The following is a 126854-nucleotide window of genomic DNA, read 5'->3' as shown; positions in this document are numbered from 1 at the left end:
ACGCGGGTCCCGGCCCCCGGGCCCGGGTCGGCGGCGGAAGACAAGCCCCTCTGGGACTCCCGCCCCGCCGGGAGGCATCCGCCGCCTCGGCTTCGGCCCAGACCCTTCTCCCGGCGAACCCGGTCCGGGAGACGAGTCCCATCCTCCCCTCCGCCGGCGGCGGTACCGGCAGGATCGCGTCCGTCTCGCCCCACCGGACGGCTCCGGCGGGAGATCTCAGACTCCCATCTCCCCCCGCAATAGGGGGCCCCGGTCACCGTGGGCCACGCGGCCCTCTCGTCACTAAGCTTTAAACTCGGACGACGCGGGTCCCGCTTTGCGTTCGGCGGAGCCCGGGATCCCCGGGAGCCCGCAAGTCACCCCGGACCCTCAGCCACCGTGTTGGCCGCGAGCCGCCTGCCCTCCGGTCGGGACGCCCTGTGCTCAGATGAGCGCTCCCGAGCACCGCTCCCCGCCATCGCCCGCTCGTCCCCTCCGGCCAGGCCAACCCGCCTTCCCGGGGGACAGCGCCGGGGACCGGCCCGGGGGAGGGGTCCGAAGAGGGAGTCGGGGGGCCCGGGAAGCCCCCGAGAGGCAGAGCGGTCTCCGCCGGCCCTCGAGCGGCGACCCCCGGCAGCCCTCCGGCACAGCCGAGGAGGGGGCGGGGGGCACCGGGCCGGGACCGCGTGAGGGGAGAGCGTCGCCTGGATGACCAAGATGGGAAGCGGGGACTCGACCGAGGCCGGACGGTTCGGACGCTGCAGATCCGGAGGGCCCCCGGCTCCCTCGCGGTCCCCGAGTGGGTCACCCCCATCGAGACCCCCCCCCCCCCTCCCCGCCTTCCTTCCTTCCCCCGCAGGCTCCGGGGAGGGCTTACGGAGGGATAAAGAGAAGCAGCGTGGCGAGGTGGATGGAGCACGGGGCTGGGAGTCGGGAGCTCCCGGGTACTAATCCCGGCTCCGCCGCTCGTCCGCTGCGTGACCTTGGACGAGTCACTTCCCTTCCAGCGCTCAGGACACCTAGTAAGCGTTTAACCAACACGGTCGTTACCGTTCTCTGGGGCCGAGTTACCTCAGCCGCGAGAAAGAACGGAAACGGGGATCGAGACCGCGAGCCCCACATGGGGCGGGGACCGCGTCCACCCGACTCGCCCAACCATGATGACGACGGTGGCATTCGCGAAGCGCTTACTACGTGCACGGCGCTGTTCTAGGCGCTGGGGTGGGTCCAAGGTAATCGGGACGCCTCACAGATTTCACCCCCCCCCCCCCCCACTTTACAGACGAGGGAACTGGAGCCCAGAGAAGCAGAGTGACTCGCCCAAAGCCACACAGCTGACGAGTGACCGGAGCGGCAACAGAACCTCCGTCTCCCAAGCCCGGGCTCTCTCCGCCGAGCTGCTCGCATCCCCCCCAGCGCTCAGGAGAGCGTAGGGCACGTGGGAAGCGCTTAACAACTACCGCGATTACTATCGTTTGAATGTTATTATAAAAGGACGAGGTCGGGGTTGGCCCGCAGGCCCGAGACCGGATCCGGCCGCCCCAGGAAGGGCGACGCCGAGCCGTTCCGCGCGCCCCGCCGGTCAGCCGGCGCCCCGGGCCGCGGCGGCGAGGCCGCTTCGTCTCTTGGCGAGTTCAACCCTCGGGGCCGGCCCCAGCGGGAAGAATCCCGCATCCGGGCCCTCGGTCGGGCCCGCCGGACCTCACCGTTCAGGCCCCGCGTTTCAACCCGAGAGAGGGCGGCGTCCGCCCGGGAAGCAAGATGAGAGGCCGGAGCCCCCCCGGGAGGATGGGGAGGTGAGTCCGGCCCGAGCCCGCGCCAAGCCGGGGCGCCGAGAGGCCGCTGACGTTTCGGCTTCGAAGAATCGACGGATCCGTGTCTCCCTTACGTCCGGTTGTTTTGACCTCACTGTGCCGCGGAATGGAAAAGACAAGCCCGAAGCCGGGGGGTGGGGTGGGGTGGGGAGAGGAGGAGGAGGAGGGGACGGGCCGCGGTGCCGGGGAAACCTCGCGGGCCCGGGGCCGGGTCAAGTCCGGGGAGGGGAGTGTCTGGGGACGGCGCGGGCCGGGGGGAGGGGGCCGGGGCCATCCGTTCCCGATTCTCATTCCGGATTCTCACCCGGACGCGATCAGGCCTCCGTTTCCCGGTCTCCGCCCTCGTAAGCGACAAGCGAAAATGTCACTCGGGCCTCACCGACATCCAGCGTTACCGCATGAGGCGACGATACCGGTAACGTCGGTGTCCGTTAGGCGCTCGCTCCGGGCAGGGCGCCGTTCCGAGCGCCGGGGGGAGGTACGGGGTCATCGGGTCGCCCCGCGTGAGGCTCGCGGTCCATCCCCATTTTACAGATGAGGTCACACTGGGGCCCAGGGAAGCGAAGCGACGCGCCCACCGTCACCCAGCAGACGAGCGGCAGAGCCGGGATTCGAACCCATGACCTCTGACTCCCAGGCCCGGGCTCCTTCCACTGAGCCACGCCGCTTCTCTGTGGGGGCGGGGCGGGGCGGGCGCTCGCCCGGCCGGCGGCGCGCCTCTTCCTTGCGCGCGCGGCATCCGTCAAGCGCTTCCCACGTGCCGGGCACCGTGCCAAGCGCCGCCGCGGACGCAGCCCCGGACGCCGACCCCCGTCCCACGCGGGGCTCACGGTCGCGATCCCCATTTAACGGCCGAGGGGGCCGGGGCACGGCAGCCGAGCGGGTGGGGCCCGTCGTCGGGCAGGGATCGTCTCCGTCCGCTGCCGGACCGTCCGCTCCAAGCGCTCGGCACAGTGGTCCGCGCCCAGTAAGCGCTCAGCGGATACGATCGAACGAACGAATGGAGTCGGGGATGAGGAGGCGGGGCCTTCCGACTCCCGAGGCCCGCGCTCCGTCCACCGGGCCAAGCTGCTCCCGCGCGTGCCGGGCACCGTCCTAAGCGCCGGGGGGGGTCGACCCGAGGCCATCGAAAGGACGGAGGGAGAGCCCGGCCGGGGAGCGGCCGTAAGCGCTTAACAGACAACCTCATTATTATCCTCCATCCCTCCTTTTGCCTCGTATCTGCCCCAGCACTAAGAACGGTGCTCGGCGCACGGTAAGCGCCTCCCCGTCGTCGTCGCCGCCGCCGTCGTCGCCGTCATCGGCCCTCACGCGTCCGATGATCTCGCATCTACCCCGTCGCTCAGAACGGCGGTCGGCACACGCAGTAAAAGCGCCTAACCAACACCGTCATCGCGATCATCACCGTCCTTGGTTCGTTCGGTCACCTCGGTAGCCGCCCCGGCACTTCGAACGGCGTTCGGCACACAGGAGAAGCGCCTAACGAATACCGTCGTCGTCGTCGTCGTCGTGATCATCCCTCGTTCACTCGATCACCCCGTATCCGCCCCGGCGCTCTGAACGGCGTTCGGCCCTTCAACGAATCCCATTTTGTATTATCGTCGTTATTATCGTCCTTCATTCATCCTATTGCCTTGGATCCGCCCCGGAGCTTAGAACGATGCTCGGCACCCAGTGCGCGCTTAACGAATCCCATCATTTATCATTATCGTCCTTATCATTCTTAACATCCTCCGTTCATTCAACGACCTCGCATCCGCCCCAGCGTTTGGAACGGTTCTCGGCCCCCGGCGAGCGCGCGCCTACCGAATCCCATCGTCATCGTCGGCGCCGTCGTCCTTCATTCCTCCGACCACCTCGCGTCCGCTCAGGGAAGCAGCGCGGCTCAGCGGAACGAGCCCGGGCTCGGGGGCCGGAGGTCACGGGTCCGAACCCCGGCTCCGCCAGCCGGCAGCCGTGCCCGCGGGCGAGTCGTCACTTGGCCTCTCCGCGCCTGGGCCGCCTCATCCGGAAAACGGGGATTGAGACCGCGAGCCTCACGGGGGACGACCCGACGACCCCGCATCTCCCCCGGCGCTCAGAACGGCGCTCTGCTCAACGGACACCAACGTCATCGTCACCACCGTCCGCCCCGGCGGCCGACACCCGGCGAGCGCTCGGCCGACGCCATCGCCGTCACCGTCCTCCGCGCGTCCCGTCGCCCCGTATCCGCCCCGGCGCCCGGCGGGCGCCCGACGGAGCCCGTCCTTCTCGCCGTCGGCATCGGCCTCCATTCGTCCCGTCACCGCGTGTCCGCCCCGGCGCCGGGACCGGCGCCCGGCCCCTACCGGGCGCCCGTCGGACGCCGCCGCCGTCGCGACGGCTCTCCATCCGATCGCCCCGTCTCCGCCCCGGCCCTCGGAACGGCGCCCGTCGGACCCCACCGTCACCGTCCCCCGTCCGCCCCGCCGCCCCGCATCTACCGCGGCGCTCGGGACGGCGCCCGGCGCCGTCCTCCGTCTTCCCTGCGGCCTCGCGTGATAACGTCGGCGTCCGTCAGGCGCCCCGCCACGCGCGGAGCGCCGTCCCGGGCGCCGGGCGGGAGGCGGCTCGATCGGGCCTTCCCCCGCGACGCTCGCGGCCGACCCCCACCTCGCAGGCGAGGGAGCCGGGGCCCGGGGAAGTCGCGGACGGCGGACGCGGGGGAGTCGGGACGTCCCCCGTGGGGCCCGCGGCCTCCGTCCCCGCCTGGCGACCCCCGGCTCCGCGGCCTCTCCCCGCCGCGGGGGCCGTCGGGGTCATGGGGCCGTCGGGGACCCGGCGGGCGCCCGGCCCGTTATCGCGATCGTCGTCGTGCTCGTCGTCCCCCATTCACTCCATCACCCCGCGGCGGCCCGGCGCCCAGGAAGGGGGCTCGGCCCCCGGGGCGGCGCTCGGCGCGGCCCGGCGCTCTGACGATCGGCCCCTCGACGGAGCGCTCGGCGCGCGGAGGGCTGTGCTGAGCGCTCCGCGGGGGGGGGGGGGCGGGGGGGCGGCCTAGGCGGCGGCGGGGGGCCCCGGCGCCCCTCCCCTCCTTCGCGGCGGAGGGAGGGAGGGAGCGAGGGAGGGAGGGGAGGGGAGGGGAGGGGAGGGGAGGGGAAGGGGCCGCCCCCCGGCAGAGCGGTGCCAAGCTCCGTAGGAGTGGGACGAGCGGAGCAGACGCGGGCATGAGATGCCAGCCCAGCTCCCCAGCCCCTGGGCTCCGGCCGCCTATAAAGCTCGGGGCGGCGGGCGGCGGCGGCGGCGGCGGGCGGCTCCTGCGGCGGCGGGCGCGGCGACCCCCGGTCAGCGGCGGCGGCGGCAGCGGCCCCCCCGGCCCCGAGGCGCCCCCCGCCCCCGCTAGGCGCCCCCGAGGCCCGCCCGCCCCCGGCCCCCGCCCGCCCCGCGGCGCGGGACTCTCCGCGGCGCGGCCCGTCCCGGGACCGGCTCGGGGCTCTCCCGGCATCGGCGCGGGGCCGGTCCGCCGCGCGGACTGAACGGGGACCGGCGCGGGGCCGGCCACCGCGCGGGCCGTCCGAGGACGGGCGCGGGGCTCTGCGGGGATCGGTGCGGGACCGACCCGCGGCCGGCGCGGGGCTCTCCCGGGGCCGGCGCGGGGCTCTCCCGGGACCGGCTTGGGGCTCTCCCGGGGCCGGCTTGGGGCTCATCCCGGGACCGGCTTGGGGCTCATCCCGGGACCGGCTTAGGGCTCTCCCGGGACCGGCTTAGGGCTCTCCCGGAGCCGGCTTGGGGCTCATCCCGGGACCGGCTTGGGGCTCATCCCGGGACCGGCTTGGGGCTCAACCCGGGACCGGCTTGGGGCTCAACCCGGGACCGGCTTGGGGCTCTCCCGGGGCCGGCTTAGGGCTCTCCCGGGACCGGCTTGGGGCTCATCCCGGGACCGGCTTGGGGCTCATCCCGGGGCCGGCTTGGGGCTCTCCCGGAGCCGGCTTGGGGCTCATCCCGGGACCGGCTTAGGGCTCTCCCGGGACCGGCTTGGGGCTCAACCCGGGACCGGCTTAGGGCTCTCCCGGAGCCGGCTTGGGGCTCATCCCGGGACCGGCTTGGGGCTCATCCCGGGACCGGCTTAGGGCTCTCCCGGAGCCGGCTTGGGGCTCATCCCGGGACCGGCTTGGGGCTCATCCCGGGACCGGCTTAGGGCTCTCCCGGGACGGGCTTGGGGCTCAACCCGGGACCGGCTTGGGGCTCAACCCGGGACCGGCTTGGGGCTCTCCCGGGGCCGGCTTGGGGCTCATCCCGGGACCGGCTTGGGGCTCTCCCGGGACCGGCGCGGGGCCGTCCACCGCTCGGGCCGTCCGAGGACCGGCCTCTCCGGGGATCGGCGCGGGGGCCGCTCCGCGGGCGCGGGACTCCCGTCCGTCGCGCGGGCCGAACGGGGACCGGCGCGGGGCTCTCCAAGGGCGGGCGCTCCGGGGGCCGGCGCGGGGCCGTCCGGGGCCCGGCCGCGAGCTCTCCGAGGAGCGGCGCGGGGCCTTCCGCCGCGCAGCGCGGTCCGGGCGGCCGGCGCGGGGTCCGGCCACCGAGCGGGGCCGTCCGAGGCCCGACCGAGGACCCCGCGGGGCCCGGCGCGGGGCCGTCCGCCGAGCGGGGCCCTCCGCCGAGCGCCTAAGGAGGCTCGAGGGGCCGGCGCGGGGCCGTCGAGGACCGGCCGAGCGGCCGTCCCGGGAGCGGCCCGGGGGTGTCCCGCGCCCGGCCGCGCCCCCCGCCCGGCCTCACCATTGTGCCCAAGGGCCGCCCGGACGAGCGGCCGGCGCTCGGCCGCCTGGTGGGCGGCGGCCGGAGGCGCCTGATGGCGGCGGCGGCGCTGGGCGTGGTGCTGGTGCTGCTGCTGGTCATCCTCATCCCCGTGCTGGTCAGCTCGGCCGGCCCGTCGGCGCGCTACGAGATGCTGGGCACCTGCCGCATGGTGTGCGACCCCTACGCCGCCAGCCGCCCGCCCGGCCCGCCCGGCCCGCCCGGCCCGCCCGGCCCGCCGCCCACCCCGGCCCGGGGGCTCCGCCCGCCGCTGCCCACCTTCCTGCAGGGCCCGCGGGGCGAGGCCGGCCGGCCGGGCAAGGCCGGGCCCCGCGGGCCGCCGGGGGAGCCGGGGCCGCCGGGGCCGGCGGGGCCGCCGGGGGGCCGGGCCGGGCCGGGCCGCCGGGGGCTCCGGGGGCGCCGGGGGCGCCGGGGGCGCCGGGGGCGCCGGGGCCCAGCGCGGCGGGGGCCATCAGCGCCGCCACCTACAGCACCGTGCCCAAGATCGCCTTCTACGCCGGCCTGAAGCGGCAGCACGAGGGCTACGAGGTGCTGCGCTTCGACGACGTGGTCACCAACCTGGGCAACCACTACGACCCGGGCTCCGGCCGCTTCACCTGCTCCATCCCGGGCATCTACTTCTTCACCTACCACGTCCTCATGCGCGGCGGCGACGGCACCAGCATGTGGGCCGACCTCTGCAAGAACAACCAGGTGGGCGCCGAGGGGGCGCCGAGGCCGAGGCCGAGGCCCCGGCCCGGCCCGGCCCGGCCCGGCCCCGACGCGGGCTCCCCTCGCCCGCCCGCGGCTCGGTGGACGGGGCCCGCCCTGGGGAGGCCGTCGCCCGTTCCGGTCCCGCGCTCGGCCCCCTCCTGCCCTTCCTCCCGGACTATCTGGCGAGCGCCGGCTCGGTGGAAAGAGCCCGCGGTGGGGAGGCGGGGGGCGCGAGTTCGAATCCCGGCTCGGCCCCTCTCTTTCCTTCCTTCGGGACTATCTAGCGAGCGCTTTCTCCGCGCGGCTCGGTGGAAGGAGCCCGGGCCGGGGAGGCGGGGGGCGGGGGGTCGCATCCCGGCTCGGCCCCTCTCTTTCTTTCCTTCATTCGGGGGTTCTCTAGCGAGCGCCGGCTCGGTGGAAAGAGCCCGCGTTGGGGAGGCGGGGGGCGTGAGTTCGAATCCCGGCTCGGCCCCTTTCTTTCCTTCGTTCGAGACTATCTAGCGAGCGCCGGCTCGGTGGAAAGAGCCCGCGTTGGGGAGGCGGGGGGCGGGGGGGGGGGGGACCGAACCCCGGCTCGGCCCCTTTCATTCCTCCGTTCGAGACTATCTAGTGAGCGCTCACTCTGAGCGGCAGCGCGGCTCCGTGGCTAGAGGGAGTCAGAGGTCATGAGTTCGAATCCCGGCTCGGCCCCTTTCGTTCTTTCATTCGAGGCCACCCGCTGAGCGGCTGGCTCCGTGCGGCAGCGCGGCTCTGTGGAAAGAGCCCGCGCCGGGGAGGCAGAGGTCGTGAGTTCGAATCTCGGCTCTTCCGTTCATGCAGCAGGATCTATTGAGCGCTCACTCTGTGCGGCAGCGCGGCTCTGGAGACGGAGCCCGGGCTGGGGAGTCGGGGGCGTGGGTTCGAATCCCGACTCTGCCCCGTTCATTCATTCATTCATTCATTCATTCGAGAGTATTTATTGAGCGCCGGCTCTGTGGAAAGAGCCCGCGCTGGGGAGTCAGAGGTCACGAGTTCGAATCCCGGCTCCGCCCCTTTCATTCACTAGTATCTCTGTTGAGCGATTCCTCTGTGGAAAGAGCCCGGGCTGGGGAGTCAGAGGTCACGGGTTCGAATCCCGGCTCGGCCCCTTTCTATTCCTTCCTTCGTTCAGTAGTATTTATTGAGCGCTGGCCCCGTGGAAAGAGCCCGGGCTGGGGAGTCAGAGGTGACGAGTTCGAATCGCGGCTCGGCCCCTTTCATTCGAGACTATTTATCGAGCGCTGCGGCAGCGCGGCTCCGTGGAAAGAGCCCGCGCTGGGGAGCCAGCGGTCACGAGTTCGAATCCCGCCTCTGCCCCTTTCGTTCATTCATTCAGTCATTCCATTCGAGAGTATCTACTGAGCGCTGACTCTGTGGCAAGAGCCCGGGCTTGGGAGTCAGAGGTCATGAGTTCGAATCCCGGCTCCGCCGCCTGTCAGCTGGGGGACCTTGGGCGGGTCGCTTCGCTTCTCTGGGCCTCGGTTCCCCCCTCTGGAAAGTGGGGACGGAGATGGGGAGAGCCCCACGGGGGACCACCCGATCCCCTCGTATCCCCCCCCCCCCCCCCCAGCGCTTAGAACAGTGCTTGGCACATAGTGAGCGCTTAACAAACGCCATCAGCATCATCGTCACCGTCGTCCTCATCACTTGCCGCCGCCCGGAGCGACTCAGATAGAGACACACACCGAGAGACGTTCCTTCATTCGGTCCTACGTACTGGGCGCTCACGGGGTGCGGAGCACTGTGCTGAACGCGTGGAAAGCACCACCCGGCAACGGAGACATTCCTTCATTCGGTCGTATGGAGTGGGCGCTCACGGGGAGCGGACCACCGTGCTGAGCGCTTGGAAAGGATAATCCGGCAACAGAAAGCGACATTCCTTCAATCGTATTTATTTATTGAGCGCCCCCGGGGTGCAGAGCGCTGTGCTGAGCGCTTGGAAAGCACCATCCGGCAACAGAGAGAGACGAGCCCTGCCCCAGACAGTCTAGAAGCGTGGGGGGGGGGGGGGGGGGAGGGCAGGCGACGAGACAGAAGAAAACGAGGTGGGCAGGCATCGGGGGGATCGGAGTCCCCTTAAGTCTGCCGTGTGACCCTGGGCGAGTCATTTCACTTCTCCGTCCCTCAGTTTCTCCGTCTGTAAAACGGGGGTAATGAGACCGGCCTTGTTTCCCCAACCTCGCGTCGGGGCGGGGAGGTTGACGGATTGGCTCTATCTGTTGCCGAATTGGCCACTCCAAGCGCTTGGTACAGCGCTCTGCACGTAGTAAGCGCTCAATAAATACGAATGAATGAATGCCATTGATGGACGCGGGGGCGCTTTGGTGACAAAAGCCCCATCACGAACCCAAGGTCGAGCGCTCAGTACAGCGTTCCCGCCCCCCGGTAAGCGCTCGGTACACGGGAGTGAAGGCTCGTCGCCGTGGCACCCGAGAGGCGCTCACCAAGGGCCGAGCCACAGCTGTGGCTCGGCGGGAAGAGCCCGGGGCCCGGGTTCGAATCCCGCCCCTCGTCAGCCGGGTGACATTGGGCAGGTCACTTCCCTTCGCCGGGCCTGCCTGATCTCATCCGGACGACGGGGGCGAGGGCCGGGACCTCGGCCCCAGCGCTCACCACGGTGCTGGGCACGTAATAAGCGCTCGACAGGCACCACCGTTACCACCAGCGCTTAGAGCAGTGCCTGGCACGTAGTCAGCGCTTACCAAATACCATTTATCGGCGCTTAGAACAGTGCTTGGCACAGAGTCAGCGCTTGACAGATGCCGTCATTATTAGCAGCGCTTAGAACAATGCTTGGCACGTGATAAGCGCCGCCATCATTATTAGCAGCGCTTAGAACAGTGCTTGGCACATAGTGCTCCACAGATATCACCGTTATGATCAGCGTTTAGAACGGTGCTTAGCCCAGATTCGGCGCCTAACAAATGCCATCATTTATCATCATGATGATGATGATGATGATGATGATGAATAATTGGGAGCCAGTCTTGGGAGGGCAGGGACTCGGGGCTCACGGTCATCACCCCCACGTTCGGGAGGAGGGCCGGAGGAATGCAGTGACTCGCCCAAGGTCACACAAGGGGAGGAGGGCGGGATTAGAACCCACGGCCCCGGACTGCCCAAGCCCGGGCTCTCGCCCCCTTAGCCTCTAAGCGGCCTGGGGGGCAGGACCAGCGGGGTGGGCGGGCCCGGGGACGGGGCTGGGTGACCTTGGCCAAGTCACTTCACTTCCCCGGGCCTCGGTGACCTCATCTGGAAGATGGGGATGGCGACCGGGACCACCCCCTCTCCGTGGGATCACCCTGGTGATCTGGAATCTCCCCCCGGCGCTCAGAACAGCGCTTAGCACAGAGTAAGCGCTTAACGAGGGCCAGGCTGGAGGACCCGCGGCCGGGCCTTCTGCGAAGCACTGCGATCGCCCGAAAAAAAGCGGGCCCGACCCCTCCCACCGCGGGGCCGGTAGGCAGCGCTTTCCAGAAAAGCCATTTGCAACAGGTAATTCGGGGGGGGAAAAAAAACACCCCCCCCCCAAACGAATCCGGATGGAAACGGTCGGGCCCGGGGCTTTAGAGAAATTTGAAAATAAAGATTTTTGAAAAGATTCAGCCAAAACGACGTCGGTTTCCCGATGCCAGTGCCCAGGCAGGCGGGCCCTTAACGGCTTTTTATTTCATCTTATTTTCTTTTAAATCGTTGCACCTACTCGGTTCTCCTAAGTGAGAAACTGGGCAGTTCACGGCGCCGTAAGATTCAGCAGATTAAATGGATCGGGAGAGGCCCGTACATTGTTTCACATCTTCGATTTCATTTTTTAAATCATTTCTCTTAGTCGGGTCTCCTACATCCCTAACTGGGGAGCACACGTCGGTGAGCTATTCTGCAGATTAAATGGATCGGGAGGGGCCCAAACATCGCCCCGAACGTCTTTTATTTTATTTTTTACATCGTTTCACTGACTCGGGTCTCCTACCCCTTTAACCGGGGGGGGGGGGCGGGGGGGGCACATGTCGCTGTGCGATTCTGCAGATTAAATGGATCGGGAGAGGCCCAGACGTCGCCCCGAACGTCTTTTATTTTCTTTTGTACATCGTTTCACCGACTCGGGTCTCTCTACATCTCTAACTGGGGAGCACATGTCGGTGAACTGTTCTGCAGATTAAATGGACGGGGAGAGGCCCAAACGTCGCCCCGAACTTCTTTTATTTTCTTCTGCACATCCTTTCACCGACTCGGGTCTCTCTACATCTCTAACTAGGGAGCACAAGTCGGTGTGCCATTCTGCAGATTAAATGGATTGGGAGAGGCCCGAGCGTCGCCCCGAACGTCTTTTATTTTATTTTTTACATCGTTTCACCGACTCGGGTCTCCTACATCCCTAACGGGGGAGCACATGTCGGTGAGCTGTTCTGCAGATTAAATGGATTGGGAGAGGCCCGGACGCTGCCCCGAACGTCTTTTATTTTATTTTGTACATCGCTTCGCTTGGTTCTCCTACATCTGCGGCTAGGGGGTTCACGCCGGTGTGCCGTTCTGCAGAGTTAAATGGATTCGGAGAGGCTCCTAAATTGAGCTTAAAAATACAGTAGGTTCCGGCGTGAAGAAATGCCCAACCGAGGCATTTCGTTTGCGCTCGTCTCGAATGCAGAATCCCGGACGGAAATAGCAGAGACCGATAAATCCCTCCGAGGAACCGCTCCACCTTTTGTTTACGGTTCCTCGGAAGGACCGTGACCGGTGAGATTACGAGGACAACGGGGCGCGGTTAATTAAATCAGCAAACGTCCGTTGTCCGCACTGCCGAGGGAGCCAAGGGAGAGGATGATGCTAAAGGCAGCGGGACGGATTTTACTGTCCCCATCGCCCCCTGAAAAGGCTACATCCACTCCACGTCACATTCAGTCGTCCCCCTCCTTTCGGTTCGACGATTGGCCGGAGACCTCCGACGCCGCAGATAGTAAGGGGAAGAAATTCTCGAGCATTTTGAAGTTCCTACAGGTAGCGGAACCTTTAAACCACGGAGCAAGTCCCACTCGACCCCCCGGTTTCCGGCAAATTCGCGGTACTGCCAATTCGCGAGTTTTGGTAAATTCTAAGGCCGCTGTTCTCCCCACCACGGTAATCAAGTTAGAACGCGTTAAACCAGAGACCGATCGGTCAGGATAAACTGGTTAAACTCTTTTAAGAAATACCTAGCTTGAGCCGTCTGTGAAACGGTTTAGCGGACCGATATTTGTCGGGGAGGTTAAGGCAGAACGATAGTTCTTTTATGAAGAATTTGGAAGAGACGCGTAATCGATAATCTGAAGCAAATGTTGGTATAAATTTCGGCGGTGGTAGTAGAGATAAGGGGCTTAGGGGAAAAAATGGTTTTTGCTGAAAAACGCCCCTCGTTCCATGAGACAGTATGCAAAACCCAAATGCATTTAGGCTTTGTGTGGGGAAGGGATACACTGTATCTCCCCCCCCCCCCCCGCCTCCTCTCCCCTTAAAAGAACGTAGGCATTTCTATAAATTAGGAAAGCTCAATTTTGAAACTGATTTTAGCAATAATTTCAACGTTCTTGAGGCCGTTCTGACAGGCTTTAGGAAGAAATCTTGCTGGCCTCGCAAACAAAGGAAGGAAAAAAATCTATAATTATATTATTATAACGTATAGTTACCTCTTCCTGGTCCGAGGCAATCGAACACATTCCAGGGCTTTGAGGTTATTCACGAAAAATGCAAACGCTAAGTCTTTTGGGGATTGTCCCCGCTGGGTCACATTATTTTGAAGAGCAAGAATGAGTGAGTGAGTGAGTGAGTGAGTGAGTGAGTGAGTGAGTGAGTGAGTGAGTGAATGATTGGCAGGTTGAGTCCAAGTTCCGGAATCCCCTTTTTTTTAACACCCAGTTGATTTCCTGCCGTTAAACTAAGGAGGACACCTAGGGCTTCAACCGATACGTCCGCAGAATCCATCGAAACGTATTATCAAAATCATGCAACGCTACCCAAATCCAATTAACGTCGGTTAATTATATGTGGATCGCTAATTACAGCAAAGCAATCGCGCGACCTGATGGTACGGGCGATTACTTTAGAACGGTGATTTTTCATCACCTACCACCTCTACGCCGATTTATTTTGGAGTCTACAATAGCCGTACCCTCCTTGCAGAGGGTTTCCTCGGGATTAATGACTAGACGGAGTTAATGACTCGGGGCCGTCGACTCCTCCCAGATGGTAATTAATTCCCAGGAAACGCTCCGCGGTTCGATTGTTACTACTTAATGGTCACAACGGATCACCTTATTAAATCGGGCCGTAGGTCTGGGTCCAGGCTTCACACCGAAATTACACGGTCTATTACTTATCGTCACGCGCCTTATCCGTAGGGTTCCCTTCTCCGTCCCTTCGGCCCCTCTCCCCCTCCAAGGGACGGTGGCCGGGAAGACTTTCCCTTTCCACTACTCGACTCGGATCACCTCGGGAGCCTGGCGGGGCCCAAAGCCTTCTCCTTCGACATTTCAGTAGTAACGGCGCCTCGGATTTCACGAGCGCCGAATGGGCAAACCTGTCCTTTAGACCGTGAAAGGAGGCCGTGGGCGTCCTTCGACCCGGTGCTGGTTTGCCCCGGCGTGCGAAAGAGAAAAATCCAGCCCGTGTTGAACTCCGAGTCGTGCGCTATTTCTGAGTTCGGGTTCGCCGAGCCCCTGAATCACCCAACTGTCTTATTCAGGGAGGCACCACCGTGCTAGAATGGGAACCAGACGCAAGGTAGGAGTTTGGCTCCGATGAATCACGTACAGATGTCTTTCACAAGGCAGGGCGAAAATAAATCGAGACGCACGGGAAGCGTAATTCCAACTGAGGATCTGAGACCGCGCTCCCAGTTGCCGGCCGGTTTGGCTGTTTACAGGGGCCCGTGAAGTCGACGACCCCATAAAACCCGCTTCGCCGACAGGTTCCGAATAGAAAGGGGCAATCGAACTCGCCGGGCCAACGCCCGCGCGTGGTTGCCGGAAAGAATGGGGCGTTCCTCCAAGCACGCGGCACCGGGGCTGGTTTGCTACCTTCGCTTTGAAGTGACGTAAAGCCGACTGGAGAAAGCACCCACGGGTCCCAGCCGAACCGGAGTGAAAGGAGAGGGTGGCGGCGAGAGGGCGGTTCCGGGAAGCCCGTTGGGGTCTGCAGGCGTCGTGGCCGCGGGAACCCTCCTGGGCTTGGTTTGGTGCGCCTTGAGAGGCCGCGGGAGAGGGTAAAATGCTTCCCACTGATTCGCGCGCGCCGTTCTCGGCCTGCCCTTGCAAAGCAACGGCCGCCGCTCTGCGGCGTCCCGGGTCTCCAGCACCCGCCCCCGGTAGTGACGGCCAGATTCCGCCGCCCCGCCCGAGCGCGTGCTTTCCCTCCCCGGGCGGCTCACGGAAAGCAGGTGTTTCTGTTCTCGCGTTTCGGGGTCACGGGGCTTGGGAGGGAGGGACCGAGAGGAGGAGGAAGACGCCCGCGTCGGCTGTCGGCGAGCGGACGGGGGAGATCCTGTTGGGGGGGCTTCTAGTGAGGCAAAAACCCTGACCTCGGGGACGCGGAGAGCCTAGGGCCGAACACGTGCCACGGCGGGAGACTCTCTGGGAAATCCGCGGCTCTGGACGAGGTTGTTCTCGGGTTCCTGTCGATCTCAGTCGTTTTAATCGAATGTCTGTCTGTCTCACGTAGGTCCGGGCTAGTGCGATCGCTCAGGATGCCGATCAGAACTACGACTACGCCAGTAACAGTGTGGTCCTTCACTTGGAACCGGGAGACGAGGTCTATATAAAATTAGACGGCGGGAAAGCGCACGGAGGGAACAACAACAAATACAGCACATTCTCTGGATTTATTATTTACGCCGACTGACCGTTCAGAGACCGAGCTCGTCCTCCGGAGGCCGAGCGTTGGATTCGTACGGCCGATGTCGACGGGGCGACCGTCCCGGTGGATGTCGACCGTGGGGCACCTCGAGCTGTGTTGGGGGGTGGGGGTGGGGGTGGGGGGGGGGGTGTTCAAATGCTACCTGGCTCGCATCTGTACCACTCAGAAAACCTGATGTTTAAAAAAAAAAAAAATTAAACGCAAGATAAGCAGATGTGTGATCCACTACGGCCAAAGCAAATACTCCTTACTGTTAGTGTCCCCGTGAATGAAGTCCTATCTAGATCACAATTTTTATAGAAAAGTCTACGACGATGAATTCTATATACACACACACACATATATATATATATATATATATACATATATACGATACTTTGGTGTACGATGATCCTGCTGCTTTTATCCACATGTCGGCTTTGGTTCCGTGAATTACCTGCGTGTGATATTTGGAGTCCACTCGGTGTAACGTGGTGAGGACTGATTTTCCGCTCAAAGGGAAGGTGTGAATGAAATATGCTGCTTCTCTCCAAAGGGATTCTTTGCCTTGGATTTTATTGCAATTTTTACACCCACGCCAGCTTAAAGCCTTAATCTAGAGCTAGAATTGAACCTTTACCACAGACCTCCGTCGTGATCTGGAATTTTCTGAATCGGGGGAGGACGACTCAAAATTCTAGGATATTTTGACGTGCTCTCTTTTCTCCCTTTTCAGACCATAATCTTCCAAAAACAAAAACAGAAAGCGAACCACGAGTACCTATTTAGACCATTTCCCACATAGAGTGTTGCTTGTCTATTCTGTAGATACCTGATGGTTCCACTTTAGTAATCTACAGTTAAAACACACACCCACACACACGCACACGCACGCACACACACACACAAAAGAAACCCCGGGGTGCGAATCCAGGAGGTGATTTTTTTTGTTTTTTTTTAAGACAGTGATTATTCCCGACCGACACGCAACGGCCAAATGGACGGAGATGCTTTCAGACTGTTACTTCAAGCTCGGAGGACATAGCTCTTACCAAACGATACTCACGTTTCCGAATACGGCAACAGGAATCCAAAATGTGATTCTGGCACAGCTTAAAAATGCCTTTGTTTTTGTCTATACCCCAGAATGAACTTAGGTCACTGTACGGAATTTACCTTTTTTTGTTAAAAAAAAAAAAAAAAAAAGATGACTCGGGTGACGTGGAATGTCAGCTACCTGGAATGGAAAGGCGATCGCTCTTCAAGACGTTACCGTTGTTTGGACTTGGCGGGGGAAGAAACATTTCCTAGAGGAGTGTCCCCAAACTCATTTATCCGGGCAAATTTTTGACCAGACCAGAAAATGCCCCGCTAGCCCATTCAAACCTACCCTAAACCGTGGGATGCACTGGAGGAGGTGCGTGGCCTAGCGGCAAGAACCTGGGCCGGGGAGGCAGGGGGTTGGGTTCCAATCCTGCCTCCGCCACCTGCCTACCGCGTGACCGTGGGCACGTCACTCGTCCGCTCTGCGCCTCAGTCTCCTCCCCCGTAAAATACGGATTCGCTCCCCGGTCCTCCCACGTGGGGGCAGGGACCGTGTCCGACCTGCTGATCTCGTATCTGCCCCGGCATTTAGTACAACGCTTGGTAAGGGCCGAAGACCGCCATCGTGACGATTAGTGCCATCGGTGCGGGACAGGCAGAGGGACCTCCCGTTTCGGGGATTCCGTAACGCCCGAGCCGGCAGTCGGTTTCCCAAACTCGTCGGCGCGCTGCAGCCCATCTGTCCCGTAGATTGGGAGGGTAGTAAGCCTCGCTTTTCCGGTGAACGCGCTTTGCCCAAAGAGTCGTTTCTTCAATCTGCCAAGTGAGTTTGACGTGATGTGAAACGGCACTTTCCCACCGAGGGGAGAGATCTGTTTTCCCGCCCTCGACTCGGAAAATGGTTCGTCACGAAGCGCTCTGCAACAGAATTCAAAGTTCTCTAAAAAATGCGTTAACCTTAACCTTTCTGGGTAGCCGGTTTCAAAACGGCAGGGCCCCGTTCGTTCAGTCGGGTCTGTAGAGCGCTTACTGCGTGCGGAGCACTGGGCTGAGCGCTTGGGAGAGCACGATTCGGCAACGGGCAGAGCCGGTCCCTACCCAACGACGGGCTTTCGACTCGACCACGCTGATGAGTCTTTTCGGGAGCCCGCTCTGTCTCTCTGGAGGCGGAATTCACCGCGGAGACGCCATCACGTGTCGAGCGTTTTCCTCTGCCGAACCCTCGGCTTGGGAAACGCCGGGCAGTAATCGTTGCGCTAAAACCGTCGAGGCACCCTTAGAGCGGGGACGCTTCAAAAACATAATTTCCGTGGCCCGTACTTCTCTTACCAACATCTTTATCGCTCTACGCGTTTCCTCCGGAACAACCGGAGGCTGGGCTTCGGAGAGTTTCGTATCTATCGGAAAGGCGAGGAAAGGATTAGGCAGAGGAATCGTTTTTAGCTAAGCCCGGATCTCCGCTAGAGAGTGAAAGGAGGGTCGCTCTTACCACGGAGAAACACAGGCTTTCGACATCTTAAAGAGTAAGCTCTCAAAAGCAGACTGTCATCTCTAACAGACATAACCTTTTCTTCAGACAAATGAGCTGACTTACGCCTCGAGGAAAATATAAATAAAAGGTAAAGAGAACGAAATGGGAACTATTTACAAGGCAAACACTGCTCTCTCTCTCTCTCTCTCTTTTTTTGCATCGTTTCTTGACAAACATTAAATGGTGGCCTTTGTTAGAGTTGTAACAATTCATTAAACTATATCATGTAATACCGTATTGACTTTTATGATTACCTTTTATAACGCAGAGCTAACATGCGTGTTATTCACACATTCTTATACCGACAAGAGCCAAGAACGAGCCCCAAACTGACATCTGAAACCCAAAGCAGATTTTATTCACTACAGAGGTACATTTGCGCCTGCCTTACACATTTTCCTTTCAAAGCGTTTCTCATTACCAATAGGAGTCGACGACCTGGTTATTGCACCTTTTGAGGGAGTGCTTCAGATCGTCAATTCAGGCCCCGGCCTGTCTTCCGCGTAAGCTATCCGAAGGTACCCTATTCATTACCGAGCATTAATTAAGGAACAGCAGGATAATTAACGGGACCATCGATATTACGGGAAACATCAAATTGCTCCAGAGGGGGGCAATTTAACTGGCAGCACTTTAAATTTTCTCGAGTAGCGCGGTTGATGAATCTTCAAAAGACCCTGTCTGCTTTATTGCTCTTGGATTCAAAGCCTTGTATGTAAACAGCCACTTCAGGATTTTGAAGGGAAAATCGGTGGAATTAAATTAAAGTCACTAACTCGCTCCGGGGTCAGGCTGGTGAGAGGCAGCCGGACCCAGGGATCGCGTACGACTTCCATGATTCTGATAGCAAAGGAGAGTATCCGCCCCGTGGGGGTCCTCGTTACCACCCCACAGCTTTCACCAAAATTAGCCGGGTGGGAAATGACCGCTCTACGTTCAGCTAAATACGAGTGTCCCCCGCAAGCTTCCCAAAGAGGCTGGGAGTTCATCCGCATTCCTCCTACTTGAAAGTCAGCCACCGTTTAGGGTTCTCTACCAGTATCTTTTCCAGCGTGTTCTCCGTCACTCCTCTAATCCGCATTTTCGGGACCACGTTGGCGAGGATGTGGGAGTAGCCGTGACCTCCGTACTTCATCAGCCGATGCTTTGTGTGTATGTCCTGAGCGATCAGAATTTGGTCTTCGTAGCCCTCGTCTACCAGCAGCCGAACCCTGCAACCGTTTTAAACACATCATCTGACGTTTGCCTGACGTCCTGTTTCTGTCGGGCGCTTTACAACTCTTTAGTTATTCATCTGTCCGCTCGCAGCTGAGACCCCCGTGCACCCGGGGATCGTTAACAGATAGGAGGAGGATGAAACCGTCGCTTCTGTAGGGTGGAGGCACGGGCTTCATTTTAACCCTTCCTAGGCACCCTGAAACCATCTCCCCTCGCCAGGGCTGGTTCTCCGAGTCTCCTCTCTTTTGAGCGGCCACCTCGGGGCGTCGCCAGTTCGACTGAGATTTGGTTTCGATTTTCACGCTTTTTACTCTGTCCCCTCCCCTGCCCGGCACAATGCTCTCTCCGTCCTCAGACACCCACGTCCGTTAGCCTCACCAGTTGTTCCGGGTGCTCGACTTCCTCCTCGACGCCCCCTCCGTCTTCTCCCGCCTTCCCCATCCCTCGCCCCCGATGACCCGGCTACCCGCTTGGTTGAAAGAAACGACACTATCAGGCTCGATCTCTCTAAAATAGTAATCGTGATGATGAGGGTATCTGTTAAGCGCTCGCTCTGTGCCGAGCACTGTTCTAAGCCCTGGGGTAGACAGGAGGTGATCAGGTTGTCCCACGTGGGGCTCACTGTCTTAATCCCCATTTCGCGGATGAGGGAACCGAGGCCCAGAGAGGCGAAGTGACTTTCCAAGGTCACACAGCTGGCAGGTGGCGGAGCCGGGATGAGAACCCGCGACCTCTGACTCCCAAGCCCGGCCTCTTTCCGCTAAGCCACGCTGCCTGAAACTCCCCTTCTCCTCTCCACCCTCCTTCAACTTTCCCATCCATTCCAGCAGTATCTCGAGAGAACTCCCGCCGCCTCGCAAAATCCACCCCCTCCACCTGCGCATGGGATCCCATCCCTTCGCACCTTTTCAAAACCCCTGCTCCCTCCCTTCTTCGCTCTCACCGTCATCTTCTACTGTTCCCTCGCCAGTGGCTTCTTCCCCACTGTTTTCAAACATGCTCACGTCTCCCCATCCTAAAAAACCCCCCAAAACCCTCCCTTGACCCCTCGACTCCTTCCGGTTATCACTCCGTCTCCTTCCCACCGTTCCTATCCAAACTCCTTGAGTGAGCCGTCTACACCCGCTGTCTCATTCATCCATTCAGTCGTATTTACTGAGCGCTCACTCTGTGCCGAGCAGTGTAGTCAGCGCTTGGGAGAGTTCGAAACCAGAATGAACGGGCACGTGCCTTGCCCACAACGAGCTTTCAGTCTGGGGCGGGGAGACGGGCATTAATATAAATAAATACATTACAGGTGCGTACCTAAGTGTCGTGGGGCCGCGAGGGCGGAAGAACAAAGGGAGGAGGTCAGGGCGACGCAGAAGGGAGTGGGAGAAGAGGAGGGGGTGCTCAGTCAGGGAAGGCTTCTTGGAGGAGATGGGCCTTCGATAAGGCTTTGAAGGAGGGGAGTCGTCGTCTGTCGGATTTGAGGAGGGAGGGCGCTCCAGGCCAGAGGCGGGACGAGAGCCGGGGTCGGCGGCGAGATAGGCGAGATCGCGGCCCGGTGAGAAGGTTAGAGGAGCAAAGAGTAAGGGCTGGGTCGTAGGGGCAGAGCGGCGAGGTCAGGCGGAAGGGGGCGAGGTGGCTTTAAGTGCTTTAAAGCCAATGGTCGATGCGGAGGTGGATGGGGAACCGCTGGAGCTTTCTGAGGCGCGGGGTGACGTGTAGAAAAACGGAGCCAGGCAGCGGAGTGAAGAAGTATGGGCTGGAGAGGGGAGAGACAGGAGGCTGGGAGATCAACAAGGAGGCTGATGCAGTAACCCAGGCGGGGTAAGGATGAGCGACTGCATCACTGGGTAGCGGTCTGGATGGAGAGGAAGGGGTGGATCGGCGATGTCGGGAAGGTGGGACCGACAGGATTTAGAGATGGATCCAATATGGGGGTTGAATGAGAGAGAGGAGTCCGGGATAACGCCAAGTTTGTGGAAGGAAGGAAGGATGGTGGGGCTGCCTACGGTGATGGGAAAGTCGGGGCGAGGACAGGGTTTGGATGGCAAGATCAGGAGTTGTGTTTTGGGCGCGTTAAGCCCGAGGCGACGGGAGGACATCCAAGTAGGGATGTCTTGAAGGCAAGAGGAAACGCGAGACTTCTCTCCTTGACCCCTTCCGTTCTGGCTTCCGAAACTGCCCTCTCAAAGGTCACGAATGACCTCCTTCTTGCCAAATCCAGTGACCCCCTACTCCATCCTAATCCTCCTCGACCTCTCGGCTGCCTTCGACCCTGTCGACCACCCCCTTCTCCTGGAAACCTTATCCAACCTCGGCTTCACTGACACTGTCCTCCCCTGGTTCTCCTCCTATCTCTCTGGCCACTGATTCTCAGTCTCCTCTGCCTCCCGCCCCCTAACTGTGGGGGGTCCCTCAGAGTTCGGTTCTGGGTCCCCCGCTATTCTCCATCTACAACCACTCCCCTGAAGAACTCTTTCTCTCCCGGGGCTTCAACTACGGGAAGCAGCGTGGCTTAGTGGAAAGAGCACGGGTTTGGGAGGCAGAGGTCACGGGTTCTAATCCCGACCCCGCCACTTGTCAGCTGTGGGACTTGGGGCAAGTCGCCTTACCTCTCGGTGCCTCAGTTACCTCATCTGGAAAATGGGGAGTAAGACTGTGAGCCTCACGTGGGACAACCCCATTACCTTGTATCTACCCCAGCGCTTAGAACGGTGCTTGGCGCATAGTAAGCGCTTAACAGATACCATCATCATCATCATCATCATTATTATTATTACCACCTCTACCCAGACGATTCCCCAAATCTACGTCTCCAGCCCTGATCTCCTCCCCGCTCTGCAGGTTCACATCTCCTCCCGCCTTCAAGACACCTCTACTTGGACGTCCCGCTGACATTAAAAATTGAACATGGCCCAAACGGAATTCCTTTTCTTTCCGCCCAAACCCTGTCCTCCCCCTGACTTTCCCATCACTGTAGGCACCACCGGCATCCTTCCTGTCTCACGGGTCTGTAACCTTGGCGTTACCTTTGACTCTGCTCTCTCATTCAACCCCTTCCCCTCCATCCAAACTCCCTCCACATTCACCTGATCACGTATCCTATGGCGCCTTGATTACTCTACCGGCCTCCTTGCTGCCCTCCCTCCCTCCTGTCTCTCTCTCCGGTCCATACCTCACTCTGCTGCCTGGATTTTTCTACCGAAACGTTCAGTCCAACTTTCCCCATTGCTCGAGAACCTCCGGTGGTTGCCCATCCGCCTCCGCATCTAAGAAAATCTCCTCGCCGTCGGCTTTAACGCCCTCCATCACCTCGGCCCCTCCGACCTCACCCGGCTTGTACCCAGCCCGTATATTTCACTCCTAACGCCAACCTTCTTAATGTAAGCTCCATTTTGTCTATCTCACCACTTACCTCTTGCCCACATCCTGCCTCTGGCCTGGAATGCCCTCCCCTTCCACATCCGACAGTTACTCTCCCCTCCTGCAAAGGCTTTTTGAAGGCACGCCTCCTCCAAAAGACCTTCCATTCGTTCATTTATTCGTTCGGTCGTATTTATTGAGCTCTAACTAAGCGGTTGGGAGAGTATAACAGAACGCTAGACAGGCACATTTCCTGCCCGCAATGAACTTACAGTCTGGGGGGGGCGGGGAGGAGATAAACATTAATATAAATAAATGACAGGTATGTACATCACTTAGAGATGAGTACATAAATGAGCCCTCATTTCTTCTTTCCCCACTCCCTTCTGTTTCGCTCTGACTTGTTCCCTTCATTCACCATCCCGCCCCGGCCCCACAGCACTGATGAACATATCTGCATCGATTTATTTATACTAATGTTCGTCTTCCCCTCCAGACTAGAAGCTCTTTGTGGGCAGGGAGTGTTTCCATTATACTGTTGAGTTGTACTCTCCCAAGCGCTCAGTACAGTGCTCAATAAATACAGCTCATCGAGACTGACTGGGTTTTTCATTCCAAGTATCCTCGTCCCAACAGACATTATTTTCTTCTTGGCTTCTCTTCCGCCCTTCAAAGTCAAAGAGAGTTCTGCATGTCAAAGAGGTGCAGAAGACTGAAGAATCAGGCTGTGTTTAGCATAAATAAGAGAAACTGTTCATTAGAGCAAAGAAAGTGGAAAACCCCAGAATCTCTGAAAGCCGAGTACTATCTTTGGATGCAGCGGGGGGGAAAAGAAACTACTCTATAAATTAGAGAGAGAAGCTCTCGTCGGACGGTAAGCAACCTGAGGGATCGCGGCCGTTATTATTTAGGGGAGGGCGTGAGGGGCGAGAGAAACCGACCCGGTACCTTGTTCCGATGCCTCTCCTCACCGGCTGGCTGAAATGATGAACGTCCTTTAAATCATTTATAGCTCAGGCCTGAACAAACAGTTCTGAGCGAAGCTCCAAAGTGATCTGCCTGGTGATGAGCAGGTTCTTTTTCGGGGGCCACCTTGGGTCCGCGCTGACCTAGAGAGTGGCGGGGGTGACCCCCGCGTCGTGCTCCGGATGACGTAGGTTCAGGCTTCAGCCCAAACGGGGCTCCGGGGGGGGGGGGACAGGGATATCGCCGGTGATTCAGGCAGAAGTGGAGAGGGGACCACCGGGTGACACGTCCCGATTATGGGTCTGGGAGCTAAGGTGCCGGGTTTGCATCCAGTCGGGTCTCCGCTGCACTGTGCTCGGCACTCTACCAGGCTCTTCATAATAATAATAATAATGTTAGTATTTGTTAAGCGCTTACTATGTGCAGAGCACTGTTCTAAGCGCCGGGGGAGATACGGGGTCATCAGGTCGCCCCACGTGAGGCTCACAGTTAATCCCCATTTTCCAGATGAGGTAACTGAGGCACAGAGAAGTGAAGTGACCCGCCCACAGCCTCACAGCTGACAAGTGGCAGAGCCGGGAGTCGAACCCATGACCTCTGACTCCGAAGCCCAGGCTCATTCATTCATCCAGTCGTATTTACTGAGCGCTTACTGTGTGCAGAGCTGAGAGCTCCGAGAGCTGAGAGGTCGAAGGGACAAGAGCAATACTTTCGATAGCGCTGCCCCAGCGGCGTGGCCTAGTGGAGAGGGCGTGGGTCTCAACGCCCGAGGATCTGGGATAGCAATAACGACGATGGTATTTGTTAAGCGCTTACTTTGTGCCGAGCACCGTTCTGAGCGCTGGGGGAGATGCGGGGTAATCAGGTTGTCCCACGTGGGGCTCGCACTTTTAATCCCCATTTTCCAGAGGAGGGAACTGAGGCCCAGAGGCGTGAAGTGACTTGCCCAAGGTCACGCAGCTGACAAGCGGCGGAGCCGGGATTAGAACCCACCCCCTCTGACTCCCAAGCCCGGGCTCTTTTCCACTAAGCCACGCTGTTTCCACCCGCCTCTCTGTGACCTTGGGTAAGTCACTTAACTTCTCTCTGCTCAGTTTCCTCCTTCTGGAAAATGGGGATTAAATGCCTGTTCTCCCTCAGACCGGGAGCACTGTTTGGACACAGACTGGGTCCACTTGTATCTACCCCAGTGCTTGGCACACGGTAAGCGCTTAACAATTCTTCTTATTCCCCTCGCCTCAATCCCTCCCCGGGGTCTCTCAGACTGGGTGGGGAGGAGGGAGCAAGAGGGGGGAAGGACCCAGGGCCCGCAGCCTTAGGGGGCTGAAGGAGCACTGAGTCCCGATCACCCGGATGCCCATGGGAAACCCGTGGCCCCGGGTCCTCGATGACGTCGCCTCTGGGGCTCCTGGGATGGAACTGGAGGCTACCCTTTATCTGCCTCCATTTCTGTGAGCCCCAGAACGCTTGCCGGAGATATGGGATGGATGAAAATGGAGGAGCGTTCGATCCCTTTCTCTGCCGCGCCCAGCCTATCGTTATCACCCCTCTGGGAGCAAGTTTAGATTTTCAGAGGACGCGCTTAACATCTGCTGCAATATGCTGGTTTTCTATTCATTATGCCCTCATTATTCTATTAATATCTCCGAATACCCGAAACCGCTCCTATGCCCAACAAGGACCTAGCCATTGTCCCTGGCACGCAGACAGATTCTGTCCTCTCACTTCAGATCCAAATTTTCCAGCCCCGGACAGCCTGCCCTTTTAAAGTCGGGAAAATTCCAGGTCACAGGACCCTATCTGGCAGTGATCTGCAAGGATGCTTTGCCCTCGTTCCGGGGGGGGGGGGGGGGGGGGCGGAGGCACGATGGGGTTTCAGGGGTCTCTCCAGGAGCCCACCTGCCGAACGTTAAAATCCCCCGTCACGTTCAACGCGACGCAACTTTGTCACTACGGGCAAGGAGTTCCGGCACAGCCCCGGGGCTTTGGAGAGAAGCCATTTTACTCTACAGGAAGAGCGATGTGTGGCTGATTCAGGAGGAGACCCGGGGTGGCTTCTGACTGCGCTGATTGAGAAGAGAGCCCCGTGGAGGATCTGCGAAGGCACTAGGTACTGGTCCCCCTCTTCGGGGCTGGCCCACGGGCACTCACGAACCAAGCCTAGAACTGGGAATTGCGCACTTTGGAAGTTGCCTTTCCTCCGCCCCTTCGGGGCCGGGGGTCAGGCTGAGACGGTCTCTGGCTGTCGGCTTTCTCATCGGTGAAACAGGGAGCGCGAGATCCGGCTCTCTCGTGGGGATATTTGTGGAGAAGTCAAAAATGATAATTAGGGGTCTCGGAAGCCTAAAAGTACTCCGAGAACGATAAAACAGAGGAGGAGGAGAACTTGGAAATGTTGATCTGAATATAAACGATGCGGATAAACCGGTCCGGGGGTCAATAAACACCTTCTTCCGTCCGTACAGAAAATGGAAGACATGCTTAATTCATGATATTTCCGTGAGAATTCAGGTCTGCTTTAGGGCTAAATGTCTTTCTGGGTAACTTTAGTAAAGGGAGCGGGCAAAGAAGAGTAAAGTTACCAACAGGAGGGAGACAACTCTACAGATGAAACTAAACACGGTATGGTAATTATAGAGAGACAAATCGTTGGTGTTTTGCAAACAAATCTTGAGAGTCATCTAACTGTGAAAAGCCAGAGATATAATAAGATTTGAAAAATGGAGCATAAGATTGAAAGCAGGTGCTAGAGTGAGAAGATTTCTAGGATTACAAACCAAGGGCAGGAAAACAATGAATCCTCCAAGTTCTCCGGCTTCAATTCTCCGGGGGTCAACGAAGACAGATCTCAGAGACTCGAGGGGGAGCTGAGAGGCTGACGATATCTGGAACTCGGCTCCCCAAGGTTTTTAAACTCTTGGAGAGAGGCAACTCGAATCAGCACACCCTCAGACGAAAACCCCTAGACAAGCATTTCAAGCGAATGCCGGACCTTTCCAAAAAACGTGCTCGGAGTTCGAGAACTTGTCATTCTTCACTTCCATCCGGCCATGCCAACAGTTTTGGGAGAAGATGGCGGCCGGGGGGGTGGAGATTGATACCACGGGAATAAGCGGGCTCCGCCCTGCTCTCGGGCCTAGCTGCCGAGGGGAGCCAGCCCCCAAATCGGGGTAAGGGCCGAGGAGGAATTTCAACCTTTCTTGCTGAGAAAATCGCCCCCGATGGCACCCAAGCGGGGTCGGTAGCCCCAACCCAGCTTTCCGGCTTGCCCGCTGCGTGTCGGCCCAAAGAAGCGGCCACCGAGCTCCATTCGGAGCCTGCGTTTCGAACTGAGAGCCGGGCCCGCGGAGAGGAGCCGTATCCTTGGCAAGCGTGGGTGGCGAAGACCACATCCGCTAGCAGGGCAACCTCTCGCCGGGTTTCGGTGCTGGGGAAATACGCTACGGTCACTTGGGCCGTAAATGAGTCCCGCAAGTACTTATCAGTGCTTTTCACAGTGCTCCGCTCCCCCGGCCACCTACTTATCTGTTGAACTCTGTGTGCCGGCGGGAACTCCACAGCCCAGGACGAGAGAGCGTGAGAGGCTCTGTGCAAACCACTAAACCAAGTCTTGGGTTCAGGCGCTTGATTCAGAAGTCTCAGGATCGAGGCTCGTCCTATGTTCTGGCTGGGAGACGCTGTTATCGGCCCCCTAACGTAGCTTTTGACTGCACCGTAGCAGCCTCCTATTGGTCTGAAAGATCTCCTGGTCCGTCTCCTTCCACAGACCTGATTTCTATCAGGGGATGATACATCGATGCGTATCGGACAGCGTGGCTCGGCGGCAAGGGCCCGGGCTGGGGAGTCGGAGGTCATGGGTTTAAATCCCGACTCCACCACGTGTCAGCTGGGTGACTTTGGGCAAGTCACTTCACTTCTCTGTGCCTCAGTTCCCTCAGCTGTCAAATGGGGTTGAAGACTGGGAGCCCCACGTGGGACAGCCTGATCACCTCGTAGCCCCCAGTGCTTAGAACAGTGCTTTGCACTTCGTAAGCACTTAATAAACGCTATCATTATAGAGAAGCAGTGTGGCTCAGTGGAAAGAGCCCGGGCTTTGGAGTCCGAGGTCATGAGTTCGAATCCCAGCTCTGCCACTTGTCAGCTGCGTGACTGTGGGCAAGTCACTTCACTTCTCTGGGCCTCCGTTACCTCATCTGTAAAATGGGGATTAAGACTGTGAGCCTCACGTGGGACAACCTGATTCCCCCGTGTCTACCCCGGCGCTTAGAACGGTGCTCTGCACCTAGTAGGCGCTTAACAAATACCAACATCATTCTTATTACCGAGGCACTGGGAAGCCCGGGCCCAGTGTGTCGACCCTCACGGCCTGGTGGACCTTCAGCTGAAAGATCAGACTGAAAAGCCAGGTCGCCGGGATTTCCGAAGGGGTAGGAAAACATTTCACGCCTTTTGGAAGGCAGGCTGTCGGAAGGCGAAGGCTCACTCGTCTTCGTTTACCGCGCAAATCGCCTGGCTGACCTGCTATGGTTCCGAATTCCCGACACGCGTCATTTTCCCCAGTCACAGTGCAGGGAAAGGTCTTCCTGGTATATGCCCGGATCAGGGTGCGCGCCACTTTACGCAGGTAGTCCTCTCATGCTCTCAGCGTTCAAATCCTCCAGCCAAAGCAACAGCTCAGTAATTTTTAATGACTTAATGATACCCAGGAGCTTGGTTTACCTTCTGATTCTTTTGTTGTCATCTGGCATGTCAACCGCCGGGTTGAACTGGTAATGGAGCAGTTCTGTTCCAAAAAGGTCATACTCCAAGTAACATCCAAACTGAGCGAATTCCAACAGTTTCTTTTTATCAAGTAGAGTCCTGAAGGCAAGGAGACAGACACAACTAGGTTAGCAAGAGCATATTTTCACATTCACGAAAGCCGGGCCGTGCCAGGCCGCTGGTCGAACTGATCAAAAACTCCGGCAAACTTCAAGGCGGTGGCCGGAGACTTTCCGTCCAGACCTCAGACCGGTGGGTCCCATTACACCTGAGAAAGTAAAGAGTCGACTCAGTCGGGGCATTGCCCAGTCAAAGGAAAGCGGGCCAAGAAATAATGGCCAACTGGATGGCGGCCAAGGTGGGCTCGCAGACCAGACAGGAAGGATCTGAAAGAAGCCAGGACGGAGTGGAGCGGGGAGGCAGCGAAGAAATAAAGTCAGTGTCATTAGGGACTTTCTGCAAAGGGAAATTCGGGGAGTTGAGAAGAAAAATAATTAGTCCCTTCCACACTGGGGCAAAAGGTGAGAAAACATCTAAGAACCGAGCAGTTCCCGGTGGGCCTGGGAACGGAGTCCCATGCGCGGAGCTGCTCTGATATCCTGACATTCTACAGCACAAGAGCCCCAGTGCATTTCTACAGATTTCAGGGTAGAATTCTCCTTTTAAGCGGTCAAACGAACCTCCAGAGGCATTTTTAACAAGAAGTGGAGAATCACTTTGCCGTCGAGGAGAACCGACGGGTCACAATTTCTCAGCGCAGAAAAGATGGATTCGTCTTTCTTCCTCCCAAATGGGGGCAGAATGTCCCTGGGGGGGGGGGGGGGATTCAGAGATCTGCCAGGTGGTCTGAGGGACAAGTTGTTCGTCAAAAGCTAGTTTGGGATTCGGTGGGGGCATCTGAGGATCATGCGAGAAATGGTGAACCTGGGGAGAAAAGGTGAGAGCCAAGAGACCGGCGGAGATCTTGAGCTTAGTATTTTTCGAGGGAAAGGTTAAGGAGCGTGGGTTTGGGAGTCAGGAGGACTAGATTCTAATCCCAGCTCTGTTACTGTACGACCTTGGACAAGTCACTTACCCCTCCGGATCTGCTTCCTCGTCTGCGAAACGGGGATAAGATACTCACTCCCTCTACCCCTTAGCTTCCGCATTCGATCCCACTGTTTTGTACCTCTCTCAGAATAAAGTGTTGTAGTTTGTAAGCCCTTAATAAATACCACCTTATTATCTGACCGATTCCCCCCGCCCCCCGCAAAACAAAAACTGGCTTTTGCAGCAGGCAGGGAGGCAAATCGAGACACCCAGAAAAGATGTTTCAGACCCAACTGATATTCCAGATCCATCTTTAAAAAAATTGACGGTATTTATTGAACGCTTGCTGGGGGCAAGAGCGCTGGAGAGTACAACGGAGTCGGTAGATAGGATCCCTGTCCTGAAGGAGTTTAGAGACGCCAGCTGTTGGCCAGGATCCTCCTGACAGTAGGGTAGGAATGAAACTCACCGGGAGACGGTTTAAACCATTGTTAGGTTGTCACTTGAGTGGAGAACTGCTCGCTGCCCGGGAAATCTCGACCAGCGCCTCTCACTTTGGCTTCAGGCAAATAAGCTGATTCTATAATTAAGTTTCAGATCAATGAGCCCTCAGAAAATACAATCTGTTAGGGGAAAGACAACAGGGTTTCTGAAAGGGAAATCGTGTCCTGGAATTCTCTGAAGGAGTCAACAAACATGTGGACGGAGGGCAAACAGAGCAGCACAATAAATATTGATTTTTCCAAAGACCTCCGAAGATGTTCCGTGACCAAGAGTTTTCAAAATGCTGAGTAACCGTGGGATTGGAGGGGACCGTAACGATAACGGTAATAACGATATTTGCTAAATGCTTACTATGTGACAAGCACTTGACTAAGCACTGGGGTCGATCTATTCATTCATTCATTCAATAGTATTTATTGAGCGCTTACTATGTGCAGAGCACTGTACTAAGCGCTTGGGATGAACAAGTCGGCAACAGATAGAGACGGTCCCTGCCGTTTGACGGGCTCACGGTCTAATCGGGGGAGACGGACAGACGAGAACGATGGCAATAAACAGAGTCGAGGGGAAGAACATCTCGTAAAAACCGATGGCAACTAAATAGAATCGAGGCGATGTACAATTCATTAACAAAATAAATAGGGTAATGAAGATATATACAGTTGAGCGGACGAGTACGGTGCTGTGGGGATGGGAAGGGAGAGGTGGAGGAGCAGAGGGAAAAGGGGAAAAAGAGGGTTTAGCTGCGGAGAGGTAAAGGGGGGGTGGCAGAGGGAGTAGAGGGAGAAGAGGAGCTCAGTCTGGGAAGGCCTCTCGGAGGAGGTGAGTTTTAAGTAGGGTTTCGAAGAGGGGAAGAGAATCAGTTTGGCGGAGGTGAGGAGGGAGGGCGTTCCGGGACCGCGGGAGGACGTGGCCCGGGGGTCGACGGCGGGATGGGCGAGACCGAGGGACGGCGAGGAGGTGGGCGGCGGAGGAGCGGAGCGTGCGGGGTCGGCGGTAGAAAGAGAGAAGGGAGGAGAGGTAGGAAGGGGCAAGGTGATGGAGAGCCTTGAAGCCTAGAGTGAGGAGTTTTTGTTTGGAGCGGATAATTAGGTTGGACACGGTCCTTGTCCCGCGAGGGGCTCACAGTCTAATAATAATAATGTTGGTATTTGTTAAGCGTCTACTATGTGCCGAGCACCGTTCTAAGCGCTGGGGGAGATACAGGGTCATCGGGTTGTCCCACGTGAGGCTCCCGGTCTTCATCCCCATTTTCCAGATGAGGGAACTGAGGCCCAGAGAAGTGAAGTGACTCGCCCACAGTCCCACAGCTGACAGGTGGCAGAGCTGGGATTCGAACCCATGACCCCTGACGCCGAAGCCCGTGCTCTTTCCCCCGAGGAGGGAGAACAGTACTGAGTCCCCATTTTAAAGATGAGGAAACGAAGGCACAAGGAAGTTAAATGACGTTCCCAAGTTCGTAAAACGGGCAAGTGACAGAGCCGGGATTAGAACCCAGGTCCTCTGACTCCCAGACCACGCTGCTTCCCGACAGGAAACGCTCGGTCCAGGGCGGTAAACTAGCTGCAGTTGAAGCGAGAACCATTTTAGTCCAAAACCTTCCTAAATGATCCGGAGGAGGTACTGCCGAGTGAACGCTCCAAATTTCAAACGACGCTCACCTTTATCATGGGTGAAGTGCCGCCACGATCATAAATGGCATTTACTGAGCGCTCCCTACCCACAGAGTTAAGCACGATACCGCCGACTTGGCTCCTCGCCCCAGATGAGCTCACGGTGTATCGGGGGAGACAGACACTACTATAAATCGCAGCGCGGCTCAGTGGAAAGAGCCCGGGCTTGGGAGTCAGAGGTCATGAGTTCGAATCCCGGCTCTGCCACTTGTCAGCTGTGTGACTGTGGGCGAGTCACTTCACTTCTCTGGGCCTCAGTTACCTCATCTGTAAAATGGGGATTAACTGTGAGCCTCACGTGGGACAACCTGATGACCCTGTATCTACCCCGGCGCTTAGCACAGGGCTCGGCACATAATAAGCGCTTAACAGATACCAACATTATTTTTATAAATAGATAGAGGAATGAGCACTTACTCTGCGCAGAGCACTGTACTAAGTGCTTGAGAGAGTACAATACAACAGAGTCGGTAGACACATTCCCTGTCCGTCAGCAGCTCGCAGTCCGAGCAGTCACCGAGCCCAGGCTTGGGAGTCAGAGGTCATGGGTTCGAATCCCGGCTCTGCCACTCGTCAGCTGAGTGACCGTGGGCAAGTCACTTCACTTCTCTGGGCCTCAGTTCCCTCATCTGGAAAATGGGGCTGAAGACTGGGAGCCTCACGTAGGGCGACCTGATTACCCTGTATCTACCCCAGCGCTTAGAACAGCGCCGTGCCCAGAGTCAGCGCTTAACAGATACCAACGTTATTATTATGGAAAGAATTGGGGGTGGGAACTGAGGATGGGGAAGGAAAGGAAGGAACGCCACGTGTGTTCCAACTCGGTTTACTTCTCGTCTCCTAATGGCGGTGTACGTTTCTCTCTACGACGTGGACTCACATAGGCCCCATCTACACTATGTCGCCGAGGGGTAAAAACAAAAATTCTCACAGGAAATTCATCTAGGATTTGGTCACGGGTGGTCATTTCTCCCCGCAGGAAGAGAGATCGTTAACGAGTCCGGACAGGATTCAGTGTCAGGTAAGCAAGCGGCGGAGGGTCAGGGGTCAGAGAAGGAGCTGGGGCCGCCGTAAAGTCCGTGAGGAGACGTGGAGTCCGTCCCGAGGTGTCGAGGATGATCGGGCAGGGTGGGGAGAGACCGAAGGGGTAGGAGGGCCTGGTCTCCACCAGTTCCACACGCCCGGACTGCACAGGAGTGTTGCCCGGGGTAGGGCCAGCTCCAGGCGGTAAGCAAGGTCAATTCGGAGTGGAGCAGTTCAGGGACGGAGAGTTACGAACCTCCCGATCCTCTCGAGATGGCGGCTGCTAGGAACATTCCCCAGCTGGCAGCTGAATCGGTCCTAGGTTGGGGACCACCCAGGTGAACTGTCAGAAGGGGTCAGGGAATCGCCGGGCCCGCCGTGAAATCAGTCTCTGTCTCTCTGGCTCACGTCCCTTCACGTGCTGTGCCTGGAGAGCAACTCTATCGAGAGTTTCAAGACTGGAATGGGCCGGCGATCGAAATCTGGAAGGAAGGGAAATGATTCAAACGAAGAGTGATGATCCCTTCCCACCTCCACGAGGGTACGGGCACGTCCCGGACAGTCAGGCTGCCGTCATCAAAGAGCACGTTTCCTGACGGGTTTCTGAGCAAACCGTGAAGACGGCGGCTTCCATGACGTCGCGGTATTCAGTTATCTGTCCTCCTCGTAGACGAGTGATGGGACCGACTCGGGATGATTGAATTTTAGTAAGTGGGCAACTGCATGATCAGTTCATTCGATTAACCTTATCAAAGGTGGGGCTGAAACCCAAGGAAAGCATCGTAAGAGAGTTGCGATTCCGGGTGGTTCTGGAGCTGGACAGACCCTGGGAGGTGAGGTGAGGCGGCCTTCTGTGGTCTGGAGCGGTATCTGAGAGCCTGTCAGCTCTTCCCAGTTAAGTAGGGCCCGGGCCACGTCTCCCTTGGCTGGATGACTTCCAAGGAGCGCCAAGGTGTTGCTAAAGAGGGATTTATGCATGTGACACTTTTATCCTGTGAGACACCGCTGACGCCGAACGGCCGCGCGGGGCTGAGGAATGCGGCACCGCTGGACATCTTTCAAATGAGATCCTCCGCAGAGGTCCTGACCCTCTGCTCCTGCCGCACTTCAGAGCGTTCTCAGAGGAGTCACGGTGTCAACCCGGTCACCCCGCCGGATCCCATCACCGATAATTGCATTCGCCCGTCTAAATCCTCCCCGCGCTTTCCGGCGGAGACGGCGACCCGCTGTCGGCAAGGAGGCCGTGAGCCGCTAAGCGGCCGGGTCGCCTTCCGCCCGAAAGACGTACCCCCCTTTCCGGAGGCGGATGAAGCGATTCCGCTACCATCTGAAAGGGGATAACGGGGGTCGTCGTGGTACAGAAGTGCTCACTCTGTGCTAAGCACCGTACTGAGCGCTGGGGTGGATGCAGGGTAAACAGGCCGCTACGGTTCCCGTCCTACATGGGGCTCACGGGGAGTTTTCAGGATGGAAAATGCAATACAGACACCAAAAATGTATTGTTTCTATAGTCCAGTGAACAGTTGGACGTGATTTTTCCTACAGCGTGATTTATGCTTTAGCCTCCCGGCTAATCGATACGTTTTCTACTTATAAATCACCAGGCAATTTTATGACAGTGCCCGCTGCCCTCAGCCTGGGGAGATGCTATCGAAAGTCCTTCTTCTATGTTCAGGGTGAAGGAATACGACTCCAGATTTCTGACCAACCGACCGGGCCCCTTGAAGCTTATACCTAAATTGCAGACTTCACCCCGTGTCCACGTGTACGTCAGGTGACGCCCATCAGCAGAGTACCAGAAACGAGACAAACTGGAACGGGTTCTACCCGCTACTTAGAGGACACTGAGATTTTTACCCGCGTTTTCACTTCCCTCCCCCAAATCTACCTCTCCAGGCCTGAACCTTCCCCTTCTCTGTAGTCTCACGTTTCCTCCTGCCTCCCAGACCTCTTGGACGGTCCACCGACACCTCAAATTTAACACGTCTAAAACAGACCTACTCATCTTCCCACCCCAAAACCCATGTCTTTCCCATCACTGTAGACAACACCCCTATCCTTTCTCACAAGCCTGTAACCCTGGCATTAATCGATTAGACTGTGAGCCCGTCACTGGGCAGGGATTGTCTCTGCCTGTTGCCCAACTGTATATTCCAAGCGCTTAGTCCAGTGCTCTGCACATAGTAAGCGCTCAATAAATACTAGTGAATGAATTAACCTCTACTCACCTGTCTCGCTCAACCCAAATCTACCACCAAATCCTTTTGGTTCTTCCTAACATCTCTGGAATTTGTCCCTTCTTCTCCCCCACCAAACCGCTACCACGCTGGTCCAAGCACTCATAATATCCCGCCTCGACTATAACGATAACGCTAATAATTACGGCATTTGTTAAGCGCTTACTATGTGCCAAGCACTGTTAAAGCGCTGGGGTAGATAGGAGGTAATGAGGTTGTCCCACGTGGGGCTCACGGTCTTAATCCCCATTTTAGAGACGGGGGAACTGAGGCCCAGAGAAGTTAAGTGGCTTGCCCCAGGTCACACGGCAGACAAGAGGCAGAGAGGGGATTAGAACCCGCGACCTCTGACTCCCAAGCCTGCTCTCTTTCCACTAAGCCCCGCTGCTTCTCCTGCATCGGCCTCCTCGCTAACCTCCTTGACTCCAGTCTTCCCCCCCGCCTGGATCGTTTAATAAAAAAAAAACTTCCGTCTATATCCTCAAAAACTTCCAAGCGGTTGCCCATCCAAATCCCGCATCGAACCGAAACTCCTTACCGTTGGCTTTAAGGCACTCAATCAGCTCTTCCCTTTCTACGGTCAACTGCTAATTTCCCGCTACGACCCGGCCTGCACGCTTTACTCCTTCACCACCAACCTGCTCACTGTTCCTAATAATAATGATAGTTTTTAACCTCTTACCACGTGCCAAGCCCTGTTCTAAGTCCCGAGGTAGATACAAGTGAATCGGGTTGGACGCAGTCCCTGTCCCACCTGGGGCTCGCGGTTTTAATCCCCGTTTCACAGATGAGGTAACAGGCGCAGAGAAGTGAGGTGACTTGTCCACGGTCACGCGGGCAGACGCGTGGCGGAGCTGGGTTAGAACCCAGGTCCTTCTGACTCCCGGGCCTGTGTTCTATCCGTTAGGTCGCGTCATCTGTTTCACCGACGGCCTCTCGTTCCCTCCCCCTTCTTATCCGACAGATCGCTACTCTCCCCATTTGCAGAGTCTTCCTAAAATAACACTTCCTCCCAGAGGTGATCTCTGACTAGCCCCTTATTTCCCCAATTTTTGGCTCTCCTTCTGCGTCACCTACGCGCTTGGGCCTGTATCCCTTAAGCTCCCCGCCCCGCCAGCCCCACCTCACTTATTCTCCGCTACTCCCCCATCTGTAATTTATTTCGATGTTTGCCTCCCCGCGCCTGATGGTCAACTCCCTCGAGGACCGGAATTGTATCTAGCAACTCTACCGAACTGCTCTCTCCCCAGTGCTTAGCACTCTGCACGCGGTAACCACTCAATAATAAATACCACCGATTGACCGATCACTTCATTTGTAAAATGGGGCTAAAATACCCGTCCTCGGAGACTGTGAGTCCTGTTGGATGGGGACTGTTTCCCATCCACTCCTACCGTATCGACGACCGTACTTAGAACGGCTCTAGGCACTTAAGAAGGGCTTAACAAATTCCATTATTATTCCCCAGATTTTAAATCCCTTGTCTGAATTCGCTCATTCTGTATTCATCTCAGCAAATACAGGGCGCAAACCAAAACAGCCGCTCAAACACCGCTAACTACCGCTAACCCGGCCCGCACGCTTCGCCCCGCTGACGCTAATCTGATGCTCACCGTGTGCACAGCGCTGTACTGAGCGCTTGGAAACGACAATTCGGCAACAGATAGGGACGATCCCTACCCGGCCACGGGCTCCCAGTCTAGAAGTGGGAATTGCTCTGTGACCTCGGGTAAGTCACTTCTCTGAGCCTCAGTTCCCTCCTCTGCAAAACGGGGATTCGACACAGGTTCTCCCTCCTTCTTAGACAGCGAGCCCCGTGTGGGACCTGATGATCGTGTACCCAGCCAACTGCTTAGCACAGCGCTTGGCACACAGTAAGTGCTCAATGGATACCAAAGCCATTATAATCCCATTAGGATTTTTTAGGTCTTTCACATGTCTAATTTCTTTTCTTCTGGGCCGATGGGTAGATGGCAACTCCAACTCCGGCTTTTCTAAAGAGGTCGATTCTTTTATTCAGCTACGATCAGTTTATTCTCTCCACACGCTTGAGTTCACACCAAGGCTTGATATCGCTATATTCTTTCTCCTCCCATTCAAGTGATTACGAACCGCAGTTTTACTCACGCCCGACGTTCGCCAAGAGGTGGATCTTAAAAAGAACCTCCGACACCGGGGCAGATATGAAAAAGATCCTAATACAAGGCAATTCGGGTTGTCAGATATTCTGCTCCTTTAATCTTCGTATTTTGAACGGCGTTCTTCACCCCAGATCCTCGTGTTTCTCTACCGGAGTTCACACAGTGAAATAATTATTGGCTCCGGGATGATATCATCTGTCAAATGACATCATCGTCTGTTTCCATGGGGAGAGCTGATGTCATCTCTTCAATATTATGACTGAAGGGTAAGGCACCAGGAGGGGGAACAGATGGGCTCAGGAGAGGAAGCTCTCCTTTAAACAAGATCAGTGCCAGAAGTGGGCTCAGAATTGCCAGCTGAAACTGCAACTTACTTAAAATGCATTTCACAGTTTACACATGACAGGACGAGCTCTTTCCCTCGTGAACTTCCCAACCGCAACTCGGCAGATGCGAGGCTGTATTTTCCCTGTCGGGTTCTAGGTACTGCGGACTCCCGAGCTCGTGGAAAGGGGGTCTGCGCGCGGTAAGGGCTCCCTGAACACCACCGACTGATCGTCGGATCGTTGGAAGTCTACAGGAGAGGGAGGATGAATCGCACTGGATCCAGCGATCCTGTGGGTTAAAATGTCCCGTTTCACGGGAGTGGCGTGTCAGCGTGGGGGAATTACTTCTGGAGACAACCCCTGGCGGTACCGAGACGGCAGAGGGGTCTGGCCCGTGGCCTGCTGGAGAGAGCCCGGGCCTGGGAGTCAGAGGACCTGAGTTCTAATCCCAGCTCCACCACTTGTAATAATAACAACAATAACGTTGCTATTTGTTAAGCGCTTACTATGTGCACAGCTCTGTTCTAAGCGCTGGGGTAGATACAGGGTCATCAGGTGGTCCCGCATGAGGCTCACAGTCTAAATCCTCATTTTACAAGTAATGAGGCACAGAGAAGTCAAGTGACTTGCCCACAGTCACACAGCTGCCAAGTGGCAGAGCCGGCATTTGAACCCACGACCTCTGGCTCCCAAGCCCGTGCCCTTCCCACTGGGCCCCGCTACTTGTCTGCTCTGTGACCTCGGGCCAGTCACTTCACTTCTCTGTGCCTCAGTTCCCCCGTGTGCAAAATGGGGGATTCGATACCTGTTCACTCCCCTACTTAGTCTGTGAGCCCCACGTGGGACCTAATGATCCCGTATCTGCCCCAGGGCTTGGAACAGTGTGTGGCACACTGTAGGTTCTTAACAAATATCACCATCACTATTATTATTATTATGATTATTACCTTCGTGGTGGACTCTGGGACCAGGCACATGCAGCCTCTGGCTCTTCGGGGCGCCCAATAATATCGAACCGAGTCTTACGATGGCTCTTCGAAGCCGTCCTGAGCGCTCACCTCCTCCAGGAGGCCTTCCCAGACTGAGCCCCCTTTTCCTCTGCTCCTCCTCCCCTCCTCATCGCCCCGACTCCCTCCCTCCGCTTCACCCCCCCCCCCCCCGTGTATCTAGGTACATACTTATTATTCTATTTATTTTATTAACGACGTGTCTACAGCTGTAATTCTATTTATTTCGATGCTATCGATGCCTATCTACCTATTTTGTTTTGTTGTCTGCCTTCTAGACTGTGAGCCCGTTGTTGGGTAGGGATTGTCCCTATCTGTTGCCGAACTGTACTTTCCAAGCTTGTAAGCGCTCAATAAACCTGACTGAATGAATGAAGTTATTAGTCTCGGTCCATTAGTTTGGTCTAATAGGGGCATTGCCTTTGGCAATAGGCAGCACCCAGGTTTGCCTCAGAAGGTCCTGGAATCTGCCAAAGCGCTCGTCCTCCAACAGAGTAAACCCTCGCTATAAACACAGGGGGAAACCTTCCTTTCTCCCGAGACCATCGCTATGGGTAGGCACGGGGCTGGGGCTTGTAGGGGAGAAGAGAACCGGGGCAGGATTCGTGCCAGGAGAAATATATTTTCTGTTATTACTACAGGACCCCTTCATCACCTAATTCCTTTCAGTTCTTGGGGGCGGCAAAAAAATGGCCCAGGGGATGGGGTAGGGGTTTTGGGGCAGAGAACCTGGGCTCTGGGCTCAGGTATTTTGAAAGATAATCTGTCTGCATCATTAGATTTGGGCTGATTCACCACCGGAAGACGCTCGGGCTTAAGGAAGACAGCGAGGACTAATGGAGAGAAAAGGGTTTGGTCCCAGTTTTGCCGCTGGCTTGCGGTGTGACTTTTGGGAAGTCACCTGACTCCCCTGTGCCTCCGTTTCCTCATTCCGGTTCCTTTCTCTATAAAAACGTTCAGGACGTGTCTCCCCACTCCTCAAGAAACTCCAGCGGAAATAAAAACCCCTCACCGTGGGCTGTAAAGGACCCTTTGGAAAAATACATTCGAATGCGCCGTTGTTGTCTTGGGCCGTCGGGCCCCGTCCGACCCGTAGCGACGCCGCGGACGCATCTCGCCCAGAACGCCCCACCTTCACCTGCGACGGTTCTGACAGCGGATCCGTGGAGTTTTCTTGGTAAAAACCCCCCTTCCGCGCAGTAAACCCGGGTCGCCGCCCTCGACTCTCTCCCGGGCCGCCGCCGCCCAGCACGGGCGATACGAATTAAAGACGCTATTGTTACGAGAAGGGGATGGGAAGAGTCTAGGTTCCAGAAATCCTTCGGTAAGGCAGTGCTACATTTTGGTCTCATCTCTCGGAGCCGTCAACGAACCTCTAGGCGGGGAGGACTAAATGAAGGAGGGTGGTTGGGGGGAGGTCCTGAGGGAAGTGAAACGGTGAGGGAAAGCCACGGTCTCCTGCGGCGAGCAGAGGCAGCCGGCCCCAGTGAACCCCAGCTGAGGTATCACCCGCCCAACCTCTCTCCTGAGGCTGGCCTGCTCCCAGCCGCCCCGGGAATTGGCTTTGGATTCTTCGAAACGTCCCCTCGAGGCCCCGCGGGCCAATTCCCCATCCCCTCCCCAGCGGACCATCTCAACTAGACAAAACGTCCTCTCCCCGACTCTCCCCGGATCAAGCCGGGGATGGGGTTTGCAGCCAAGACCACACTGGCCTCCGCGGGAAATGGTAAAAGTGTGCGAAAGCGCTGCAGCTGATGAGATCCTACCATGTGGTGTGTAGCTGATGGGGGCATCAATCAAACTCTTCAACGCAGTAGGCCAGGCCGGGCCAAGTAGTTTCCCGCTGCTTTCCGGGACACCTTGAGACGGCGCCCTGATCCCTTCCGGATCTGCCCCGCGCGGCACGCTGTCTCCGACCAGTTTCGGGGATGCAGCTGCTTTTTATGAAGACAGCGAGTCTGAGTCCTGCCGGGGATGGGAATCAGGTAACGTCGTCAAATACCGATAGTCGGGGTAACCTCGGGGCGGGAGAGGTCCGGGGGCTGTGGTGCCATCTGCCGCCGCTCCCCGGATTTCAGGACTCGTGTGAGAACGTGACAGAATTCTGCGCCCCTTCCGGGTAAATGTTGGGTCGGGGTCGTTGGGTCGGGAGCGGTCTCCCGCAACGTTGTTCTCCGGGGTTAAATTCACGGTGTACCGGGGAGTGCGTCAACAAGTCAACCGGTTGGTTATTTAGGGAACAGATGGGCCGTAGAGGCCCTTACCCATGGAAGCGTATTTATCTTGTCTGACTGATGTCTCCGGGTAAACGACCCGAAGATGGTCGCGGGCGGTCACGTGACGACGGCGTGGCTCGGCGGTCTCTCGGGGAGACGTTTCTTCGTTAACTCTTCTACGCTAGCAGATATGGATTTTCAGAACTAATCTGCCATCAACGTCGATCGTCCTGTTGGTGAATTCTTGCAAATCGGCCTCAGAAAAAGATTTCTGTGCTTCAGTGATACTCTGGATCTATTCCAGGATCCCCAAACGAAGGAAATATACGGGGTCTGTGTTGGGGTTTTTTTTTTTTTTTGCCAAATAAAATTCTGAAAGGCTTGTTCCAGGCTGGGTTTCACCCCCTCTATTCTCCACGGGGCCAGCAGAGCAGAGACACCTTCTCACATGGTTGCCACGCAACCAAACCGGCCTGCGGGCTCAGATGCTTCTCCATTATGCCTAGAGAGCACGGGCCGGGGGAAGCGGGAAATTATTTTCCGCTCCCTCGTCGGATGCTTTGTTTTCCCGGACCCTCTTCTGCGTTCTCCCGTGTGAATTCCGTGGCACAGAATACGAGCTTCACGGGATTAAGCCACATTATCGATGGCTGAGTTTCGCCCTCGGCACTGATCGGATTGTGCGGAGGAGCAGATGCTCAGAGGGTCTGTGGATGACCGACTGAGACGAAAATCTGTCCCGGTAATTGCCTTGCTGGGAGCGTTCACCGACGGGAACCACAGGTAGCTGGCCTTCGTTGGCTGGCCACGTTTTTCTGCCCCATTTAGAATTTCATTGGTAAAAATGCATTATTTTAGGGGAAGGCAGCGTCTCTCCCGTCTCCCCGGGGGATGGCCCCCCTCACCTCTTTTTGCTTCAAGTTAGGGAGCCCCGGGGATTGCGATGTGTTGCTGAGACCCTGCCAGCGACCTCTCAAATCCTCCGCCCTCTTCCTGGGGGTCTGAGGGTAGGATGTCCCGCTCCCGGCCGCAACCTTTAGGCTCTCAACTCCTCGTCGTCCTTTAGTTCTCGGAGAGGGTCAATCGGCCGCTATAGCCTTCTGGTTCTTCCCCACTCAATCCATCAACCAATCGATGGTATTTACCGAGTGCTTACTGTGTGCGGAGCGCTGTAGTAAGCGCTTGGGACGGTACGAGAGAGTTGGCAGACCCGTTCCCTATCCCCATTTCCTGCGTCTGCCAGCTCCCCTCCGTCCAAAGAGCTTCCACCCCAGGCCTTTTCATCTCACCAACTTGCCACAGTACATATCGCAACGCACATTACTCCACGGGCCTCCGCGCTGGCCTCCCGCCTCCGGCCTCGTCCCTTTCCAGGCTGCAGCACAGGCGGCTTCCCGGATCATCTTCCGGAAGAGTCGTCCCGCACACGTCTCCCACAGCTCTCCGGTGGCTGTCCAACGCCCCTCTCGTCAAATAGATTCCTTACCACTGGCCTGCTTCTCCCCCCGCTCCCATTCTCCCTCCTCCCAAATCCACGCGGCTCTCGTCTCACCCTCCTCCGACCTGCCGCTACTTTTCCGGGGTCTGGATCTTCTCTCCCACCCCACCTCACCCCGCATCTTCCGGGCTTCCGCCTACTCCACCTTCAAAGCCCTCCCGAGATCTCACCTCCTCCATGACATCCTCCCTAATTAATTCACACCAGCCCGAGAATCACACTTAGCACTTACGTACGCCATCCTATCCTCGGTACTTATGTGCATATTAATATTTATTCGTACGGGCAACGGTCTCTCCCTTCAGACTGTAAGCTCCTTGGGGGCAGGGAATGTGTGACTTGCTCAAAGGTGCTGAGTACACTGTCTTGCACTCAGTAAATACTCAGTAATACTCTCCTACGAATCGAAGGCTTATCGTGGCAGGAAAGTTTGCCTACGCTGATGGAGCTTAGAGTTGGGCTATAAAAGCCCGTAACGGAAAGGGCTAAGCCGAAGCGTCCAAGTCGATTCGCCTGTTCTGGGCCGTAGTGGCCTGGGAAAGAGTCAAAGGCAGAAGTTCAGCAATCGACACGTCGATCGAAGATTTTTAGTTTTTTAGCGCGCCGGAGAAGGCGCCGGTAAACCGCTTCCGCACCCTTACGGAAAACTCTACGGATTCGCAAACCGGGACCACTTTATGACAGAACACGGGACGTTCTGAAGAGGGTGTGTCCACGCAGTCGCTATGGTTCGGAAACGACCCGCCGGCATCCGAAGAAGAACAAATAATAGAGCTGAAGGACGGATCCACCTGATTCCGCTGGCCAAGCGGAAGACAGTCCGGGAGTTGCCCGCCGATCGGGGGTATTCTTTTTTCTAACGGCCGTTGTTAAGCGCTTACGGTGTGTCGAACACTGTTCTAAGTGCTGGGGTAGGTGCACGTTTGTCTCGCTCAACTCCCGGGGGAGATGTCCTCGTCCTTCGTGACGCCGGGCCCTGCCTAGGGCTTCAGTGACGGGCCAGATTCTCTGGGAAGGTGCTTTGGTGATCTATACGGGAGAAAGAAACCGTCCACGGAGAAAGTGGCATGAGAAAGCCCACATCGGGCAAGAGGGCTGCCCTCGGCCTTGTGAATTAGAAAGGAGGGACGGTCCGGAAGAGGCACGGAAGGGCCTGCTGTCTGGATCGTGGCGGTTCCAGCTGGGTGGTGCTGATATGGACGCAGCACGCTCCACCGGCAGGGTGGACCCGAACCTGCCTCCCTGGCCGCCCGGGTAGCTGAGTGGACTTGGACGCTTCGGGCTTTTCGTTATGGGTAGCCCTCTGTGGCACCACCCTAGGCTTCATCAGCGTTTGCAAACTCTCCTGCGACGAGCCTGAGCCTGCGGGGAGCCACTGACGGAGCCGGGTCGGTTCCCCATCATCACTTCAGAACTGGGGTCGGGTGGTCTGAGCCAACGCCCCGTCCCCCCCCGGCTCAATTATGCCAGGCTGAACCTCGGGCGATGCCCCCGGGGCGCTCGGAGCCGCCCGAATACGTCTCAGACCCTTCCGGTCTGACTGCCCGGCGGGTCCCAGGGGCTGAGTGGCGGCTCATGGCCCCGGGCAGGGCGTTGGGCTACGAGATAGATGCCGTGAAGGCGAGAGTACCCGCTTGCTTAAGGGCCCGGGCTGGTCAGTGCTGCAAGGAGGAGGAGGACGACAGGGCCCTGGCCCCGTCCCACCCCGAAGTAGCGAGGGGATAACCTGTGTAGTGTCCTGCCAAGAGGGACTCATAAGGAAGAGGTTACGAATCCTTATCCCCGCTGCAGCTGGCTCACATTATCATTTTTTATGGTATTTATTAGGTGTCTATTATGTGCCAGGCACAGTTTTAACTCCCATTTTCCAGATAATAATACTCATTACGGTCTTCGTTAACCGCTTACTGTCTGTCAAGCACGGTTCCAAGCCCTGGGGTTGCCCCACGTGGGGCTCACAGTCTTCACCCCCATTTTCCAGACGAGGTCACCGAGGCCCAGAGAAGTTAAGCGGCTTGCCCAGGGTCATCCAGCAGACAGGTGGCGGAGCCGGGATTAGAACCCGCGACCGCTGACTCCCGAGCCCGCGCTCTTTCCACTGGCTCACGGTCTCCAGCCCTATTTTACAGATGAGGTAACTGAGGCCCAGAGACATCAAGTGACGGGCCCCAGGTCACGCAGCAGACAAGCGGCGGGGATTAGAACCCGGGTCCTTCTGACTCCCGGGTCCGCGGTCTATCCACTGGGCCTCGTTGCTTGAATTCTTTCACGTCCTTTAACATCGCTTCACCCTAACGACTCAGACTTTGGTCAGATGCTTCCACGTCCCCGACCGTCGTCGGGTCTGCGTAGGACGTGCCTCAAGCGCTCGGTACAGTGCTCTGCACATAGTAAGCGCTCAATAAATACGATTGAATGAATAGTGAAGATGGTTTATCGGGAGAAAAGTCTGGTTTGGGATCAAATGCACTCAGGACAAACGCAACCCTACACACTTGCCTAAGTCAACAGTCCACGAGAGGGTGAGATTTATTACAGCCTCACAGCGCTTATCCCGACTGTGTTGCATCATACTCTCCCAAGCGCTCAGCGCAGTGCTCGGCACATAGCGAGCGCTCGATCATTCCCACCGATGGACTGATTCCTGCCTCCGCCCCTTGTCGGCTGGGTGACCTCGGGCAAGTCGCTTCACTTCTCTGCGCCTCAGTTACCTCGTCTCTAAAATGGGGATTAAAACCGTGAGCCCCACGTGGGACACCGCCATTACCCTGTATCTACCCCAGCGCTCAGCACACAGTAAGCGCTTAACAAATATCTGAGAGGCGCCGCGGCTTAACGGGACGAGCGCCGGCTCGGGAGTCAGAGGTCGCGGGGTCTCATCCCGGCTCCGCCGCTATTCAGCCGTGCGACTCTGGGCAAGTCGCTTCGCTTCTCTGGGCCTCAGTTCCCTCGTCTGGAAAATGGGGAGGGAGACCGTGAGCCCCACGTGGGACAACCCGATCACCTTCTATCTACCCCAGCGCGTAGAACGGTGCTCTGCACGTAGTAAGCGCTCAATAAATACTATTGAATGAATGAATGAATGCCTGGCACATAGTAAGCGCTTAACGAATGCCGTCGTCATGATTATTATTATTATCCAGACCCTGTAGCCTCAGTCCACCTGAGCAGCTGATAGAAGGCTGCATCCCTGGCTCTCCTAGCGCCGGGTCTCCCCTTAGCCGCCCCGGGCCGCGGCGGGCTGGGGGCACCGTCCCCCTCCCGCCCCCCTCCACGCCCGGGCCGGCTGGCAGTGGTTGGGAGACCTCGGGGTGCCCCGCAGGCCCCCCGGCCCCCCAGGACGGGGATACAATCCCTCGGCAGGCTCACACCTCCGCGTCGGCTTCACCTTGTTGCTTTTAAACCGCTCCCGTTGACGCGCAACAAAAAGACTGAGGAGGCCATTTCTCCACCGTTCTTCCGGGCGGGCAAGTCAAATCTCTTTTACGCCATCAGGCTACAGCTGGAATCTGAACATTTTTTCACTTGCCATTAAGTCCGCCCCCGGTTGAGGGGGGTGACAGAGGGTAGATCCCACTTTCGTAGCGAGGGGTCGTTCCCCACCCGCCTCCCGTCTGAGGGCAATATCTACAACTAGGAAAACATCCCTCAGGACAGTGCTCTGCACACGGCGAGCGCTCGGAAAACACGACTGAATCGAACCCGTCTGAAGGCATTCCGACTCCCGTTTATCTTTCTGAAGCCCCAGTTTAGCCCAGGCTGACGGGGACCAAGCCGCTCAGAGAGGACGCGACGTTTTATCTGCGTCGCCTACCTAAAGGGAGGGCCCAGGGAAAGGGGAAGCTGTGGTTGAACAGGCTACTTACCTGTCCAGGTGAGACATGACTGTTTTGGAGATATCAGCCCCCGCTTCCTGCAGGATCCGGATAATCTGAAAGGGGGCCCTCTGGTCTCTGCCCGGATGGATAATAACAGGACATCCAAGCTGCGACTGAGCGTGGGCAGCGGCCTGAAGAACTCTGTTCTCGCTCTCGCTCAGGGGCCAGGAGCAGCCGATTTCCCCGACGACACCGCACTTGATATCCGTTCCGTCGGCTCCGTGCAGTATTTCTTCAGCGAGGACGCCGGTCAGCTGGACGAGACCATCGAGAGCACTTTATGAGGCGAGGCGCTTTCTCAACCCTCCCTGGTCCTCCCACCCGAGCCGGCGTCCGTGAGGGGAGGGGCGAACGCTCGGCCGGCGGGTCGGGGAGGGGCGGAAGGCTCTCGGATCTCTAAAACGACACGGGTAGCGTCAGGCCCCGAGCGGGCCACCTGCCCGAATGGCGTAGGCATGGCAAGGTGGTTGACTGAACTGGGAGGATACTGGCTTCGGGCCCAACCTGGGGCGTCCGAAACACAACCGGGCTTCCCAGCCAACGCTGAAACCTTCAACGAGTTCAGCTGGGCAGATCTGCTCCCTCGCCCCGGACAACCAACCCATCTGCGCTCTCGTATCGCCCCTTTCGGCTCCCGGATGTAGGGTAGCTCGTAACGGCAGCGGGAGTCAGGCGCGGACCCTGCCTCCGGTACGGCTCCCACGGCACGCCGAGGAGCGGGTTCCTTCGATTTTGCCTACGCCTCTCGGAAGGGTAAAGCCGAAAGGAAGAGGAAATACGGTGGTGAGAGTGAACGCCCATCCGAACGAACTGTTTTAAAGATGAACTGCTCCCCCGGTTAAATGGAGGCTGTTTTCCCACTGCTACTGAACAGACCACGGCACCCGTGCCCGCGGAATACGGATCTGGGGCTCGTCGGCCTTTTCCGCCTTGAAGAGTTCCTCTCATCCCTCTCCTTCCAACTCCCCCTTCCTGCTGCAGGTTCACATTATATTAAACACAACTGAATGGATCTCTCCCTTTCTCCCGGCCTTCTCGCTTTGTAAAAGGAGAAGGAAAATATTCACAGCTGTGCCAAGACTGCCTGCCAAGTTTCACCCTACCGTGAATTTTTACTGCCGGGTTATTATAAAACCCTGCAAGAAAATTGAGGCGGTATAATTGAGGTTTATAATGGAAAATGGAGGTTTATAAACAGACCACAGTACCACCCCTGAGCTCTGATACAATACATACAAATATAATTATCACTATTTGGGTCTCTCGGCGCCCAGTGCGTTAAGATTTTCTTTGTCCCCGGTTCCCGTGTGGAAAAATCAGGGATCGCGGGGCCCGAGCCTCATCCCTTCGGCTCCCACGTCCGTCCCCGTGGCAGGCACGGCGCGCTCCGTGTCCGCCGACGGGAGACGGGCGGGAGAAACGAGACCTAAGCAAGGGGCGGCAGCTGGTAACCAAGAGGGAACGGCTTCTCCCGTTTACCTGTTCTACTGACATGGCGCGGGTTTCCGGAGAATGAGTGGCGTCCACATAGAAGCCCGCCCCGGAGATGATGTGGACGCCAGTCTCCTCGGCGAACCACTTCAGGCGCTTCACGTCTCGGCCGATCCCCGCGGTGGTGTTCTCCACCAAAGCCCCGCCGCCCATGGCTTTGTAATATAACAGCTCTTCCCTGATGGCGTCCGCCTCCTGATGCAACTGAAGGTTCTCTTTGTGGGAGTAAGGGTTCTTCTGAATCCAAAACAGGTTCCTCATTTCAAAGGGCAGCACGGCTAGAGCTTCTCGGCCCGCGGGCGGTGGCTGGTAGCTGCAGTCGAAAGTCATCGTCAGGTGTTCGTGGGTCAGGGTGCGGCCAAGCTGGCTTGGCTCCACGGGGCCCGAGACGGTCTGCACTTTGCCACTCGGGGCCGACATGGCTCCGCCGCAGGAAGAGGGTCAGGTGTTCCCTGCAGAGGAGAAACCCGGACGGACACGGAATCAGCAGCGCGTCAGTACGAAGGCCGCCCGGAGCCCGTCCTCGGGGAGTACGTGGGGAAGGCTATACCAGTTTCAGAGAGAGAATCCCAGAAACTCAAGAGGCCGACTGGCGGACAACGTCTACCTTAGCCTGCTACGCTTAGGGGTCGGGTTTTTTATTCTCACCGGCGGGGCCTGGAACAGAGGCATTTTGGGGAAGATAGTTTGAATGTAGAAGATTCCACTTTGGCCCAAACCTGCCCAGAGAAACTGCCGACCTGAACTGAGCCAGGCCTACTTTGGCTTTGCTTTTGGGCAGATTTCCACGTCCGCTAGCGTCCCTGAGAAGACTCCCTTCTGGGCTCCCTTCTTTGGGGTAGGGCTCGTGCTTTCCCCACTCCCTGGCCTTCCGCCATATCTACATTTGAAAACAACTCCGCCATCTTCGGTACCAGCAGCCGGGGGCCATTAGGGTCAGCCGGAGCCCATTCCTTCTGGAAGGTTCCGCCGGCCCCGCAACACCCCCAGTCCTAAATATCCCCAACCTTCCCCTCTGCACCCTCCGAACACAAGAACCCCGAGGCACGGAACGCGGAACCAGAAGGATTTCCAGAGACGCAAGCTTCCTGCATTTCGGCCTCCTGCCTACCAAGCTACCGACCGAGATAGCCCCACGACCGCCCCACGATTTACACGGTTTTTGTACCACTGAAACAGGAGTGGAGCTATTAGGCGGGTCTTATGAGAATTAAGTCTAGCAATAAGGAGGAGGAGAAAAAAGCAAAGAAATAAAGGAGGAGGCGGCCACATGAAACTCTCTCTTACAATCTATGGCACTCTCTGAGTGCTGCGCACGATGAATTAGAGTAACACCCTCCTCCTTTCTCCTTCTCTCCCGTAGCACCCCCTTCTCTACTGGATTGCCGTGTTCTTACCCTTTTCCTCTTCCCCCCCGACACGCACCACTAACACCGACCGCAATTATGCACCGCTCAAAATGATATTTTATTTACTCCTCACAAACGGGGACGGGGAAATTATGAGGTGGAGGCAAGAGCGGCCAACGGAGGTTTTAAAAGAATGGGGAGATGTGGGCCGAATGGCATTTTAGAAAGCGTCGGGAGCTTCGGCCGGGTGGAGGGGGTTGGGGAGAGAGGAAGGAGGCCTCTTGGAGCGACTGTGAAGGAAAAATGAGCATAAATCGCTCATTTATGCAGTGGGCGGCACTGTAGCGGTCCACAAAAATGAGATGTTTACGGCTTCAATTTGATTTAGAGGCGCACGGCCTTTACAACACAGTATAGTACTTTTATACTTTTCTGTCGGACTTTTCACCTTTTAAATCTTTGGGGCAGTAAACGTCCGCATCGCAAGTGTCCCGACCCCATCCCTGAGCAAACGGTAATAATTCTCCCATGCAGGGAGTAAAGGTTTCCTCCTCCTCACAGCACGCTGTGGTATTTGACGCATCTTCCTCCCTACCCTGCGATGTACCCTAAAAGAGTTCCACTGCTTCCTCGCTTGTAACGTTTCCGGTGTCACGGAAATCACTAAGCACACCCGTCTAAAGAGACAGAAGACGCACGTTTCCGGGAGACACAGCACAAATATTAATAACAAGGGCCAGTGATTTTTCAACCCGGAACAAAAAAGACTTTGGCCGTTGAAGGGGCTTAACGGACGGACCCAAATCCAACAATCCAAATCCTTCCGACGGGAAGGAAGGGTGGGGGAAGAAGGGATGTGATTTCTGTACCTTTTTAGAGCACCGAGGACTCTGCTGTAAATGGGCTTGGAGGTAAGAGGGGAGGACAAACAGTTGATTTTCAAGAGGCAACATTTTTTTTCTTTGCTCGTCTTCCGCCCTAGATTGTAAGCTGTCTTCACCCGCTGGTTTTCTAAACACCCGGTAGAGTTCGGGGAACAAAGGAGGTTCTCCATAAATATGAATTGTATCAAGGAACCCTAAGCAACGGCGACTAAATTATCCAGGGACCGAGAAACAGCCGCCAAATTCAAAGGGAATTGTTCATATATAATAATAAAAATAAGGTTGGCATTTGTCAAGCGCTGACGATGTGCCAAGCACTGCTCTGACCGCTGGGGTAGATTCGAGGTGATCAGGTTGTCCCACGGTGGGGCTCGCGGTCTTAATCCCCATTTTACAGAGGAGGGAACTGAGGCCCAGAGAAGTGAGGTGACTTGCCCAAAGTCCCACAGCTGACACAGCGGCGGAGCCGGGATTAGAACCCGGGTTCTCCTGACTCCCAGGCTCGGGCTCGATCCCTCGGGCCACGCTTCTCCCCATCCATAATAATAACAATCATGATGATATTTGTTACGCGCTTACTATGTGCCAAGCACTGTTCTAAGCGCTGGGGTAGATAAAAGCTCATCGGGTTGCCCCACGTGGGGCTCACCGTCTTGATCCCCACTTTCCAGATGAGATGACTGAGGCACAGAGAAGTGACTTGGCCAGAGTCTCACAGCTGATTAGTGGCAGAGTCAGGATTAGAACCCACGACCTCTGCCTCCCAAGCCCGGGTTCTTGCCACTAAGTCACACTTACTCCAGGAGGCCTTCCCGGACTAAAGCCTCCCCTTTTCCTCTTCTCCCCCTCCCCATCGCGCCGACTCGCACCCTCCGCTCTGCCCCGTTCCCCAGCACTTGTGTAGCTATGTACAAAATTATAATTCTATTTGTTTTTATTAATGATGTGTATATTCTGTTTATTTACAAAATAAAAAGATTTATACAAATTTTTTTCCTTTTAGAAAAAATTCTATGTATTTATAACGACGCTGCCGACGCCTCTTTACCGGTTTTGACGTCTGCCTCCCCTCTCCTAGACCGTGAGCCCGTCGTGGGCAGGGAGTGTCTCTTGTCGGTTGCTGGATTATACCTCCCAAGCGCTTAGTACAGTGTCCCGCACACAGGAGGCGCTCAATAAATACGATCCGACGAACGAGCCGCCGCTCTCTCCCGAGGGAAACCTGAGTGTGAAATTGCAGGGGGGGCTATTGCTTTCGGGATCCGGAAAATCAAATCATCCTTCTCTTTCGGTAGCCGCGGTTCGTCCTGATTAGATTCAGTCATTACTTGCGTATTTTTCCACTGGATTTTTCGACTTGCGTATTTTTCGACTGGATTTGGACCGCCCAAGGTTTCGGGGAGTGATGAGGGAGGGGAGACGAGAGAAAGTGCGAGCTGTCTGTTTACTGGGGAGAGCCGGGGCTTGGGAGTCAAAGGTCGTGGGTTCAAATCCCGGCTCCGCCGCTTGTCAGCTGTGCGACTCCGGGCAAGTCACGTACCTCCTCGGTGCCTCAGTGCCCTCGTCTGTAAAATGGGGGTTAAGACCTTGAGCCCCACGTGGGCCAACCTGAGAACCTTCTATCTAAAGAGCACGGGGCTTTGGAGTCAGAGGTCATGGGTTCTAATTCCGGCTCCGCCACTTCTCAGCTGTGTGACTTTGGGCAAGTCACTCAACTCTTCGGTGCCTCGGTTACCTCATCTGCAAAATGGGGATTAAGGCTTCTGAGCCTCATGGGGGACAACCTGATTATCCTGTATCTACCCCGGCGCTTAGAACAGTGCTCGGCACATCGTAAGCGCTTAACAAATACCAACATCATTATTATCAACACCGCAGCGCTTAGAACAGGGCTTGGACATAGTAAGCACTTAACAAATACCATCCTCATCATCACTTTCACACTGTCAGAGAAGTAGCGTGCTTTCGGGGAAAGAGCCCGGGCTCGGGAGGCAGCGGCCGTGGGTTCTAATCCCGGTTCCGCCACTTGTCAGCTGTGTGACCTGGGGCAAGTCACGTCACTTCTCTGGGCCTTAGTTCCCTCCTCTGGAAAATGGGGATGAAGACTGTGAGCCCCACGTGGGACGACCTGCTTACCTCGTATCTACCCTGGAGCTTAGAACAGCGCTCGGCACATAGGAAGCGCTTAACAAATACCATCATATTATTATTATTATTTTTTCAAACCATCTGGAAGTGCCTGAGGCCTAACATCGTACAGGATGGGCCGGGCCACGAGGACGAAGGGCAGAGCATCGGGACGGCCGAACCCGAAGAGTTCGGGGGGCAGACTCCCCCCGAGAAGCCGACGCCTCACTATTTAACGTCGTTCCAAGTCTCTCCCCACCGACTTGACTCCGCCACGGGGCAAAACCACGGTCCCTGGCAACGAGGCGGCCGGCGCGTCTCCGACGCCCACGTATCGCCCAAGAACCCGCTGAACGAATCTCCTTGAGGATAGGTTGGAGTGAGGATAGGGGGAGAGAAAACCTTGGGGAATAATAATAATATTTGCTAAGCACTTATTTCGTGCCAAGCACTGAAACGGGCACTGAGTTCGATGCAAGATTAGCAGGCCAACCGTAGTCAATCCTATTTATTGAGCGTTTACTGATGCGGAGCACTGTATTAAGTGCTTGGGAGGGTATAATATAACCATCTAGCAATGACACAGTCCCTTTTCCACGCGAGGCTCACAGTCTACGGAGGAGGGAGAATGGGCATTGGATCCCCATTTTACAGAGGAGAAACTGAGGCACAGAGCAGTTAAGGAACTTGCCCAAATTCCTTCTCGAACCGAGATTGGGATTTGGGTCCCCTGACTCCCAGGCTCTTGCCACTAGAGCATGTTGCTCTTCAAGATGGTTCAGAGGATAAAATAGAAGTCTAAAAAAAAAAAATGGCAGCACAAATCCATCTCATCCAGCAAGGCTGTCACATGTCAATTGTGAAAGTCTTTTTTGTAAAAAAAAAAAACCACCAACCCCCCCCCCGTTTAGCTTAACCAAGTAGCATAAAATAAAAAGGACATGAAATACTGAATGTCAGTGGTAAAAGAGTGGAGTTCTATCCTTTTTGGGGGCCTTTGCTCATCACGTATCTCCACAAAAGCTATGTCTTATCGAATTAGACTGGCTGAATGCTTTCAATATTTCGAAAAACATTTTGTTTATTCAAGAACTTTTGACTAATCCTTTTTCTGGCACCGTCCACTTAGATTCATTTCAGAATGACCTTCGAGCCATATGAGAACCTTCAGCTACACAATCTGATAACCGGTAAGCAATCTCCGGCTTCTTGAACGTTACATTCTTCTTAATATGCCACTGGATTGCTTGTCTCTCGGAAAAGCCAAATTTCGCATCCACCATACCGCTTACACGAACAAAAAAGTCATCACCGTTTGAGCCTACGCGGGGGGGATCGTTTCCCTTCTTTTTTCTACAAAATATAATTCATACTGTGGATTTGCACGAGACCAAACGGACAGTTGCCGGCGCAGGGTTTTTATCCTGGGGAATATCTGCGGCGAGCGGGAAGTCGCATATCACGGCTTCTGCCGTGGCTTGGATTTTTTCAGCCCTATTCCCAGTTCGGCAGAGACTTGGAAGTTCTCCCTGCCTGGACAAAGATGTCTCTAACCTACGAGAGGCTCCCCGATATGCAAGGATTGCCTCCCATTCCTAAGCAACCCGACTCTAGTTTCGATCTGCACGGAAACTCCAGGCCACCTGCCTGGAAAACTCCTGTGGAACTCCCCCCGGGCTGGGATTCTTCTGCTGTGTTAAAACCGAAGCAGCTGTTTTCACTAGTGATCCATCAACCGATCGTCTTTATTGAGCACTTACTGTGTGCAGAGCTCTGTTCTAAGCGCCTGGGAGAGTCCAACGGAGTCGACAGACACGTTCCCTGCCCTCTACCCCGAAAGCTCACTGAGGGCAGGGAATGTGTCTTGTTGCATCGTTATTCTGTACTCTCCCAGGCACGCAGGTCAGCGATCTGCAGTAGGTGCTCAATAAATACAACGAGCCTACAGTCTTGATCAAGAAAGCTGTCCCACCAGAAACTGTTTCCACTCATCCGTGAGAGATATTCTCCCAGAATTGAAGATGTCCATCGGTATCAATGATATTTAAGTGTTTACAGGGTACAAACTACTGCTCTGTATTTATAGAAGGATCCACCAGCATAAAACTCTTCTTTTATCGCTCTTTTGGGTCAGTGTTATTGAATTTTAAAGCTTTCTGCATTTTCTTACAAAGCTCTCTCTCTTCAGGATAACAATGGATCTGCAGTGCCTGCAAAACTTATTTTGGCTCACCCACCTCTGTCTCCCTTCCCATCAACTTTTCAAACATTCGACTGGCTTGAATAGAGAGATAAAAGCCCATTTCAAGGGCTATTTTCTCTCTCATGTGGACAGTGCTCAAGGCTATTAACCCAGGCTACCTTTTTGATGAACAGGACGTAAAACCTAACAACTTGAAAGTGAACCGTTTATCCCAGACACATAAAAACCGAATTCATAGCATTTGATTACTGGTCGGGTCACTTAGCTCTAGGCACGCTTTGTTCTTTCATAAAGTGCTTTCACTATGCATTCTGGATTGAAAAATGTTATATAATTGTCCTTCTATTCAGTGAAGACATTGCTGATCGTTAAAGCTAACCTATAACTCTATTTGTGGCCGACAAGTTCAATGCGGAAGAGAGAGTCCCGGCCACATCGGGCACACAGAAAGATTTTCCATCGTTGTGGTGGTGTACGCAATGGCTGTGGCTCCTGGCCCGTTTTCTCTTTGGCCTCCTTGTCTCATTTCCCGTACAAAGCTCCCTTTCTGATGGCAGTGTAATGTGCGTATTCTATCTTCTGCGTTTGACTCCCGGTTTTCTACCGGGTTGCTGTGGCTTTGTGGTACCCAGAAATACTTCCTCTTCCCTCCTTGCTTTAGGTTGCCCAGTTTCACCTTTCCATACCGCCTTTTTTGGGGGCATCCTGCTGCCAATCATTCTCCTCGCACGTCTCGCAGAGCTCTATTAAGTTGGACAAGGGAGGATGACTCTGGATCGGTTAGATTCCAGGTTTCATTCGAACAATTTGGGGGATTTAAGGCCTATTTTCCATCGATGGGCGTCCATTTGGATGGCGCTTTATGCAGCATCGGAAAAAATAGTTGCGTTAACGCAGACGGTGGAGGTCAAACTGTGTATACTGCAATATGAGCTTTCTTTAATGGGCTTGTTGAAAACATGACCACGTATAAAAGGATAACCGAGAATATTATTTGATCACATAACTATATTGTAATTTTTAATATCCATTTTTAAATATATGTACATTGTTCTCTCATTTTTTTTTTTTATCCCGGGCACGCACTACTAAACTTAATAGTCTTTCCTACTGGAAAGTACACTCCTTTTCGCTCTCTTTCACTGAAGACTCTCTAGTTAACAACTCTTAAATTGATTCCTTGAAACTGCTAAATGGGGATTCAATACCTGGTCCCCAGCCAACCGGGAGTCCCACGCGGGACTGAAACTGTGTGCAACCTGATTAACTTGTATCTACCCAGGAGCTTAGAACGGGCGCTTGACACACAGTAAGCAGTTCACAAATATAATAACGATGATAATGATGATAAAAGAAAAAAACGTAGGCACAGTGTCATCACTGGAGGGATCGCGCCTTGTTTCGGATGAGGATGAAGACATGGGGACTCTTCTTCAGGGTCGCTGTGATGTGTAGCCTACTGCTTTATTTCAACCATCCCTCTAGTTAATGAATCTGGGCTGTCGGATGGCGGGGCCCGCAAGAGTGAGAGGGGGTTGCTTTTCTTCCAAGAAAAGCCTCGTCAATGGGCACTTCATAGGTTTACACCCTAAAATGATCCTGCTGGTTTTTATCCCGCCTTTCCTTTTTTCCTTTTCATTCTCACGTCTACAGGGCGTGTGTGGGGGGTGGTCTTTTCTCAGTCTATCTTGGCTCCTTCTACTTTTCCTTCCACTATGTAGCATCCCAGTCCGCTTCCAGAAGCACCTCCAAGGGCGAGATTTTTAAACTTTAATGATTCGGAGGAGGGGGAAGGAGGAGCTGGTTCTTATTTCAGTTTTAAGACATCTGTCACCGAGGGGGTTGGAAGGATCAATGTTAACTGGGGAAGATTCTATAAGGCACTTGAACTATGGCTGAAGCACGTAAATTGAGACTAATAACAGCAGTAATCTAAACGATGATTTAATGGCAGATTAAAACGGTATAACGCAGTGTGCATTGACCTCCAAAAATTCCGTCGGTTTCCTAATGGAAAAATGATAAAGGCCAAAATACTCAGTGTAATTCAAAAATCCACAGTCCTCAATTCAGAACTATAAATCAGATACGGACGGCTACTATTAATAAGCTGTCCTGGGAGGAAGACGTCATAAAACTCGAATTCCGTGCCGCTAGTCTCATTATCTTCAAAGAGACGGGGGTTGGCCGAAATTATCATCCGTAACGATAATAATAACAACTTTGCATCACGCGGTCGTGTTCTCCGAAGAGCTCCAACCATTTTACACCCGCCGCCGAGACCTCCCTGTGTCTGTGAAGTCGGGAGAAGGCACGGCGAGTCACCGAACGCTAACTGACCCCGGGACATCCGGGAGTTTATTTTTGGATGAAATTCCCAGGGGTGATTCTCCTTTCACCGACGAGGAGAAGGTCTGTTACTCAGAGCGCGGCTCAGGAGAGGCTGATCCGGGGCAAGACCTTACGGGGCTCCTGTTGCGGGGGGATGGCGAGGGACTCCGGTCCTATTCTACGTTCCTGGAGACAGGAAGGAGGAGGGATGGGGAAGAGACTAACCACTGCCAGTGACCGGTGAGGGTGCCACTCTTCCCCTCCCACTAATCAATCAACGGTATTTACTGAGCGCTTACCGTGTGCACGGCAAGTACCGAGTGCCTGGGAAAGTAGACTGCAAGAGAGTTGGCCGCGAGGAGCATCTGAAGGAGGAACTTAGAGTCTACAGGATTCATTCCTTATAACAGTGATATAAGGGTGGCATCTGTTAGGCGCTCACTATGTGCCGAGCACTGTTCTGAGCGCTGGCGGGGGCGGAAGGGGGGCAATCGGGTTGTCCCACGTGGGGCTCCTAGCCGTAATCCCCACTTTCCAGATGGGATAACTGAGGCACGGAGAAGCTAAGTAATGATAATAACGATGGCATTTGTTAAGCGCTTACTACGTGCAAAGCACTGTTCTAAGCGCTGGGGAGGATACGAGGTGATCAGGTTGTCCCACGGGGGGCTCACAGTCTTCGTCCCCATTTGACAGATGGGGTGACTGAGGCGCAGAGAAGTGAAGTGACTTGCCCCAAGTCACACAGCCGACAAGTGCGACTTGTCCCCCTCCCATCCTCTAACTGTTGGGGTTCCTCAAGGGTCAGTTCTGGGCCCTCTTCTGCTCTCCATCTACACTCACTCCCTCGGTGAACTCATTCGCCCCCACGGCTTCGACTATCATCCCTATGCAGATGACGCACAGATCTACATCTCCGCCCCCGTCCTCTCCCCCTCCCTTCAGGCTCCCATCTCCTCCCGCCTCCGGGACGTCTCTACCTGGATGTCCTCCCGCCAGCTAAAACTCAACATGGCCAAGACTGAGCTCCTTATCTTCCCTCCCCAGCCCTGTCCTCTTCCTGACTTCCCTGTCACCGTGGACGGGGCGACCATCCTTCCCGTCTCTCAAGCCCGCAACCTTCGACTTTGACTCGGTTCTCTCGTTCACCCCACACATCCGATCCGTCACCCCCGCCGGGGTCACCTTTATAATATCGCCAAGACCCGCCCTTTCCTCTCCACCCAGACGGCTATCTTACTGCTACAGGCTCCCGTAATATCCCGGCTGGATTATCGCGTCAGCCTTCTCTCCGATCTCCCTTCCTCCCGTCTCTCCCCGCTCCAGTCTGTTCTCCATCCCGCTGCCCGGCTCATCTTCCCGCAGAAACGCTCTGGGCACGTCACTCCCCTTCTTGAAAACCTCCAGTGGTTGCCTATCGACCTCCGCACGAAACAAAAACTTCTCACTCTGGACTTCGAGGCTCTCCGTCCCCTTGCCCCCTCCTACCTCTCCTCCCTTCTCTCTTTCTACCGCCCACCCCGTAGGCTCCGCTCCTCCGCCGCCCACCTCCTCGCCGTCCCCCGTTCTCGCCTATCCCGCCGTCGACCCCTGGACCACGTTCTCCCCGTCCTGGAATGCCCTCCCTCCTCACCTCCACCAAAGTTTCTCTTCCCCTCTTCAAAACCCTACTGAGAGCTCACCTCCTCCAAGAGGCCTTCCCAGACTGAGCTTCCCTTTTCCCTCTGCTCCCTCTGCCCCCCCCCCCACCTCCCCTCAGCTAAGCCCCCTTTTCCCCCGCCTTTTCCCTCCGCTCCTCCCCCTCTCCCTTTCCCTCCCCTCAGCACCGTGCTCGTCCGCTCATTTGTATATATTTTTATTACCCTATTTATTCTGTTAATGAGATGTCCATCCCCTTGATTCTATTTACTGCTATTGTTTCTGTCCGTCCGTCTCCCCCGATTAGACCGTGAGCCCGTCAATGGGCAGGGACTGTCTCTATCTGTTGCCCAATTGTCCATTCCAAGCGCTTAGTAGCGCTCTGCGCATAGTAAGCCCTCAATAGATACTACTGAATGAATGAATGACCTCAAATCTACCCCGGCGCTTAGAACAGCGGTTGGCACATAGTAAGCGCTTAACAAATACCAACATTCTTATTATTATATAAATATTCACACTTGCTTTCTCTCTCTCCTTTAAAGCCTCCTCTTGGTCTGCTCAGAAGAATTAATTCCGAGTCTCGTACCACGAGTCAATTTAAGAGGATTTTACCACTCGAAGGCCACAACATCCGATGAACTAAAGAAGAGAGTCTCCCCGCTAAAGGTCAGGACCCCAAATTCTGATCCCGGCTCCGCTCCGCCTCGGGACACAAAGGCCAGCGTTCAGTTGCCCCGGCGCTTTGGGTCTCCCAACTTTAAAGAAAATGGAACAGTCCCACCGATTCCAACTCCACTGCTTTACAACCAAAGGCGATAGAGATAACGAAGTCTTCTACACGTGCTGGTGCCATTTAAATATTTAATACGAAAAGATATGACCGTCGAAGTCCCGTCCTTCCCTAAGTCCTGCCGCTCGGAAGCTTTCGGTAGCTGACCGCCACCGAATGCCATTTCCTCCTTGGCTTGTACTGCTGTCGGGGTGATGAAACAATATCCAATAATAGCAACCGAGACCAAAGGCTACGATCCCTCTTTGGTCTCTCAGGCGAGGTGCTCGTAATAGGTATTTTTGGGAAACCGCACTAATGAAGGCGGCTACCAGGGGATCCTTGAACGGTGACTAATTTCTGCAAATTGACTCTCTCACCGGAGCGAAAGGCCAAACACGGAAAATGCCGCGTTGTACGGGCGGCTAGCTTAACCGCCAGTGAGAAAATCAGTAATCTGCCCCTTGTCTTCGAATGTTACCCGGCCAGACTCTCTTCCTAAGCAAAATGGCCCCAGTGGAAAGGATACGGGCCCGGGAGCCAAGGGATCCGGGTTCTAACCCCAGTTCCGCCACTTGCCTGCTGTGTGACCCCGGGCAAGTCACTTGACTTCTCTGTGCCTCAGTTTCCTCATCTGTAAAATGGGGATTCACCTATTCATCCTCCCCCTTAGACCGTGAGCCCCAAGAAAGACAGGGATCGTTCGATCTGACCCCATCCGTCCCCGTGCTTAGAACAGAGTAAGTGCTTAACGAATTCCCCAATAATCCCAGTTATTAATTACTAAGAATGTCTGGCCGGATTAACCTGTAACATTTCCTGGGTCGTGGGTTCGAATCCCGGCTCTGCCACTTGTCAGCTCTGTGACTGTGGGCAAGTCACAACTTTTCTGTGCCTCAGTTACCTCATCTGTAAAACGGGGATTAAAACTGTGAGCCTCATGTGGGACAACCTGATGACCCTGTATCTCCCAGCGCTTAGAACAGTGCTCTGCACACAGTAAGCGCTTAACAAATACCAACATTATTATTTCCCGCTGCTGCCTCTGAGAAACAACTGACTTCGTTTGGAAATTGTGTGGGAAGTGGGGAAGGGAAACCTCGGCTTCCTGGGCTAATAATAATGACGACGGCATCTGTTAAGCGCTTACTATGTGCCAAGCACTGTTCTAAGCGCTGGGGTATTTGGGTTCTTTCAAACCCAAGCACCAAAGGCCTGAATGAGAAAGAGCCTGAACACCTTTTACTCAAAATACGGATTTTTCCCTCTCAGTTTTCCGTTTTGGATTGTTCATCTCTATCTTAAATTTAAACAAATGATGTCGGGGGGCTTAATTACTTTCTAATGGCAATAATATTTGCATTCAAATTAGTTTTTAGTCGTCCCATCATGAGTGTGCGCTGAAGTTATTGTGTCATTATAATCTCATGTTATAATGGTTTCATAACTCTAGTCTCCGTGGAGCGGAATTAGTCGTTTCCTTCGGTAATGGCGTATCACTGTAATATCATAATCAAATAAGCACGGTGCCCACATGCTTCCAGTGTAATCATTTTCACGCGGTAAGAACATTTTAACGGTATTAACGCGGATCCTCTGGAGAAATCGTCGTACCGGGGCCGAGTTGCCGTGTAAGACTAAGGGCATTAGACTTAACGCCGTCCCAAGCGGAGACGTGTGAAGTTACGTTCCGCGCCTAGTCTGTAAACCGCACATCCGTACGTGCCCTGTACCTCTCAAAAAGTCGGCACGTTTCCCGAGAGGGACTGCCAGGCCACTTTTAATTAAGGATATGTCTTCCGGTAGGACATACAGTTGCATACGATAAAGGCAAAACTTCAGGACATGAGGCATATTAATAGGTAAATATTCTTTTTTTATTAGTTGCAGGTAAATAGTAACTAAAGCGTCTCCCTGCATAGAAAACGATTCCTAGAAAGAAAATGGAACATATGGGGGTTTTTTTTCAAGTGGGAGCTCGGATCTTTTTTTTACAATTTTGTTTTTTTTGGAAGGGTTTAGAGAATGGTTTCAGGTAACACGTAACGTTAGGGAGAAGAGTAGTTTCCCGTACGTCTCCCCAGTCGAATGGAAGGTCCTTGTGGGCGGGAAGTTCATTCGATCCTATTTAGGGAGCGCTCACTGTGTGCAGAGCACTGTACTAGAGAAGCAGCGTGGCTCAGTGGAAAGAGCCAGGGCTTGGGAGTCAGAGGTCACGGGTTCGAATCCCGGCCCTGCCGATCGTCAGCTGTGGGACTGTGAGCCAGTCACTTCACTTCTTCCGGGCCTCAGTTACCTCATCTGCAAAAATGGGGATTAAAAAATGTGAGCCCCACGGGGGCCAATCTGATTATCCCATATCCGCCCCCGCGCTTAGAACAGTGCTCTGCACACAGTAAGCGCTTAACAAATATCAACATTATTATAAGGGACCTCGAAGCCGATGCCTGGGTGTGCCTCTGGAGCCCGCGGAAAACACTTGAACTTGACGAGAAAGAAAAGCCAGACTCAGGAAGGGTTTTGCCAATATAGAGTCAGCCTTTCAAACCCTATTTTGGGCCCAGCGTAGCAAGTCATCCAAATCCTAATCAAAATAATTAAAAAAATGCTGTTTGCCCAGTGTTTATTATAGACTCTGGACAATCAGATAATTACCATATTTATTTGCATAATTGCCTTCATCACATAATTTCCCCTCCTCCCACCACCGTTTGAAGCGGAAATGAAACATCGGCTTTTCCAGAGCGGTAGAGGCGCGCCCCGGGGTAGGATGAGAAGGGTCAGAAAAAAGTATACCTCCTCTCGGCGGGGAGTTTCGTCGCTGAAACGCGGACGTGTCCAACCCGACTAGCTTCTGTCTACCCCAGGACTTTGAGGCACGGCGCCGGGAACACAGTAAGTGCTTAACAAATACCGTTTAAAAAGAATAAAAATCACGGGATTGTCAGCAATCGCCGGGGAGCAGGGTCGGGGGGACCCGGCCGGCCCCTCTTGGGAATCCCGCCACGGAGAACTGGTACCGTGTTGAACGATTTAGATCGGAGATCTGTGTTTCCAGACCGGAACGTAGGTCAGTCGATCCCTCGATCGACGGCACTGTGTGCAGAGAACGGTACCGAGCACCTGGGAGAGCACGATACGCCGCAATCGGAAGGCGTGTTCTCTGCCCGTCGTCGTCGTCGTCGGTGGTATTTACCGGGCACGTGCTCAGAGCACCGCATTAAGCACTTAATCAAGTAGAAGAGAGAGTTGGAGACGACGTCCTCTCCCACAAGGATCTTACAGTCTAGAGGGGGAGACGGACGTCGAAATTAATTACAGACAATAATAATGATGTTGGTATTTGTTAAGCGCTCACTATGTGCCGAGCACTGTTCTAAGCGCTGGGGTAGACACAGGGGAATCACAATGTCCCACGTGGGGCTCACAGTCTTCATCCCCATTTTACAGATGAGGTAACTGAGGAACCTCAGGGCTGTGGGACCGAGACGGGGTGACTAAAGGGCTCAAATCTAAGTGCACAGGTGCCGCAGAAGGGAGAGGGAGTAGGTGAAATGAGGGGCTTAGTTCGGGGAAAGCCTCTTGGAGGCGCGGTGATCTTAATAACGGCTTAAAGGTGGGAAGAGCGATCACCTGTCACATACGACGGGGCAGGGGGTTTCGGGGCAGGGGCAGGCCGTGGCCAAGGGGATGGCGGTAAGGCAGATTAGCAGCGTGGCTCAGTGGAAAGAGCCCGGGCTTGGGAGTCGGAGGTCCTATTTATTTTGTTAATGAATTGTACATCGCCTCGATTCTATTTAGTTGCCATCGGCTTTTACGAGATGTTCTTCCCCTCGACTCTATTTATCGCCATTGTTCTCGTCCGTCCGTCTCCCCCGATTAGACCGTGAGCCCGTCAAACGGCAGGGACTGTCTCTTATCTGTTGCCGACTTGTTCGTCCCAAGCGCTTAGTACAGTGCTCTGCACATAGTAAGCGCTCAATAAATACTATTGAATGAATGAATGAATGAAAGGTCATGGGTTCAAATCCCGACCCCGCCACGTGTCAGAGGTGTGACTGCGGGCAAGTCACTTAACTTCTCTGCGTTTCAGTTCCCTCGTCTGTAAAACGGGGATTAAGGCTGTGAGCCCCACGTGGGACAACCTGATGACCCCGCATCTCCCCCAGCGCTTAGAACGGTGCTCTGCACATAGTAAGCGCTTAACAAATACCAACATTATTATTATGAGAAGCAGCTTGGCTCAGTGGAAAGAGCCCGGGCTTGGGAGTCAGAGGTCATGGGTTCTAATCCCGGCTCCCCCTCTTGTCAGCTGTGTGACTGTGGGCGAGTCACTTCACTTCTCTGGGCCTCAGTTCCCTCATCTGTAAAATGAGGACGAAGACTGTGAGCCTCACGTGGGACAACCTCATTCCCCAGTATCTACCCCGGCGCTTAGAACAGTGCTCTGCACGTAGTAAGCCCTTAACAAATACCCCCCGATTAGACCGTAAGTCCGTCATAGGGCAGGGACTGTCTCTATCTGTTACCAATTCGTTCATTCCAAGCGCTTAGTACAGTGCTCTGCACGCAGTAAGCGCTCAATAACCTCTATTGAACGAATGAGCCGGAGGTACAGCGAGCAGTCCATACTTCACTCGGCTGCCCGGATCATTTGGCTACAAAACCCTTCAGTCCGTGTTTCGCCTCTCCTCGCTAACTTCCCGTAGCCGCCCCTCCGCCACTACGTTAAAAACAGATTCCTTACCGTTGGCTTTAAAGCGCTCCATCGCCTTGCTCCTCTAATGATGCCAACCTACTCACTGTACCCCCATCGTGCCTATCCCCGTCCCTCCGGTCTGCAACGCCCTCCCTCTTTACATCCGACTATCACTCTCCCCCCCTTCAAAACCTTACCGAAGGCAACAGGCCTTCCCTGACCAAGCCCACGTTTCCGCTTCTCCCCCTCCCTTTCACATCGCTTGGATCCGCATCCTTCGTTCACCCCTCCCTCAGCCCCACGGCCTTTCTGTACGTACCTGTAATTTATTTATTTTAGTGTCTGACTCCCCTTCTGGACTGGAAGCTCACTGAGGGCAGGGAACGTGGCTTTCAACTCTGTTATCTCAGTCGAGTGTCACAGAAACGCAGAAACCGCTCGACAATTCCGACCGACCGAGGGAAGATAGTTGGGATTCGGAGACTGAACTGGGGCCGGTGACTCGAGAAAACTGGTGCCGGGGGGGGGGGGGGGGTGTCCTGAGGTCACAGGTCTCTGTGGGGGAACAGGACGGATCGTTCCTGGAGCCCATCGGTTGAAGATTAACTTTTGGTTTGCCATCTTATATTCTGGAAATTCACTGGGGACTTGGAGGGAGGGAAAGCTTATGTCCTCACTAGCGCGGGGAGCCGAACAACTGCAGTCTCCAAGAACCCAAATGTAAGAAAACGGTAAGTTTTTCCAGCTAAATATGAAGTTATTTTTTTAAAAAAAAATCAGAATCAATGCACAGCCTCTAGTAATAGCACAGTTATAATTTAGCTGCACTAAATTTATGACACAAAACCATAAGGTTTCACACTTCTTTAATATGTACGATCGCAAAGCATGTTAAAAAGGAGGATTGTCATTTAAAACTAATGATGGAAAATTAATGCACTGTAATGTGCAAATGAAAGGCAACTATTTAAACCCCAAATTGTACACAATACTCAGCTACTTTAAAAGGAAAGCCCAAGGAATACCGAAGAGGTTCACGAAAGGATACATCTCTGCGTGTGTCGCATATGCGGCACATAAAAATCCAGTCTGATCCTCACCAAGAGCCGTCAAAAAGGAAGATAAACCCCACTGCCTTTACGTAACGAGAGCCGGGACAGCCTCAAGAACTGGAGATGGTGCGCAGACTAGATTTCGGGGGGAAAAGGAACCGACCGGTTGGGACGACGGCAACTGGACAAATTAAGAGAGCCCCTAGATGGGTGAGAATTTGACAAAATCCTTAACGGGAACCTTTTCAACCCGCAACTCTGGGTTCGCTATTTGATACGGCTCCGCGAGTGGTAATTGGTTGAACTGAAAAGACAAACTAGAAAGGAGGCATTTGGGTTAAAAAAAAAAAAAGAGAGAGAGAGCCGCCGGGACTTCTTAGCAACTCGTCACCCCTCCGCTGCGACAATACCTGCCACAAGCTCAAAGAGACATTTCCAGTGTTGGGAATTTTCATCAATAAAATTTACCGGAGGCCTGGAGGTATGTATTTGGATAAGTACTATTAGAAAAAAGCGATTCCCTACCCTTAAGGAGCTGGCAATCAGGGGAGAGGGACACTAATTAAAGAGAGAAGGAACCAGTAGAGAATTAAGATATGTAAGTGCATTGGAGAGGAGGGCAAAGATAGGATATGGTGATTCCCAGCGCTTAGAACAGCGCTTGACACATAGTAAGGGCTTTACAAATATCACTATTATTATCATTATTATTATTATTCTCCTTTCCTATCTGAACCACTGGGCTGCCAAGAATAAGGCTAGAGGTGCTGAAGTTGCGGGGAGGAGGAGGAGACGTAAGAAAACGCGACCCGCCATCTCTCTGCATCCTGCAACGGTTGTCTGTTGTGGCTCTTCTAGGGGGCTGGACCCCAAAAAGCAGGAGATGAAAAGGGACCTTAAAAAATGTAACTCAAGAGCGAGGAGCCTCGTTGTTAACAGAGATCTCTCTCGAGAGAGAGAGAGATCAGACAAGGTTGAGTTTTTGGAGGGGATACGTGCGACTGAAGCTGCAGTTATTTGCCTGGAGATCAGAGACCATCTCTTTTTCTTGGGTCGAGAGCCTCCATACGGGACAGGGACCGTGTCGGCTAGTGATTAACTTATCTTCTCTTCCCAAGGGTATTTAAGTGCTCAGAGCAGTCCTTGGAGCTGTTAAATTAACTTATTTTTTCTTCCCAAGGGTATTTAAGTGCTCACTACGTGCCCAAGGACTGTTCTGAGCACTGGGATAGATAAAAAATTAGAGGGGCGACACAGTCCCTGTCCCACGTGGGGCTCGCAGTCAAGCCGGAGGGGCTTCAGGTATTGCTTCCCCATTTGACAGCTGAGGAAACTGAGGCACTGAGGCAGAGAAGCAGCGTGGCTCAGTGGAAAGAGCCCGGGCTGGGGAGTCGGAGGTCATGGGTTCGACTCCCGGCTCTGCCACTCGTCAGCTGTGTGACTGTGGGCGAGTCACTTCACTTCCCTGGGCCTCAGTTACCTCATCTGTAAAATGGGGATTTTATCTGTGAGCCTCACGTGGGACCACCTGATGACCCTGTATCTACTCCATCGCTTAGAACAGTGCTCTGCGCATAGTAAGCGCTTAACAGAGACCAACATTATTAATCCCTGTCCCGCCACCCATCAGCCGTGTGACTCTGGGCAAGTCCCGTGACTTCTCTGGGCCTCAGCGACCTCATCTGTAAAATGGGGATGAAGACGTGGGACAACCCGATGAGCCTGTATCTACCCCAGCGCTTAGAACAGCGCTCTGCCCAGAGTAAGCGCTTAACAAATAGCAACGACATAAAGTGACTTGTCCAAGGTCACCCAGCAGACATGTGGCAGAGTTGGGATTAGAATCCAGGCCCTCTGGCTCCTAGGCCTGCGCTTGATCCAGTATGCTGCCTTCCAGGCCGCTTTTAGCTTTTAGCACAGAGTAAGCGCTTAAGTGCCCTCTCGGGGTCGCACCCGGAGAGTTTCCGGTCCGAGCTCGGGCAGTGGCTAGCGCGCGGCGGGCAACCTGCTACAGGTCAAAACTCGCCCGTGCCGGGCAGCGGCTCGAGGGCGGAGGCTCGAGTCTACGGAAGGAGGCGACGGTAGACCACTTGCGGATCTTTCCCAAGAAGACGCTACGGATCCGCTGCCGGAACCATCGCAGATGGCGAGCGGGGCGTTCCGCGAGAGACGCGACCGTGGGGCCGCTGTGGGTCGGAAACGACTCGACGGCGTAAGACGAGACAAAGCGCTTGAGTGGAAGACTTACTATTTTCCTCCCCTTCCTCTGAGAGCCTAACAGCGTGCTCCGCGCACGGCAGGGGCTCAATGAATGCGGCCGATGTTAATTCCGGTTGGGGTCGGGGAGGGACAAGATTGCAGACGGAGCCACGTTAAATTCCCGTGCACCGATTTCCCCACTCCGACACCCTACTTTTAGTGTTCTTCCAGGATTTGATATGAGCGTTTATAATATTCTGGCACTCTGTGAGAGCGCTCCGGTTTGGCTCGTCGTCCACACTGAGCGTATTCGCATTCTCGTATTAGCACGGGCCCCCCGTGCGGCTGCTGGGCCATCGACCGATCAATAGCATTTACTGAGCGTTTACTCTCGGTTCCGAGCCCCGTACGCGTGTTTGGGAGATCCGAGCGCAGGAGAGCTAACGGATACACGCCCTGCCCGCAGGGAGCTCCCGGTCTAGATACACAAATTACCGATGGGGAAACGGAAGAATACAGACATACGTACGTAAGTGCTGGGGCCGGGAGTGGGATGAGTATCAAGCCTTTAAGATCCCAGTGCAGCAGCGATGCAGAAGGGAGGGCTACTGGGAAAAACGCGGAAATCACTCTCGGAGGAGTGATTTCGGTCGGAGGAGTGATTTCGGTAGGGCTGTGAACGAGGGAAAAGTGGTTCTTTGGCTACGTCGGGGAGTGGGTAGGTGGCCATTAGAGGAGTTTAGTTTGCGGGATGGACCGTAGCAAGAGAGCAACAAAGATTGGCCGGGGACAGTGGGTCGACCGCCTCAGAGCCGACGCGGAGATGGATCGGAGATTTCTGAGGAATGGGGGGAGAGCGGCATTTTAGAAAACCATCGGACGTACGGTGACCTATGGGTCAGAGCGGGGAGAGACGGGAGGCTGGGAGGTCAGCGAGACGGCCGACGCGGAAGTCAAGGTGAGACGTAAGAGGCTGAATCAAGCCATCTGGAGGGAGAGGAATCTGTCAGAGATTCCGCCAAGGTAGAACCGACAGGATTTGGTGACGGCCCGAAGAGGTGGGTGGGATGAGAGGGACGAGTTGAGGATAATGCCAGGAGCGCGGGCGCGTGAGACGGGAGGCTGGTGGTGTGGTCTACAGTGAGGGGCGAGTCAGAGGGAGGGGAGCCGTTTGGGTGGGAAGATGAGGCGTTCTGCTTCACACTATAGTTCTGCATTGAAGTTTCCCCTCAGATAGCAGGGTTCCAAGAATCCCATGCTGATGGCGAGACTGCATATCTGGACGCATCCCTTGCACACGCTGTGAGGGAAAATACAGTCGTAAACCTGGTCCAGTCACTCACCGCTTGGGTGAGCACTGCCCCGCCAACCCCCGGTAAAAGCCGAGCGGCGTTTCCTACCACCAACACGCGATTTAGTTGCTTTTGCAGCCGAAGCGACGCTGTGTGCCGACCCATTCCCGGCCCCTCACCCGGTCCCCCCGTGCGCAAGGGCGCACGCCCCGAGGCACGGGTAATGGTGCGGCCCGTGGTCACGGAGCAGAATATCTCTGCGCTCCCGATGCCGCTTGCTGAACCGCCGTGGACCACGGGACTGTCCTGGGGAGGGTTGGAGAGGCCAGGGGTCGTTACCCGATTCCCTCCGCCAACCACGGTAAAAGCGAAAACCAGACGCAAACTCCCCCGATCCCACCAAATTCTCCGGTCGTAACACATGAAGTTCAGCACAGTTATAACCTCAAAGCAAATCTCAGCTAACGCCTCGCGATCACGCTCTGCCAGGGGGCAACGGGCACGCGGCGTTCGGGCGGCTCTTTGAGCAGCGGCTTTGGGAAATAATAGCGGTGGCATCTGTCAAGCGCTTACTATGTGCAAAGCACTGTTCTAAGCGCTGGGGGGGATACGAGGTGATCGGGTTGTCCCGCGTGGGGCTCGCAGTTTTAATCCCCATTTTCCAGATGAGGTAACCGAGGCACAGAGAAGTTAAGTGACTTGCCCACGGTCACACAGCCGACAAGCGGCGGAGCCGGGATCTGGACCCATGACCCCGGGAAAGGACCGACTCTAACCCGGTACCAGGTGCGCGGGAGAGTACAGCGGGGCGGATAGATGATAATGTCGGTATTTGTTAAGCGCTTACTTCGTGCGGGGCACTGTTCTAAGCGCTGGGGTAGATACAGGGTAACCAGGTTGTCCCACGTGAGGCTCACAGTCTCCCTGCCCAGGAGGAGCTCACGGTCTAGCGGGAGAGGCGGATATTAAATTACCGAAGGGGAAATGGAAGAGGACAGGGATATGTACGTACGCGCAGTGGGGTTGGGAGGAGGGTGACCATTTCCCTCCTCACGTCGGAGAGACAATTACGCTCCCCGGCTTAAAAGTCTTACTGAAGGCCCATCTCCTCCAGGAGGCCTTCCCTGACTAAGCCCTCCTTTCCTCTTCTCCCGCTCCCCTCTGCGTCACCCCGATTTGCTCCCTTTATTTATTCCCCCCCCTCCCAGCCCCACGACACTTGCGTACGTAGCTGTAGTTTATTCAGTCGGATCGTCCGTCTCCCCCTCTAGACTGTAAGCTCGTTGTGGGCAGGGCGTGTGTCCATTTTCTGTTGCACTGTACTCTCCCGAATGCTCAGTAGAGTGCTTTGTACACCGAAAGCGCTTAATAAATACGACGGATTGTTGCCGCTGATTAAGTGGAATATCCTGAAGTGTCTGGACTCAGACGAGCTCCCAGTTGACAAACGCAAAGCTTTTGGTGAGAGCACTTATTTTAATATTTAATTGTCTACGTGGATAATCTTATTATTGGCACAAATTTATATTGCTATCCGACCACGTAGGTTAACCGGGCTAACGTTCCCTCGCTCGGAAGATTCGCCTACGTCGTTCTGGTTACTCTTCTGGTTGCGGGAAAGGCATTAATGTGCTTTAGATGGTTAGCTAAGGGAAACCATATTCCTCTGAGCGCTCTTTCACATTATTATGGAAGCAATTAAGTGCACTAACCAGGTTGTGTAGTTCTTTACCCTGAGGGGAATCTGAGGCGAACCCATTCTACGCGGATAAGACACCTCCTTGCAGGGAGGGCCTGTTGGAATTTACGGCACAGCCCGTCTTCGCTAACTTGACAAGGATGAATGCGAAACCGGGGACTGCAGACTCCAAGGAAGGTATTTCTCCTCCCACAGTATGAAAACCATTTTATTTTGGAGTCTGATGACACGGGGGGGCTTCGGGGGCTGCTGAAGTCCCCAGATCCTCCAAATTCATTCATTCAGTCGTATCCCTTGAGCGCTTACTATGTGCAGGGCACCGTACTAAGCGCTTGGACTGTACGATTCGGCAACAGACAGAGACGGTCCCCGCCCAACAACGGGCTCGCAGTCTAAACGAATCTTCAGAGGAGTCAAGATTGAAGACTGGAATCATTTGCAACTGAAAGAAGACACTGTGGATCCGAGACAAGCACGGGAGGCAAAAAACAACGATAAAGCAAGTTTTCCAAAAAATAAAATCACTGAAAAAAATCAAGGTAGAAATCAAGGTAGAAATAGACCACTTCAGGAATGCATCACCTAAAATGCAAGTCACCTCACTTCTCTGTGCCTCAGTTACCTCATCTGTAAAATGGGGGTTAAGCCTGAGAGCCCCATGTGGGACAGGGACCTGATAAGCTTGTATCTACCCCAGCGCTTAGAACAGTGCTTGGCACACAGTAATCACTTAACAAGTACCATCATTATTATGCTATGATTCATGGTTCATGGTATTAATAAAATCTTTTCCTCGATATTCCTTTAAAAACACTAAATTGTTACCCAGTTATTCTCTTAGAGAATAAATGAATCCTGTTTTACTGGAAAAGTCATTCATTCATTCAATCATATTTATTGAGCGCTTACTGTGTGCAGAGCACCGTACTAAGCGCTTGGAACATACGATTCGGCATCAGAGACAATCCCTGCCCAACGACGGGCTCACAGTCTGAAAGGGGGAGACGGACAGCAAAACAAGTAGTCAGGCATCAATCCCATCAAAACAGAGAAAGAACCGTAGATATAAGCACATCGTTAATAAAGTCGAGTAAAAAGGAATTATACAAATATACACAAGCGCTGTGGGGAGGGGAAGGGGGTAGAGCGGAGGGAGGGAGTAGGGACGATGGGGAGGGGAGGATGGAAAGGGACTTTCCTGGCTCAGTGGAAAGAGCCCGGGCTTCGGAGTCACGGGTCATGGGTTCGACTCCCGGCTCTGCCCCCCTGTCCGCTGTGTGACTGCGGGCGAGTCACTTCACTTCTCTGGGCCTCGGTGACCTCATCTGGAAAATGGGGATCAACCGCGAGCCTCACGTGGGACGACCCGATGACCCCGTATCTACCCCAGCGCTTAGAACGGTGCTCTGCACCTAGTGAGCGCTTAACAAATACCAACGTTATTTTAACAGCCTGAGTGGCCTTCCATTTAGCGTGACCACTGAAGAGACAGAAAGCTGATGAGAATCTTACGGAAGCCAAAACGATAAGGAACTAAACGTAAGCCCACGGAGAGCTCATATGAGAATTTAAGGTGCAAAAGCCACTGTTTCTACGAGACGTTCTCTCCCTTGACTCTATTTATTGCCATCGTTCTCGTCCGCCCGTCTCCCCCGATTAGACCGTGAGCCCGTCAGAGGGCAGGGACCGTCTCTATCTGTTGCCGACTTGTACATTCCAAGCGTTTAGTACAGTGCTCTGCACATAGTAAGCGCTCGATACATACTATTGAATGAATGAAGAAGAACCGGCAGACGAAGACTGCGAGCACCTTTTGACGGTAGCCTACTCGCTCTTTGATACCCCTGATGAACCCAACGACTTCAAATCACCTCAAGCGGAAGTGATACAGCGGGGAATTCTCTGTTCATCGTGGAACAGATTCTTCCCCGGACCAAGAGATTTCGCATCAGCCCGTTACCGATCCAACACGAAGGGGAGAGCTGCCCCGCTCCCAGTTTCCCTAGAATTCGACACGTCTTTGGCCCCCAAAAGGAGCTAGCTCTCCAAGTGGCATCTGAAGTCACGCAAGACAAGAAAAAACTCCTCAGAGAGGGGGGAATCTCAATCCTGACTACCAGAGAGGCCGATTCAAAAACCCGAATTCTGGGCAAATCCGTGCCCCGTGGAGGCTGAAGGGGAGACGCCCTTTGCGGGGAGAAACTTTAAATTCAGCATGGGAGGTACAATGTCCTCTCCGTAACTCATCTGTCAGCTGCATATTCTGAAGCAGCGGCAGGGCTCAGTGGCAAGAGCCTGGGTTTGGGAGTCAGAGGTCACGGGTTCGATTCCCAGCTCTGCCGCCCGTCAGCCGTGTGACTTTGGGCAAGACACTTCTTTGTGCCTCAGTTCCCTCATCTGTAAAATGGGGATGAAGACCGTGAGCCCTACGTGGGACAACCTGATTATCTCGTATCTCCCCCAGCGCTTGGAACAGTGCTCGGCACAGAGTAAGCGCTTAACAGATACCGACATTATTATCATTATAACTCGGCGAGCTCTGCCGATCGGTCTCAAAGTACAAGCGAGAAGGTTAATTCTGGCGGCGCCAACTCCTTTCGGGGCCCAGGGTCCGTGCTGATCTTCTGCTCTACCATTACCTTCCCTCGCGAAAGGCATCGGAGCGCCGTCTTTGACCGAAAAGCAATAGAACGTGAGCGCGGACCACGGCGGCGGATTGGAGAACGCTGTGCCCGTTCCACGGTCGGACCGCGCGGCATACGAGAAAGCCCCGAAGAGCCAACGGTCCCCAGGGCTCGACAAGCTGAAGGATTCGAGCCCCGAACCTGGGATCCTTTCGCCCGCGCTCCCGCGAAGCAGCTCCCGCGCCCCCGCCCCCCCCGCCCCCGAAACGAGCCCCGGCGAAGAAGGAAGAGGAGCAGCGTGCCTCACCCAACCGATCGGGCAGGACGCCGTCCTCGGGAACGGATCCTCCTCGGGATCCGACGGCTAAGCGGGGGAGCTCTCGGGGAGTCCGAAGGGTGGCCCCGTCTCGCAGGAGCGAGCGCTGCTCAAGCGGCGGGGCACGACGGGAGGCAACCGGGAACCGGGGAAGTTGTTCGGAGAAAGACGATACAAAGTCCGATCGAGGCAGGAGGAGATGGCCCCCACTTGGCCCGAGCTGGCCTCCTAACCGGCAAGCTCGCGGGGCAGCTTGCCAGGGCAATCGTAGTTTCGCACTACCCGGGGGGCCCATTGGATACATAAACTTCAACGCACCCTCGAGGGAGGGAAGAGAGATTCCTTGGGGTGAATTTTTTACTTGGAAACAAAACCGGACCGTTTTCCTCGGACCTTGACGGAGGTCAGCAGCTCCCGTAACACGGTGGAATCTTCCATCCGCTGGGGGCTGAGGTTTGACTGTAGCAGATCGGTATTCAGAAAGGACACTCACTCCGTCGGCCGGACAAAGAGGACTCCGGGTGGCCGCTGCTCGCCCAACTCGACGCCCTTTTCAACCGTTTCAACCCAACGCAGGAGGGAAATTAGAAAATTCTACCGCCGGGGCATCTTCCGGCGGCGATGAGGAGGACGGGGAGCTGTCGGCAGCACTCCTTTCTCCCGGAAACGCTCTCTAACCGTGATTTCGCCGTCACCGTCCCCTCCTGGTTTTCCTCCTATCTCTCGGGCCAATCCTTAATCTCTTCCGCCGGCTTTTCTGCCAACTCTCTTCCCGGAGGGTCTCTGGAGGCTCAGTTCCGGATCCCCTCCTAGTCTCCATCTAAACCTACTCCCTCTGGAAGCTCATCCTCTCTGGCTTCAAGTACCTTCTCTGGGCAGGCGACTCCCACCCAAATCATTCATTCGTTCATTCAACAGCATTTACCGAGCGCTTACTATGGGCAGGGCACCGTACTGAGCGCTTGGAATGGACAAATAGGTAACAGAGAGAGACGGTCCCTGCCCTCTGACGGGCTCACGGTCTCATCGGGGGAGACGGACAGATAAGAATAGCAATGATCTACCTCACTAGCTCTAACTGCACGCCTTCGCTGCAATCTCCTGCCTCCGGGACACCTCTTCACAGAAGTCCCACCAATACCTCGACCTCCACGCGTCAGAAATTCAGCGACCCGGCTTCCCTCCCAAACCCTCTCCTCCCCGTCCCATCATCCTCGGTTTCTCTCTCTGGGTCTCTCTCAAGTCCCCATCCCGTTGGTTCTTTTTGGACATCTCCAGAATCCACTCCTTCCTCTCCGATCCAAACCACCATCCCGCTGGCCCGACCGCTTTCCTTCAGTCGAATTTACTGAGCGCTCACTGGGCGCAGAGCGCTGTACTGAAGCGCTTGGAAAGAACAATCCGGCAACAGATAGAGACAATCCCTACCCAACGACGGGCTCACAGTCTAGGACGTCTCCTATCGGCATCCTCGGTGCTTCCAATCTCCCCCCTCCAGTCCGTAACTCGCTCCGCCGTCCACATCATTTTTCTAAAAATATCACGCCGCTCATAATTCGCAAAAGCCTTCGACGGATACCCACACCCGCTCCTCTCCGCACCGCGCAGCTCTTTCTCCTCCCTCCTTACCCTCGCTCCTCTCCCGCTACGATCCAGCACGGGGGCCTAGTGGAAAAGGCACAGAGCTGGGAGGCGGGGGACCTGGGTTCCAATCCCGGCTCCGCCAGCTGCCCGCCGCGTGGCGGGACCTGGGACAAGTCACCGAGCTCCTCCGGGCCTCAGTTTCCTCATCATCCGCGAAACGGGGATTCGACGGCTGTTGCCCCGTCTACTTGGACTGGGAGCCCCCCGTGGGACGGGGACCGCGTCCGACCCGTTTAGCCGACATCTCCCGCAGTGCTTAGAGGAGTGCTTCGACGCGCGGTGCGGGCGAAGCGAATGCGACCCTAGCGGTGACGGGAACACCCCCCCTCTGGCTTGATTCACCGGAAATCTGGCCCCGACGCAGGACTTCCTCGGCTCGCCTAGAGACGTCCGTCTCCCAATTCTTACCTGAAGCCTTCCCGACGTCTCCCCGGGAAGCAGCGGCGCTTCTTGGACCCAGTCCTTCCAACACAAAGGGGAGAGAGGGTAGGACTCATTATATCATCATATATATATATAATATATAGACTATATTCACCTCTGGACCATTTTTACCACCCCTCAACCGGGAACGCTCATTCTAACGATCGTAGTCCCCCTAATTACGGCATCTGCTAAGCGTTTACTCCTGTTACCCGGGGTACCCGACTCACACGACCCCGCAGGGACACTTGGAGGAGTCCCTGGACCGAGCGGCGTGGCTCGGCGGCGAGAGCGCGGGCTTGGGGGGGGGGGGGGGGGGGTCAGAGGTCACGGGTTCGAATCCCCACTCCACCGCTCATCAGCCGTGTGACTCTGGGCAAGGCACTTCGCACCTCTGGGCCTCAGTTCCCTCATCTGTAAAATGGGGATTAAGGCGGTGGGTCGACCTGATGGCTCTGTACCTACCCCCCAGCGCTTAGAACAGTGTTTGGCACACAGTAGGCGCTTAACAATTACCACCGCTATTATTATTATTCGGGCTGCTGACTGACCTCAGGCGCAATCTGGTTAGAATAATAACGTTGGCATTTGTTAAGCGCTTACTATGTGCAGAGCACTGTTCTAAGCGCCGGGGGAGCTTAGAACAGTTAATCCCCATTTTACAGATGAGGGAACTGAGGCACAGAGAAGTGAAGTGATTTACCCAGCGTTTAGCACAGGGCTGGAGGCACATAGGTGGTGATCAAAAAAATACCACCTCGGGCCCCGGGAGAAAGGACAGGGCGGGAGGTCGGGCAGCAGCATGGCGTAGGGGACAGAGCCCGGGCCTGGAAGCCGGAAGGTCGTGAGTTCTAATCCCGGCTCCGCCACGCGCCCGCGGCGTGACCTTGGCCGAGTCACTTCGCTGGGCCTCAGGTCCCTCATCTGCGAAATGGGGACGGAGACCCCACTGCGTCCAACCCCGCCGGCTTGTAGAAGAATAATCATCATAATGGCATTTGGTAAGCGCTTACTATGTGCAAAGCACTGCTCTAAGCGGCTCTGCCACTTCTCAGCTGGGTGACTGTGGGCAAGTCACTGCCCTGGGCCTCGGTGACCTCATCTGGAAAATGGGGATTGAGACCGTGAGCCTCCCGTGGGACCACCTGATGACCCTGGATCTCCCCCAGCGCTCGGCACAGTGCTCTGCACAGAGTAGGCGCTTAACCGAGACCAACATTATTATTCTCTGAGCCTCGGTGACCTCATCTGGAAAATGGGGATTAAAACCGGGAGCCTCACGTGGGACCACCTGATGACCCTGGATCTCCCCCAGCGCTCGGCACAGGGCTCTGCGCAGAGTAAGCGCTGAACGGATACCAACGTTATTATTATTACTACCAGGTGATCAGGTGGTCCCACGTGGGGCTCACCGGCTGCGTCCCCATTTGACAGAGGAGGGAACTGAGGCCCAGGGAAGTGACTTGCCCAGAGTCTCACAGCTGATAGGCGGCGGGGCGGGATTGGAACCCAGGACCTCGGATCCGCCGCAGCGCTCAGCACAGGTGCCCAGGGGAGGGGGCCCGGCTCACCCCGCTCCCTTCCGGAGCTCTCTCACGCATGCGCGCCCCGCCCCCCGGGCTGCAGCCCCGCCCCCTGCACGGATCGTCCAATCACGGCTCGCGCTCCCCCTTCGCGCCCCGCCCCCCGACTGTAGCCCCGCCCCCGGCAGAACTCTTCCAATCACGTCCCGCCCCCATCCAGGCCCCGCCCCCGGGCTGTAGCCCGGCTCCTTCCGGAGCTCGACCTCTCACGCATGCGCGACGCGCCCGGGCCCCGCCCCCCGGGCTGTAGCCCCTCCCCCGCCACAGCTCGTCCAATCGCGGCTCGCGCTCCCCATCCGGGCTCCGCCCCTCGGGCTTTAGCGTCGCCCCTTCCAGAGTTCGGCCAGTCACGCATGCGCGCCCCGCTCCCGGGATGCGGCCCCGCCCCCACCGCAGACCGCCCAATCACGGCCCGCTCCCCGCCCAGGACCCGCCCCCCGAGGCCGATCCTCAGCCCCCATTGGTCGCTGGGCTGAGAGTGACAGGCGGCCGGGAGCCCCGGCTCCTCCCCTCAGCCCCAGCCTCCAACCGCCCCCCTCCCACCGGAGGCCCAAGTCCCACGGGTTCGAATCCCGACCCCGCCACCCGTCAGCCGTGTGACTTTGGTCGAGTCACTTCCCCGTGCCTCAGTTACCTCATCTGTACAAAATGGGGGTTCATTCATTCACTCATTCACTCATTCATTCATTCAGCTAGTATCTATTGAGCGCTTACTAGGTGCAGAGCACTGTACTAAGCGCTTGCAACGGACAAATCGGTAACAGAGACAGTCCCTGCCCTTTGACGGGCTGACGGTCTAATCGGGGGAGACGGACAGACGAGAACACTGGCAATAAATAGAATCGAGGGGCTGGATGAACATCTCATTAAAACAATAGCCAATAAATAGAATCAAGGTGCTGTACAGCTCATGAACAAAATAAATAGTTCAGAGCGTGAGTCCAATGTGGACCTTGGTCGAGTCACTTCCCCGGGCCTCAGTTACCTCATCTGTACCAAAGGGGGGTTCAATGTGGGGCAGGGACCGTGACCGACCTGATTAACTCGTATGTCCCCCAGCTCTTGGGCCAGTGCTTGGCACATAGTGAGCGCTTAACGGGAACTGTTAGTATTCCCAGCTCCGTCACTGCCTTCACCGCTTCCTCGGACATTGGGCTCCACCGTGAGCCCATCAGAGGGCAGGGACGGTCTCTATCTGTCACCGATTTGTCCATTCCAAGCGCTTAGTACAGTGCTCTGCACCTGGTAAGCGCTCAATAAATACTGTTGAATGAATGAACCTCTGCCCCTGCCCCCTGTGGTGTTCGCGAAGAGGATCGATGCTTGGAAAGTCCAGTTTTAGAGGAAATGTAAGGTGAAAGAGCAAAAGACGGGAGGGCCAGAAGGAGTCCCGAATTCTGTTCCCTCCTCCACCACCTCCCTGTCGGGAGCACTCGACTTTTCAGGGCCTGTTTTTCAATCAAAATCTGCAAAATACGGTTAAAATGCCCATTTTCCTTTCCTACGGGCTCCATGTGTTGACCATCTGATCACCTTGTAGCTCGCATCTCTCCCAACACGGGAAGTAGTCGGGATATAATTCTCTCTTCATTTTTTTTTCTCTTTTTTTCTCCTTTTTTTCCTCCTCCTCCTCCCTCCCCTTTTCTTCTCCTCCTCTCTCTCCTTTCCTCCTCCTCCTCCTTGATTCCTCCTCCTTTTCTCCTCCTCCTCCTCCTCCCTCCCCTTTTATTCTCCTCCTCCCTCTCCTTTCCTCCTCCTCCTTGATTCCTCCTCCTTTTCTCCTCCTCCTTCCCCTTTTCTTCTCCTCCTCCCTCTTCTTTCCTCCTCCTCCTCTTCCTTGATTCTTTCTCCTTTTCTCCTCCTCCTCCTCCTCCTTCTTTCCTCCTCCTCCTCTTCCTTGATTCTTTCTCCTTTTCTCCTCCTCCTCCTCTTCCTTGATTCTTTCTCCTTTTCTCCTCCTCCTCCTCCTCCTTCTTTCCTCCTCCTCCTCTTCCTTGATTCTTTCTCCTTTTCTCCTCCTCCTCCTCCTCCTCCTTCCCCTTTTCTTCTCCTCCCCCCCCTCCTTGATTCCTCCTCCTCCTCCCTCTCCTTTTCTCCTCCTCCCCCTCCTTGATTCGATTAGACTGTAAGCCCGTCAAAGGGCAGGGAATGTCTCTATCCGTTACCGATTTGTACATTCCAAGTGCTGAGTACAGTGCTCTGCACATAGTAAGCGCTCAATAAATACTACTGAATGAATCTTCAAATGCCTTCGAGTCGTCTCCGACCCATCGCGACGCCCTACCGCGCCCTCTTCGGAACATCCCATCCCCCGTCGTAAAGTCTTTCTCGTATGCCTATCCGTAGGGTTTTCTTGGAAAAGCTATGGAAGCGGTTTACCGGTGCCTTCTTCCGTGCAGTAAAAACATAATTACTTAATCAATTATATTTTATCATCACGACTCGTTCCTCAAAATGGGGCGTGGAACGAGGAAAGGGGATAAAAAGAGTTGTCGTAGGGTAGTCGGCGTCCAAAGGGTCGGCCCTGTGGGTTAATTTTTGCCAGATCTGGTAATTTCAGAAAAGGGTCTGCACTTCAGCGGTCCTTACTGGAGTCGGGAAACCAGACGGATGGGGCTTTCAGAAGCGTAGTTATCGGGAGGCCGACGTTTCATTATTTTAAATGTTACATATTTTACTATGGCGCGCTGCTAGACATGGAATTATCTCCAAGATCTGGTTAAAAAAAATGAGCGTTCAGCTCTTTCATGGCAGTTACTAAATTCTTCACTGCCCGTATTAAACCTGCTCTGTAAGATGCCCGATGGATTCACGGAGCCTAGATTTTGGGCGGAGGTGGACTCTAGTCTTTGAAACACGGGGTCTGTATCCTCTGGGAAATTCTCAAGTACTCATCCTAGGCTCTAGATCTTTTTTCTTAAAAGAAGTTTCATCTTCAAGGCAATTTCCAGCCCGTTAAACGGAAGTACGCAACGGTTATTTCAAGCAGTTATTATTATTACGGTATCTGTGATGTGCCAAGCGCCGTCCTAAGCGTCGAGGTGAATACAAGGTAATCGGCTTGGCCCACGTGGGGCTCACAGTCTCAGTCCCCATTTTACAGAGGAGGTAACTGAGGCACAGAGAAGTGAAGTGACTGGCCCAGGGTCACTCAGCAAACAAGCGGCGGAGTCGGGATTAGAACCCCCGACTCCCAAGCCCGCGTCCTTGCCCCTAGGCCATGCGTAGTAGTTATTGAGTGCCGACCGTGTGCAGAGCACTGTACTAAACATTTAAGAGATTTCAAAATTCCTCGTCCTCAAGGATTTTATCATCTAGGCAGGGAAAGAGACTCTATAATAAATTACAGCTCGGGGGAATGAAGTATAAAGATAGAGAAAACCGGATTATCTACCCCAGGGCGTTAGTACACTGCTTTACACATAACAAGCGCCTAACAAATATCACAATTATTATTATTAAATAAGTGCTATGGGGAACAACGGCGCTTAAGCACATACGTGGAATCCAAAAGTAGCACGGCGTAGTGTAGCGCCACGGTCCTGAGAGTCAGAAGGTCACGGGTTCCGCCACTTGTCTGCTGTGTGACCTTGAGCGAGTCACTTCCCTCCTCTGGGCCTCAGTTTCCTCATCTGTAAAATGGGGATCGAGCCTGTGAGCCCCACACGAGACGGGCACGGACTGCGTCGGGTTTGATTTGCTGGGGTCCACTCCGGTGTTTAGTACCGTGCCTTATTAATATAATAGCGCCTTCAGCATTATTATTGCCGTTATTATTATTGGCAGTACCGCGGCAGCGTGGCTCAGCGGAAAGAGCCCGGACTTGGGAGTCAGAGGTCACGGATTCGAATCCCGGCTCTGCCATCTGTCGGCCGGGTGACTGTGGGCAAGTCACTTCCCTTCTCTGGGCCTCAGTTCTCTCATCTGGAAAATGGGGATGAAGACTGGGAGCCTCCCGTGGGACAACCTGATGACCCTGTATCTGCCTCGGCGCTTAGAACAGTGCTCTGCACATAGTAGGCGCTTAACAAATACCAACATTATTATTAGTATTAAAAAAATAGACAATACACCAGTGGGCATCGCTACCAGACCCTCCACTCCTCGGAGTGGCCCTAACCCCCACTTGCTGTCCCTGCCAACCGGGAGGCGAGCAGACTTTGGTGGATCGGGGAGGGGTGAAGATGGGCACAGAGGTGAGCGAGAGGGCTTTCAGAGGGGGTGGCGGATTCGGGCGGCGCCCCCAGCCCCCTTCCGGTGTGATCTAGCGGATAGAGCCCGGGCCTGGGAGTCAGAACGACCTGAGTTCTAATCCCGGCTCCGCCACTTGTCTGCTGGGTGACCTTGGCCAAGTCACTTCACTTCCCTATCCCTCCGTTACCTCATCTGTAAGATGGGGGTGAAGACTGTGAATCCCGTGGGGGACGGGGAGCGCGTCCAACCCGATTTGCCTGTATCCACCGGGGAGATTAGAACAGTGCCCGGCACATAGTGACCATTTAACAAATGCCACAATAATTATTATTATTATTCCAGTCTGGCCCCAAGTGGCGGGGGGGGGACGGACATTGTTTTCTGCCGCTGCTGAGACTCCCATCCCCTCCACTGCCTGAATTCAAGTCCCGTCCCCGCCGGATTGCCCGTTTCCAGCCTCTTCCGATCCAGGAACAGAGCTCCAGCTGCTTCCAGTGCGTTTCTCCAACCCTAAGTGGGTGTTAGGGGGATATAAATCGGAAAAATCCGACTTGAAGTGCGGAAGGTCTCCCGGAGCTGCAGAGAACCAGGATCTGGGAAGGAAGTTCCGTACGGGACGAAGCGGGTAAGTCATTGTCTGGAGGTGAGAGAGACAAGGGTGAGGTGCAGCGCGTAGGTCGGCTTGAGGGAAACAAAGGATCCGCGTTGGGGTGAGGCGGGAAAGGACGGTGGATAAGTGAGAGGGAGAGATGTGGTGGACTAGTGCCTTAATACCAACGTTTAGGAGTTTCCGCTTGACGCGGAGGAATAGATGGCCACTGAAAGGTTTTGAGAAATGGAGAGATATGTGCAGAGTGACGTTTTAGAAGAAGCGATCCAGGCAGCCGAGCGAAAGATGGACTGGAGAGGGGAGATGCTGAAGGCTGAAAAGGAAGCCAAGAGGCTGATGTCAGGACAGGATACGTTTCTGGATGAGCGGGGTTGACCGTTGAAATGGAGAGAGAGAGACGGGTAGATCTCGGATACGTTGCGAAGGAATAAAATGACAGGATTTAGCGACAGACTGACGTTGAAGGAGAGGGAGGAGTCAAGGACAATGCCGAAGTCGCACTGCCGTCAACCGCGATGGGAAGATGCGACGGAGGGGATAATTTAATGGGAAATGGTGTGTGTTGGGGTCAGAAATCCAGGCGAGATTGCAGAGGCGGTGAGAGGTCAAGACCTCGTCGACCGACATTCAGCCTAGAGCCCGACTCTCTGTGGAGTCCCTCTCCTCAAATGCAGACGATATCGAATAAAGTGCTGAACGAGGAAGTCGCCCGCGCCGCGGCGCGCCAGAGGAAGAAGCGACCACGGGCTCCCTTGGCAGTCCGTTCGGGCCAGGCCGGACCACCTCGTTGCGTCTCGTATCCCCCGACCTCCTCCACGCTTCACCTTGCTCTTCTCGACGCCGAAGCGGCTGCAGGGTGGAGGAATGAAGCGGCTTCGCTTAGCGGAAAGAGCCCGGGCTTGGGAGTCAGAGGTTGGGGGTTCTCATCCCGGCGCCGCCGCTTGTCAGCTGTGTGACTTTGGGCAGGCCACTCAACTACTCCGGGCCTCAGTGACCTCATCTGGAAAATGAGGCTTAAGACTGCGAGCCCCACGACCTCATCGTCCTGTTTCTACCCCAGGGCTTAGAGCGGCGATTGCCCATTATTGTGATGATGGGAGGGAGAGGAACCGGAAGGGAGACCCCCCTCTTACTCCTCCCTCGGGACACCTCGCATCTCGGCGCGTGGCATCGTAGTGAGTAAATACACGCCCTCACAGACACGCGGCTGGTCGGGCACAGATCGCTTCCCGCCCCGGTGCCCTGGTCCCTCCATTTTGAGTCCAGGTGGGGAAGCTTGGGTCGAAGAGGAGGTCGAGGGGAACCCCCACACGACCAGTCCTGGTGGCCAGGACCTGCTGGGCTCGGCTGCCTTGTGTCTGGTGGGGAAATCCTCAGCGGGAGCAGGAGTACACCCGCAGTGACCTCGGGGGGTTTCCGGAAGCCCCTCTCCTCCTCCCTCCTCCTTCACACTTTGCCCCGCGGCTCGTTCGTCCCAGAGGTGTTGGGGAGCGGGGGTTCCTCTTCCTCCAACTCAAAGTACGGGAACACCCTGTACACTCGCACACGAATACCATCTTGAGTATTATTACGGGCCCATTCCCTATTTTCAGGGACATATCACCCCAACAGTAGGACATAATAATAATAACCGTGGTTAAGCGTTTACTGTGTGCCAAGCACTGTTTTAAGCAGATACGAGGTAATCAGGTAAGGCACAGTCCCTTTCCCACATGGGTCTCAGAGTCGTGCTCTCTAAAGCGGCGACGCTTCGCGCGGAGGCATCCACACTCTCTCACCCGGTCCCCCTTCGGACATTGTGAAACAGTTGATTAGGTTTAGGGGTGTGATTCGTGGGTCGGGGATTAGCTCCATTTTCCCTTTTCAGCATCAGACCCTGGTGTCCCCTTCACCCGTCGTTTCCGCTCCCGGGTCACTCCCATCCGCCACGCAACCACTGGGTTCTGCTATTTATTTTCCTCATTTGTGAGTTTATTTCTCAGCATTCCCATTGCCTGGGAATTCAAGAAACCCAAAAGCCTAATTCCTTCATTATGACTAATTCATGCGTCCGTTTGCTAGTTCTGCATTTCGCCAAATACCGTTCCTCTTTCTTAACCGAAAGCAGCTTGGTCGCTACCCTTATTTACCCATTTGCAGATGTAATGGATAGATTTCTCTGATCGCAGCGCTCAACTTCAACGCCTGCTTTGAAAACCCGAGAGAGCGGGGGACCGTTCGGCCCAACGCGCGTCTTGCCGACTTCAAGATCTAGAGAAATATTCATTTGCATTTTGATTGTAGTTTAAAGCTTTAAAGCTCAGGCTTTCTCCCATAGAGAAGTCACCCAGCTTCACCATTTTGAGCTTCTGCTAGATTTCTGGGATTTTTTTTGGTGACCAATCGATGTCACTGGGAAACTTTGAGCCCTTAGTCTGCGCTGAGCACCGTACGGGGTCCTTGGGGGAAAATAATACAGGAGAATTGATATTGCCTTGCCCACGTTCCCCGCTCGCAAGGAGCTCACCGTCTGCACCTCCTTGCCCGTTTTCTGTTCTTCATTGAGGGTGAACCACGTGAACTGTGGATCTGTTTTTTTTAATAATAATGTTGGTATTTGTTGAGCGCTTACTATGTGCAGAGCAAGCGTTTGGGTAGATGCAGGGTAATCAGGTAGTCCCACGTGGGACTCACAGTCTTCATCCCCATTTTCCAAGTGAGGGAACTGAGGCCCAGAGAAGTGAAGTGACTTGCCCACAGTCACCCAGCTGACAAGTGGCCGAGCCGGGATTCGAACCCATTGACCTCGGATTCCCAAGCCCGGGCTCTTTCCACTGAACCCCGATAATATTGCTCCTATAAATTTTTTAAAAATGTTGGTAGCTACCTCGTTGATACCTTATCCCGACCTCTTCCTAATAATAATAACGATAATGGTATTTGTTACTTTGTGCCAAGCACTGTACTAAGCGCTGGGGTAGATACAGGATAATCGGGTCCCCGGGTTGGGGAGAACAGGCACTGAATCCTCATTTTCCAAATGAGGAAACTGAGGCACAGAGAAGTTAAACGACTTGCCGGAGGTCACACAACGGGCAAGCGGGAGAAAGAGCACAGGCCTGGGAGTCAGAGGACCTGGGTTCTAATCCTGCCCCGCCTCTAACCTGTTGGGTGACCGTGGGCAGCTCACTTAACCTCTGTGTGTCTCAGGTCCCTCATCTACAGAATAGGGATTCAATGGCTCTTCTCGCTCCTCCTTAGTCCGTGAGCCTCTTGTGAGACCCGACCATCTTGTATCTGCCCCAGCGCTTAGCACAGTGCGTGGCCCATAGTAAGCACTTAACAGATATCACAGTCAGAATTAGTAAATGGCGGAGCTGGGTTTAGAACCCATGACACCCGACTCCCAGGCCCGTCCTCTTCCCTGGACCGCGCCGCTTCCCATTTACGCTTACGTGCATATTCGTGTACGCGGCTGCGTCCTCTAGCTGTGATTTATTTAATTTCCTTCTCCCTTAATGGATTAGAAACCCTCTGTAGGCAGGGATCACGTCCTCTTTCCCTATCGTACTCTCCCCAGTGGCGCATACATTGCTCTGCAAACAACAAGCACTCGGTGCCGTCGATTACTTGATCGGCCGATGGATGGATGCATTAAATCGTCCCTCATTCCGCTCTACGTTCTCCGTCAGGCGGAGTAACCGCTTGATACTCTGAAGAATACAGACGCGGGCGTATTTTTAAGCGGCGTTTTGAATTCCGGACCCATCCTTTATGACCCCGGAGCGTCCGTGGCATTTCTAGAATGATGTCTGTTCCAAAAAAGTCGTTGAGCTGCTCCTGGTTGTTCATCACCCGGGAAATAAATTGGACGGAACTTGTGGTCTCCGTTTGAAAGGAGAAGCAGCGATCCGGCTTGCTGATACTCTGTCCCTGTCCTTTTAAATGTTGACCAGGAGCCTTGCTTGAATATTACAGCAGGCATCCCCAAATTTGTCATTTATAAGCTAATTATTATTGTAATAGACCTCCTACAATGCTTCGCCAGGCATTAGAAAGGATAAGGGTTCAGGAGGGGATTGACACGATGGACTAGACACCATTCTTTTTGGTTCCTTTCTCCATTTTGGTGCATTAAAATGGGGACGAGTTTGGTTCGTTTGTTCCAGCTCGGATAACTTTTCTTTCGTATTATTGGGCTGGATTTTATAAAAACGTTTCGCCTTCGATGACAGTCCTGCGTACTACCTTTCTTAACTTTTCTTCAGCCGTGATCGTGTCTCTTTGAGATCTTCAGAATTTGAAGCGACTTGCCCGAGGTCACGCAGCAGATAAGTGGCAGAGCCGGGATCAGAGCTCGTGACCTTCTGATTCCCAGGCCCGGGGTCTAGCCACCGCGCCGTGCTGCTTCTCATATTTACTTCGGCACTTAGTACGGCGCCTGGCACGTACTAAGTGCTTAACGGATACCGTAAAAAAAACAAGAGCTACCTCACCAGCCCCGACCTCTCACCATCTCTGCGATCTTGCGATTCTTCCTGCTTTATATGACTGTCCCGCTGAACCCCCCCCGAGCTCAGCGTGTCCCAACGTGTCCTCGTTTTCCCTCCCAAATCCTCTTCTCCACCTAATTTCTCATCGCAGTTGACCACATCCCCCTACCCTCGGCCTTCGAAGCCCACAGCCATTATGTTTGACTCCTCGCTCTCTTTCAGCTTACAGATTCGGTCTTTCACTAAGTCCAGTAGGTTTTCCCTGGTTCCACCTCTTCCTCTCCCTCCAGTCAACCACCTTCCCGGTCCAGGAACTTGTCAACTCCCATTTTGACTATCGTGCCATCCTCCTAGTTGCTCTCTCTGCCTGCGTCCTCCCTCCTCTCCGGTCCCTCTTTCCTTCTGCTTCCCGTTTCATTTTTTCTAAACTGTCATTCTACACGCCTTCCCCCGTCTCAGAATCTTTCAGTGCCACATCCTCGCCATATCAACCCGAATCTCTTAATCCTTGGCTTTCTTTAAGGCACTCAATCGGCTCTCTCCTTCGCTCCCTTCTCCCACTGTACCCCAGCTCAGACTCCATTTTCCTCTCCGGCTCACCTTTAGTCTCTCCCACCTCCAAGCTCTTACCATCTCCTTTCCTCCCACCTGGACTCATCACCCTCCACCGAAACCTCCCACCGATTTGTCGGTCCACAGTTATCCCCCCATCCCGAGCCCTTCGGAAATCACAACTCCTCTAGGACACCTTCTCCGATTAACTCAGGTTATGTCCACGCCAATTACCATTTCAGTAAACCGATCAGTTGTATTTATTAATAATGATAATACCATTAGATGATGGTATTCGTTAAGCGTTTACTCTGTGCCGACCACCGTTGTAAGCGCTGGGGTAGACACAAGGTAATCAGGTTGTCCCACGAGGGGCTCACGGTCTCAATCCCCAATTTACCGATGAGGTAACTGAGGCCCAGAGAAGGGAAGTGACTTGGCTAAGGTCACACAGCAGAGCCCACGTCCTCTGACTGCCGAGCCCGGGCTCTTGCCCCCATTTAGACCGTGAGCCCGTTGTTGGGCAGGGATTGTCTCCGTCGGTTGTCGAGTTGTAGATTCCAAGCGCTCTGCACGTAGTAAGCGCTGAAGAAATACGATCGAATGAATGAGTGAATGAGTAGGCCTCGCCGCTTCTCCTCGGGCCACAGAAGGGAGTGGGGAGAAGAGGAAATGAGGGCTTCGTCAGGGAAGACCTCTTGGAGGGGTGTTTTGAGTAAGGCTTCGAAGGCGGGCGGAGTGATCGTCGGTCAGATGTGAGGAGGGAGGGAGTGCCGGGCCGGTGGCAGAGAGAGGTCAGTGACGAGATGGTGGAAGAGCGCGTAGATTGGCATTTGAGGAGCAAAGTGTCCGCGCAGCGTTGTGGTAGGAAATCAGGGAGATGAGTCGGAGGTGGGCAGGGCGATCGAGCGCTTTCGAACCGAGCGTAAGGGGTTTCTGTTGGATGCGGGGGCCGACGACCACGGGAGGTTCTCGAGGAGTGGGGAGGCACGGACGGAAGAGCTCTGTAGAAAAATGATCCGGGCAGCAGAGTGAAGCGTGGACCGGAGTGTGGAGGAACAAGAGGCGGGGAGATCAGAAAGGAATCCGATGCAGTAATGGCGCTACCTGTTAAGCGCTTACTCCGTGCCAGACGCTGTACTAAAAACTGGGCTAGATGCAAGGAAATTGGGCTGGACACAGTCCCTGTCCCGCCCAGCGCTCAAATCCGTAATCCTCATTTTCCAGACGAGGTAACTGAGGCCCAGAGAAGCCAGGCGACTCGGCCAAGGTCGCACAGCGGACAAGGCCCGCGCTCTATCCACTAGGGCAGGCCGCTTCTCTAATGGAGGTGGGATTGGATAGACGCTTGGATTGACGCGGCAGCAGTCGGGATGGAGAGGAAAGGGCGGATTTTGGTAACGTTGTGAAGGTTGTACGCACAGAATCTGGTGACAGATTGAACACGTGGGTTGAATGAATGTCACCGGTCGATTAGACCTGGGTTTCAGAATCCCACTTACGCCCACCGGTATGAGCCGGAAGCCGGGCAGCATGAGCCGAGACACATTTTAGAAGGAGAATCGTGAGCACTCTATTGAGTCCCACTGACGCCCGCGAGAAGGGAAGGAGAGGAAGGGGGGACGTAGCAGAAAGCCGGAACCGAGCGAACGACTTCCACCTGAGTCGTCGGATACGCTGGCGGAATTCACGACAACGCAGCCCTAGCCCCCGGGCTCACCTCGGTCCCACGCACCTGGGCTCGCCCGAGTCAGACTGCGCCCGGAGTAAGATTATTCAGACACACGGCCCTTGGCTTCTAACAGCCCAGGCTTGGGAGGCAGAGGTCGTGAGTTCTAATCCCGGCTCCGCCACTCGTCAGCTGTAGTCACTTAACTTCTCTGTGCCTCAGTGAGCTCGTCTCGGGATGAAGACTGTGAGCCCCACGTGGGGCAACCTGATTCCCTTGTATCTTCCCCGGCGTTTAGAACAGTGCTTGGCACGTAGTAAGCGCTTAACAAACGCCGACGTTATTTTAAAAGCGGGGTTTGCTTTTGCACAGACGACGAGCCACCGGGCACCCCTCCTCCCCAGCAGCGCCATCTCAGACGGGGGGTACCGCACTCTGGGTAGAGGCGAGAGTTAGATGAGCCGACAGTGATCTCGGTCCACTACGAAGGGCCGTTCGATGTTGATTTATACAGGGATTATTAGAATAATAACGATAATAATAATGATAAGGGTATTCTTTAAGCACTTACCATGTACCAGGCACCGTTCTAAGCGCCGGGGTGGATACAAGACCGTCAGGTTGGACCCAGTCCCCGCCCCACATAGGGTTCACAGTCATAATCCCCATTTTACAGAGGAGGGCACTGAGGCACGGAGAAGTTAAGTGACTCGCCCAGGGTCACACGGCGGACGCGCGGCGGAGCCAGGATTAGAACCCGGGGCCTCCTGAGCTCTGTCTCAAACAGACGCTCCTCGCTCTCGGCTTTAAAGGATGCGCAGGCGGAGGGAGTGGGTTTTGAGAGAAGGCAGGAGATTTCCCCCTGCCGGGAAGGGTGGGAGAGTTGAAGAGGGGGCAGAACAGGGGAGGAACGGGGGAGATTTGGGGGAGATCACCCAGCTGACAAGTGGCGGAGCCGGGATTAGAACCCACGACCTCCCAAGCCCGGGCTCTCTCCACTAAGCCGCACTGCCTCCCTGTAAGCTGGTTGAGGGCAGGGAATGTGTCCGTTTTATTACTGGGTTGCGCTCTCTTCCTAGTATATTACCCCGCCAGAGTACGTGCTCAATAAATACGACTGACTGATTTTCAGTAGTGGTAACGAAAATATTTATAAGCACTTCGTGGGTGCAATTCTCCGCACTAAGCATCTGGGAAAATGCAACAGAAGTAAGAGATTTTTCTCAGAGATTTCCCAGAGGGACTTCAGGCAAATGGAGTCCAATCGTTCTGTTCTATTTTGAGACAGAAAGGACTAATTGCAAAACCCCCTTTGTTAGGTGGAAAAACGGCACTTCCATTTTTGATATTAAGAAGTATCTGGACTCTTTATTATTATTATTTTTTTTTAAATGACATCTCATTTGTCCTGATGAGACTTGGGTAGTGATTCAGTCACAAAGCGGATCTTTTTCTACACAATACCTATTCTTTGTCCCTTAGAAAACACCACTCAAAATTCAAAGCCCTCCATCACTCCTCATAAAAGCACTAGAAAAATGTCTTCTTTGATCTCAAAAACTGAATTTGAAAACACCCCCTCCCCCCCGAGTTGAGAATTAAGCTCACTTTTTACCGGGGACTGTGCCTCTTCAGAAGATTCTTTACTAGATTTTGCAGAACTGAATCACAATTTGGTCCCTAAAAATCCCGTGGCTCTGGAGGACTGTCGGTAGCCAATCTGTGCAATCTTGGCTGAATATAGAAGACCGTCTGCCGTTCTACGGAGATAAAATAAGTTGTGGCTTGTATTTTCTGGAGCTAAAGGCAACGGAGTCTATTTAAAACCATTCTTTGCAAAAATCATCCCGCGTTTCATGGGGCTGTTTTTCGGAGGCTTTCCCTGAGTCTTAGGACTCCACAGATTCAACGTTCCTCTCCCTACCACGGTCCCAAGTCGGAAAATGCGCGGCCTAGCTCTGACGGATCGTTCCTCCGACGGTTCCTGGAAGAGTGGTCTCCTGGAAAGAGAACAGGCGTGGGAGTCAGGAGAAGAGGTCCCAGGATCTGCCTGCGTGTGACTCCGGGCAAGTGGCTTGACCTCTCTGAACCTCAGTTCCCTCACCTGTGAAATGGGGCTACGCTATCTGTTTTTCCCCCTCTCTTCGATCGGGAGCCCCATGTGGGACGAGGACCGTCTCTGATCTGATTAAGTCTATCCCAGCACTTAGGGTGTAATAACCGCTTCACAGATGTCATAATGATTAGGTCACTTCCATTTTAAGGACATCCATTTTAAAAATAATTTGAACATTTAGCTTTCACAAGTCAGGCTGCTCTAAAAGGTGAATAATTAAAATGAAAAACCGCAGCAGAGAGCCATTAACTGCAAGCATAAACATGTGTGGCTGCAAAAAATACCAAATGGCACTCCTCTCAGTGTTGAGAAACAGTACAATGTGGACTTTCACCAAACAGAAAAGGAATGACTTGCATTTGTCATCCAAATAATTTGAATTTTTTTCCTTTCACTTCAGCTCGTGGCCTAGATTTTTTTCAGCCTGTGCGGCTGTTAACTAATCAGCGCTATTTAGCGAGCACCTACCGACGCTATTTGGGAGTGAGACTTACGAATACAGCTTGGGAGTACTCTCCCGAATGCTCCGAGCAGTGTTCTGCGCCGTAAGCACTCAATAAATACGGTCGGCCGATTGGGAGAATCCAACAGAAGAGAAGTCTTGATTCCCTCCCCTGGGGGATTTTGCAGTCCAAATCGGGTGGCTGACGGACAAAATAATTTCGATGAGTGCAAGAGGAAGAACAGAAGAGGTTCATTTGCTGTGGAGTTCGCCAGTGTGAGTGGCGGGGGCCTTGGAGGGTCGCCAGATATTTGGAGCAGACCCCCGCAATCCACAGAACGGACAGGGAATATGTCTACCAACTCTGCGGTGGTGTACTCGCCCAAGCCTTTAGTAGAGTGCTCTGCACACACCGAGTAATTGCTCAATATTTTCCCCCCTGCCATCAGTCAATCAATCAACGGTATAGCCCAGCTCCTTCTAAAGTGCAAATCACCCACACTTGGGAGAAATCAGCAGTCGCAAGAAAACCCAATATTCTCAGCCCTCAAGGACCTTATAGCCTTAACGGCGGAGACGGCAGACCCATCTTTTTTTGTTTTTCCATTTCGCTCTCTGGGAAGTCGGAGCCGTTTTTAACAGAGGACTTCAAACTGGAGAGGTGAGTCTTTTAAAGATTCCCCCTCCAAGAGTGTTGTAATGCTCTTTAATTTCTATAGTCTGTGTTTTAGTTACCACTGTGGCTCGTAGCATATTCCTTTTTCTACGGATCTGGTCTCTTTTTTTAATGATATCTCTTAAGTGCTTACTATGTGCCAGGCACTACTTGAGGTAGATACAAGGTTAGACATTTCCCACATGGGGGTCATATCTAAATTTCCATTTTACAGATGAGGTAACTGAGGCACAGGGAAGTGAAGCGACTTGCCCAAGGTGACAAAGCAGACAAGTGGCAGGGCTGGGATTAGAACCCACATCCTTTTCTGAGTCCCAGACCTGTGCTCTATCCACTAGGCCTTGCTGCTTTTCCACTGTAGGAAGGGAGTACGTATGAACTATTTGTTTACAACAACCCCAGTCTTCAATTTCCCTTTTCGACTGAAGAACATTATTACCATAATTCTCTCTCAAAGGACAAAAAACCCAACAAAAATACTGGGAAACACTGTTGTCTAACCACCCAAATCAGCCCAAAGAACGCGTTCTGTCCGTCGGGTTAAGTTAAATTCTGAGGAAAAAAAAAAACTAAGCAGATTTAGCTCTACCCTCTAAGTGCCTAAATTCTAAAATCTTTACGATCACCTTAAAGGACGCATCCAAAGTCATCTTCAAGAACAATAATACCAAAGCGGAAAGGAGATGAATCCCTTTCCAGCGTCGTTATAAATCCACAGTTTCTCCATGTACACTTTTTTACGGCCAACAGCTTTTAGTACGGTTCTGTCCCATTTAAGGTACGACCATTTCTTGATGACGTTTCTGACGTTTTTGACGAATCTATCGTTTCTAATCTAATCTGACACAGCGGAGGCAAGAGGCTGCCTGGGGGCACTTTGGAGAGGGGAGGCAGGAGGCCTTCTGCCATTCCTCTCCTCCCCTAACTGCTTTCCCGGCTGTTCCGGCTGTCACCGAGGCCGCAGTGATTTCTGCCCTTCTGCCCCGTGCCACCCCGCCTCCGCCCCTTGTCGAAACGGTCACCGGGGATTTCTTCCTGAACCTAGGAGGTTCAGGGGATCCAAGCGGGAGGCCCAAAGAAGGTCTTTGGTGACAATCTTTAATGGAATCATCTGCTCAATTTTCTTTACTGAGCATCTTCCGGTTGAAGAACGCTATCTGGGGATGGGAAAGCCTGTCGTGTCATGTCACGTTGTCGTCTCCCTGACGACTCCTTGCCCGTGTCTTGCCTCTGACTGGAAATCCCTTCCGCTTCAGTTCATAGACCACCAATCTCCCCACCTTCAATGCCTTCCTAGAGAAGAATAGAGAATAGAATAGAGAAGCAGCATGGCTCAGTGGAAAGAGCCCGGGCTTGGGAGTCCGAGGTCATGGGTTCGAATCCCTGCTCCGCCCCTTGTCAGCTGGGTGACTGTGGGCAAGTCACTTCACTTCTCTGTGCCTCAGTTCCCTCTTCTGTAAAATGGGGATTAACTGTGAGCCTCACGTGGGACGACCTGATTAGCCTGTATCTACCCCAGTGCTTAGAACAGTGCTCTGCACATAGTAGGCGCTTAACAAATACCAACATTAGTATTATTATTACTAAAATCACATCTCCTCCAAGAGACCTTCTCCAACAAAGCCCTCATCTCCCCAGTTCCCCCTCTCTTCTACGTCACCTATGCACTCTCTAACCCCCCGATATTCACCCTACCCACAGCCCCACGGTCCTGATGTCCGCATCCTTACACTCTCCCCTTTCCCCTGTCTGTAATTTCTTTTCGTATCCGCCTCCCCCTCCTTGTAGGCAGAGATCCTGTCTCTTGTATTTTCCAAAATGCTTAACGCAGAGCTCCGCACACAGTAAGCGCCTGATTAATACCACTGATCCACTGATATAAGCAACCGCTGTTCTGGAACTCAGGTTAGGCAGAGGGAAAACTCAAGGCTTCGGTTTCCTAATTCTGGAAGACTCCCATCCCACCTCCTTCCTCCTTTCATTCCCATCTCTTTCCTCGTGGGAATGTGTCTACCAACTCTGTTATGTTGTAGAGAAGCAGCAGTGGAAAGAGCCTGGGCTTGGGAGTCAGAGGTCATGAGTTCGAATCCCGGCTCTGCCACTTGCCAGCTGTGGGACTGCGGGCGAGTCACTTCACTTCTCTGTGCTTCGGTTTCCTCATCTGTAGAATGGGGATTAACTGTGAGCCTCCCGTGGGACAACCTGATTACCCTGTATCTACCCCAGCGCTTAGAACGGAGCTCTGCACGTGGTAAGCGCTTAACGAATACCAACGTCGTTATTACTCTCCCGAGTGTTTAGTACAGTGCTCTGCATACTCTAAGTGCTCAATCAATACCACCGACTGAAATACCATTAATTTATTGTCGAAACTATTAATTTATTGTTGAAACTATTCGAGAAGCTGCAAGTGCCTTCCACAGAGGGTCACGGTCCCATAGACAGCGAGACACTACTCTGAACCCAGGCATTTGCTCGCCCTCTGCCTCTTCCTCTCCTCTCCTGGAGCTCCTTCAGCCGCACTACAGCATTCCTGGCATCTGAAGAGACTTTCGGTAAACGTATTTATAAAGAAGGGCTTAATTATCGCAACGCAGATGAACCGGTAGCAAGTTTTAAAAATATGAAGTATAGGGCCCCTGGGGCGGGGGTTCTTGAATTCTTGCTTACATTGAGGACTATCCTGCCCTTTGGAAAGAGCAGCTGGATTTCATCGTGCCTAGAGCAAATGGAAAAATAACCCAGAAAGGAAGAAATCCTCCTAAAACACTCTTTTTAACAGTAGCGAACTTATTAAATCAATCGATCAGCGGTCTCTATTAAACGCTTACTATGCACAGAGCCCTCTCAGGGTCACACCCGGAGGGTTTCCGGGACTCTACCAGCCTCGACTACAGGAGGGAGAGTCAAGCAGAGGCATATTTGTTGCTGAATTGTACCATCTGTTGCTGAATTGTACTCTCCGAGCGCTTAGTACAGTTCTCGGCCCACCGTAGGTGCTCAATCGATAGGAATGATTGAACGAATATCCATTCCATTCCCAGCTTGAGCAGTCGCTAGCGAGTGAAAGGCAATCTGCTCCAAATCAAAACTCACCCTTGGTGGGCAGCAGCGGCACGGGAGAGAGTCGAGGGCGGAGACTCTTGTTTACCGCGCGGAAGGAGGCGACGGTCAACCGCTTCTGGATTTTTACCAAGAAAACTCTACGGATCCACTGGCGGAACGATGGCGGGCGGAAGCGGGGCGTGCTGGGAGAGCCGTGTCCACGGCGTCGCTAACGGTTCGGAGTCGACCCGACGACATAAGACAAGTGGACGGAACGCTATACTAAGCACTCGGGAGGGTACATTACAACACGTTCCCTGCCCACAAGTAACTTACAGTCTAGAGGGGGAGAAATATATTAAAATAAATTATGAATACGTACTAAAGTGCCGTCGGGGAGAGGGTGGGGTGGGTATCAAGCACTTAAAGGGTATAGATCCAAGTGCATAGACGATGCGGAAGGGAGAGGGTAGATGAGAGTTTAGTCAGGGAAGACCTCTCGGAGGAGGTGGGATTTTAATAAGGCCTTGAAAGCGGGGAAAGTGATGTTCTGACGTATGTGAAGGGGGAGGGAGTTCCAGGTCAGAGAGAGGACTTGAGCAGGGGCTGGTGGAGAGGCAGAAGAGATAAAGGCGCAGTGAACAGGTTGGCGAGAGAGGAGGAAATTGTGCGGGTTGGGATGTCGTAGGAAATCAGCGAGGCAGGTTAGGAGTGAGCCGATCGAGGGCTTGATGGTTAAAGGGAAGGCATTTCCGTTTGATACAGCGGTGGTTGGACAACGGCTCTGAGGTGTCCTCAAGGCGGGAGGAAATGCTAGACTACAGAGAAGGAGGCGAGGTCGGGGTAGAGAGGTATAATTGGCAATCATCCGCGTAGAGACGGCAGTTGAGGCTGGGGAGTGAATATGTTCTTCAGGATAGTGACTGGAGAACAGAAGGGGGCCCGGAACTGATCCTTGATAGTTACGGGGTAGAAGGCAGAAGAGGAGTCTGCAAGAGAGACTGAGAAGAAGCAGCCAGAGGGATAGGAGGGCAAAAAAGGAGAGGACGGTGTCATAAAGCTGAGGATGGATAACGACGTTTCCAGAAGGAGGTAGTCCGGCCGAGTGGTTGAGCGTGCTAAAAATGGACTTGAGACTTTGGGATTTGCCAAGAATTGGATTTGACAGGTGAGAGGTCAGCGTCTGTGGAGCGAAGGGGTGGAGGCCGTATTGGAGAAGGTCAAGGAGAGGACCGGAGGAGAGGAAGTGGAGGACACTTAGTGACACAACTCACTCAAGACGTTGGGAGCGCAACGGTAAGAGGGAGATGGGGGGATAACCGGCTGTGGGGTCGGTTTTTTTAGGATAGGGGAGACACGAGCGGGTTGGAAAGCGGTTGGCACCGGCTGCTGAATTCGGATGTCTCTCCAGGGCAATAGCGATGGCTGCTGCTGTTGGAGTTATATGCAGAATTGATGTTTATCCATCAATATCAATCTAGGTCCAGAATCCGTAATGGAATAGCTGATGTCTAGGGAAAGCTTAAAGTCTGGCTCCGAGAGAAATACGGTGGAAAGCCACATACCGTGGCTGGATTTGTATCGGGGTCAGAAAGAGGATCACCGTTCAAAGTGCGAGGAGTTATTCTTGGGTTCTGTGTCTGTCGCGTGGCTTGGGAGTCGGAGGTCATGGGTTCGAATCCCCGGCTCCGCCACTCGTCAGCTGTGTGACTTTGGGCAAGGCACTTCACTTCTCTGGGCCTCAGTTACCTCAACTGGAAAATGGGGATTAAGTCTGTGAGTCCCATGTGGGGCAACCTGATTACCTTGTTATCTAGCCCAGCGCTTAGAACAGCGCTTGGCGCACAGTAAGCACTTAACAAAGACCAACGTTATTATCGGTGAAAACCATCTGGAATATTTCCTACCTCCTGAGTTTGGGTCTGAGGCGCCGGTCTTCTGATCACAAGAAGCTCAACATTCGACCGTCCGCTCAGTCAGAGATTTGTGCCTAGTTTCCACCCCGTTTCCGTGACTGAGCCCATGTTTACCTCAACTGGTTTTTTGAAATGTATATAACTCCTCACTGGTGCCCCGTAGAAGATGTTTTATAGGATCATTCTTCCACCGCAACTCCCCCTTTGCTTCCTTGACTTCCTATCATTACAAATAATCCAGCGGCTCCATCACTGGGTTGGGCCAAAGATCGATCCAGCCCACGAATAGGTTTCTCACAAGGGTCCCAGGACAACGGGAAGAACCGGATGATGGCAGCTCGATCGTATATTGCATTTTGAAGTCACAGAAACCGGTGGCGGCGCTCCTGAATTCACTGTTATTGTTTACCCGGTGTTCATAAATGGCAGAGGATAGTTTGCAGATTTGTATTTGAATAATTACGGCGTTTGTTTCAGTGCTTACTGCTGAGCGCTGGAGTGGAGACAAGTTTATCAGGACCGAAACGCTCTCCCCCCCACGGGACTTACGGCTTAACTGGGGACGGAACGGGGTGTTGAATCCTAATATTTCGGATGAGGAAATTGAAGAACAGAGAAGTTACGTGACGTGGCCCCAAGGACAGGTGGTGGGGCTGGAATTAGAACCCAGGTCTCCTGACTCCCTTCTCTAGCACTGGTATAGAAGCATTTGCATATTTTGGCTTCGCGGTTTCTACATCTGCCTTCTTACCTTTTGACGAAAAGTCTGATCCTCTATCGGCATTTTCCTCAGATGCCCAGTACGGTTCCCTCTGAAACCACCCAGCACTCCCCTGACCTCGACCTCCTGCAGTCCAGAGGCCGTGTCGATACAGGTTTCCTACTTTACGACGCTCGCCGGCCTTCTCCTAGCGTTGAGCATCTCTGCCTGAGTAAAATGACCTACGCCTAACTAGCTTTCTTAAAGTGCCCGCTCACATAGCTTGCCCGTTTTCATTGCGCTTTCGTATCTCTCCTTTCGAAACCATTCCTGGAGCTGCCCGGGACAAATCTCACGTTCGTTCTCCAAGTCACGCACGTTTCCTCTAAAAGGTATTTCGCCCTTCAACTCGAAAATAACTTGGAAGTAATCCACCTTCTTTTAAATCGGAGCATTCAGGTCGTCACTTTGCAAAAATAACGTTTCTAAAGGGACCGAACTTTCACTTAGTAGAAGTAATAGTAGAAGCATTCTTCTGCGAAGTATCTCTAGAGGAGATCTCCTGCCTCCTCTCAAAAAGCCACCCTCTCTACGTAGGCATCCGACACCATTCCTTCGCACCTAATTAAAACTCTTCCTCCCTCCCTTCTTCCCTCCTTACAGCCATCTTCAACCGTTCATGCTCCACAGGCTTCTTCCCCACTGCTTTCAAACATGCCCATGTCTCCCCCAACCTAAAAAAAACCCTCCCTCGCTCCCCCGGCTCCCTCCGGTTATCGCCCGTTTCCCTCCTACCCTCCCTCTCCCAACTCCTTGAACGCGTTGTCTACGCCCGATGTCTCCTCCGATTCTGTTCTCGACCCCTTCTAAGATGGCTTCAGTCCCCTTCACTCCACAGAAACAGCCCCTTCAAAGGTCACCAGGGATCTCCTGCTTGCCGTATCCAGGGGTCTCTACTCCATCCTAATCCTCCTCGACCTCTCAGCTGCTTTTGGCACTAGGGAAGACCCCCTCGTCCTGGAAACGTTATCCTTGGCTTCACTGACTCTGTCCTCTCCTGGCTCTCCCCTCATCTCTCTGGCCGTTGGTTCTCAATCTCCTTGGCGGGCTCCTCCTCTGCCTCCCACCCTTTAACTGTGGGGGTCCCTCAAGGTTCAGGTCTGGTCCCCTTTTATTCTCCCTCTACACCCGCTCCCTCGGAGAACTCATTCACTCCCGTGGCTTCAACTACCTCCTCTCTGCAGATGATACCCAAATCTACATCTCCTCCCCAGTCTTGAATCTCCTCCTGCCTTCAAGACATCTCTACTTGGACGTCCTCCCGTCACCTCAAACTTCACCTGACCAAAACGGAGCTCCTTCCCTTCCCACCCAAACCCTGTCCTCCACCTGAGTTTCCCATTACTGTGGACGGCCCCGGCAGTCCTTCCTGTCTCCTAAGCCTGTATCCTTGGCATTATCCTTGACTCCTCTTTCTCATTCAACCCACATACTCAATCCATCACCAGATCCTGACTCTTCCATCTTCACAACGTCGCTAAAACCCGCCCTTTCCTCTTCATCCGACCTGCAATCACGTTAAGACAATAACTCATTCTATCCCGCGTGGATCACTGCATCAGCCTCCTGTCTCTCCCCACTCCAGTCCACTCTGCTTCCCAGATCATTTTTCCATAAAAAACGCTCAGGACATGTCACCACCTCCTTCAAAAAACTCCAGTGGTTGCTCATCCACCTCCATATCAAACAAAAACTCCTCACCATTGGCTTTAAAGCACTTAATCACCTTACCCCCTCCTACCTCACCTCACTTCTCTCCTTCTATTAGCCCAGCCGGCATACTTCACTCCTCTAGGGCTAAACGTCTCACGGTGCCTCGATCTCTCACTTCTGCCCGGCCCCTTCCCACATCCTGCCTCTGTCCTGGAACGCCCTCCTTCCTCTAATCCGACAATGACTCTCTCCCGCTTCAAAGCCTTACCGAAGGCAGATCTCCTCCAAGAGGCCTTCCCAGATTAAACCCCCCTTTTCCTCATCTCCCACTCCCTCCTGCATGCCCTGACTTGCTCCCTTTTCTTCCCCCCTCCCAACCCCCCTGCACTTAGGCACATATCTGTCATTTTATTCATTTGTATTGATGTCTGTCTCCCCGTCTGCAGACTGTAAGCCCGTTGCGGGCAGGGAATGTCGCTGTTTATTGGACTGAACTTTCCCAAGTGCTTAGTACAGGGCTCTGCTGACAGTGAGTGCTCAATAAATACAACTGAATGAATTCATTCATTCAATAGTATTTATCGAGCGCTCACTATGTGCAGAGCACCGTACTAAGCGCTTGGCGTGTACAGTTCAGCAACAGATAGAGACAATCCCTGTCCTTCGATGGGCTTAGAGTCTAATCGGGGAGACAGACGGACAAAAACAATAGCAATAAATAGAATCAAGGGGATGTACATCTCATTAACAAAATAAATAGGGTAATAAAAATATACACAAATGAGCAAATGAGCACAGTGCTGAGGGGAGGGGAAGGGAGAGGGGGAGGAGCAGAGGGAAAGAGGGGAAAGGGGGCTTAGCTGAGGGGAGGTGAATGAATAATAGCAGTAGTTTTTATTGAGCTCCCCCGTGGTGGCTCAAACCAAGCAAATCTGTGCTTGGTATTTGAAAAGCACAGAATAAATAATAATGATAATGATGGTGTTGGTTAAGTGCTCACTATATGCCAAGCACTGTTCTAAGCTCTGGGGCAGATACAAGGCCATCAGGTTGTCCCACGTGGAGCTCGCCATCTTAATCCCCATTTTACAGATGAGGAAACTGAGGCCCAGAGAAGTTAAGTGGCTTACCCAAGGTCACATAGCAGACAAGCGGCGGATCTGGGATTAGAACCCAGGTCCTCCGACTCCCAAGCCCGGGCTCTTCCCGCTAAGCCACGCTGCTTCTGCAATGGTCTGGCCGAAGGCAGACCAGAGCTTGTGCTCAGCGCTTAGAACAGCGTTCCGCGGATAGTAAGCGCTTAACAAATACCATCATCATTGCTACTAGGGTGACGGCAGTTTCGGTGAGTGGAAGGAACAGATCCGGGAGCCGTTGTATCGGGGAACAGGCAGGATTCGACATCTCTGCGGGCTAGCGTCTCCGCTCTTTTAACCACGAGGAAAGGTCAGACGGAGAAAGCTGAACATGCGCGTTTCTCACCCAGAAACTTTGGATTTGGGCAGAAATCCTCTCATCTCTGAATTGAGCTGAAGATGGAGCTTTATTTCTGGAACATTACCTCGAGCTGAAGCCTTTTTTGACCCAAGGAAAATGTGTCTTACACTGCATATATTTCCCCCTCACTAACTTACACCTTCCGTCTTTATGCCAGTTATTTATTCTGCCCTCCGGGCTTACGTGGCTTACATAGTGAAATGAGACAGAATGAAAAGAGAAGCAGTGTGGAGAGCACACAGGTCTGGGGGGGTCAGAGGACCTGGGTTCTAATCCCACTTTTGCCACTTGCCCGCTGGGTGACCTCGGGCGAGTCGTTTCGTTTCTCTCTGCGCTCCAGTTCTCTTATCTGTAAATTGGGGATTAAATACCTGTTCTCCCTCCTGCTTAGGCTGTGAGCCCCTTGTGGGACCTGATTACCTTTCAATGACCTTTTAGAGAATTACCTTTTGATTACCTTTTAGAGAAGCAGCGTGGCGCAGTGGAAAGAGCCCGGGCTTGGGAGTCAGAGGTCATGGCTTCGAATCCCGGCTCTGCCACTTGGCAGCTGGGTGACCGCGGGCAAGTCACTTCACTTCTCCGGGCCTCAGTGACCTCATCTGGAAAATGGGGATTAAGACTGTGAGCCTCATGTGGGACAACCTGATTACCCGGCTCTGCCCTTTGTCAGCTGTGTGACTGTGGGCAAGTCACTTAACTTCTCCGGGCCTCAGTGACCTCATCTGGAAAATGGGGATTAACTGTGAGCCTCACGTGGGACAACCCGATGACCCTGTATCTCCCCCAGCGCTTGGAACAGTGCTCTGTCCATAGTAAGTGCTTAACAAATACCAACATTATTATTATTATTATTGTTATCGTATCTCCCCCGCGCTTGGAACAGCGCTCTGCACATAGTAAGCGCTTAACGAATACCAACATTATTATTATTATTTCATCTGCCCCAGTGCTTCAGTGCTCGGCACCTAGTAAGCGCTTGAGTAAGTGATTGAGTGAGCCCTCAGTCACCTTACCCCTTCCTACCTCACCTCGCTACTCACTCCAACAACCCAGCCCTCCCGCTTCACTCCTCTAATCCTAACTTTTCCGCGGTGCCTCCATCTCGTCTGTCTCGCCGCCGATCCCTTGGCCACGTCCTGCCTCTGGCCTGGAATGCCCTCCTTCCTCAAATCCCACAGACAGGGACTCTCCCCCTCCTTCAGGGTCTTACCGAAGGCCCATCTCCTCCAAGAGGCCTTCCCTGCCTAAGCCCCTCTTTCCTCTTCTCCCACTCCCCTTCTGCGAGGCCGTGACTTACTCCCTTCTCGCATCCCCGATCCCGCCCCCGGCGCATAGCTGTAGTTTATTTATTTATATTAATATCTGCTCCCCCCCCCTTCTAGACTGTGTCTACAAACTCTGTTGTATTCACTCATTCAACCGTATTTATTGAGCGCTTACTGTGCGCAGAAAACTGTACTAAACGCTTACAAAGTACAATCTGGCAACAGAGAGAGACAATCCCTACCCAACAACGGGCTCACGGTCTACAAGGGGGGAGACAGACATCAAAAGAAGTAAAGAGGCATCGTGAGCTCTATCGACGCTGTTGTCTCGTACTCTCCCAAGTGGCTCTGCACACAGTAAGCGCTCAGTAGATAGCGTTGATTGATTGAATGTGACCTCGGCCGCCTCTCATTTATTTGTCAGCGAGGTTTCCATCGCCTAATCGGTTAAGTTCCTACTTTCCTACAATAACAGGCTACAGAGTTACGGCCGCGCAGTCACAGCTGCTTGGCAACGACATTATTGACGTGTAGCTCAGGTCTTGGCTCAGCTAGATATGGGAGCCTCGAGGAGCCACTTTTCCTCATGGTCTTCTGGATTATCCATCCCCGACTGGGTAGCATCAAAAATGAAAGACAGCTATACGTACTTTACGCTCGGTGAAGTAGGTTCTCGTGTTTCCTGCCGCCCGTCGGAAGACACGATATTTCAGTTACGTGCGTTGAGATATTTCTTCCTCCCCACCCGTTAATTATAATGACGGCCTGCAGTACTTTCTGAAACGCAGAGCAACTCTTGGGGTCTAGGCGGGTTAAAAGTGCATCCTGACATAGCTGGTTTCCTTTTTCACTTACCTGATGTTCTCCGGTTGCTGACCCAATTACGGTTCGGGGAGTGTTGAGTCAGGCTGCCCTGTTACCTGAAAGAGGAAAGGAATCAAGTAGAAAATTGAAGAAAAAAACATTTTCTCAACTTCCCCACCCTATATCCGTGGAAAGAAATCATTTGAGCTGTGGAGATACTAAATAATACCTTGAATTTGCTTTAAAATCCTGACTTTTCCAGGTTTGAGAAACCAGCTGTTGTCTCCGATTCACATTGTACGGGGCACGAATGACACTGCGGTGCCATTTTTAATATAAACCTAATCTTTCTCAAACGCTTCCTCTCCGCTTTCCTCTTTTCATTCCTGATTCCCTTCTATTAAAAGGCGGTTTTAAATTACAGGGAGTTCGAGATCATATATCAGTTCTGAACCATCATCAGTTCCCAAGGTGAGCCTGCCGGGGTCGGTTATGGACAGCGTAGAGCCAGAGAGCAAATTGCATCCACTTAATGGAATAAATATTCCCCAGCGAACCAGAGTGATTTGGAAGGGGTCCTTAATTAGATGCGGTAATCTCAGATTTCAGAGTTATCTTTAAGAGGAAGCCAAAAAAGCAGAAACACGTGGCTCAGCGGAGATATTGACCCCGGAGATTATCGTCAGGACGTCGCTTCCAAAACGTGCACGCAGAGCAGATGGGGGTCTGCCAGAGAATCTTTCGCAAATTGGGAAAATCACGACGTTCCCGACGAGCCCCCTCTGTCGACCAGGTACCGGGGCTCGGGTGAGATTCCCCCCACCCCGAAAAAGCCACCATCCTCCTGCCCCAGCATCTCGGCTTAGTTACCCGAACGGCGAGACGACGGGTCGGGGTCCGAAGCAGAGTCGTTTACCGGAGACAGGTTGTCTACGTCACGGCCTTCCCGCGCGGGCGTGCTAGCCGGTGGTCTCCTCAATCCGCACTCTCTCCCTAGTCCCCCGGTTGCCCTCCCAATATTCCATACTCCTCCCCGTTTCACTCATTCGGTTGCATTTATTGAGCGCTTACCGTGGGCAGAGCACTGTGCTGAGCTCTTGGAAAATACGATTCGGCCGCAAAGAGAGACGACCCCTGCCCGCAACGGGCTCACAGTCTAGAAGCGGGGAGACAGACATCAAAACAAGAAAAACAGGCATCGGTAGCATCTTTGCAAAGAAATAGAATTATAGATCTATACACATAATTAATAAAAATAAATGGAATTATTATTATAAATATGTTCTGTTCCCGAAGACAGTGCTCCCCACTTCTGACACCCTTCTTGGGGGTCTGGGGCATTTCTGCACACTCTGGGCTGTGCCTGAATAATTTGGGGTGTCCCTAGCTGAGAGTCACGTACAGACTGAGGTAACTTAAGCTCCCCGCTCTGGGTGGAGTTGGTGGAGTTCTTCCAAAAGGCCGACGTGACCTTTCTTCTTCGAGAATCTTTTATCTGACCATTCGGGAGAGGGCCGAGAGGCCGTGAGGAAAAAGCACAGACCTGATACCAGAGACGCTGAGTTCTAGTCCTGCCTCCGCCACTCATCTGCTGGGTGACCTCGGGCAAGTCTCTTAACTTCTCTGGGCCTCCGTTCCCTCGTCTGTAAAATGGGGATTGAGACTGTGAGCCCTACGTGGGACAGGGACTGCGTTCAACCCGATTTCTTTGTATCCACCCCAGCGCTTAGTACAGTGCCTGGCACATCATAAGCATTTAACAAATACTATTATTATTAGGATGCGATAAGCACCGGGACCAGCGTGGTGGCCATTTGGATGGAGAGGAACGGATAGTACTTGATTCTATTCATTGCTACTCTCCTCGTCCGTCCGTCTCCCCCGATGAGACCGTGAGCCCGTCAGAGGGCAGGGACCGTCTCTATCGGTTACCGATTTGTCCATTCCAAGCGCTTAGTACAGTGCTCTGCACATAGTAAGCGCTCGATAAATACTATTGAATGAATGAATGAGTATCGTGGAATTCCAACCAACCAGATTTAGTGAGGGGCTGAAAATGGGAGGTGGAAGAGAGGGAGGATTCAAGGATTCAATGCCCAGGTTGCGGGCTTCAGAGATGGGGAGGATGATGGTGGAGACTGTAGACTGTAAGTTCACTGAAAGATGATTTCTGTTTCGGACTCGATTCGTTTGAGGTGTCGGCGAGACATCCAAGGCGTCCTGGAGAAGCGGCGTGGCTTAGCGGAAAGAGGCCGGGCTTGGGAGTCAGAGGGAGTGGGTTCTAATCCCGCCTCGGCCACTTGTCAGCTGGGTGACCTTGGGCAAGCCATTTAACTTCTCTGGGCCTCAGTTCCCTCATCTGAAAATGGGGATGAAGCCTGTGAGCCTACGCGGGACGCCCCGATTACCTTGCACCTACACCAGCGCTCAGAATAGAGCTTGGCACCTAGTAAGCGTTTAACAAATATCATCATTGTTATTATTACCCACCCCAGTGCTTACACAGAGTAAGTGCTTAGCAAATATCATTATTATTACTAAATATCCCAGGTGGGCACGATTTCTTCTGAGGAGCCGGGATAGGGCTGCCTCAGTTTCCGCTCCCTGCACGTCCCCTTCAGCCGCACGGATGCTTCAGAGAAGCAGCGTGACTCAGTGGGAAGAGCCCGGGCTTGGGAGTCAGAGGTCATGGGTTCGAATCCCGGCTCTGCCACTTGGCAGCTGGGTGACTGTGGGCGAGTCACTTCACTTCTCCGGGCCTCAGTGACCTCATCTGGAAAATGGGGATTAACTGCGAGCCTCACGTGGGACCACCTGATGACCCTGTATCTCCCCCAGCGCTTAGAACAGTGCTCTGCACATAGTAAGGGCTTAACAAATACCGACATTATTATCATTATTATTATTCACTTCCTCTCTGCCAAGTGAGGGAACGCCAGGAGAATCCGAGGGAAATGCCCTGGGCGGCTCCATGGAGAAACCGAAAGTAAGGAGGATTGAGGAAATGTTTAGAGGGCCCAGAAAAACAAAGCTTCGGAAAGAGCTGTGTTACAGCTCCCGTCTCTATTGTATTATAATGATAATAATAATAATTATGGTATTTGTTAAGCGCTTGCTTTGTGCCAGGCTCTTTACTGAGTAGATACGAGATAATGGGGTCCCCCATGGGGCTCACAGACTTAATCTCTATTTAACAGATGAGGAAACTGAGGCCCAGAGAAGGAACCTGCCCAAGGCCACGCAGCAGGCAAGTGGCAAAGCCGGGATTAGAACCCAAGTCCTTCCGACTCCCAGGTCCACGCTCAGGTGCTCTCCCAAGTGAGAATTCAACCAATACCACTGATGGATTAATTGACGGCGTGACCAGCGAAGCACCCTGTCGTTCAGAAAAGAGAGGGAAGCCGCGTGGCCCGGTTGGATAAAGCTCGAGCCTGGGAGCCAGAAGAGCTGGGTTCTAATTCCAGTTTTTGCCCCGGCCTGCCGTGTGACCTTGAGCAAGTCAATTCACTTGTCTGTCCCTCGGTTTCCTCAGCTGCAAAGGGGTGATTCGCTACCTGCTCTCTCTTCTACCTGACCGTGAACCCCAGATGGGACAGGGACTGCGTCCACCCCGATTAACTTGTATCCCCCCCCTCCCCCCCCAGCTCTTAGAGCGGTGGTCGACACACAGTAAGCGCTTAGCAAATACCACAGTTGTTATTATTACAATGCAATAGAGATGGGAGCTGTAACCCAGCTCTGTCCGAAGCTTTATTTTCCTGGGCCCTCTAAACATTTTCCACATAAAAAAGGGTGGTTCTCCTCGAGCAAAAGCTGTAGAAGAGGCAAGGAGGCAAAAGAGAAAAGAGCGGCAGGTGCTGCCAGCATTAAACATAAAAACACGACAAGGAACAGCCTTTTCGCGTGCTCAGCGTGGCTGGGACTGCGGATTCCGCGTCGGCTTTTTCAGCCAGACACGCACTCGATGTCAAGGGCACCGGTGACTTCTTCAGACGTGAAGAGATCGGTGATATCTTCCCTGGAAATGTTACCCTCCCCCTATCACCGACTTCCTGTACCACGTGGCCCGGTCCGTGCGGCAAAATGGGAGAACTTCGTATGCATTCACGAAAACCCGGGACAGTGATTTTCCCATTTAATATGGAAAGCAAGAGACACGCACATTTATAAAAGGAAATGTTTATCAGATTGTAACTTGGAGTAGAGGAGAGCAGATTTCTCCAGTCAAACAATATGTTTTTCTCTAACATACTCTCGGGGTATTTATGGGAATAACTTCTGTTCCAAGGAACTGATAGGAAGAGCAGACGACGCACCCGAAATCCTGTGGAGAAAAAACCCAGGAAATAAAATAGATTGTCCGACTGAACTTTGATCATTCCTCTCTCAGAATCTTAGGCGTCTTGAAGGGTTTTCAAACGCGAAAGGCACTTCCCATCCTTAAAAAGAAGTGAATTGATTGTACGTTGTAACTTCTACTGACCTTAGCAATTAAGTTCCAGCCGGGAGCGTAAGTAAAAACGGGTTCGGCCCGGAAGGCGGATGAGGTAGCCACCACGGCTACTGAGGAATCGGCTCTTTCAGAGGCCTGGTTGTCTCAGTGGCTGTGGGGAGGACTGCCCCTCCTTGCCCCGCAGTATTATGAGGATGGGGCAAACACCACCGGTTTCCAAGCCAACCCCCACCTAGAAGCGGCCCCCAGGTCTGCCCAGAGACTTGAGGAAAGGATCGATCGCTTTGTAAGACCACCTCTCGAATGACGATCCTTGGAATCAGCCAAACGTGGGGATCGCAGTCCCTACAGAGAAGGAGCGTGGCTCTCTCTTGTACTGTAACAATGATAACTGTGGTATTTGTGAAGCGCTTGCTTTGCACAAGGCACTGTACTAAATAGATATAAGTGGGTCAGACACCATCCCCGTCCCCCCTGGGGCTTGGGAGTCCGAGGTCGTGGGTTCTAATCCCGGCTCCGCCACTTGTCAGCTGGGTGACTCGGGCCAAGTCACTTCACTTCTCTGGGCCTCAGTTCCCTCATCCGGAAAATGGGGATTAAGACTGGGAGCCCCACGCGGGACCACATGATCACCTTCTATCCCCGCGCCCGGCGCTCAGAACGGTGCTTGGCACAAAGTAAGCGCTTAACAAAGACCGTTATTATGATGAAGCTTCCCGGTACCCAGGGGTCAAGTCTCCATTCCAGGTAGCTTGGCTCAGTTCCCGTCTCCCCCGGTCCCCGAGAACGTCCCCTTGGAAATGTTTCCATCTGGACCTGCCACCCCGGAACTTCTCATTTCCCGGGACTTCATTTCAGACCATTCCTGGTTTACTTGCACCCCTGATTGAAGGCAAAAAAAAGTACAGGGAAAGTCGAAACTCACCCAAATGACCTGCAGAGAGCATTAATAGCCGTACATTCGGAGACAGCTCTTCAGGGCCGTCCTCCGAGCGGGAGGAGATGCTTGAAGGAAAAAATCAGGAATTTCTGATGGGACGGAGAGCCACACTGGAGAATTCGGAGGAGGGGATACGAGGTGGGATTAGAATAGTTAACAAAACACGAGGACTTCCCTCTGCACTAATCAAGATTTAATCAGTACTGATTCATTCAATCGTATTTATCGAGGACTTACTGCTTACTAGAGAAGCAGAGTGGCTCGGTGGAAAGAGCCCGGGCTTGGGAGTCAGAGGTCATGGGTTCGAATCCCGGCTCTGCCACTTGTAGTAATAATAATGTTGGTATTTGTTAAGCGCTTACTATGTGCAGAGCACTGTTCTAAGCGCTGGGGTAGACACGGGGGAATCAGGTTGTCCCACATGGGGCTCACAGTCTTCATCCCCCTTTTATAGATGAGGTAACTGAGGCACAGAGAAGTTAAATGACTCGCCCGCAGTCACACAGCTGACAAGTGGCGGAGCTGGGATTCGAACTCATGACCTCTGACTCCAAAGCCCGTGCTCTTTCCACTGAGCCACGCTGCTTCTCTTGTCAGCTGTGGGACTGTCGGCGAGTCACTTCACTTCTCTGGGCCTCGTCTGTAAAATGGGGATTAACTGTGAGCCTCAAGTGGGACAACCTGATTACCCCGTGTCTTCCCCAGCGCTTAGGACAGTGCTCTGCACATAGTACGCACTTAACAAATACCAACATTATTATTATTATTACTTCCTGTGTGCAAAGCACTGCAGTAAGCGCTTGGGAGAGTACAATATAAGAACAGACACGTTCCTGCCCACGATTAGGATGCTATGCTCATTTTTACACTCGAAGGAGATTTGAGTGGCAATTTCCTATTCATATAAATATTAGGAAACTCCCCCTAGTTCGTAGGGATACGTCTGTACGCGCGTGTGTCCCGCGCGCATCCGTGTGGAAAACGACTTTATTAATGATGAGGTTTTGTCTGGGTGTTAGGTTTTGTAGTCATGCCTGCTAAGCAATGTGGGAGAGACCGGACCTTCCGTGACATGCCCATGGAAAGGTTGATCTTGATACGCTGTTCGATTTGTACGCGTGAAGATTATTTTGTGACGGACCGTTGCGTTTTTCACAACGGCTGGCACTCTTTTTCTTCCTCCATCTTGCCGTCGTAACCTTCCCGGGACCTGGCTGCCCCGTCCCCGGAAACTGTCTCCCTGCTGTCCGTTGCTTTATTCCACCGTCTCGGGTTTCAACGATATCTGCTAAGCACCTCCTATGCCTCCGAGGACGCTTCACCGCGTCTGCCGAGTATTTTTTCTCTCCTCCTTCTGGAAATCACCCCATTTCAGCTCACCGGGTGAAGACGTGGTGCGGCGAGCACCGCTAAGGACCAAGATATCACTGTCTGTGACCCTGCCCCGCCAGTTGATGCTAAATATTATCCTTAGGAAGTGACGGTCGAGTTGCTGTAGAATTCAGATGTGGAATATACGACAGGTCCGGGTCCCCCAGGATTATATTATTACTATTATACTAGTTAAGGCCTTATTAGGTGTCAAGCACTCTTTTGAGCGTTAGGGTAGAGACGGGAAATATCCGTCCTATCTGAAGATCGACTCCGGGTCGACCCCACACTCTGTCTCTCAGCCTCTTAAAAGACACAATAGCTTCTTTGATGTGGTTTTCTACTCTGCCCTCAACGTGGGACATATGCTGCCGGTTAACAGAATTCAGCATCCAAATCTGTGCCAAGAGGATTCTGGCTAGCCATCAACGGACAGCAGGGAGATCGCATGATCGTTTCCACAGTTTCGCTCTTTCCTCTGGAAGGAGATGAGGGAGAGCGACAGCCCCGAAGTTCTGCGCCATTTCCCCCCGGGTTCCGTGTGTCGCGGAAGAACCCGGGAAGGCGGTCGGACAGCTTGTCCCTCCCTTGAGTTTGGGGGTTTTTTAAGTGCTTACTACGTGCCAGGCGCCGTGGGTAGATGGAAGATGATCAGGTTGGACGCGGTTCCTGGCCCACGTAGGGCTCGCAGCCTCCATCCCCATTTTCCAGATGAGATAACCGAGGCACGGAGAACTTAAGTCAGTCGTATTTATTGAGCACTTGCTGTGGGCCCCGAAACTAAGGTCTTGGGAGAGTCCGATATAACGATAAAGGGACACATTCCCCGCCCTCGAGGAGCTTGCCCAAGGTCACACGGCAGACAAGTGGCGGAGCCGGCATTAGAACCCAGGTCCTCTGACTCCCGGGCCCGGGTTCTTCCCACGAGGCCGTGCCGAGCCGAGATCTCAGCGGGTGGAAAGAGCCCGGGCTTTGGAGTCAGAGGTCATGAGTTCGAATCCCAGCTCCGCCACTTGTCAGCTGACTGTGGGCAAGTCGCTTCACTTCTCTGGGCCTCAGTTCCCTCATCTGCAAAATGGGGATTAAGACTGTGAGCCCCACGTGGCACAACCTGATTCCCCTGTGTCTACCCCGGCGTTTAGAACAGTGCTCTGCACATAGTGAGCGCTTAACAAATACCAACGTTATTATTATTACTCTCCGATTTAGGAGTTTTCCCGCTCCTCGTGCCTCTTCTTTACGGCCTTGACTGCAGGGGGATTTCATCAACTTCCGGAAAGAGAGCCGCGGCTCCACATGCCGGCGGTCAAACGTTGCGCGTACGGTCTCGTCCCCAGTGGTGGAAGGTGTGCTCCCGCGATCCGTTCAGTCGGATTTATTGAGCGCTAACCTTGTGCGGAGCACTCTGCTAAGCGCTTGGCCCCTTTGCAGTCCCCAAGAGTCCCTCCTCGCCTCCCTTGGCGACGGAGCCGCTTTAGCTCCGTGGCCTGGTGGGAAGAACCTGGGGGTCAGAGGTTCCGGATTCTAATCCTGACTCCCCCTCCCTTGCCTTTTGCGGGACCTTGGGTACGTCGCTCCACTTCTCCGTGCCTCGGTTACCTCAGCTGTAAAATGGGGATTAGGACCGTGACTCCCACGTGGGACACGGACTGCGGCCGACCTGATCTACCCCAGTGCTCAGTACAGTGCCTGGCACATAATAAGCGTTTAACAAATGCCAATTAAAAACCCCAGAAAGAACGACAAAACACTTCTTCAGGGGTGCCGTGATACTCCTCAAAGATGTGTGGTTTGATTTCAGATTGCCAAGTCTCCCATCTAGTCAGCCGCGATAAACCACCGCATTTCATTTTCATTCCCTCACGTGTTCTGTGTTGCACGACGCGGGCTTCGGGAAGCAATCCGTCGATCAACAGGATTTATCGAGAAGCAGCTCGGCTTAGCGGAGAGAGCCCGGGCTTGGGAGTCAGAGGGCGTGGATTCGAATCCCGGTTGCGCCACCGATCAGCTGTGTGACTTTGGGTAAGTCACTTGACTTCTCTGGGCCTCCCTTTACCTCATCTGTCAAATGGGGGTTGAGCCTGCGAGCCCCACGTGGGACGACCTGATTGCCTTGTATCTACCCCAGCGCTCAGAGCAGCGCTCGGTTCATAGTGGGCGCTTAACAGATGCCATTATTATTATTATTATTGATAATAATAAACACTTGGTGCAGAGTATCGTGCTAAACACTTGGGAAAGTAAAATGCAACAGAGATAGGGGATGCAAGCCCTGCCTACAAGGAGCTCACGGACGGAAGGCAAGACAGCCTCCAAAGTGATATCTTGAATTAGTGACCGAATTCTGTCACAGCTTTTAGCTCCGTGTAACTAATATACATTTACGTTAGTATAACTGAAAGCCAAGGTGGAGAATCGGTCCGCACCGAGGTCAAAAATGTCTATTAGTTACTGTGTATCAATGTAAATATGAATGTAGTGTATACTAATATACAGTAACTAATAGACATTTTTGACCTCGGTGCGGACTAATAGAAATGCAGTATATACTAATATACAGTAACTAATATACATTGTATATACAAATGTAGTATATACTACATTTGTATTAGTATATGCTAATATACATTTAACAATAAATAATGATAAATAATATATTATATAATAATAAATAATATAAATATACTAATATTCGTATATACTAATATACAGTAACTAATATACATTGTATATACGAAGGTAGTATAAAGGTATATTACTGTACATTAGTATAAATGTATATTAGTTACCGTATAATACTAATTACCTTAGTCTATGCTACATTTATGTTAGTATAAAGGTACATTATTGTACATTAGTATAAATGTATATTACTGTATATTTATTAGTATAAATAAATATTAGTATGAGTATATTTTATTAGTATAAATAAAAGCCAAGGTGGAGAATCAGACCGCACCAAGGTCAAAAATGTGTATTAGTTACTGAATATTAGTATATACTAATATAAATGTAGTATATACTAAGGTAATTAGTATTATACAGTAACTAATATACATTTTCGACCTTGGTGCGGAATGATTCTCCACCTTGGCTTTTATTTAGAATTATCATCGGGCCTTAACGCTCAGTGAAGCGGTTTACCGGCGTCTGAGAACAGTAATAACCGTAATAATAACGATGATGGCATTTGGTAAGGCCTCTCTAGGTTGGAAGCACTGTGAAGCGCTGGGGGAGCTACGTGGGCTGTCCCACGTAGGGCTCACAGGCTTCACCCCCATTTGACAGATGAGGGAACTGAGGCCCAGAGAAGTCAAGTACCCGCCCAAAGTCACCCAGCTGACAAGCGGCAGAGCCGGGATGAGCAACGTGGCCTAGCGGAAAGGGTAGAGGTCGGGGAGTGTGAGAACCCGGAGGAGGCAATAGGAAACACAGGGTTTTGCACCTTTGGGAAACTGTTAACACATAATCCAAAGCCCTGCCGGCGTGAACACGGGCCCGGGAGTCAGAAGGTCACTGTGTGACCTCGGGCGAGTCACTTCACATCTCTGTGCCTCAGTTTCCTGATCTCTGAAAGAAGCAGCGGGGCTCAGTGGCAAGCGCCCGGGCTTGGGAGTCAGAGCTCGTGGGCTCGAATCCCGGCTCTGTCGCTTGGCAGCTGTGTGACTGTGGGCGAGTCACTTAGCTTCTCTGGGCCTCAGTGACCTCATCTGGAAAATGGGGATGAAGACTGGGAGCCTCCCGTGGGACAGCCTGATGACCCTGTAAATCTACCCCAGCACTTAGAACGGTGCTCTGCACATAGTAAGCGCTCAGCAAGTACCAACATTATTATTATAATTATTATTAGTATTAAAATGGGGATTGAGACTGGGAGCCCCCCGTGGGACGGGGACGGTGTCCATCCTGATTTGCTTGTATCCAACCCGGCGCTTAGTACAGAACCTGTCACACAGTGCCTGGCACATTCCCAAATCACTCACTGCGGATGCCAAGCAATAATAATAACCGGGGCATTTGTTAAGCACCTATTATGTGCCAAGCATTGTCGTAAGCACTGGGGGCAATATAAGAAAATCATAGAAAACCAATAAAAATCTAGAATACTTCAAGATAGGGGCAAGTCACCACGTACAACTGCTCTGATCAAACAAATCTTACAAAGTGAGTAGAAAAAGATCGGCAGGATAAAAGTAAAGCCAATATGCAAAATTGAAAAATGATTACAAAATGATTAGGTTCACATTATACGGATAATTACAGCGAAAAAATGCGGTGCTTTTTTGCGACTCGCTTTTCAATACAACTTTCCTTTTAAATTCCCATTACACGGATAATTACAGCAAAAAAACAACAATACATTTTTTGAGACTCGCTTTTCAACACAACTCACATTTTAAATTACAGCGATTCAAACAAACAGAAATAAAAATTTACTTTACAGTCCCGGTTCTCCCACTTGCTGACTGTGTGAATTTGGGCAAGGCACTTAATTTCTCTCTGTCTCAGTTTCCTCATCTGAAAATGAGGAATCAATCCCCGTTCTCCCGCCTACTTAGACCGTGAGCCCCATGTGGGACGAGGACCGTGTCCGATCCGATTATCTTATATTGATCCCAGCGCTTAGTACAATGCTTGGCACATAGTAAACACTCGACAAATACCACAGTGATTATTCGAGAATAAGCTCGGCTTAGAGGAAAGAGCGAGCGCGGGCTTGGGAGTCAGAGGACCTGGGTTCTAATCCCGGCTCCGCCGTTTGCTGTGTGAGCTTGGGCAAGTCACTTCACTTCTCCGTGCCTCAGTCACCTCATCTGTAAAATGGTGATTAAAGACCGTGAGCCCCGGGTGGGACCACCTGATTATCCTGTATCTACCCCAGCGCTTAGAACAGTGCTCTGCACATAGGAAGCGCTTAACAAATACTATTATTATTATTATTATTATTTTTGCTTGCCTTCTTGAGTGTGCGCCTCAGGGGGAAGATTCATCTGCTTTCAGTGATTCTCAAATGACTGTCTCTAGGATAGTCTTGGTGCCGAGAGGCAGTGCGGCCTAGTGGGTAGAACACGGGCCTGGGAGTCCGAGGGACCCGGGTTCTAATCCCGGCTCCACCCCTTGCCTGCTGTGTGACCTTGGGCAGGTCAGTTCACTTCTCTACGCCTCAGTTACCTCGTCTGTAAAATGGGGACTGTGAGCCCCACGTGGGACAGGGACTCTGCCCAGCCTGATTCGTTCGTAATAATAATGATAGCGTTGGTATTTGTCAAGCGCTTACTACGTGCAGAGCACTGTTCTAAGCGCTGGGGGAGATACAGGGTAATGGGGCTGTCCCACGTGAGGCTCACAGTCTTAATCCCCATTTGACAGATGAGGTCACTGAGGCACAGAGAAGTGAAGTGACTTGCCCACGGTGGGGCACCCACCCAGCACATAGTAAGCGCTTAACGAATACCACAATTATTGTCTGGATGGTGCTCAGAGCCGCCTGAATGAGAAAAGTTTCCTAAAAGTGAAAAACAGTACTCTAAACCCAAGCCGTTATTGCATCCTCCAACCTGGTGCAGAAGATACATCGAATAGAACCAAATCTAAAGGACCTCACTGGGCTTCTGCTTTGTGTGCAGAGTAATGTACGAAGCAGACGCCGTGGGCAGAGCGTTAAACCGAGTACTTACCGGGCGCAGGACACTCCGCTAGGTGCTCAAACCTGTAAAATAGAATTAAAAGAAGCTTCACTTGTCTTCAAGGAGCTTACAACCGGTGGTCACGAACTGCCAAAGAAACAGTAGGTAAAAGAGTAAGAGGATGGACATGAGATATGTTAATAAATCAATAATTCATTCATTGGTATCTATTGAGCGCCTACTGTGTGCAGAGCACTGTCCTACTACTACTAATAATAATGTTGGTATCGGTTACGCGCTTACTACGTGCAGAGCACTGTTCTAAGCGCTGGAGTAGACACAGGGGAATCGAGGTTGTCCCACGTGGGGCTCGCAGTCTTAATCCCCATTTTACAGATGAGGTAACTGAGGCACAGAGAAGGGAAGTGACTCGCCCACAGTCACACAGCTGACAAGTGGCCGAGCTGGGATTCGAACTCATCCTCTTTCCACTGAGCCACGCTGCTTCTCATACCCTTGGGAAGTACAATTTGGCGTCAGATAGAGGCAATCCCTACCCAACAAGGGGCTCACCGTCTCAAATGGGGGAGAAAGACAACAAAACAGCTGGGGTTAGATACAGGGTGATCAGGTTGTCCCTCGTGGGGCTCACGGTCTTCATCCCCCTTTTACAGATGAGGGAACTGAGGCACAGAGAAGTGAAGCGACTTGCCCACAGTCACACAGCTGACTAGGGGTTGTCAGCGGGACAGGCGAGAACGAGGCCCCGTGAGGAGTGAGTTGGGCTGGAGAAGGAGAGAAGGGAGGTGAGGTTTTCTTCGTGAGAAGGTTAATAGGCAAGAGATGTGCCTTCCCTAAGGCTCTGAAGGTGGGGAGACCAACTGTCTCTAGGATATGAGGAGGGAAGGTGATGGGAAGCAGCGTGGCTCAGTGGAAAGAGCCCGGGCTTCGGAGTCGGAGGTCATGGGTTCAGCTGTGTGACTGTGGGCGAGTCACTTCACTTCTCCGGGCCTCAGTTCCCTCCTCTGTCAAATGGGGATTAACCGTGAGCCTCACGTGGGACGATTGACCTGTATCTCCCCCGGCGCTTAGAGCGGCGCTCTGCCCCTAGTAAGCGCTTAATAAATACCCACATTATTAAACACCAACATCATCATTATCCAAGTCAGAGGCAGGATGCGGGAGAGGGGTCGGAGGCGAGATAGACGACACGGAGGTACAGTGAGAAGGTTAGCATCGGAGGAGTGAGGTGTGCTGGCCGGGTTGTAGTGGGAGAGTAGGGCTATTCGGAATACCGATCTATTTCTGTGTCTGAGAGAGAAGGTTAGACAGCTCTGTCTTTACTTTCAGGAGCCACCCAAGCTCTTTACGTAGTTCACCGAGGTCAAAGAACTTCACCCGTCCCGACTGGGTACCAGAGGGATCCGTACTCAGTGAATTTTAAAGGATCAGCTTCAACCTTTGTCGGTAGAGCTGATGCCAAAAAAAAACCCCAAAACACCCACATGGATTCCAGACGGACTTGGAGAAAAGATTTGTTTCGCCATCCTCGCGTTTCCGGCCACAGTTTCGGAAATTTAGAGGAATCCCCCAAGGCCAAAGATGCCCACAGATCACCACATTCTAAAAAATGAAAATTCAAAGGACATTTTAGTGTTCTCCTAACTTTCCCATCTCTTAATAGGGTGCTCAGCACACAGTAAGTGCTGAATAAATACGATCGAATGGATCCCTGTTGACAATCCCATCATCCTGCCCGTCGCAGAGCAACTCAACTGGGTCGTCGTCCTCAATCTCTCACTGTTTTTCCGTCCTCACATTAAACCGATTGCTCCATCCTGCCGGTTCTTCCTCCAGAATATTTTCGGATCTGCCCTTTTCTCTCAACTCATCTTCGGACTCCACTGCAAGCTCTCTTCCTCTCAAAATTGGGGGAGCTGTGTTCTTTAGTCGTAGCTAAACGTGCCCGGACGGCCCATTTGGCAAGAAACCTCCCCACTGAGCTCCCGGAGTTTGAATCTCCTTTAGGAGAAAAATCATGGCCTAACGGGTGGAGCACGAGCCTGGGAGTCAGAAGTGCCTGTGTTCTAATCCCGGCTCCGCCACTCGCCTGCGGTGTGACCTTGGGCAAATCCCTTCACTTCTCTGTGCCTCAGTTACTTCATCTGAATAACGGGGGTTAAGACCGTGAGCCCCTTGTGGGACAGGGGCTGTGTGAAACCTGATTAGGTTGTATCTACCGCAGTCCATAGTATAGTTCCTGGTACATAGTAAACCCTTAACAAATGTCTTTAAAATAAATTAGACTGCCCTAACGGCCTCTTCACTGCTCTTCCAGCCTCCAGCTAGCCCCACTTTCAAGTTGCTTCCGATATAATAATACTGTTGGTATTTGTTAAGCGCTTACTATGTGCAGAGCACTGTTCTGAGCGCTGGAGTAGATACAGGATAATCAGGTTGTCCCACGTGAGGCTCACAGTTAATCCCCATTTTACAGATGAGGGAACTGAGGCCCAGAGAAGTTAAGTGACTCGCCCACAGTCACACAGCTGACAAGTGGCAGAGCCGGGAGCTCTGACTTGGAAGCCCAGGCTCTTTCCACTGAGCCACTCTGCTTTCCACATATCTTCTTCCTAAATAGAATTCATATATATATATATATATATATATATGTACATAAGTGCTGCGGGGCAGGGAGGGAGGGAAGAGCAAAGGGATCGAGTCGAGGTGACACAGAAGGGAAGGGGAGCTGAGGAAAATGGGGACTTAGTCTGGGAAGATCTCCTGGAGGAGGTGAGCCTTCAGTAGGGCTTTGAAGGGGAGAAAAGCGATTGTTTGGCGGATTTGACGAGGGAGGGCGTTCCAGACAAGAGGTAGAACGCGGGCCAGGGGTCGACGGCGGGAGAGGCGAGGACGAGGCCCAGTGAGAGGGTCAGCGGCAGAGGAGCGGAGTGTGCGGGCTGGATGTAGAAGGAGAGAAGGGAGGTGAGGTAAGAAGAGGAGAGGTGATGGAGAGCTCTGAAGCCAGTAATGACGAGTTTTTGTAGGATGTGGAGATTGATAGGCAACCACTGGAGATTTTTGAGGAGGGGGGTGACATGTCTTGAACGTTTCTGTAGAAAGATAATCCGGGCAGCGGAGTGAAGCATGGACTGAAGTGGGGAGAGACGGGAGGGTGGGACGTCAGAAGATCTCCCCACTCCTCCAAAACCTCCGTGGGTTTTCCATTTCCCCCCACATTAAACTCCACCAGCTTTCTCCGTCGTGCGCATCGGCTCTCTTGAACCCCTACTCACCGGCTCTCGCTCCTCATTCCGTCCAAGCCTAACTGGCAACCGTCAATTTGTACTCAATTCCCCTGCCTCCGTTCCCTACCTCCAATCCCTTGTTTGCGGCATATCCCCTCTCCTCTTTCCCCCCACCCCCCGATGGTAGCCCCTCCACAACTTTAAAAGGCTTTTGAAAGTCCCACCTCTTTCAGGAAGCCCTCCTTGACTGATCACTTCCACTCCAAGTTGCATCAACCCAAGAGCCACCCTTAGCACTTGTGAATTTATACCCACCCCCAGTATTGTACATACTATAAACGCATATTCATTGATTGATTCATCCATTTCATCGACCTTTATTTTTGCTACTATCAGTCAATCAATCAATGGGATTCACTCAGGGCTCACTGTGTGCAGAACGACATTCTAACCACTTCCATTCTTTTTTTTTTCCTCGAGCCCCAACTATTTGTAAATGATTTATAATAATAATAAATATGTAATGAAATATAATAAGTAAAATGATGGTGTATGTTAAGCGCTTACTATGTGCCGAGCACTGTTCTAAGCCCTGGGGTAGATACAGGGTAATCAAGTTGTCCCACGAAGGGCTCACACTTTTAATCCCCCTTTTACAGATGAGGTAACTGAGGCACAGAGAAGTCAATTGACTTGCCACGAGTCACACAGCAGACAAGTGGCAGAGGGGGGATTAGAACCCACGTCCTCTGAATCCCAAGCCCGGGCTCTTTCCACTGCGCCACGCTGCTTCTCTAGGCCGGCCTACCGCCCCAATTTGGTTGCAGGATCCGAGGGTCTGCGCCTGGACCACACCTTTTTCGTCTTTTGTACTCTCCCACGTGCCTAGACTAGCGCTCTGAACACAGTAGGAGCTCAATAAATAATATCGATCGATTTGCTGATTGAAATTTTCCAGGGACCGATCTTTGGCGAGTGAACTGGACTTGGAATGTCTGGTTAGCCAGTGACTATCCCAATTAGGCAGGCTGCTTGTTGGTTCGATTCAATCGTATTTATTAAGCGCTTGCTGAACACTGTCTTTTCTGTTTACGGACTGGGTAGAGCCGGGGTTGGGTCTCTGGGCTCCTCTTGCAGTAAAAGCCAAATCCTTCTCAACCCAGCCAGGCCACTGGATCTGCTACCCAGGCAGCCCCCTCTCATCCCACGGCCAATCCTACTCCTTCCCTGGGCGGAGAGCCTCCCCTTCGTCGGCCTCGCCTCGGCACCGGAGCCAACGGCCGAGACTTCCCAACAGTCCGTCTGTGGCGTTTCTGCCCCAAGGCCTTCCCAGATTTGCAGCCTCCAGAATTCACTGACAGCAAGTGCCCTCCACGTTGAAAAGTCCTTCTCCTTCCTGAACACAGCCACCCCCAAACCTTACAGATGACAAAGAAAAAAATCACAGACAAACGCAGCTGGACAATTCAGGGTTTACGCTAACTACCACCTATCCGCTTGGCAAGGGAGAATTAAGCTCGGTATCGCACGTCCTATTTTCTTCGCAGTCGGTGCCAGTGGCCGGGGGGGACGGGGTGGTGTCGGAGGCAGGAAGGTGTTGGGCGGAGAAAGTATTATTCCTGGCCCTGGTCACTCCACAGTTAGTTCCACAATTAGAAATGAGATCACATGATCCTATTCAGGTCTCCACCACCAAATGATGCAGTTTATCAAAGTCTTCGCCTCTTCCGTTTTCATTTCAGGCAAAGATCTGCGTCCCTAAATGTGTCTTTGGAAAGAAAAGACCCCAGCCCCATTATCCTGGGGAAGAACAATTTCTCAATAAGGAACACATTCGAACCGGAGACTCTAAAACTCCCAACAACTGGAGTTCTGTTTCAAAGAAAAGAAAGCTCCTGGGATCGAAGCAGAAAAGGAACAAAGGCCTTAAGATTTCAGAATAATTAGAACTCGAACTCTTAGAGGCCACCTGCTCATCAAAGGAAATATGAACTCCGCCCCGGGTCCTGATGTACGCCGATGTCCATGATCGTTCATTCAGTCGTATTTATCGAGCGCTTACTGTGTGCAGAGCACTGTACTAAGCGAGTGGAGTCATTTGACAATAGTATGATAAATGTGAAATCTTCACCATTCTATCAAGGAAGACATAGTTTCTCATCGTTGCTTCACAGTACTCTATCTTCAAAGATGCAGATTCATTCATTCGGTCGATGCCCGACACTTTGTTTATCCAGTTGCTAGGGAAATTTTCATAACCTGAGATATAGGATGAGTGAACAGAGTAATTTAATTGAAATTCATTGTCATCCAAATCTTCCAAGTCAGGGGTAGATTCGGTCGCCGGGAAGATCTGTAATTATTCCATCTCGCTAAACGGAAAATATTTTTGCAGTTAACTAATTAGCAGTTATTAAAATGGCAGGGGAAATCTGAGAAACTGCTTCTGTGTTTTTAGAAACGAGGTGACGAGATTGGTTATCCACAGCATGCCGGAGATAATGTCCGTGCTTCCCGCAAATGCATCCTAAGAGATCCAAGAATCGCGGAGCGATAACGTCTCCGCCGTACAGGCCCGAGGGACCTTCGGAGTTACTCGCCATTTCCAGGGAAACGTGCGTTTAAAAAAGAAATATTAGCACGGAGATAGCATCGACGCAAGATGAGAGGTAGGGTAATGCAAAGGATAGACCTGAGCTGGTTAAGGACTCCGTGATCAACTCTATCAGAAGCCGCTGGCATTTGTGAACAAAACTAACACGTGAGAATTCAGCATCGCTATTTATACTTCTCTTCCGACTCCCAGAGAAGGACCCTATTAAGTCAAGCTAAATTGTACCTAGTGCCTTAAAGTGGTTCCTGTCTGTTTTAATTTCCCTGATATATCTAGCAGAGGCTTAGCGGGGGGGGTGATCGGACGGCCTTATTAAGAATGTCCCTGAAAGGAAAATACAGCTGGCAGCTATTCATTTATTGTGGGGATTCTTTGCAATCTTTCTGCTCCTAACCAATGTCACTATAAAAGGGCCTCCCTATAGGCGATCTCTATCAGCGCGTTAGACAATAATTGTCAGCTTTTACTATCCATTTTGCCACCTCAATTGGCTTTAAACCTCTATAGAAACTCCCTAAAGACTGATCTCCCTACAAGGTGACTGAAGTTATCGTGTATCATTTTAGAGCCATTGTCTCGGTAATGGGTTCGAAGACATTTGAATCCGTAAATGTGATGTGATTTCTACGGAGAAACAATTAAAGTTATCTCGGGGGATACGGCCACCAGCTCCAAGCGCGGATTGTGCCTTGGAAATAGTCCCAGGTGGTGATTGGCGGGGAAGGCTGGGGCAGGGGGGACCACCCACCCCACCCCAACTGCCGCCCGAACCCTCCCGCTACTTTGCATTTCGGAGAAATGGGATTATTTTTTTTAAGGATAGTTGTTACGCACTTACTATGTGCCAGGCACCGTCCTAAGCACCGGGGTAGATACGACCTAAGCAAGTCGGACACAATCTCCGTTCCACAGTCTTCATCCCCGTTTTGCGGATGAGGTAACCGGGGCACAGAGGGGTGAAGTGACTAGCCCGAGGTCGCTCAGCAGACGAGCGGTGGAGCTGCGGTTAGAACGCAGATCCTCTGTCTCCCGGGCCCGTGGACTTTCCGCTAGGCCACGCTGAATTTATCCTCGACTCCCCTCTCTCTTTCGACCTGTGTTTTCAGTCACCAGATCCCGCTGGCTCTTTCTTCTCAACATCTCCATAATCTGTCCCATCCTCTCATCCAAACTTCCGCAGCTCTGAGCCAAGCGTCTATCATATTCTCACTCGACCACTGCATCGGCCTCCTGGTTGACCGCTCTCCTTCTTGCCTTTTGCCTCTCCTTTACACTCTTCACTCTGCTGCCCGGATCATTTTTTCTAAAATATTTTTCTGCACACAAGCCTCATTCCTCAAAAAATCTCCAAGAGTTGCCTCATCCTCTCTGCAGCAGAAAGAAACTCCTTCTCATTCGTTCATGCATTCATTCATTCGTTCGTTTGTTCATTCATTCATTCCGTCGAATTTATTGAGCGCTTACTGTGTGTTCAGCACTGTATTCGATTGCCCAAGTGTACTTTCCCATTGCTTGGCACATGATAATAATAATAATGTTGGTATTTGTCAAGCGCTTACTACGTGCAGAGCACTGTTCTAAGCGCTGGGGGAGATACAGGGGAATGAGGTTGTCCCACGTGAGGCTCCCGGTCTTCACCCCCATTTTACAGATGAGGGAACTGAGGCACAGAGAAGTGAAGTGACTTGCCCACAGTCACACAGCTGACAAGGGGCAGAGTCGGGATAATAAGTGCTTAACAAGCACCATTATTATTATTATTATTACTGATGATGATGGTATTTGTTAAGCGCTTACTATGCGCCAAGCACTGTTCTAAGCACTGGGATAGATACAAGGTAATCAGGTTGTTCCCACCTGGGGCTCACAGTCGTCCTTCCCAATTTACAGATGAGGTAACTGAGGCACAGAGAAGTTAAGTGGAGGCAGCGTGGCTCAGTGGAAAGAGGACGGGCTTGGGAGTCAGAGGTCATGGGTTCGAATTCCGGCTCCGCCACTTGTCAGCTTTGGGACTGTGGGCGAGTCACTTAACTTCTCTGTGCCACAGTGACCTCATCCTGTAAAATGGGGATTAAGACTGAGCCTCACGTGGGACAACCTGATTACCCCGTATCTCCCCCGGCGCTTAGAACAGTGCTCTGCACGTAGTTAGCGCTTAACAAATACCAACATTATTATTATCATTACTATAACGACAGCCCCATCAAACCTCTTCATTTTTTGCGGGACGGAAACGAAGGTGGAGCAGATTATTAGGGGCTCAAGGACATCCTGTGTTATTTCTCCAACCCGCTCTCACGTGCTCTTTTCTTTCCGCGGTCAGGGTTTTCTCAGCAATCTTCGTTTTTCTCATCTGAAAGGCTGGCCCGTGTGAGGCGTGGGGCCTGACGGAAATGATCAGGGAGGATTTCTTAGAAATATTGCATCTACAGCAGAGGTTTAGTTCCTAGCCTCCGAACAGATTGAACAAGAAGAGCGTTTGTCTTCTTTAAGCTCCGTGACGCTGAGGCTGTTTACCGCTCTTCTTTTATAAAAATCTCGAGTCTTGACAGATGGTAGGAAATAAAACTTTCATCGCTTCAGAAAAGACAATATAGCCATTGTAGCCTTTTCTCTTTAGTGAGGTACTCATTAGTATCTAGAAAACAGAGGTCAGGAAAGGAGGTTGGCAAAGGAGGCCAAGAATGGAGACCGGCGATGGAGGCTGCAACTTGGAGGCCAGGAATAGAAGTCAGTGGATCCTTCTTCTCATCGAAGGCCTCTCCCTAACCAGTTGTGCAGTTTGCAAGTAAGAGCTGGTCGTTGTCTTATTCCCTCGAGCCGGGTCCGACCCACGGCGACGCCGTGGACACACCTCACCTCCATCTGGGAGTGTATCCGTAGAGTCTTCTTGGTAAAAATACAGAAGCGGTTGACCATCGCCTCCTTCCGCACGGTAAACCTGAGTCTCCGCCCTCGACTCTCTGCCGTGTCGCCGCTGCGCGGCACGGGGGAGTTTGGCCTTGTAGCGGATTGCCGGCCACCCGCTAGCCACTGGCCAAGCTAGGAATGGAGCGGGTAGGACTCTGCTTGACTCTCCCTCCCACAGTCGAGGCCGGTAGAGTCCCGGAAAGCCTCCAGGTGCGACCCCGAGAGGCCGCCAATAAGTCACTCGGGTCTTTATGCTACAGTAGCTACGCGTGCCAAATAGAAATGAGCTGGGCCAGAGCCCCTTGGCCTTCCAAACTCGAAATAATAGTAACAGAAGTAATTTCTGTAGTTGTCGTCGTAATCAGGGAGGATGTCTGCCAACCGACTGATAATGTACTGCCCCCAGTCGCTTAGTACGGTGCTCTGCCTCGGTGATGGACTGATCGGTAGGAGTAGGTGAGAGGGGATCCCGGTGGTTTCACTGGATGGTCCGCTGGAAAATGGGCGTGTGCAGATTTATTTCCGAATGTGTCCCAAGTCACGCGGAGAAGCCTCTCTCCTTTGATGGGGTTAAGGCTGGAGGGCATCCGAAGCCCTGCATAAACGGGGAAAGGCTAAGTGAGTGCCCAAGGATCAAGAGCGGTTCACTGCTACGACACATACTAGACAGGGATTCAGCTGGAGGCTCGTTTTGTTATTTCCCGACAGCCCGTCCCACCCTCTTTTCAAAAATCTTCCCCGTTCAATCGGTCGGTCGATCAACAGGGTCGACTGCTTGCCCACTGAATACAGAGAAAGATCGTGGTCTGGTGGACAGAGCGTGGACCTGGGAGTCAGAGGTACCTATGTTGAAATAGCCTGTCTGCTGTGTGACCTTGGACAAGTCACTTAAATTCTCCGTGCCCCAGTTACCTAGCTTAAAAAATACTACTATTAGTCGTAGTAATAACTATAATAATAAGTACTGAACTAAGCACCTGAAGAGAAAAATCAGCTTAGAAGATACAATTCCTGCCCTTAGCGAATTTACAGCGTGGTGATTTAAATCTCCCTCCTCCAATTCCTCTCCCATCTCCTCCAGCGAGTTGGCCACAGATGCTGTCTCAAATTCCTCTCCTCCAATTCTCTCCTTAACCCCTTCCAATCTGGCTTCTCCTTCCCTCAACCGCCCTCTCAAAGGTGACCCATGATCTCCTTCTTGCCCAACCCACCGGCCTCTACTCCACCCTAATCCTCCTCGACCTCTCGGCGGCCTGCGACGCTAACGACCGCCCTCTTCTCCCGGAATTATTATCCAACCTTGGCTTCACCGACGCTGTCCTCTCCCGGTTCTCCCCTTATCCGTCTGGCTGTTCCTTCTCAGTCTCCGTCGCGGACTCCTCCTCTGCCTCCTACCCCCTTACCGTACCCCCTCAACGTTAAGTTCTGGGTTCCTTTTCATTCTCCACCTCCCTTGGAGAACTCATTCTCTCCCGTGGCTTCAACCACCACCTCTATGCGGATGCTACCCAAATCTCCATCTCCAGCCCCGATCTCTCTCCCTCTCTGCAATCTCTCAGTTCCTCCTGCCTTCGAGATATCTCTACTTGGACGTCCTCCCATCATCTCAAACTTAACCCGTCCAAAACAGAACTCCTTATCTTCCCGCCCAAACCCTGTCCTCCCCTTGATTTTCCCATCCCTGTTGATGGCGCCATCCATCCATTCAATCGTACGTATTGAGCGTTCATCGTGTGCAGAGCACCGTACTAAATGCTTGGAAAGTACAATACGACCAATAAAGAGAGATAATCCCCGCCCACAACGGGCTCACAATCTAGAGCGGGGGAGACAGACATCAATACAGGTCAACGGGCATCCATATAAAGAAATAGAATCAAAGATACGTACGTATATACATAAGAGCTGTGGGGCGGGGAGGGGGGGAAGAGCAAAGGGAGGGAGTCAGGGTGATGCAGAAGGGGGTGGGAGCTGAGGAAAAACGGGGCTCGGTCTGGGAAGGCCTCCTGGAGGAGGTGAGCTCTCAGTAGGGCTGGGAAGAGAGTTAGTTTGGCGGAGGTGAGGAGGGAGGGCGTTCCGGGACAGCGGGAGGACGTGGGCCTGGGGGTCGACGGCGGGATCGGAGAGAACGGGGGACGGTGAGGAGGTGAGCGGCACCAGAGGAGCGGAATGAGGGGGCCGGGCTGGAGGAGGAGAGAGGGGAGGTGAGGTAGGAGGGGGCAACGTGATGGAGAGCCTTGAAGCCAAGAGTGAGGAGTTTTTGCCTCACACGAAGGTTGACAGGCAACCACTGGAGATTTTTGAAGAGCGGGGTGACGTGCCCAGAGCGTTTCTGGAGAAAGATAAGCCGGGAAATGAGACCGGGGTACAGTGTCTGAGAACCCTCCGAAATTTTCAGGCGGCAGGACGCGCCCTATTTGTATGATATAACAAGTATTTTCGGCTCATTGAACGATTTCTGCATTTCGCCGAACAAAAACAGAACGGGAGAAGATCTCAGAATTACTGCCTCCACCGCAAGAAGTGTGAATGATAATTTCTACATTTTTCACCATTTGCCTAAACAGCTCATCTAAAAGGGATTTTGTAGATCGCACATCGATTTCTGTTGCTTCTCCAACAGTTTCATTTTGCGATGCCGTAGGAGGGAAGCTGCCCTCGCTCGCTGGGAAAGATTTGACGGTGTACGCAGAGGAAAGTTGCCGGTGTCTACAACAAAGTGGACAGAGCAGGGGCCTTGGAGTCAGAGGACCTGGGCGCTAATCTCTGCCACTTGCCCGCTGTGTGACCTTGGGCAAGTCACTTCATTTCTCCGGGTCTCAACTTCCTCATCCGTAAAAATGGGGATTCAATCCCCAGCCTCCCTCCCCGTGTCGTACAGGGGATTACCCCGTACCGAGCCCAGCACGTAGAACGGGGCTTTACGCACGGTAAGCGCTTAGCAGACACCAAAATAATGACCGCCATCGGTATCATTATTATTATTACGTCTCAGCGGAGGCCGTCGGCGACTGCATAATTCCACCAAAATGGATTTACGGATAGAAAGGCATCGAAAGTACCCTTGTAAGAGATTCCACTCCTCTTCATCTAGGCTGAGCTGTGTTCTAGCCTTTAAATGGAGTCGGCATTAACATTCCAGAAGGTTGGTGGTTAAGAAGCAAGCTGTTCAATATTAAAAGCCGCATCTATGTACTGGCATGTTCCTGAGTACGCCTAAATTTGAAATTATGCAATTTAGCTACCGTTTCTGTGAGATGTTTAACGACAGATTTCTTCCCCTGCCGCTGCTATTTCTTTCGCTAAAATAAAAGGAATTGAGGAAAGGGTTTTATTCTAATCAGCCATCTTTCCATGTTTTTAATGAAAATTACTCCATTTTTTAAAATAGACCTTTTCGGTTCAGTAAACACTGGGAAACTTCAAGGGATATATGGCTTTAGTGACCACACGAAAACATTCGCACGGATGCAGATAGGGAAGGATTCAATTATGCTCTTTTGTTCCAACCTAAAGAAATACCAGCTCTGAGACTCGTGAACCGAGGACGGCTGAAGAGCGTTTCGTTTCAGGCCAGGGGGTGAAGCAACTCGTCTCTTGCGCACGGGGACTTAATAATTCATTCGATAGTATTTATTGAGCGTTTGCTATGTGCAGAGCACCGTACTAAGCGCTTGGAACGGACAGATCGGCAACAGATAGGGACAGTCCCTGCCCATTGACGGCTTACAGTCTAATCATAATCTAATAATATTTTTAAGCGCTTACTATGTACCAGACACTCTACTAAGCGCTGGGGTGGTTACGAGTAACTCGACTTGGACACAGTCCCGGTCCCCCGTGGGGCTCACAGTCTCCTTCCCCATCTGCAAATGACTCGTCCAGGGTCACACAACGGACAAGCGGTGGAGCCGGGATTAGAACGCACGACCTGCTGACTCTCGGGCCCGTGCTTCATCCACTATACCGCGCTGCTTCTCCGAGCGTCCTCCAGGTAGCCGGCGGGACCACGGGTTCAGTAGTATTTATTCAGTAGTATTTACTGAGCGCTTACTATGTGCAGAGCACTGTACTAAGCGCTTGGAATGTACAAATCGGCAACAGATAGAGACGGTCCCTGACACAGGTGTGGACAAGGTCGGGTTTGGCTC

General features: G+C 53.5%; 2 protein-coding genes across 4 annotated transcripts; one reads left to right on the top strand and one right to left on the bottom strand.

Annotated features, from left to right (window-relative positions):
* Positions 1 to 5228: 5228 nt before the first annotated feature.
* On the top strand, positions 5229 to 15273 carry C1QL3 (complement C1q like 3). Its single transcript, XM_029077614.2, is given in 3 exon segments — positions 5229 to 6972; positions 6975 to 7259; positions 14967 to 15273. Coding segments are annotated over 3 exon segments (837 nt in total). The 5' UTR covers positions 5229 to 6600; the 3' UTR covers positions 15147 to 15273.
* Positions 15274 to 18045: 2772 nt separating this feature from the next.
* On the bottom strand, positions 18046 to 75882 carry PTER (phosphotriesterase related). 3 transcript variants are annotated; one of them, XM_029077613.2, is made up of 6 exons: positions 75858 to 75882; positions 74272 to 74325; positions 47023 to 47486; positions 45532 to 45797; positions 27970 to 28110; positions 18046 to 18926 (listed from the first exon to the last, which is right to left on the bottom strand). In XM_029077613.2, the coding sequence occupies exons 3-6, from the start codon at positions 47452 to 47454 to the stop codon at positions 18716 to 18718; spliced, it is 1050 nt and encodes a 349-aa protein (XP_028933446.1). In that variant the 5' UTR covers positions 47455 to 47486; positions 74272 to 74325; positions 75858 to 75882; the 3' UTR covers positions 18046 to 18715. The 3 variants fall into 3 exon arrangements, with proteins under 3 accessions (XP_028933446.1, XP_007671323.1, XP_007671324.1); XM_007673133.4 differs by lacking the exons at positions 74272 to 74325; positions 75858 to 75882 and adding an exon at positions 72211 to 72390; XM_007673134.3 differs by lacking the exons at positions 74272 to 74325; positions 75858 to 75882 and adding an exon at positions 63357 to 63534.
* Between the last annotated feature and the right edge of the window lie 50972 nt (positions 75883 to 126854).

The sequence above is a fragment of the Ornithorhynchus anatinus genome, chromosome 13, assembly GCF_004115215.2.
Source record: "Ornithorhynchus anatinus isolate Pmale09 chromosome 13, mOrnAna1.pri.v4, whole genome shotgun sequence".
Classification (NCBI taxonomy): domain Eukaryota; kingdom Metazoa; phylum Chordata; class Mammalia; order Monotremata; family Ornithorhynchidae; genus Ornithorhynchus; species Ornithorhynchus anatinus.
The sequence above is the reverse complement of the archived record's forward strand: the minus strand, read 5'-3'. Positions and strand labels throughout refer to the sequence as shown.

Bases quoted from the DNA above. Each gene is read 5' to 3' on its own strand.
- PTER (XM_029077613.2), bottom strand. From the start codon at position 47,454: ATGTCGGCCCCGAGTGGCAAAGTGCAGACCGTCTCGGGCCCCGTGGAG. The intron at 28,111-45,531 runs GTAAGTAGCCTG...CCTTGCCTTCAG, and splicing joins GTCATGTCTCACCTGGACAG to GACTCTACTTGATAAAAAGA. The intron at 18,927-27,969 runs GTAAACCAAGCT...AAACGGTTGCAG, and splicing joins GACAACAAAAGAATCAGAAG to GGTTCGGCTGCTGGTAGACG.